Source organism: Neolamprologus multifasciatus, chromosome 19 (genome assembly GCF_963576455.1).
Source record: "Neolamprologus multifasciatus chromosome 19, fNeoMul1.2, whole genome shotgun sequence".
Lineage (NCBI taxonomy): Eukaryota > Metazoa > Chordata > Actinopteri > Cichliformes > Cichlidae > Neolamprologus > Neolamprologus multifasciatus.
This window is the reverse complement of record NC_140457.1, coordinates 2,632,089-2,751,237: the sequence shown is the minus strand read 5'-3', so window position 1 is coordinate 2,751,237 and position 119,149 is coordinate 2,632,089. Positions and strand designations below refer to the sequence as shown.

Sequence of the window (119,149 nt, the reverse complement as noted above, 5' to 3'; positions counted from 1 at the left end):
CGTGAGTGTGTGTGTGAATAACACTAAGTACTGAATATGTTTACAGTGTCGTTCAGCGCTTTAGAAATAAAAAAGTGGAGATATCAGTGTTATTTCATTAATCAAGTAAAAGTAAATACAGAGCAAGACCCAGTGTCTGTATTAGCTTTGTATCTATATTTAGATTCACGTTACCTTTCTGGTCCTGTGCTTTACAGAGAAAGGGTGGCTTTATAAAAGAAAATTAATTGCAAATAAAGGACATTTAACTCTAAATAATAACGATCAATAATTTAGCTAATAGAGAAATATCCTCGTCATACTTTCTGTGAGTCGTCAAAATGATTCCTAAAACTTTACGGATTACAACACAGCCCCCCATTTATAATTAAATTACATTTACTAATAAAACATAATTTAAACTTCTTTTTTCAGTTTTGAATAATTAAAAAAACCCAATATTAATTCATTAAAAAATATAAAATATAACAAAATTAATAATATAATTGTTCCTATTTGATTTTACAACGATGATACAAATGTTTATTATAATAATAATAATAATAATAATAATAATAATAGCTGTTCTGTGATTAGTGTCATTAACTCTGAGGTCACATAATAATAATGCGGAGCATACATCTCGTTCTTTTACATACTATACCGACTATTTATGAGATTCCCATTTCCAATAATTGGTGATCATTGCGCATTCCACAGACGCATGCATTCACAGTAAAATTGGCCAATTGCACAGCGCAAAACCAACGTCTGGGCCTATTAAAAAGATTAAGATCCATATGATTGAATTGTTTAGTTGATTTAAAGGAAAGAAAAAAATATCCATTAATGTAGTGAAGCATGAATTAATCCCAATATCGAGGCTGCTAAAAAGTGATAGTGTTTTTTTTTGTTTTGCTTTTTTAAAAAAAAGGGTGATTTCCCGGTCTTAGACTCTTGCAGACATTTCCCATGAAAGGCAGCCCTCCAAAATGTCACCTGAACAATGCTGGCTCCCTCATCGACCTTGCTTTCCAGCTCAATTTGGTCTCAATCACAACATAATGAAAATGCACTCCAAAACAGATGCCTTTTAAAAAATTACTTGTTCAGGAATAGCTCTCACACTTCAAGTTATTTATTGTTAACGTTCAATTGGTTTTGAAACATATACAGCAGCCATCACGCATTTGTTCCTTTTTAACTTACAAAAGAATAAAGAAAACATAAAAGTGGACGCAATAACGATTATTATACAGTTAAACGCATTCTTGTGTGTTAGCCAAATATACAAGTCCCTACTTTATTCAATAAGTCTAAATGAATACATTAGTTTACAATATTAATATGATAAAATACCAGGTTATCACCGCAAATAAGGAGTGGTGGCTTAGTGTACTTCGAACCTGATCCCACCTCTCCCCCAGTCCGAACTCAAGTGAAGCAGCATTCCTTTTTGTTTCACCAACATAGACTACGTTTAAAACATCATGAGGAAGGTCCAAAACATGGATTACAAAAGGTCCAGAAACGACATAATTGCTTTGAAGGGTGGCCATTTCTGCAAAGTTCAAAAATAGACTCCCCTGTCAGAGATGTCAAGAAAATGTGCCCTGATCAGCTGGTGCGCCTCTGTGCGCCCCTTGCCCACTTCAACACCCTCCAAAGCCAAAGGGCCCCATTTTAAGCCCTCAGCGAGAATATATATATATACATATATATATATGTGTATATACATATATATATATGTATTGCAGTGTATTGTTTTGCATGGGCTCATCCGCAGGTTCACATAGAAAAAGTGGAAAGTGACAGTACTGTATTAGGTCCTACCACGTTCTGCCGTACAGGAGGTTTGAGCTGACCATGTTACTGGTGTAATCTACAGCAGATGTGTCTATCTGTGCCATGTTCAGCTGGCTGTGCAGTGAGGGAGGGCTGGGCGACATCTCTTCCAGCTCCAAAGTGTTCACCTGCTGCTGGCTTTGATGCTGGGTGAGGCTGTTGGTGGAGGATGCGAGCACGACTCCAGCTCCGCTCTGTTGTTGGCTTTGCTGTTGGTTCTGTTGTACCTGCTGCTGGTTCGGCGTTGGCGTATTTGAGCCGTTCTGGCACGGTTTACCGTCCTTCACCAGAACAGGCACCGCTACGCGCCTGGGGGACTGCGCCTGCTGTTGGCACAGAGAACCGTCCTGTTGCTGCATCTGTTGCGCTGCCTTGTCCTTGGCCTGGCGCTTCATCTTGTACCGGTGGTTCTGAAACCAGATCTTCACCTGAGTCGGCGTCAGGTGTATCATACTGGCCAGGTGCTCCCTTTCAGGCGCAGACAGGTATTTCTGTTGCTTAAACCTCCTCTCGAGCTCGTAGACCTGAGCCTGTGAGAACAGGACGCGCCGTTTCCTCCTGGGCGCAGCGTGGAGAGCCGGCATGGCTTTGGTGGCGTCCGCCATTCCTGTGAGACTCCCCATGCCGGTCATGTTCATACCTGTGGAAGGTCCCATGAATCTAGAAACTTAAAAATATACATACATATACATGCGTTCAATAAACAGAAGAGGAGAACACTATTTCGCCTGAAGTAGTCTTTATTGATTATTGGCTGAAGTTGGAAAATATAAACAAACAAAAACATATAATAATAATAATAATAATAATAATAATAATAATAATAATAATAATAATAATAATAATAAATTATCAAATTATTGCTTTAAAATTGTTTCTTATTCCAAAATTTAAAAAAAGTCGAGTCAGACTGAGCCAAAGAATGATCTCCTTTTCGGTTTTCATCAGCATAAACAGTCATTTAAAATAAGATATTTTGTAAAATAGCGGACAATATATATCATTTTAAAATTAACATATAAAAAAACAAACAAAAAGAAACTACAGGTTAGTCGTGTGCGTTTTTAACGGTCACTCTTAAAATTCATTTGTGGTTTTACGAAGATTAAAAAAAGTGTGAAAAGTGTGGATAAAAGGAGAATCGAACTTACTTGTGGAGTATCTTGGATCAGGGTTGGCGCTGTACCACCCTGTTGCTGCTGCACTATTCCGCATGCTTTCCTGGTACGACGGAAGATCTCCCATGTTGCCAATGCTTCCATTGCAGTATCCTCCCATTGCGCTGTGGGAGAACTGGGAGACGCTGTGCGGCATGTGGTAAGTGGTGGCCACCGTGGCGTTATGGCCCATGGAGTGCTGTTGCATGCCGGTCTGAGACACCTGAGGCTGTCGGTAGGCTCCCAGTGGAGAGGTTAGGTTCCCTGCGCCGTCCATGCCACTAAACTTCTTGTAGGTCTCCTCGATTGGACTCAAAATATCTGTCACTGAAAAAGGCGTTGTGTGCTTTGGGCTCAACGACATGATTCAGAAAGCAGGTAGATTTTTGTGTTTGAGCAGATCAACCGTGTTGTTGTATCGGCTCTCTCCTTGGTGGATGTCTACGTAAGAGAGTGCTTGTAGTGCGCCTGAGATCCTATTGATCGCCTTGGAGAAGGAGGCGAGCCCAGGGCGCTCTTAGCCCGGGTTTATTGGAGCCAGGAGCCAGGTTTACGACAAACACAGGGGGCGGAGCAAAACTCCTAAACCAGCAAACAATAGTCATTGACATTTTAGGGAAATAATTCATGAAAACACACTTTGCTTTGTATTAACTTGTATACGCGAATAAAACTACGACACATACTCACGATTCTGTGTTTGCAGCAGCTACATACAGGTGAGAATATCCCATTATGTTCCGCACATCAGCTGATCTGACCACATATGACTATTTTGCGTCAGTAGGGAATTCCACTCTTTCTAGAAACTTTGAGAGCACTTTGAACAGACATAAGGGCCACCGAGTATCATCAAAGAGTCACAATGAAGTTGTATGACCAGCTCGTTTATGCTTCTTGAGCATCATTTTACCCCAGCGGAGAGGAACAAGTCCAAATAAGCTCAAAAAGAAAAAAAGAAAAGAAAGAAAAATATGTTGAAAAAGGAACGACAGTATGGGTCCAAAACTCTTTGCCATTACACAGCACTCACACTGCAAAAGACATAAATGAATTTGTAATTTATATTTTTCCGAAACTAATCATACAGAATCCGACTCCATATAACCTAATTTAGGATCAAAAGGCAGGAAATTACCTATACTTCTTAGGCATCTACAATTATATTAGACTTGGGGCACTATTTTAAGCCTCAAACCCTCGAGTCTGGTCAACATGCATTAACGACACTTTGCAGTCTTGACCTGACATTGTAATCTCTGAGCAAACTGACTGGCGCCAGGGGAAGAATAAGAGGAAGAGGAACAAAACAAGAGGGTCAAATGAGAAAAGAGCCGCTAGAAACGGCGAACAGTGGTTAATAAAAACTTCTCAATTTGTCATTTATTTCTAAACTGATTTATGACGCCTATATCTGATAACTACTCGGTAATAAAGACTTGCCGCTACAATTCCTCTTGGAAAATATGTTCTCATAACAATGATAATGTTTCCTCTGAATTTTTTTTGTAACTTTATCATCACCATAATACTGCAGACAACAATGGGAACAGGTGCTCTGCTCGGAGGTTATTTTCCAGACGTGAAATGTGTCGCTGTCTTCATTATTGTAGGAAGGAACCACTCGTCTGCATGAAGCCACTAATGTAATTTGCCATGGCATGGCAGCAAGTAGCTACCTACCCTAATTGAGTAAATGAAGATGTGACATGGTCAGCCATCAATTATAGAGAAATATCAAGAACAGCAATCTCCGGTTAAGTTGATAGGCTGATTGTAATCATTCATTTTTTCCTATGCATATTTCAGAAGCCGGATTTCTTATTTTTCTTTCCCCCCAGATGCCCGCACTCCGCCGCGGATTTAATGTGAAGTGGCTGGGCTTTATTGTTCTTCAGGAAAACAAAACAGTGCGTGCTTTTTCCAAAGTCAGCTGGAGTTGTCAGAAAGACACTGAAGACAAAAATAAAAAAATGGCGTTTGAAAAGAAAGCGGTCTAACCTGTGTACAATAAAGAATCTCCCGAAAAGCTATTTCTATTAGAACATAAATTAGGGTAAATTAGCCTTTTTAGAGTAATATTTCCTACCTGAAAATACACCTATGCTTGTCCAGACGTCTGTGAGCCTTTTCCACGCTTTTGGGAACGGCAGCATGGTGTCTTTTCAAGTAGAAAAGAAAAGTAGGCCTCGGCCCAGACCTCTAACATTATGTAAATGAGGCAAACCTCTCAACCTTGTGGATTACTGAGTCAGAGAGCAGGACCCCGGTCCACAAACCCTCCACATTAGGATCCCATAAAAATGTGGAGCTGGTTGGCTGCATGCAACTCATATAGGCGCTTATAGTTCATATTTATATAGTTTTCAGTCCTAGTTAACTTTTACATCCTGTGGAGATATTGCGGAAAATGCAACCGGAGCCATATAAAGGAACGCGCCAGGACTCGTGAAGAAGGCCCACCCAAGGTTGGTTCACAAATCTAAGACGAACAAAGAGAAAACGATTTAAAATATTCTCCACTTTTCAAACTATGTTTAGAAATAATTTTTGTCTCGTGCTTAGTTTCGCTTGTTTGCTTAGTCCAGCAATCGGGTACGATGCGTTCTGGAAAATATCGGGGAATTATTCATATAAATTAGCCCACATTGATTCTTTCCATCACAAGAAATACAATCAATAAATTGGTGGCACTATGGCGAAGATTACTGCTTTTTTATTCCCAAAATTCCAAATGGGAAGCTAGTTAGTGTCTATGGAATACATTTTTCCTTAAAGAAGACGTTGAGCTTTCTCACTAAGTCACAGAGCAAATCAATTCACATGCTTCTGTGACTTTATTCCTGGAGACAAACAGAAGTATGTTACATAATATTCTATAGGCATCAGCGTGCTTGCCACCAGGGACTAAATGATCTCTTAAATTGTGTTCATTAATGATAGAGATTACTGGCGCAAACCGCGGTGTTCAGATAAACAGCGGCGACTTTCTATAACAACATTCTAACCAATTTTCTCTCTATATCTAAGCTTTTATCGGAACATTTAAGTGTTGTTAACGAGAACCTAATAACAACCCATTTATGTAGTTTGTATCCTACAGATAGCCTTTTGCTCAATACCTTCGCCTCCATCAGCTCAGCACAGCAGATGGATTCAAGCGCCTGGTTACTGAAGTGCTTTTCTCCATCTCTTCGACGCTAGTTCAATACCCTGAGAGATGTGGAGAGATGGCTAGAGGGCCAGGGTCCTGACCTGTCACCTCAACCACGAACCGGCCGAGCACAAAGTGCAGAAAACACGAAAACGATTTCGTCTTGCAGCTCCTACAACCCCTCACATTTCCCACTTCTATCTGTAAAATAATACGAGTGAAATTAATCACACTAAAAGTGGTTTCCAGTTTTTCTTACTTCTCATCTTCTTCTTTGTTTGGGTGATTTTTGAAAAGTGGAAACAAACGTGTGCCGTTATCGTAATGTTATCTAAGCTACGGGAATCATTTATCTGGGTAAATTTTTCTGTGCGTAATTTACGCGCGAACCGTGAATCTCTCTTTCGATTGTCTGGGTCATCTTCCTTAGATTTCTAGTGTTTTCGTTTAGATTTCGTTGTGAGTACACCAGCCTCTAGTTAAAAGAAAACAGAGCTTCTTGGGCATGTTAAGAAAAAGGTGGATTTGTAAAACGACGCATTTTGGTGTGGCGAGTTTACAAAGAAGAAAAAGAAGAAGAAGGAAAACCTAAAAATACACACCAAAATTTGTAGACTGGGATCCTTATTTTTAAATTTTAGTTCAAACATGATTAGATTTTATCGGAAAAGAAGCCAGGGATTTATAAATTCATGTCAGGGTTTGTCAACGAAAAGAAAAAGAAGAAAGCAGCAAGTATTCTTTAACAGTCAAACAACACCACGATATTTATTACATCTCTAAATTGAAGGATACTGGAGGGAGGTGGGGGATGTTATGCACAGCTTTTCTTCCAGATTACTGATATTTTTTATTTGGATATTCTTGCGCATGGAATCAAAAAGGCTCGTATACCAGAGCATGGCGCAAAATAAACACAAATACTGGTATTAAACGCACCAGTCTTACAACAACTCTAATCCGTTTTTCTTCATGTAAAGCGCATCTCTATACTGCCCGGCCCAGAGGGTGAATTTTTGCTGAGATTTGTGGAGGAAATTCCACACCTGCAGTCAGTGTAGTACCATTTAGATCAAATACTTTCTCTCCTCTTAAATCGCAGAGCAGTGTGAGAGTAAAAAGCGGGCAGGTGCATATCTTTCAGCTGCACTACTTGAAACGGTGCGGTTCCTCAGCTAAGTAGGTTAAAGGTCCTCCCAAGTGGAGAAAGTATGTGACAGACCTCTTGAAGACCGTATTCTTCTGCAGGAGTTTGCATTCATTCACAATTAATGTCGCTTGATGGACGAAATGATGCTAATAGGGTGCCAAAAACAGAATATGGGCTTTAATGGGCACTGACCATAATCTGACAGCTGTGGAAAACGGAGGAAAGAAGAATTTAACATAGTTTAATAGGATTAACGTTTAGAAGTTATTCTTAAAGTATTACAATACAGCTTTTCGTTAAGTTGATAAAGTTGCAGTAAAGGCCAATCAGACTGGATTCTGTGCAGCTGGGGGATAACAGCATGTGGGATAAGTAGCTGTGCTGGTGGTAGAAAATTTAACTTTCCTTCTTGTTTTTGGAAGCAAATTAATTAAAATGCTGAATTCTGTTAAATTCTTTTCTATGTTGCCTGAAAGAGGACCCCCCCCCCCTCCCCCCAAACAAAAAACCCCCAAACAGTTTCTGTTTTTTTTACAGAAATGTTAAACTCTTCTAATATCACATCAATGTAATGAAATCATCAATGTGAGTGGAAAGTTAAGTCAAAGATGTGTTGAGCACACCATTTCACTCAAGAACACTCATTGCAAAGAATTTCCCTTCACATCAGTGAGATGTTGTTGGCACAGTTTTTTTTTTAATTATTGAACCATATGCTAAACTAATCACATAGGGAATTAAAAATAGTATAAAAATTGTACCGTGTAGTACACATTTATGTCAACAAGTGATTGTTCAGTTTTCAAACTGATGCTGAAGACTAACAAGGCATATAACAACCTTAATGAAGGTTCGTTAAGCTACAGTGGTGCTGCAAAGCGTGGACAGGCTGTCAGTGATCCATTAATCATGTCACGATGAGTTTTAAAGATCTATAACTTTATAGATCATATTTTTATGCATATAATTTATACACACATGACTGAATAAATCCTGTAACTGTAACTATGACCAGTCACTTTATTTGAGATTTGAAAAACAAAACAACAAAAACAACAACAACAAAGGAAAAAGAGACAACAAATTGTGCCCTTCCATGTTTGAAACTGATTTAGCTCCCTGAAATTTTAGGCCCTCCGAGTTCTGTGAGTGCCACTGTCCTCTGCACTGTTTTGAGTGGCAATATTTTAGCATAGCTGCTCTCTTTTGTAGCAACAATTAAAAACCACAGCAGCAGATCAGTGCAGACTACCAAATGCATGGCAGAACAAAGCAGATAGTGTACTTGGACTGGGTGCTTGGTTCCAAGGGTACCTGGTTCGTCCACTTCTCTGCTGCATTAATTGTGGCAGCAGTAAGGGCAGGTAAACAAAGCTGTTAGAGAGTATAGTTGTGACTCAACCGTGGCTCACTCTGGCTTTGTCACCCAGTTACTCATATGGCAAAATGGATCTGCCAGTCCTCCTGTATCTGGTTGCCCCTGCATTCAATTATTGTGATAAGATGAAATCTGTTTGATGTCCTGAAATGTAATTTTGTAGTTTAATTTGAAGTGGATCCCTAATTTACGTGTTTTACATAACAATATTTAGGTAATTTTACTGAAGGAGACATAGTTCAAGTACTGAGGATTCTTAGAATTATAAGGTAGAAGATAATTTTTGGATTTTTCCAGTGACATGTAAGTGTTTGCAATGTTCTGCTTTTACTTTTCTTTTTTCATTTTCTTGAGCAAAATTTGCATTTTTTTGTTCTTAATAAATCAAGAGGCTGTTCAGATTTACAATCATGTCTGCTTTAAAGTTAAAATAAAATAATTTAGATAATTTTTGGATTTTGGAAGAAGCTTCAAAACATTGTTCAAACATTTAAGTGCACTTCTTTTCCCCCCCCCAAAAGAAAGCTTTGTTAATGTAGAAACAGTATAAAGTTAGATATATAAATATATTTTACCTGTGGATAAAAAAAAAGTGCCGTAAAATAAATAATAATAACAATAATAATGATCAAACATGGTTTTGCACCTGAAATGCATGCAAATAGCTGCAATTTGCATCAAGTGTTTCCTGATGTCCATTTATTCCAGGAATTCATTTATTCGGCTTATTTTCACATTAACAGTCAAGAGATGTATCTTCTAATCAAAAGTTTGAAAACACTTTGAGAGCTGAACGTGGAGACGGAAACTTTTTAAATGGCCTCACAACTCAACAATGGAAATGTGAGCAGAAGCTGCATATCAATGTGGCATTTTTACCTGTCTGTTTGTCCCCACTCTGGGATGCTTTTATCCAGTAGGCCACCTGACAGCCTACCATTATTTAGATGAATCCACATAAACACGTCGCAAAACTACTTCAAATTGTGAATGTATTGATCCTGACAGTTACAAGAATGCACCATGTGCTGCAATTTAAAATATGAAGTCAAAGTCCAGTTTTCCTGCAAAGCGTCAAAGGATTAAAACTTGAATTTCTATTTGTTTTTTACTGAGCACTGTCTGAATAAAACGCTGTATGCTGGATGGGGATGCCAGGTAGCTGTAATCCTGTAAAGGTAGAAGACTGTATGCAGAATTTATTTTTTTAAAAATGGCATCGTAAAAAATAAATAAAAATATAGCTATTTGTATCTTATAGAAAAATGCATAACAAATTATATATAACATATACAAATAAGGAATATACTACTATATACTTTTACACTACTACAAATGTACAGCTGCAGTGTATGTATCTGTTTCCAGCACACTTTCAGAAATTTATTCTTTACAAAGAATAAATTTTTGTTTTTGGAAATAAAATCTATTTTTACGGGTTTATTTCAGTTAAATTTTGCTTTGTGTGGTTTGAATTTATCCAAAAGAAAAAACAATATCCTTAAAAATATTTATTCATAGTAAGTAGTTTTTTGAATAAATAACCAGTCATTTTCCTGCATCGTTTACAAAAAACAAAGTGATTTTTTCATTTATATGGATTATTTATAAATGGATTATCCTTTTTTTAATGTCTTAAACCATTATTCACACAGTACAGCTGTTATATCATTACACATTTTGTGTGTTGTGTGTCTATTAGAATGGTTGATATTTTCCCATATTGACTTTGTGCAGCAAATCAAGTGAATCGAGGAGTGCTCTACCAATCACCAGGCAGTTATTTTAGAAGGAGGACGTTAACTTTAAAGAAACTTTAAAGAAACCAGAGGAACGTTACTATAAAAAGTACCTCTGAGATAAATGTAAAAAGTGTGACATGGGTTTCAGCTTGAATCATAGCAAGAGAGTAAAACCTGTGCAAAATGATCAAATTCAGGCCAAAATACACCCGTCTATAACAACAACATCCAACAGTGAAATCTCTTTCAGTCTCTCTATAATTCTTTAGTGCTCTTCTGAGGAACTACAGAAAGAAAATGTCAGATTGTCCACATGTTAAGGACAGTTTTTATTTAACCAAACTGCCACTTCAGCTAATTCAGATTCAGATTAAGATGCTGGTTTATTATCTCAGCACTGTGTCAGGCTGAGATCTGTAGCAAACTCGGCTGGTTGCTTAAAAGATATTAAAACGCAGAAAATGACCAAAGAGTGTTGACACTTTTAAAATCAGCCTTATTCTGTGAATAACATTTATTTTTAAATTAAATGTGTTTAATGAGAAGTGAAATATAAAAGAATAATATAGCTTTTAAAAATCTACATACCTGTGAGTCAAAGTGCACCTTTGACACTTTTTCCTTAGTCGATTCATTAAAGTTTGGACAGTTTGTTTAGAGCTGAAGTTAGTGACGACAAAACTGTTTACTGGATTTAATCATGTTGTCAATGCATGAGAATCATTTAGAAGTTGTTAAGTTACCTGTTACGTCTGGCAGATTTTTATCAATCAACAGCAGATCATCACAAACTGTGAAACGAGGCTTGCCACACAATATGAACCCTGCAAGAATTTGCACCACAAACTGTGATTTATTGGGATGCAGTTAAAAAAACAACTCTAAAATAATTAATCAGAAACTAATAGTCACATACATGTGCAGATATTATTATGCTTTGGCATTTATTATCAGATCTCATCCCAGGAGATGCAGACAGAGATTGCAATAACTATTTTATGAGTTGTGCACACGTGCACTTCGTAAAGATGGTTTATTTTATTGTGAAGTTGTTTGTCCATTTTGTTGGTGACTACTCAGAAATGCATGCTATTACACACATGCTGCAAATACCAGTTTATTATTGCCAACAGCTCACGTGTATTCGGTGTTTGTGCTCCTGTATGTGTTGCACAGAGACTGCGCTGACTTTGTGCTGCTGTACAGTAATAACAAGTCTTCTGGTGGTTAACGGCTCTCTTGTTTGTTGGTTTTGTCTCGTCCTGTTTCAGTGGTTCTTTTTGCCTGGAAGGATGTGAACTCAGTGTGTTTGACCGTCTCTGAGGACGCTCGATGTCATCTTGTCTACCTGATCATTACACTACCTGCTCTCCTCTACAATACTGCCCTCTCGCTGCTCCGCCACTTGAAATGCTTGGCTGGCCTCTTCTCTGAAACCATCAGGAAATTGTGTGCTAAAACGCTGCAGACGGTTCGTCCTCTCTCTTCCCTCCAGCCATGAGTGCAGGAGTCATAAAAAGATTCCTCAGCTCGGATGACTACTGCTGCTGCTCACTCGACAGGAAAACACACAAAACACCCTTCAGCCGCCTGCCACAGCTCACCCCTCGCAGCTTTTACTTGATTTACTGACGTTCACTACACTGCAGAGATGCAGAACACTGCATGTAAATTACATGGATGTGACCACTTGTTTAAAAGCAGGCCTAGAGATATTACACATGGCCATTAGGAGTAAAACTAATTTTTAAATTACTATTATGTTGCTAACATCCTGTCAGCCACATATTTAATGATGGAATGAGATTATATATGTTTAATATGCCTTTTTAAATAATCCCAAGGAATGTGAAGACTTGTGATATGTCAGCTTTCTGATCTGCAAATAAATTGGAAGTAAAATTGATTCTCAGTATTTCATATTTTGAGGTAAACAAGAGCCTCAGTCTGCATGTGAGTCGCTGCATCGGCATTATTGCTATAAAAATACATAAGGCCTTCTTGCTGTAAAAGTTCAGTAACTCACATGAAGAAAGGACACATGCTGTTACTGACTGCATTCAAATACTCCTTTCTTAAACTCCCACGCTGCTGCTCTGTCGCCACCGTTATGAATCTAAACAGGAACAGATGAGCGTCGTGATGGCAAGTCAAAAAGTGAACTGCCAAAAACTGTTTTGCGTTTTTAAGTAACTGTAAAATGTCTCTTTGGTTATCCAATAAATTGTTGCTCCAGTCATCGCTGATACTGATGAACAAACATTCCTGAGCTCCAAAGACAGACCTTGAAAGCTTTCTCTTTAAAAAAGTGTCTCTGGATGTAGTTCAGTGCTCTGCATGTGAAGCTAATTTAATAATACAGGAGCACCCATCAAATGCAAAGTGAACCATGTTAAAGAAACTATTTCCTGCGTCCGTCTGCTCACAGATGAAACATCATATAAACTCTGCAGGCGGTGGATTTTTCCCAGTTACAGAAACTAAGAAGAGATTTTTAACTGATCAGTAAGACTGACCGCTGCAAACAGAACCTCTCTGCTGGATTCAGTTCATACACTTTTTAAAAATTGTATTATGAAAGTATTGTTCAAGTTAGCAGGGTTAATAATATCACACACACTCATAGATGAAAGTGTTTGACAACACGCACGTCGTCTCATTTTGGACTTTTAATAAACGTACCTTTTTGTAAAAATGCAAAAGTTCTTCTAAGCTTTTGTGAATTGAGTGAAAGTGAATAAACGTTATTAAAACGCTGCACTCACTCCGACACAACTTTAAAAAGAATCACGCAGCAACATCTCTGCAGTTACCTGGATGATAATCGAGAGCTGACACATCATGCCTCAGAGTTCTGCGCTTGTCTTGCTCAAGAGTACCTCAGTCTAAAATGCTGAGGGCGTGGTTACATTGTTTCTTAAGTGTCCCTGACTCATTGTGTGCACCTTACAATAAAATAAATGTGCTTTGATGTTTTCACCTTTTCCATGCGTGCGCTTCATGTGTCCTTCAGTTCATCCTATTCTTCATATTCGTCATCCAATCAAATTACACTAAAGTATTAAACCTCTGTTTGTTTTAAACTGTTTTGCATCTCAGATAACTGAAGATTAATAAACATAAGAGTTGTCATCACGAACCAGAACTCTGCTTCTGTAGACTGTGCCTTTCATTTATTAGTGAAGATTTTATACATAAGATTTTTGTCAATATAAGGCAAAAATAATGCGTTAGCACCAGAAATAGATTATTATTATTTACTTTTCTAAACACTTGAACACTAACAGTAACACTATCTGTGAAACTATTAACTAATGTAACTGAAGCATTTAAAAAGTGTGTTAAACTGAACGTAAAGTTCCTTAAAGTTTTACCCTGAACACATCCACTGCTTCAGTTATATAAGAGTCTACACAATAGCCTGTCTCTCTCTCTGTGTGTGTGCACTGCAAAACAGGATGCTATTTCCCCATGAAATGAAATACAACATATACAAACATAAAATTAGTAAAATATATAGATACATAAATATATTGTTTACAGATATGCAGTATGTGATTTACTGTTGTGCTGCATGATATCAGATATTTGGCATTTTTTTCTTCTAAATCAATATGAATGATGTACAAATGAGGTTCAAGTTTGTCATTTAGTAAAACCAATAAAATTCAAATATCAAAGCAAATGCAATAATAACATTTATTTAAATAAATTTTGGGTAATTGTATGTACAGGTCACATTTAAAGCAAACGTTGATGGGAAGAACAGATACAAATACATAATAAATAACATTTCATATGTACAGTGTTGGTTTCAAAAAGAAATGGAGCACTTGACCTGAAAGTTAAATGTAGCTGCCTCTTTTCTTTTCCTCTGAGTAAAGGAAAAAGGACAATGGACTGCAGAGGATCTGAGGAACCTGCAGGGCTGAGGGTGCTGATGTGGTTTAGAAACGTGGAGCGTGAATGGAGCCGAAAACAAAACAAATCGAACAAATTAAACTTTTGCAGTTGGATTTGGACCACATTACGAGTTAAAAAAAAAATTTATGCATAAATTAAAAAATGCAAATTCATAATAATGAATTTGTCCCCCGAGATGTAAATAATTACATATTTGATGAGCTTGTATAGAGGGATTTTTCTGCACCACCATGCTAGTGTTAGAGTTCCTCAGCAGTTTGTGGCCATGCTTGTGACGTTTGTGGCACCCATGCTGTTTGGCAGGAGAATCTATGCATTAATGACTACAACAGATGAATACGTTGAAGGTTATTGCTTCATTCTCATACATTTCAAAGAGCACGCGATGTGACACGTCGTATAATGAAGTCAGGCAGTGCAAAAGGAAATATCATAGAGAAACTTTTATTTTCCATCTATTGCAGAGAGCCATGAAACATTAAAAATTCACCACAGAGCACAAGTGCACAAACACATGATAGGCACATCCTGCTACACATATTTTACATCCTCTTTAAACAGGAAGTTAATTAGACGATTTGAATTGGTAAAACACACTGCTGCTACATTGCTGCTCTTTGATCATCACGCCTGCTGATTGAAGCATGTCTGAAACAGATGACGGCCGGTCGTTATCAGCCTCAAAGGCCCAGGATCCATTTGCAGTGCTGGCATCTCAAGCACCTCATGTTCATCCTCTGAAGAAGGTGAGACAATCCATTAAGTGAAAGGCATAAACACTCAACTCTGGGAACCTGATTGTTGGCGCTGTCCCCCATCCAGCCCACCTGACTGCAGCGGACTGTGGGTTTTATACAAGACAATTCAAGTCCTGAGGTGGAACATTGAGAAAGAGAAGACAAAGGGAAATAAGACCATATGGTGATTTGCATATCATAACACAGCAGCACAACTTTTAATAGAACTCAGAGATGCAAGAGCGAGTCGACTTTGAGCTTAGTCGGCTCTGAACATTATCATTCACCGTGGCTTGAAATTTACCTGCAGATGCTATGAAACGGTTTCAAGTCCAAATAAGAGTGCCTATCTTTATCGCATTTTTATTGCATATTTATTTGGGCATGTAGATCAGCTCATCTAATTAATCATTAATTACAGCATATCTGAAACAAAAAGGTAACGTGTCATATTTGCATCGTCCCACAGGCATTGCACAGGTACACAGACTGTGAATGATGTTGCCTTAATTTACAAATTAAGGACTCTGGATCATTTGGATATAATGTGGAGAAAAAGTCAACTGGTGTGAAATTAAGTCTTTTTTTGTTTGTTTTTAAGAAAAGAAAGAAAGAAAAAGACACTGTTGGAAAACCAAAGGGGAGCATGAACAGTCCAGTCATATTATAGACACTGAAACTTGAATCATCTACTTTTCCTGCTTCTTCTGCAAAGGGCTTAACGCCCCTTCATTTGTACAGTGCATTAACACCACAGCATCAGAGCTACTAGGTCGATTTAAAAAGTTAAGCTGATAAAAGATGAAGAAATATTTGCTCCAGCGCTTGACTGTTAAACATCTTTTCCATTAGAATAAGCTGGTGTGATTACATAGTTAAAACGGCAGGCTCAAGAATCTCAGTTGATCTCGCAGGTCATTGTAGAAAACTATTCCCTGACCTTTGCCCTTACACCAGCTAAAAATGATGGATGAATGATTTTATATCTATTTTTTCAGTAATGTATCAGAGCTTGCCCATCAGTGAGGCTGAATTAAACATTGCTGCTTGAGACACATTTAGTTGTTAATGGCACTCAACAACCTTTTTTTGTTGTAATTGTCTCTCATGGAAGCAGAGGCATTGGCTGCTACAGTATGACTTAATGATCCATACTTTGGAACATTTTAAGAAAAATTATGACATACTGCGTTTCATTCCCATGTCGTGGTAGGTAAATTAAATTTGTATCCCACTTATCATCATTTCATTATGATCCTAAGCACACTCGTCAGAAAATATCAAAAATTAACAAAACAACGTGATTTTTTTTTTTTGCAGTTCTTTATTTAATTCATCATACACATTATAGGATTTTACATCGGTTCGTGGAGTAGATTAGATTGAGTAAATTATCTGAGAAGAAAAATCCAAACTTTAGTCTCTGAGCACTCTACTCACCCTGTCACTCTCCTCATCTCTTTGCTGTTTTCTTAAACTCAACATTCAGCAAAGTCAAGAACCTTGACGCTCGGCCCTTTTCCGTGAGACGACTCTGAGCTGGCTGCTGGTCATCTGCAGCACTTTAAACTCAGACCTGCCACTTTTAAAGAACTGCACGATCAGCGTCTCCCACGGCAAAAACACCGTGGCGTGTTTTCTCTTGCGTGTGGAGGCAAGAATGAAAACTGAATACATGCGGATGTCTTCCAGTGTTTACTTAGAGATCGTATCCAATGACTGAATTTTCCTTAAAATCATTAAATTTCCGAAAAACGTCACTGTGTTTACATTTCCTGTCTTGGCATTTTATACCTCTAATGCAGACAAATATGAAAGGAAAAAAAACCTGTTATAGAAGTAAAGTGAAGGTCGTGACCGTGGGCTTACATGGATGACAAAACTCAAGCGAATAGATTTTATAGTGCAACAGAACTGCAGTCAGGGGGGAAGAAAGGAGAAGCAATAACAAGTCAAAGCGCTGCAGAAGAAGCTGCAGGAGAGCTGGTGTCCACTTGTTAAACCAATGGATGCCATGATGTTTACGTGAACATGATAATGAGCTAAACAAGTAATGGTAAGCATATGTTACACCCCTCCTAATGTGCTCACGGTAGAAGCATATAGTTTGTCATTGCAATAACACAAGCTGTGTTCATATTTAGCATATATTCCCCAATAATGGAGTTCAAACACGAGCGCCAATTTAACACCAAGAAATCTTTCATACCAGAAAATAAACTGTGCGCAACTTAAAAGTCTTTTTCACAATTATTCCTTTAATTAGACACATTAGATAAGTCATCTACAAATAGTGACTTCATTCAGTGAGAACAATGACAAGCCTTTTGTGAATTTAGCTTATCATCGGCTGTGAATCAAATAGATTTGTTACAGAGCGCTGCAGGCGTATCCTTGCTTTTAGTGCGTCATAGAAAAGCACTACTCTTGACTGTTAAATGGGTACAGTTCAAATTAAAGTGGACAAAGACAATCCTGTTTTATTTAATCTTATAGATAAACAGTGTGACAGAAGCTGGAGCTGTTCGCGATGGAAGGATTCCCCTTTGAGCTCCACAGAAAACGTCAGCTCTCCGGTTTCTTGTGTAAGTCATAGATGCTGGTGTTTGTGTTAGGCAGCTCGCACCTCTCCAGGCTCTTCTCACGCAGATGGGCTGCTGATGTGAACAGTACTCTGCAGACGCTCGCTGAGTCAACTTGTATATGTGTCATGTGGGCTTTTGTCTGCTTCACACAGCAGCCTGCCGCCTACACTAATACACACAGCACCAATTTGAATGCAGCTCGTGGATTCGAATATGACCGTGTTACTTTCACATGCCCACCAGCTGACACCAAAACAGCAAACAGAAGAAGCCCAAGTGTTGATGTCTTGATGTGTTTCTGCTCTCAGCGCTGTGTGTGTTTGTTTCAAACCGCTGTTTTTATTCCAAAGTCAAAACTGGTCACAATGCAAGCAGATTAAGAATTTATCTCCTCTCCCCTCAACCCTCCTTCACCGTGTTCAGCATCTCCGCACCCCCTGCTGCGAAACGTTTCTAACCCAATGAGGCCCCCTACAGTTGCAAGCTCACTGACGCTGAACTGAGCAGGTGCGTAAAGATGGTAGCTTTTACTTTGACGTCATTTGACCCATTTTGCAGTGCTTTGCATAGTTCTCTGCATGGAGGGATGTGTTCAGGCATTTTGCAGCTTGGAAAGTAAGTCTATGTGACTGCAGGACGTGATGCACATGTAAAAAACCCAAATGCTAACGATTTGATTCTTGATACCAAATATGATGCTTAATTTTCATTATTTTGCTTCGATTGTAAGGAAACTGATCCAGCCCTCTCTGAGTTTATTTGATGCTCCAAGTAGATAGTTATTATTTTGTTTGATTTTATTTTTAAAAAACAAAAACACACACCTCTCCTTTGCGTTTCTGGCACAAAACGTAACAGCGGTGTAGATGTAGATTTTCACACGCGTGACCAGCTATGACTCACAGCATTCTTTGTTGTAAAAGGCGATGATTGATTCAGACTTTCTTTGGTAAACCTTACTTCACCCCCATTGTTCACTTTCACTGGAGTGAATTAATCTGCGAGCTGCTGCGCCCCGTTCGTCCCCCTATCCAATTGCGCCACACCGTGGAGACGCGCAGACTATTTCTCCGCCAGCTCCCTCTCTCTGACTGTGAAATGGAAACTGTGCTAATTGCCCGTGGACTGTTTACGTCGAGCCTAGTTTGTTTTGAAGAGCGATATGATTATGCTCTCAAGATCCATAACAATGTCATAAACCGCAATCATGCACTTAAAAGACAGTCAAGTTTGCTGGTTCATTAAAGAGAAAAAAAGGCGCATTATTTCAGCAGTTGGAATATGATTTAGCTGCAGTCATTTGTAGTGATGGAATTAGATGCAGTAAGGCGACATTTGCAGGTAAGAGCTGCATGGCGCCAACTGAAGACCTCTGCTTCCATCTTGTGGCAACCTGGCGCAACGATTTTTCTCCTCCGCCTCCCCCCTTCCCTCCCTCCAACACTCCCCTCTCTCTTTAATATCGGCACTGTGGCGAATCTAATCTGGATCTCCTTTAAGGCAATAAAACCCAGATCGCTTCCTTTAAATGAAAAGCACCGCTTATTATAGCTTTGAAATCCTCGTTTATTTGGCGATGTGCGTGATAGAAAAATGATTCATGTCGAGGTTCAAATGGGCAGGATGACGAAGATTCACGGTGTCCCAAGTGCATATTTCCTCAAGTATTGTATTCCAAGGTATATAATAGAGTTATCCACGCAGGTTGAACTATGCTGCACGCCAAGATGCTTGTTTTAATATCGTACTGCTTTATCCCTTCAAGCAGCCAAAAGCAATTTCCGATAAATCTGACCCTGTTGCTGAGCGGATAGAGGTGTAGTGTAATTTTCTGGTGCGTTAATGGCAATACGGGGGTGCAAAGAGAATGCTGTTCGTCATAAAAGTTTATCGTAAAGGCTTCCACGAAGACACTATTGAGGTTTTACTTCAGTTTTGTGGAAAACACGACAGAGCCTGACTGAACGCGCAGGGAGCTTCCAGCTGGTTTAAATCACTTTATATTTGCAAGTGAGCATAATTTCTGAAAGCAGATTTGTATTGTTCCGGAAAAAAGTGTAAAATATCCTATTGTTAAATATGAAAATGTAAAGGCAATTTGTGAATAAAGAAACCACTTGAATGGGATCAGTTCCGGTCTTTCATGCGTAAAAGTCCACAACACACCTGCCAACAAACCCAGTTTTTGTCCTCACGGAAAAACATCTGCATTTTCCATTCAAAGCAAAATAAAAGTGCAAATGGCAGCTTCAGCATTTACTTATTAGTCAGGTGTATTATTTGTTCTGCATCCGTATATTACGCAGCAGCACGGCACTGGCTTTAACGTCAGGAGAGCTGCTGTGAAATCTAACCGTAAATTGTTAATTAATAGTAGCTCAAGTTTACGCTCGATACGGAAGTCCTTAAAAAAGGACGGGGGGCCAAACAGTGTCAAATATTTTTCCATGTGTTCATTTTAGAAACAGGCCCACGCACAGCAAACAAGGAGGAACACTGTCCAGAATTAAAAATAGTTTTTGCGCCTTGACGAGCCACTTTTTTGGACAGACAATAATCGGCCTTTCACGTTGGAGAATGGGAGGATCGAGGGAAAAGAGAAATGAGAAGGCTGTTGTTGGCATAGCTCTATCAAGGAATAAGGACTCCCTGTTATGTGTGAATGGGGCTTCTTTTTTTGACCAGAATAGATATAGCACGAATTTTTAATTCGTTTTTCTTTGAGAGACAACAATGCTTTATTTGAAAGCTTGATACAATTTGGGGCTTGTAAGAGATCCTTTTCTCCTTTTCCGAGCCCAGCTGCCCATATGGGACACAACGTGTGCAGCAAGGATCACAATGGCACCAAGTGACAGGCAGGACAAAAAGCCCAAGGATACATCTCCCTGACTCTGAACAGCACCAAGAAACTCTGTCTATCTACACTGTCTGCATCTCCACTCCTGCTGCTCGTTATCATGCACGCCTCTAACATCCACAGAAACCAGGCCTGGGCTTTTGTTTTTTATTTTAATTATTTTATTGCCTCGTGCACTTGCGTTGCGCAGTGATAGAGTCGCAGAGCTGCCTTCTCTGTTGGACAAAAACTGACACAAATGTCAGCGTCATTCTTTCACTTATGAGTTTTTAAATTGCGTTATTGTTCCGGGACTTGTTCAGTTGGAGTTTGATTTGAAAGAAACCAGTCAGAGTTCACTAAAATCCAATCACAGACAGGCAATCATTTATCATCGACTCTTATCGGTTCTCTTTATAATTCTCATAACACGCACTGGTACTCACGTCATTTTTCTCTTCGCATGTGGCGGGTTTCTATAATAACTGCGGCTGCTTATTTAACACACGCACACACACGTTTCTGGGGGTTTTAAGACAAAGAAATAAAAAAATAAAGTTTGATTTATTTGACCTGGAAGCTCGAAACACAAAACCTTTCTGTCAGCGACAAATTGAGTCTGTGTCATCCACAAAAGCAGTAGCCCCCTGAGACTCAATTCTGTAAATAATTAGCAAATCTGCCCAATTTAGCTGTTTGTTCGGTGATGATAGGGGCGACTCTAACATCTGCTGTGAGATTTTTTGGCCCGGGACAAACAAAATGCATAGATTTTTTTTTTCAACTAGGTTATCATATTTACTCAAGATATTGACTGGAGTCTGATAATCCGCAATGCGCTCTGCGGATCACTGGGGAGCCATTTGTGCTCGTTTTGGTCCCACGGTAAAGAACGCCGTGCCTAATAGCGTAAAGTATATTGTAATGCGGGCTCTGATTGCCAACATGTTATATGATCGTGTAAAAAATGTCTTTATTAGTCCCTTCAAGTCTCTGTAAGCCACGTGAATTTTAGCCGAACGCTGCCGTGATTAAACAAAGAAGGCTGGTGAGTCATTGATCCGTCCTGCTCTGTTTGCAGTTTAGCGCTTAACAAGATAACAAAACATTTATTGCATTAAACGATGTTTTTCCTCGCAGTCTACCACTTTACAACCAAGGCCGGGGGTGGTTGGGGATGCTGACAAAAAGGAGAGCTTTTCACTCAAAAGCTTCTTATGTCGAGAAGCCCACTTATAGTAAGTGAGTGGATTTTAGTCCCATTTCACAAGTGACTTTCGGCTCTTTATTAGCGAGGTGTTCGGATTGAGGAAAAATATTTTCGGGATTAAATTTGCCTGAAAGAGAAAGAACTGAAGTGCGCTGGAGATTTTTTTTTCGTTCCCGTGCTCACTTCCATTCTGTGCCACAATAAAGTGTTTTCATCATCGCCTTTTATCACCACGTTTACCGGAGTCTTTTAAAATAAAATAGAAATTTCACAGTGGCGGCTATAAACCAAACCCTGGTGTCAGAAACAACGCATTTTATTTAAATTATTATTTTTTTATTTAAAAAAAACAAAATCGGTTATTTAACCGTCGCCGCGAGGCTACAGTTTTTATTTACACGGCAGTCCCCTTATTTTATTTTTTTGAATTAAAAGATTCAGAAATGTAGGCTACACAACCCTCTTCATCGCCACACTCCCGCAACTGCTCTGCGTTGCAAACACCTGCCACAAAATTATTTACAAGAAATAAAAACCAAAGGGAAAAAGCTGAAAACTTGCCAGTGTTTATTCATGGCCATAAATATTTTTTTCGGTCCATAAAAGAAGCAAGAAATTAAAATTTCTATAATTATAAAGTGGTTCGTACGTGCTGATAATAACACGAAGGGACAAAGAAAAAAAAAGAGGAAACATCTCTACAACCAACACACAACATACTTACAAAAAAATAAAATAAAAAATAAAAAATCACAAGAAGAGCATTGACATTCTTAATAAAATCTATATGGGAGAGGTTTGGACCCAGTTCTCTTAACGAAAACATGTAAACACGGCGCACACATGAGCCCCGAATAAAAATGGTAGTATATATATGAGTCAAGCTGCAAAAATGAAAAGTCTTTTGTTTGTGTGTTTTATTTTTTCTTTGCTTTGTGGTGAAACTCCCTACCGCGCCTCCAAGCCAAGTCTCTATAATTTCTCTCACCAAGTCCACTGTTGCGTTTGCACCAAGTGATGTGCTGTGGGGAATTGTGGCGTGGCCGCGGCGCTGTACTGCGCATTATACTGCATGTGTTGGAGTGACTGGGCACTATATGCCGAAAAGGGGATCCCGGCCTGAAAAGTGGCCGCCAAGTCCTGAGCTTTAAGAGTGTGACAAGGCTTTCCATCCCTGACTAAGACGGGCACGGCCACCCGCCTGGGAGAAGGGAGATGGGTCACTTCCATACCTTTCTCGGCCCGGGCTCTCTTCATCTTATACCGGTGGTTCTGGAACCAGATCTTCACTTGGGTCGGGGTGAGGCGGATCAAGCTGGCCAGGTGCTCCCTCTCCGGGGCGGACAGGTACCTCTGCTGTCTGAAGCGGCGCTCCAGCTCATAGGTCTGTGCCTTGGAAAACAACACCCTCCTTTTCCGCTTCTTGCCAGAGTCGCTCCCGCCGCTGCTGGAAGTTTCCTTGTCGTTGTCCGGCGATTCGTCGTCCGCAGAAGGCTCCGGGGACTTGGCGGAGTCCTGAGAGCTGGCGGATAGACCGTGCACTGCGGCAAGAAACGGGAGAAACACTGTCAAAATGTTATGTTGTAAAGTTCTTAGAGACATTTATCACAAACACATAATCTCCATAGAAAGTTTAGGATGCGCCACCATTACTGCCTAATTCGAATAATCTCGCTTTAGAGCGATATTATGTTCAATTTCTCGGGATTTAACGACTCTTACAACATCTTTAATACAGAAGCCTAACTGAAGAATACAAGCCCAAGACCTGTGGCTAATTTCAACTATTTAGGACGCGTGGAAAACTGGAAAACAGAACAATTCCTCAGCCCAGTTCTACACGAGCAGGGCGAATCAGTGAAGCATTAAAAGGTGCATTGTGTGCTTGTAAATCCCCACAGAATGCAGGCTTATATTTCACACCATGGTTATACTCTGAGTAACTGACAGCCCCCTTGTTTTTCCACGGTGCTTAATCGATCGAATTCTTACAATGCAAAGTGCAGGAGTCTAAACACTGAGCGCATTTGTTGAGCTGCAAACGCCACAATCGAGCAGTGCACGGTGCATAAATTTGAACACTGAAAGCCACCCAAGGGCATCGCTGGGCTGGATCTGGAAGCTGCATGTCATCAGTTATGGTTTAATGTAAACGCATAGCTTGTAAAAGAAGTCGTTATCATCTAGATCAGCAAGGATTCTTCTACTTACATGAATATTGAATACTGTCCGTTGTTGCAAGCCATCGTGTGTAAGGATTGTCACTACTGTCATAAAAGGGGTTCTTTAAAGGCAGATTTTGAACGTTTTCTAGAGGACTTTGCACCAAAACTCCAGTGGTTTTTGTCGTGGACGTGGTCTCCGATCCCTCTGTGTCTTCCTCCGCTCCGGTGATAGATCCTTCTTCGTCATTTGTGTCAGGAAGGTCCAAAATGTCCTTTACAGAAAAGCCCGTCTTTGTGTTGGTCAACGACATATTCTGGTGGGGGGGAATATGCAGGGAAAGTTGCTGCACCAGCTTTTCGGACAATCCGCTGTTTTGAAAGAAAACAAACAAGAAAAAGCAGAAGCGATTTTTCAGGAAAACAGGACGAGAGAGTGTCGCTCTACGCTGAAGTACAGTCAAAGCAGCCACTGTGGATAACCATTGCCTAAGCAAGTAGTAGCAGCGGATTCAGTCTCTTTAAGTCCAGGAAGGATGCCAAAGTGGCTGAAGTGCTATATGTGGCTCATGGATATTGTGCTACTGCTGGGTGCTAGAGGGAAATAAGCCATTACCTTGTCCGATCAGTCCATATAAGGTTGGTCTCAACACATGAACCTGCAGTGAAAAAGCATTAAAAAACGCGAAAGGTTGGCCACGTGTGGGCGGGTCTTAGGAGTCAAGTGGATGAAGACAGTGTTTGCAGATGTGAAATTGTGGGTTTTGGGGAGATCCGAGCCTCTACCATTGGTGCTTCAGAGCATGATGAGTGGTATAACGTGTCAATTAATTACAAAGACGGGGAGGGCCTTTTTTACACCCTATTTACATACAAAGAACCTCCAAGTAGCTTTATACTCACAATACTTAAAAAGCCCGTTTTTAACAAATTGCTCGCACTGAAGCTTTTTTCCTTTTCCTTCCCTCATATATATATATTTATATTCATTCATAAAAAATATAACAATTTGGAGTTTGATGTGTTAACTTGTTCTTTTTGTTGAGAGATGGAAGCCACAAGAAAGACGGCTATTGTTTAAATATTTGGGGATAATTTATGTAAACCTTTTGAGTCAATATTTTTGCCAGAGCTTAAGGACAAGAGGCTGTGTTGAAACTGAAGCAGGACTGTGTTTGTCTGAAAACGCTAAACAACCGTTTAAGGCAGCAGGCCTATCCAAATGTGACAGTGATGACGAGGGTTGTAAAATAAACAATAATAATATTAATAATAATATTTTTTATTCTATTTGAACCACACATTTCTGCACAGTTTACAAACCAATGTGACTACCAACATTTTTTTTTATCTTTTGCTTTTTCCACAGTAAATCTGTCCGCCTCCATCATGGCAGCGCATCCTAATATTTGTTTTTTTGCTTGTGTGGAGCCCCCTTCAAAGTGCTCAATCTCGCCTTCTTTTTTTTTTTTCCTGGGGAAATCCGAGTATCATTGTTGCTTACTTTATTTTCCTCCCCTTCAAGACTTTCCCTTTCGCTCTCCTCCCTCTGCCTCCTATCCAGTATGTGATGTGGGTGACAATGTTTCACGTTTTTTAGCGAGTCCTCTGCGCATCCTGGGTGGTCGGACCCGGGCAAACACAAATACAAACCGATTGCTAAGCTGCAGACAATGGGGGAAATGTAGACAAATGTCCGGCTCCTGTTGGAAGCTTTTGTCCGGTCGCAGTTTTTGCATTTATTTCAGGGGCGAAATAATAGATGATTGACGCCCCGTGCACAATGCTTTCTAACTGTTTGGAATAAATCTGAGGTTGTTCCTAGTTGTCATGGCATTCAACTGCTTTCAATGGACTATCTCTTCATTCAATTCCTGGATCCTTCCACAATATTAAGGAAAGTCCTTCATCTCAGCACACACACACACGCACACTCTCTCTCACACACACACAGTAGTCTCCTTTTCGAAAGCCAGGACCTATTGTGTCTTTTTAGTTCCTTATAGGCTGGTTCCATATATTGCTTCAGAAAAACGCAGTTTAACTGACTTGATTGAAGCAAGCCAAGAAATTATTATTAATTATTATTATTATTATTATTATTATTATTATTATTATTATTATTTATAATATTAAATTATTCTTCTTTTGCGACAATTAGCAGTAATATTACAGACTTTTTTTTAAATTTTAAAATAAGATACAGTCCAGGTAAAAATTTAATTCGCTCATTCTTTGTTGGAACGTCCTTTCTAAGATTTTGGGTGCATATAAAAGCGCGCCTGGTGCACAGGCCTGAGGTAAATATTTCACTAGCCTGGCAGAATTAATCACAAGTCTCTGCGTCCCACAAAGGCTCCATTGAGCTGAGCGGGCTATATGGACAAACTGGAGCTGCGCCTGAGCCTCTATAAGGGAGAGAGAGGTTACTGACCTGATCCACCAAGTAATGCTGCACAGCTAAATCCGACATGTGAAGGGACAAGCAGCCCACAGGAGACACCCAGAAAGCTTTACGCACCACGGAGGAATGACCCAGGCTGCAGCCTTTATGCGCACCTCATCAGGAAACTGACTTTGGCCCATGCAACAACATTATTTCGTTGAGATTTATTCAGTGGCTTAAAAGTGTATGGAGCCAAATTATGGTATGTTTGAGCACGCAGGGTTACCATCCGTGTCATTCTGCTTTGGTTCTGCCGTGGGTGGCACACTGACACGGGGAGGGGGAGTCACAGTAGGTCTGGTGACGGTGCATGGGTGCGCACTGGGCTGCAGAATGTGGTCAGTTGCTGGGGATATACTATTTGATCAATTGAGCCGAGGGTTTCGGAAAAGGAGAGGTAAATGTGCACTGGCTAAGTGGACGTACTCCACTTGGAGAGCCTATCGCTCTGTGTTTACCTGTTTACTTTCACAGGTAGTTCAAACAGCCCGCTTGCCTTTTCACTCTGACAGTGGCCAGTATGCAGACTGTTTTTGTAGAGCTGGACGAGTTAACGGGACCAACACCGGGAAATGTTTACAGTCCAGTAAATTAGCTCAGGACACATTCAGGCGAAATTTATGTAAAATTATTTGTAAAAAAACAAAGCGTAAAAACACGTCGTGCATTTTGTCCAAGTTAGACTTTTATTTTCTAGTCATGATCTAATTATTGTAGTTTTTGTTGTTGTGTTTGCTTTTTGTATTTTTTTTCCACGCTTTTGGTTTTTGTTTCTTTAAATATTAACTCGCAAAAATAAGAATCCTCTGTTTAGAGTCAAAAAGTTGAAACAAAAAATGTTAAATCCACTTAGAGACCATTGTTTCACTATCCCCTGTTAGGACTGTGTGAAATGTGTGTGTATTGGGGGTGTTAATGCGCACAGAAGATATTGTAAAGAATGGCCTGTGAGCTGTGGATGCAGCAGGATTTAAAGGACAATGCAGGGCGCAGTGCTGCTCCTTCCTATCACCTGCTTATTTGAGTCCGGTTGACATTAAATCTTTAGATCTGACACCAGAACGATACACTATTCTGACTGAGATGTTCATTTGACTTTTGTGCGTATAGTGCGTGCACAACACTAACCTTTTTTTCTCTCTGTGATCACCGATGCTGTAATTATGCTATCACCAGTTTTGCCAGTTCTTCCATTTTAATATTATATGCTACAGAGCTGGCTGCCTAATTATTAAAGCTCATTACATTTTTTTCTGATCCCAGCTTTGCAATCAAAAGTATGACAGAATGGATTCATCCAAAAACAATTAATTTTTCGGATGAACCCCAAAAAACGGGCCCCGTCTGATTAATTATAATTCCCTCCTAAAAATTCATGCCCACGATTGTTCCCAAATAAGTAAAGAAAGGGCTTTTTATATTCTTGATTAAATAAATCTTTCGATTGAATGCACAAATAAGAATGCCGCAGGAGAATCCATAATAATGTTGATCATTTCTTTCCTTTAATCGCTGAATTTCAGCGTGTTCGGATGCCTCAGGCAGTGAGGTAGTCTTTGATAAAGGTAACCCCGCCTGCCTCAGGGTGCCTATGATAAATGTACAGAGTGACAAGACCGATTTCCTCCCTCTATGATTAAAAGGCTATATATAATATTCAGGTAGCCGGGTCCGGTTTATTTATGGGGGCTAAGCCGTGGCCCGAGGAGACTTGGCTCGAGGGCAGAAATCATTCTGAAGCCCGATTTTTTCCCTTTTTTTTCTTAAAAAAAAAGAAGAAGAAAAAAGAAAAGAAAACAGAAACAGAAATCCTTCCACCTTCCCCCCGCCCCGGGCACAAAGTCTTTATTCGTCTCCTTTTCTCTAATGATTAAACATGTCATGGCGAGATTATAGCGAGGCGCCCATGCCCCGAGGAGATGCCTTCATTTGTTAAACCACCAGTTTATTTGTAACGGTGAATTTCATGCCACGCTTTCCCATTCGCCTTAATCTTTTTCTATGTAAGACAAATTGCTAAAAGGGGGTTTATTATTTTTTAATCACTTCCCATTTCAACATCGCTCTGACACCGGCAGGGAGGAGGGAGAATAGTTAGAAATCTCCAAGGCTTCTTCACATAAATCCAAAGTGACAATTTGTAAAGCCTCGAACGATATTATTGTCAAATAAACAAACAAATAAATAAATAAAAATAAAATAAATAAATAAATCATCCTCTCCACGAAAACTTGATCTGGCCCGCTGTTGATGGCACAAGTACAGACAACTTGTCCTCCTTGTTAAGCAGCTAGTGTGCGAGAGCAGTAATAACATTAACAGCTGTTGACATCTGTAGAGCTCTAGCGGTCTCTACCGGCAAAATTAAGAAACAACAGGGGGTGCTTACAATTAGGCAACTTATGATTGCCAGCATCGTTGCTCAGAGGTGCACAGAAAAGAAACATTTGATCATACGAGGACCAAACGCAGGATTTCTGACAGGTAAAGCACAGAGATGTTATCTTCGCACAGATTTTGGCTCGGCTTTGGTGTAACTTTGTGAGCGCATCATTTGTGGAAGCTTTTTTATTTTAATTTATTTTAGTTTTTGCATCATTGGGGTCAATATGAGCGCCTTTTGTTGACTCTTGGACAAGAACATCTGTCGTATTAAAATATTTTCTTTAATTTTACTCTTACTCATCTCCAAATGACACCTCAATTCTCCCGATTGAGCAATTGAGTGTGAAGGTGAAGGCCTCTTTCTCTAAGTGTCACGCAATGATAATGCTAAAAAGAGCACAGTCTGCCCACGTGAACGCGTAATGATCACCAGCTACTGTAGGCTGAAACACACAGGCCTGGCTGCATCATTTTTGTATTTAAAACACATTAAGATCCGCGTTTTATTAATTTAAAGACCAAAGTGCGCGCTTACGTGCATGAATCAGCAGTAACAGAAAATAAGCAGCGTCTATTAAGCTGTAACAAGAGAAAATACTGTATAAACTGCCTGGAGCATCCAGTGCGCTTACCTAGACTGGAGGGGGGCTGAATGTGTTGCCAGCGTTAAGACAGCGCGCAGAGTTAATGAAATATCTCCAAATGGGAGTCAGGAGTGCGTGCAGAGATAAGCCTGATGTGGTTTATATACCCAGAAAGCAAGTGCTCCTCTTCTCATATTGTCCAAGAGCGTTTGCATAGCTGGCCAAGTGGCTCTGCTCTTGCTGACTCGCTAACATTGCATGATGTTTGTTTTCCCCTTGCTATGACGTGAGACAAAATATTGGCCATATGTTCATCGGCAATAAATTGGTCTTGAGCGCAAACACGACTCCCCTTGGAGGTCGCTTTTAAGCTACACAACTAGTTTTCCGTCTTTGAAATGCTTTGGGGACACAAAACTATCTGTTGGTGAATAACAATATTACAGCAGCCTGTTTAAGAGATAATTGTATGCCTATGGAAGCGTTGCTAGTTGATCTTTATACCTTGACCTATTATCCCTCACACAGTGCGCTCTAATAAATCGCTTGGTAACCAAGAAGCAGCACAGTCCAGAGAGCAGATGTGGCATGTTATCCACACCACGGTTGCGTTTACATTAGATACCCTGATACAATGATTGATAACCAAGGTCACAGTGATTCACAATGATTCGAGACCCGGGCAGCTCCCAGGAGGCGCACTACGAGCATATAATGTTTGCAACATAGAGCCACGCGTGTCGACACTGAAAACGGGCGAGAACAGAGAAAATGTCACACGTACCATGTTCAGGAGAATAGCAGCATAGTACAACCCAGCAGATAATAATAATAATAATGATAATAACAGAATCTTTTGATGGCATCAACAATTAGAAAACCAACAAATGTTTTTTTTTTTAACTGTTTGTTATAATTGTGGAAACTTTTACGACTTTTAGTTTTTGAATAAAATCACAAATCAGAGTTTGACAACATGAGTCGAATAAATAAAAGCTTATAAGTTTCAAATATAGCACAAAGTCAAAAACAAAAACAAAAAAAAAAACAACAGTTTGGTCCCCAAAATGCTAAATTATTCACTTAAATTCAAAATCTGCTTTTACAAAAAAATAAAATGCAATCAAATGTCTGTTATCTTTAGCCCATCTTTGCACCTGTTGCACGTACACACCGGCAGCATTTTTGTGTAAACACAGCTTTGTCTCCTGCATGAAAGGTTGCAAGAGTATTAGGCTGGTGTAAAGATGATAACAGGGAATCCCGGCAATTGTCGAGGAAGAAAGCAATACAAGGCAAATACCAGTCGTGCTATTATGACACCTCAGGGGTGGATGACTTAAATCAAGACAATGATTTTATTGTGGGCAGTCTGGAATCTATGCATGATAATAATGGTGTTGCCTAGTAGTGCAGGAGCGACCATCAATCAATAGCGAATACATTACCGATGGGTTTTGTGCAGGGCCACTTTGCTGATGAAAGACTGAGATTATCCTGCCTGTCATCACCGTGTTCAAGAGTATCACTAAGAAGCTGAGAATACAAATAAATAAATTGGCCTCATACCTTGATGAAATTCCACATTAAGGCAAAGTAGTTGGTTAGAGTTGGAATATATTCATGAGGTTCAGACGAATGAGAAAAAGCTTTCCACTCAGCTGCTCTGTGAATACCCTTGTGCTGTTTGAGTTTTGCCACAAGTGCTCTGGGTGCTAAATACAAGACCTCCTGAAAAAGGATGGGTAAGATAGGCCCCGGCGGTCAAGCTATTATCAATCCCTGGCCTAAAGCTTGATGACTAAGATACTTCAGATGTAGTTAATGGCAGCGTAAGGACACTGATGGCACAAGCATTCTGAAATCAATCAGTTCAAGTTTTAATGTATCGACCACTCGAGCGAAAAAGAGGGAGAGCTTCTCGACACACGGATGCCAGAGAGACTAGGTTGATTTCATGGAAGATACACTTTGAAAAAAGTTTAATTAAAGCTGAGGGCTCACTTGGATGGCTGGAACTCATACATGATGATAGCCAGCGCTATCAATTTGAAAGGCTTAGAACATTTTCTTCACAAACACATGCACTTGGAGAGGTTTAGCATTAGATCGCCAAGTCCTCAGTGTTAAGGCGAATGAATAGGAGTTTATAGCCCCTTTAAGAGATGTGAAGCAAAGTAGAGGGATGAGTTGTTTTCCAACAAAGTGCCCAGTTCTACACACTGATGAATATTACCGTTCCTTAAATGACAACAGTGCATTGTGAATTTGAGGAGCTGTGGAGTGCAGGGCGTTCAGTCTTAACGTTTTTGCCCTGCTGTGTTACCTACTGGAGAGGAAGAGAAGCCGTGGAACAAATAGTGTGAAAGTGGTGAGCTGTGTCAAAGTGTTAACTGAGTGAAAAAGCTCCTTTAGAGCACTCATGAAATGTCTGGTATTTCCATCAAAATATCAGATTTATGGGTTGTATGGAAGGGTTTTGTGGGCCTTACTTGACATGAATAACTTTAAGCTTGAATGCCTCCATTTCAGTGCTAAGCCTCTAGTGCAAGGCCAGTGCTTGGCCTTGGAGAGCCATATAGCTGTTTGTAAACCCTGCTGCTGAGGCTAAGGGCCAATAATACAATACTTACCTGACACATTATTTAAGCATTTCAGCCCTTGTGGCATGTGAGTACAAAACAAAAGTCACAGTCTAGGTCAGTTGCCTGAAAAGGTGTAAGCTTCAAATAATAATCAAGAACGGAGGCAATCAAAATTATTTTCGCTCGAGCGCATATCGGCTCAGTCAGGTATTACGAGGAAAGACGACAAATGTTTATGATAGCCGCCGAAGTGAAAGTGAGGACGTAAATAAAGAAAGTGGTTGTGAGCCTGCACATACTTTCAGCAAATTGGAAAGTAAGTGCTGTGCAGATATGTGGCCGTGTGGCTGTTGAAGACAAAAGCAGCCTGAGTATCGCATGGATGTGATAGACAAGAAAGGCACCTGACCAGGTATAAGGAGCAACACCTCACAGGTAGGACCACCTTAACAATAAAACGTTTTCTCTTTAAAGTCGGCGGTGAACCAAATCATCCGGTAAATTAAACCTACACCTGAAGGGTAGCGCTGCAAAGTGTTAACCCACAACGGGGCATTGATTCCACAGTGTATTCATCAAGAGAGAACTTAACACATGCAGAAAGCAGAAGTAACTCTGCTTTAGTCTTACAAGACTTCCTTTATTTTGTGAAACAATAAACGCAGCACGAGCCAAGGACAGATCACTGGAGCTGGGTGCACTCGTCCTTGCCTTCACTCCTGCTGAACAGAACAGGTCTGGAGCAAAGATTCAAAAGCAGTGCAAGGATATTGACTGTTAGCTTCAACAGTAGGTCCACGGTGGGGAAGGTAGAATATAACTCATATCTGAATAGTACAGCATGGACAAAACATGATGAATTAGAGGAGGGATGTCTCAAGGACACTTCTTTTACAAATGTATCTTGCTGAAAAATATATGCTCATGTAAAATCCTTCTAACAAACATCCTTCTGAAAAGTTTACCCTTCAAGTAGACGAAACTATGGACAAATTAACGTAGTAAAACTTTGAAATTCCACTTAATACAATAGAATACTGACTAGTAGTGAATGTGGTGAAATATCACAATGCTGCACAAAGGAAACGACAAGCAGCCATCAAAGGAAATGGAGAAAAACATGCACGAAAGTAATGGCTTAATGGAACATACATTTTAAATGTTTTATGAGGAATCTAGTAAGGTCAAGTAGTGCAATTTTTTAAAAAATCCTTTTGAACACCAGCTAAATCTTTCTCAGTAGCTTTGCTTTTTTATTATTCAAAGTTGTATATTGCCTAAAAACCAGACGGATGGTTGTAAAGTGTGTGTTGTTGTCCTTCCAGCAACAAGGAGCCAGGCAGAGATCGAAGCAAAAGATCCCCAGTTTGATCCCAGGAGTAGAAATCCATGTAAAAATGTGGAGCTGAACGCCTGTGAGTGAGGCAGCAGCTGAAAGTAGCACAGAATTACACTGTAAACTAATAATAATAATGATAATAAGAATTTCCCCTCTAATTTTTCGCCTTTAATTGAATATTTATGAATATAATTCATCCAAAGCAGATCAGTTGTTACCCATAGTTTTCGTTTTCCTTCCACTGTAGATACATTTCATCACCAGTAAGGATCAGAAAGTAAACTTCATGTTAAATGACAATGGTTCACATGCATTACTGTCCACATATGGATGAAAATGGATGTTCAGAGTACGCTGAGCAAAGTTTATATCACATACTAACTGAATATGCAGAATGCAGCTAGATCAATTAAAACAATCCTCATTACTATAATACTGGGATGCTATATCCATAAATGTTGGGTCAACTCGACAGAGAGCTGCGTTACATGCTGAAATGTATCCAACTTTATGTGTGCGACAGTCAACGGAGCCTAAAACAGCAACATCGTGAGCTTGTGATGCGTCTATAACCTGAGGGGGTGACACTGAAAACAATACTAGAACTTTTTAGGAGCCCAAGAGGAATTTAAGAGCTTACATATAAAGTGAAAACACGATATAACAACCCTTAAAAGCAGAAATTTACTTTTTATCCAAACTTATATTAATATTTACACAACCACAAACATAAGCCGAGTCTCTCCAAAACTGCATCCAGGTCACTTTGAACATTTAACTCAATGTAAGCTCAAATAGTGCCTGATGATAATCCATTTCTATAGGATAAACTGTCATTCACACTCACTTTACTGCAGATTATATTTCTTTGTGGCGCTTTAAAATGTTTTTAACAACTTTAAAGGGTTTCTCAACCAGTTTGGCCCATAAATGCAAAAGGTTAAGGTTTCAATGTTGTATAAAAGATTCTACAGCTTTTGGAGGTCTGAGGTTACATTTTCTGAGGTCCATTTTTCCACCGATAGAAAAAAAATTCTGTTTACTGAAATCTTACTTAAACAGACAATCGCACAAATAATGACCCAAAGCTAATGCCTTGCCATGAGTAGGTGTGCTCACGGTTGCATGTGTGCATGCGGATATATCTTAATGGTTGTGAGAGTTTCTTCTGTGTGTGAGTGCGACTGGATGCGTGTGAGAAACTCTCTATTTGAGCCCATCAGGATATGTAACCTAAACAACACAATGGAGAGTAACAGAAGGGCTCGGGGGCATGAAACACTCACCTTGAACCAGGCTGCTCCTTGCAGACACAAGGATTGCCCATCTGCACATTTCTGAAGCCTTTTGATTAACAATGTGTCCAAAATAAAAGCTGAAAAGGAGAAAACACAATTTAGTATTTTCAATGGCTTCCTGCAGATGGGTTGCCAACATATTTGGATAATTAACGTGTAGATATTTTCTTTATACTGGGCTCACGATGGCAATTAACATGTTTTGTGAAGAGGTGGAAACTTTTTTCGAGGCAGTGAAGACGGAGGGAAATGCATTAGAGGAGGTCATGAAAATGGGCTTCTATTCTTTGTGCTAAAAGGATGCTTTTATAAGGTGATAGCAATTGAGGAATAAAAACCCAAGGGCAAATAAATGATAAAGAACTCATCATTAATTGGCAATCTTTTGGGCTTATATAAATACCACTCCAAATGTTGTACCCACATTTTCATTGACAGTAATGGTAAGTCTCTCTTGAACTAGAAATATGAAAGGTAAAAGGAGCCACAATGCCACCCAAAAAGGACAACTGTGTCTCTCAGCAAGCCAAAGGTTTGCAAATTGCCCACTCTGTGTTCATCATGATACTATACAATTCAACGAGAACAGTAATTGCCTTAAAAGAGATTAAAAGATGCAAACTGTAGTTCTGGAGACCTTCGTTCTGAAAACTGGATTAATTTGCTGTTACCAATTTGAATGAATTTGTATTAAAACATAAATAAGTGCATCCTGATTCACAAAGGATAAAATATGGTGGTCTCGCTGGAAAAACAATGCGCTGTAGAGTTTAAAGTGTCAAGGTTTCCTTTTCAGAAACATACTTTGTGACTCAGTTTGGCTTTCCACTAACAGTTTTTCTTTATACTCAGGTTGTAGTAATATATGTGTGAGCCATGACCTGGGCCTTCACACCCACAACCCCCCCCAGTCCCCCCTCTCTCTCTCTCGCTGTGTCTCCCTGCTTGCTGTCCCTCTCCGTCGCCACCTAATGGCAGGAGTGTGTGTTAACTCTGAACTCTGAAGCCCAGCTGAGGAAAAGTGTGCACTGCACAACACATCCTCCCTCTCTCAGGTAATTATGTCTTTTATCTGGGAGACACATACAGCTACTTTAACATCGGATATCCAGCCGTCCTAATGGGCCATTATTCAAATAAATGGGGGAAACACTGCGGGGTTGGTGACCCCCTCCGTGCGGCAGGGTCCTCCATCCAGGCACACCTGCTGAGACAAGGTAACGTTTATCACTGACACCTTCGCAGGACAGAAACAAAATGGCAGGCAGGGTCAGCGGTAAGGAGCACACCGGGCCTGTCATATTGCAAACATATCCATTTGGTACAGCTCTACTCTTGTGGTTGCCAGGCTACTGCCTAATATATGGTGACTGAGTGTGCGTCAGGAAAACAGAAGTAAGATGTTGACTTTGAGATAAGTACCTCTTCAAATTAAACAGCACCATCACATTGCATTCAAAATAACATTTCCAAAGGTCAACTTTAAATGGTCCCCATTTGGCAAAAAAAAAATCCCTGTGTTCTTCAACTCACTAAATCACCAAATTTGCATACCAGTTATGTTAGTTAGTGGCATTTAATTATTTATGTTTTAATTACACCGAATGAAGGGGATAATATCACTGTACGGTAGTTTTGTGGCGCGTGTGCCCCTATCATCCGAGCACTCGGATGTCTCCTTATTAAAGTACACAAAAAGATAATTATGTCCGGCTCTGTCTAAACATTTCCATGGTGCTGCACTAGAGAATCATCGCTGAATTGGACACAGGAGAGGGTTAGACCTCTTATGATTAATGTGCTTGGTCACACACACACTCAGGAGTGGTAAAGGCATGTCAATTTCTTCTCTCTCCTGCTCTCCTCCCGAGTTAAGGGTCAGCAAAATTGTTTGGTTGGCACTGATTGCTGCGAGGTTTATAATGTGCAGTGAGCTCACCTATGGACCCTGGATTGCTGGAGTCTATATGTAAGGCCAGCTGGCATGCAGCTGAAGAAAACACCCTTTTCTCATCAACTGCTTTTGTGATGTTCATTAACAAATGCAAGGACATGGATAGATCGCTATGTATGTTGAAGGTTTACAAACATGTACCGCACCAACGCAGTATAAAATCTAACCATGAAAAAGGTTAACGACGACAAAAAGCTGCAGGTCCAAATTTGCACAACTCATTCCCACCAGCTCTCCCACAAAACACCACATCACCTGGAAATGCCTCGCTGAATAGAACTGCTGATGTCATCGGAGAGATGGTATTGACTGACCAAGGGGCAGCAAAGGCCAATGCAATTAAGAGACAAGAGAACATATAGCTTTAAAGACTGTGTAAATAAAGGGACACTGCAGTAGGTCCAGACAAAGGCCAGTTCAGAGCCCTTTCAGGAGCTCCTTGGCCTGGGGTCTTCTCCAAGTAGTGAGGGTCTGGGTGGGAGGCCTAAAAGAGGTGGCGAAAAAGGAGAGTGTGGGTGTCCGGAGCGATGAGGACTCAGGGAGTTGCTAAGATGGCTCTGAGAGGTCAAAGAGCTCAGCCGGACTCTGTCTCTCATTTTTATGAGCTATGGGCTGGATACAACCAACTACAGTTAGATTCATTCTAACCTTAATCATATGTATGTGCTTCCAAGTGCTTAAAGAGTTCCAAAATTTTACCTAACAAGAGAGAGGATTAAGCTAACATTTTGGTAAAAGTCCACATTACACATCTGCACACATCTGCACAGTAAACCATCACACCACGTAGAAAAAAATCCTAGAAAACTAAAAATCGGAAACTTTGCATAGAATGGTTGTGGTACTAAAATGCTCCAGCAAGGTACAATAATATATTATTGTATGTAAGTCTTAGTTTTCAAGCTGCTTTTTTCACACAGATTTTTATATTAAACTGCTCCGGTAGTGAAAAATAAACATGCTAAGTAGTGTTTTTACATGAGAGCAATTTACCTTGTTAGACTGCTAATATTCACAGACAAGTTTAACTCTGTCTGTTGAGAATGTCACCGCTTTTGAAGGTTTTGGACAGAATTAATAAACTGAAGCCTGCCAGTGCTGCATCTGTTGAAATATTTCATAGAAAAGCTGAAAATGTTCACCTTCTGGTAACACTTGGGCAAATCACAGGGTCACCAAAGTCATCGGGATTTTTTTTTTCATAGGCTTTGCAGTCAATGATTATCAAGACTTCATCAAAAAACAAAGTGATTGAATGAGCAGGGAAGTCTGGTGTTACTCTGTTAGTCTCTGGACGGGATTTCCAGAGATCTCATCGCATCGAATTTCTCTGAAAATTTGATTTTATTGCAGCAAAGTCTAAACACAACATCCCGGCTAATCGTTAACGCTACAAAGAAACAACGAAATTAATCAGATTTGTACAGTATACAGCACACCAAACCCAATACCATCTTAAATATGACTTCATGTAACATTTGATGTGTGCGGCCCGTATCATCACCATCCTTTGATGGAGTGCAGCAGACTCGACCAGGGTCTGCTGCATCTGTCTCAGGTGTTCAATGTCAGCACCATCCCAGGATAATTGACTTATTTTGTCGTTTCATGTTCAACAAATAGTGTGTACACCTTAGTCTCATTTACATGTGATCATCAACTCTGTACAGAAGTCATGTTTTCATCCTTGCTGTCCATAAATTACCCTGCAACAACGAGGACAGCGTATGTATGTCTGGACAGCCACCTGAAGATGGAGAGTCACTGTTTCCTCTTCCATTTTTTAAAGTGGTTGCTTTTCTATCAAGGCCCATTGATACATCACATTTGCTGTACTTCACAAAATAATAATACAAAAAAAACGAGTGTAATTCTGCTCTCCATAGCTTGAACACAAAGGCACTTTTAGAGCCTTTTCTATCAAAGCACCTTTGACACCAGCATAGGATCTTGATGCACAGGAAGAGGGGTGGACATTGTATCTGGTTCAATGTCTATCTCTGTGTGAAAAGATATTACAAATTCACTGGCCCACCACCAGTGTCTATAGACTCTGGTCCTTGACCATGATTTTAAAGGGTTCACCACTTGACCATGGTTTTTCACAACATTCAGCGACCGTGAATGCATGTTAGTCCTTTCCTGTGAATGATGAATGTATATTTTTGCTTCTGCAATTCAAGGATGTCGCATATTAACGGATGTGTCTGACACCGCAAACGTATCCATTTGCAGAATCGTTTACTTGTTGTGCAACAAGCCCCACTGATAATTTAGCTTTGGTCTATCTGTCAGTCTTAGGGGTTTAAATTTTAACAGTCTAGTCCAAACAGTGGCGTGAACGATGCCGCTAGTCGCTCCTGGAACAAGCTGATAATATATACTGGGGAAGAAATCATATAGCCTGCGTGCACTAAATCAAGCAACTCGGTGACAGTGAAGTGCACCGAGAGTCAGCGGTGATGCAAAGAGACGCAGAGGACTTGATGGGTTCAGTCTAAAGAGATAGGCGCCGATTAGAATGGGTGCGGGTAGATGTGTATGGAGACATGGGGGCAATATTCCCAGACATCTTTCCACAATAAATATATTTTTAATTTGTGCTATTTTATTAACCAGCAAAATCACTTCAAAATGAATAGCACATTATTAAGTCTTCTAGTGGCTCTTACTGTTCTTTATCATGAGTTTGTATCACTGCGCAATTCATCTCCAGCCATTCTTCACACTAAATATGTTTTATATGAGCCTTCATTTATCATGGCCTGTCAGCTCTTAACTGTATCATTATTCAGTCTAGAGTTATAAATTGGAATCATTAAACGGTTTTTCATATAATCTGATGCAATAACTGCTCCCCCTTTATTGGCTTGTGAAAAGAAAATAGTAAATACAATTGTCTGTCAAGATCTTTGGAGATAGCCGTCTCTCTCAGGCTGAAATGAAATTAGGCCAGCCGAGGAGACAGGATCAATGTCAGCAGATTTGTTCGACTTTCATCGTGGAGGGGACGAGGGTTGAGCAGATGAAGGATGGCGAGAAAAGGAAGCTGACACCGCCGAACCCGATGAGGAATGTGGGCTTAGCTGTCAATATTTTTTTCATACAGTGTCACATCAATCACAGGTGTCTTTTCAACTTCTCGCTGCGGTTCTGCTGAGACATTTGGAGATATTACATTCTCCGAACTAAATGTGTGGTCTCTGTATCCTTTTGTCCCGCAGCTGAGATGCTTTCATGAAAGGAGATTCAGTGATTAACAATGACAACGCGGGGTCAAATTTGTCATCACTTGTATCTTATTCTAATCCTGAGAAGTCCTTGGCAACGTGAACTCCTTTTGCGGCTGCACCGAATTATATCAGCTACCAAAAATTTTGTGCAATCTAAAAGACTTTGAAATTAAACAGCAGGATCTGTAACATGCCATTACCGTTTTCTAATGATACAAATATGCCTGCACTTATTTAGCTATGGACTGTACCTATGTGGCACAGCTGAGACGCGCATCATTCTCAGGAATATATCTGTCATATTTTTTTTTAAGTGAAACTAAACTACAAAACTACAGTTGAGTTTTAATTTGAGTTATTCTGTGTTCTTCACTCTGCATACATAAAGAGAAGGCGATAAAAAAAAAAACCTGGTCGGAAAATGGGTAAAGACTGCCACCATCTGGCAATCTCTTCAATTTAGATCCCCTCTACATGTTCTGCTTTTATTTTGAAGACATTTTAATGCAGTTTTTATACCAAGACAGAGACAAAGAGCTGCACAAACAGATTACAGAATGAGATGCAAAAATTTAAAGTCAGAAAAAGTAAAAATGAGAATATACACTGAGGAAATCTTGCTTTCACAGGACAAGAACCCGAAATATACTTTTTTATGAGCCTATGCTGCCATCTACTGGATGATAAACTGAAACGATGGAAGATATGAGCGGCAGTGCATGGCTGAGGTTGAAGTGATTGAGGTCACAATGTCTTTCTTTCACAGAAAAGCCTTTCTGAGTAAGACGCACTCGTACAGTTCAGATGAAAACATGAGATCAAGGTTGCGTCTCGCAGGTGAATAATCGAGTGAGCAACTTCCAGTTTAGGCCAGGTGGTGGCGTGTTTGTACCAGGTTGCACTCAAATCTGCAACAGAAGGGTTGTAGAGCAATTTTGAACTTTACAAATATACTGGATCACTGAAGAAAAAACTCACCTGGGTGAATTCTTCACGATTTCTTCACGATTTCACTTTTTTTGGTTATAGTTTAAATCAGTTTTTAGGAAAAAAGTTTTTAATTTAATTTGCAGATGTTTGAGGCCCCAGTCTTCTCATCAGGTGTTTTATCCATGTAATGAACAGATTGTAAGAGGTAGTTTCATTTCTAAGGAGCTTCCAAGTCCAAGTTTACCCTGAAAAATTCCATTGTTTGCAAAATGTCCCAAACTCCAAACCAAGACTATTTATTTACCCCTGCAGACCCATATTTTCACCTGCATGTTGAACGTGTTTATATGTAAACCCCCCAAAAGAGAGTTCACACCAAGGTCTCTGTTCTGTCGCTCTGGCAATAAAGCTCAGCCATGCTCTCTTTCCGCCCTCTTCGGCCCCCCCATCTCTCTCTCTGCCCTTCTTAATACTTCACCGTCTATCAGTGTGTGTCATGCAAAGATGAAGGAAAGCTCTGGAAAAATTAAAGCATATTGCTATGGGTATTTGGCATCTGACAAAAGAGATAATATGAATGCGACTGTGATATTTTCTAGAAACAAATACGTCTTTCACCGTGGAAACAAACTTATCTAACAAACTGTAAATGAAAAGCATCAAATCATAGTTTGCAGTGTTTCAGTTTGATGTCATTGCAGACTAAATGGAGAGAAGAATGGAGATGTTTTCATCCTGACAGTCATAATTTTGCTGCTCCAGTTATCAGCTCACGGCTCTTTGCCTCATTATTAGTCAAAAGGTCAGGAAGGCCAACTGACATGATGTTAATACTTTCACTTTTAGTTTATATGGAGTTCATTGAAAATTAACTCTTTGAAATTTACATTTGCACTCAGCTTGAACCTATCATTGACAGGATATTTGTGGCTCTTTAGCTCCAGTTATGGAGATTTGCACCAGTTACGATGCAGCTCTCCCTCCAGCAGAACCATCTGCATTCGGCAGCCTTTTCACCAGAAAAACGTGTAGCCGAGTCTTTCTCGTCGGTGCTTAAAGATGATGACATGAATGACCCAACTACGCTTTCTCAGCCACCTGTGACCCAGGCCTCGTTAGACAGGCTGATTCTGCAAACGTGTCATCACTTTGCACCATCTTGTCGATGTTATCGCAGTTATTTGCATTCTCTCCATGGAACTTGATATGACCCAGAGTGCTATGAAGTAAAATGTGGTATGAATGTCTTTACATATCAGAATTATGGGGGAAGTTCTAACACCAGCTGGTTCTCCAACATTGCGTAGCCATCCAATTAGTTGTAGGTCAGGGTTAAAGGTGTGCTTATTTCACTGTGTATCTAATCACTGAGAATAAATTCACATTTTTAGAAGCAACTGCTAACAAGCTTGCAAAACATCCCTTTGTAACAAATGATGTTGCTTTAGTTTTAAAAAGGTTTATGCTCAGATTTGTGCTCCATTCACATCGAAAACCTGGTGTCCGCCTGGAGCTCTGTATGCAGAGAAAACTATTAACAGTAGCCAATCAAACCTGTCCTCCAGAACTTGCTTGCACTTGTCTTGGCTCCAGTTCAGAAAAAAGCAAAAGAGGACAGAGAATGGCTCGGTATGAATCATTTGAAGACAGGCAGACAGTGATAAATCCATTTTTAGCTTAAACTCAAACATTTTAACAGCAGAGTGCTAATAACATCTCACTTGCTTTAGTCAAACAGTGTCTGAAGAGCGGGTATCACTTTCAGACGGCTCACAGGTCACAACACTGCAAAAGAAATACCAGACAAGGACTTATCTTTCCTGTATTGTGTGTTATGATAGTCAAAAGCTGGAGGTGGTGTGTAGGTGTGCCACAAAATCAGATGAGGTGGTGCTAGCACCTTTGAATGGGAATGACATTTTCAGCCATAATGGAAATATCTTGTGGCAGTTATTGGTGAGCTGCTCAGTGAGAGTCACTGAAGCACTTACTAACAAACTTTGTGTGTTTGTGTGTGCGTGGCATGTGTAATTATCCTGCACACCTGAGATTCTCACACCTGAGACTCGTCAAGATCCTGCAGTTTATAAGTCTCCATTGTTCAGTTCACCAGCATGGTGATACTGACACGTACGCTCACTGATGAGCACAAGTCCAGTTTTTCTTGTTATTGCTGAATTCCTTGTAACCCCCTTATCTCCACTGGTTTACGTTCACTTCTTTCTCCTGTCTGTTGTGTCTGTCTGACTTCATCCAGCTCTTCAGCACCGACTCTGCCAGGATTGACTCGCCTGTCTGCTCACGCATCGTTCCCCTCGTCGCCGGATAGTCTTCTCCTACCAGCTTTTCATACTTTCATTTCCCTTCACTGGCACGTGATCAGTTTAACCTGGAGAGCCAAACTCTTGCCTCCAAACTGCCACCTTTCTGGATTCTGCTCTTGGGTCAAGTGTCGTTCATACTTTATCATGTTTTAAATGCACTAAATGTAGACATCAAAATATAAATGAAATGGAAAAAAATATGTTGTCTTTTTTCTTTTAGAGTTCATAGTCACGGGGGGCTGGAGCCAGTCCGGGCTGTCATTGGGTGAAAAGCGGGGTTGACAGAATTATATCATCCCTTATTATCACCACTTTGTAAGCATTTAGAAACTCTGGGGACCAGTTGATGTATTTTTGAAAACAAAATATTTTCCACTCCTTTTCAGCTGTGCAACACTTCCAGGCCTCCTGTACTTTTTTTATAATACACAAAAATGTATTCACCAAGGAGACAAGTCTGGACTGCAGGCACACAGGTTTAGCACCCACGCTCATTTGCTAAAAAGCCATGACTCTAAAGTGCATGCATGTAATTTTTATATTGCTTTGCTCAAATAAGCAATATCTTGAGTGAAAGATGTCTTTGAATGGCAGCATAAGCTGCTTCTGTACAATTTGTATACATGTGCCACGTGCTCCAGTTTACTGCAGTCGTGCTTTTGAACTGTGTGCTGAAAACAAGCTGGTTGGTCACACTGTCCACAGTCATCAGACCACAGGACAGTTCTTCAGTAGAGCTGAAGCACAGACGCCTGATGTGCTGCTCATAGATTTGCATGATAGAGTTGCATCTTTAAATACAGACAAAAACTGATCAGTGAATCTATGCAGATGATAATTGAACGATAAACCAGGGCCAGTACTCCCTCTGTAGTGTCACCTGATATATCCTTCTGTGCCACAGGGCTGTACCATGTTTCTTCATTATATAAATCACTGTTACGGTAATTTGGGGAACACTAGAACAGCAAATGTGTATCGTTCCACGACAGAAAGCAGTTCCCAATAAATGGAATATGAATCCCATTTGAATAACTGATTAAAAAAATATGAGATACAGTAATTCCAACATAATTCCAAGGAATCGTGTGCATATAATAATGTGGAAGCAGCCATCAGAAGGTCTGTGATCACAAAGGGATGGTCAGAATGTCAGGTAAGCTGTGGTGGGCCATGAAAATACCCCCACCAGCAGCAGTCTGAACCACTCATCAGACCAGCCAATGTTTTTCCAGTCATCTGTTGTCCAATTTTGGAGAGACTGTGTGAATTGTAGCCTCTGTTTTCTAGCGATATATGCCAGGGACGGCACCCTTCTCCTGCTTCAGGGTTTGACATCCCGTGTTTTCAGAGATGCTCTTCTGCACACCGTGGCAATAACGAGTGGTTATTTAAGTCGAAGATACCTGTACCTTCTCCTCTGACGTCTGGCATCAACAGGCTTTTTTGCTCAGAGAATTCCTGCTCACTGGAAATTTCTCTTCTCAGATTATCCTGTGTACCATAGAGATGGTTTTGTGGGGAAAATCCCAGTAGATCAGCAGTTTTTCAAACAGTCAGTCCAGCCCTTCTGGGGTTGGTCAGTAACTACGCCAAGTTCCAAGTCACTTAAATCACTTTTCTTTTCAGCAGCTTCGTTCTGAACAGCAGGTCATCCTGACCACGTCTACGTGCCTCGACACACCGAGCTGCTGCCATGTGATTGCTTAAATAAAATTTGTGTTAATGGGCAGGTTAAGAGGAGTCGCTAATACAGCAGCCAGTAAATGTATGTATTCATCCACATATTACACCATTAAGGTGAGATGGGTTGGCGGTTGTAAGCATGTTAGGTTTGTGATTAAAGCAATCTGGGTAAGTCAATAGAGACTAAAGTGTAAAATGACAAGAAAAAATATAATAACTCAAAAGTAAAGCTGGAGTATTATTGCCTGGATTTTGTGTAGTCATATTTCATCCATAAAAAATAGACTATGTATGTTCTTCGTCATTAGAGTGACAAAGAACAATAATGCCTAAGCTTTGTTTTATCCTCTTGCCTCTGGCTAAGTATCCCGTGCACTGCGTCATGGGGAAATCCTTGACATCTATTTAAGTAAAGGGGGCTTTCAGCCAGTAACACTTTGCACTGCCAGGGAAAGACTCAACCCTCTCATCTGGGAGGTGTGCTGTGCACTTTTCGTTTGATGTTGTAATTGTTTCTCTATCTCGGAGGGGAGGTCTGGAGCTTTTTTTGTTTCAGGGGAGGAAGCACTTGAGCATGGAGCTGAATGTTTTGGAGATGTGGCAGCAGGTTGTGGTCTGCAGCATATGGGCTCACTTTAAAATCTCCTCATAAACCTCTCAGTTTAGATAATTGTATCATGTATCAGACCAGAGGGGCTTTGATTTATCAACAAGTTTCCACTCTTTCAGAATATCCACTGACAATTGTTCTGTGACAACTAAAACCGTTTAAAATAACACAAAACAGCATGAAACTTAATTCATCATCTTGAATAAATTGTCTTTAGTGGATCAAACTACCAGAGTGTTTGCACGATAATGGCACCAATAATTTCCGTATGTAGCAAATTCCTGCGGAGGCTAAACGTCCTCTGATTAGACTGGATGAAGTTCTCCTTGACATCTCGTAACACCGTGAGTCTTCTAGGAAGCTCAATGTGATCTCTGACCAAGCCCATAATGAGCTGAATATGGGTGTACACAGTTCAAATATGGTTACATCAACACTGCATTGAGCAATCGCGGTTTTCCATTTTCCAAAGTTGTTCCAACAAATAACATCGTCACATGTGGGCTCTGCCACACATACCATCATTATTACAGCTGATCTTGATGGTATATTGACACAAATCGTGATCTTGCTCGTGGCTGTTGCCACAAATGATTAGTAATTCAGCGACACTGTTTACCCTTTCATCTGTCTCAGTGGCCTTATATAATTACTTTAAAAAATTGCACTTTTTGGGATAAAAGAAAATCTTTTTACCAATATTTTTTCTTCCAACACATTTAGTTCCATCATCCATTCATTTTCTTAACCATTATTTTAAATTCAGGGTTGCAGGGGAGCTGAAGCTTATCCCAGCTGTCTTTGGGTGAAAGGCACAGGGCACCAGGGCTCAACACATCTCAATAATGACGAAACATTCCCAATTCATCGGATCATTTCTCTGTTTTTATTTTGTTTTTTGCTACACTTTGTAAGTTTATAAGAACAGAGAAGAATGATTCTTATTTTTATTTAAGTAAGCATAATGCTTTCTTGTTGACAGTTGCATGTCAGTTTGATGTCAGTCGGTGGACGTTCCTCTTGCTTAGACATGCTGAACACAGTTTAGCTAAAAAACAAAAAGGCCTCGGCTGTAAAAAGATGAAAATGTGCCTCCATTGTTTGTCAACATTTCAAGTTATTTTTCCTTTTTCAACTTTGAATGATAAACATTTTGTGTCCATGTCCATAATATTTTCCACTACACGATTATGTTTGTGTGTAAAGCAGATCTGCGTGCTTTTTAACCTTGCACCTTACAGAGATTTCTTAAAAACTTCCTGCACAACTTTCCCAGCTTTACATCAGACAGGCTCAGGTGGTCTTTTTGCAAAATAAATGGTGCTGAGTGGTGAGACGGCTTTTTAAAAGCATTTATTTATGACACACGTTTGTTAGTAACACATTAAAAACGAGTGCATATTTTAAAATATATTTCCAAACCTATTTTCAATCAAATATAGGTTTGAAATAGTCATTGTAGTGTGTTATGTACAAATCACACAGCGTTTTTACTGCATTACTGCTTTATAAACACAGAATTGCACGTGCATCATAGTTTATGTGCACTCTTATGTGCAGATTTTTGCACGCTTGCTCATTATTGTGCATGCAGTGACTAAATAGGCAAAGCTAGGCAGCACATTCATTCAGGAAGGGGCATGTTGAGGAAAATGGGGGAGCTATGAGGGGCTTTTTCTTGGCCAGCAAGTCCAGGCTTGGTTGCAGGCCTGTCTGTCCCTACTCAGTACAAACATGTCAGACATTTCACCACCAGCATGAGTGAGCGAAGTTCACTCAGTCCTTTTAGGTTGAAGTGATCTCCGCTCATAAGCCTGATCTTCTTTTTTACTCAGCAAGATTAACATGTTAATGTCACATAATTAGCTTTAAAATATGGAAAATTAGTAAGGGACATAAGGGATCCCTGCATACTAAAAGCTACAAATGCATTTTCTACAAGCAATGTGTTCAGATGTGACCAACAAACAATCATGTGGGTTGAGTTTCTGACATGCTTTGACGCAGACTTAACTCCTCACTTACCCAGACTGGAGTCAGTTTTCACATTCTCTGCTGAATGTCGACTCCTGCAGCACGGCACCGCAATTCGTGGAGGAGAGACGTCCACTGATTAATCCTCAAGTGCCGGGACAAACAAGTCCTCATTATACGGACACCGGACTCGGGTTTGGTAGCTTTCAACAGATCACCACCATGACAGACGACCACAAGTAGGAATGCATATGCATTTCAGGAAGTCAGCACAGTTCTCTTATTAGAAACGTGAAAGCATGCCCTGGCTGAAAAATACTGAGAACTCCCAAAACAAACCCGCTTCCCGGCCCAACTGGCATCCACGCAAGAGTAGAAATAAGGGAACGTATTTATAAGCATCTGGCTGTGGTTCAGTGAGGTCAGTGGACTGATAAAGTACAAGGAGAGATCCCTGCACCTCTATAAACTATTTTGAAGGGAAGAAGACCTGTGTCACTTAAGATTCACATATTAGTAAACTCATGACTTTAGTTTTTGTGACAATTATAAAATAAGAGCTGGTAACTACCAGCCTGTGTGTTCCTACACCCTTCAAAAGGCAGATTCTGATTGCCCAGTGTTGTGACACCAATATTCAATCTCTCTGGGATCTCTTTTTGTCAGGACAACATGACCATGCTGGTAACATTGACTGACACTGAGCTTGGCTTTTGGAAGAAGCCACATGGTTCTCATAAGCCCATTAATCTTAAAAGGAGCAACTGTCAGAAATGATACAGTACCCCCATCCCTGACATAAAAAAGGCCCATCCAAGGCCTTGATTTCTGGTTTGGCGGAAAACAACATCACGCTGCATTCGATAGAAGACCTTGGATGTCCCTTTTCAGAATTTTCCATTATAGATCTGGCATTCTTAAACTTAGAAGCACAGATTTTTGGCGCAGCTGCAATCCCAACAATTGACTGGATTTACAGCTCAAGAGAGGCTCGTTTGAGGTGATAATCATCATTGCTTAATTACAGATATCCTAATGCTCCGGCCGAGCCAAGCTTTCATCTGAGAACACAAAGAACCAAATAAAAAGGTTAAAAGCTAATCAAAAACATTACAGCAGCACTGTGGATTCAACATACAAGGTTAATGTCAGTTTCCACATGTGACCCAGTGTTTTTGACTCCCTGGGCTGATTTCCAAGTAGGGCAGGCATGAATCAGCAGCAGCCATGGATACAGTCTCAAGTGCTCCAAAAGTAATTAAGGCTCCTCCTTAATTGACAACAGATCCAGCCAAGCAAAGCCCCACTTGCAAACAAAAACCATACAAGGTGCATAAAACAATGCCTATAGAAAAGTTTTATGGCAGAACAGACTGGACAGACTGCGAGCGTGAGTGTTAATGATGTAGTAACGATTCAAATGAGCGCTTTATGTCAGAAAACAAATCCCATTAAAAAGATTTTTGCCATTTTTTAAATATTTGACTATATTGTTTATTTAGCTGTTTGAATTTGGTTCCTGCAGGTGTTTCAGACCATTTAATCACCGAAAAAAAGAACAACAGGGCATAAGTGAGTGGACACAGGAGCATCAAGAGAGATTCACTCCTTCAGCGATCATCACTACTTTGCTTATGCACACAGAGGGAGCCCTTCACTCTGCTTTATTATTGTATAGCCGTGTGAGATGAAACTATAGGAGTGAGACTGTGGCCTCTAATGACTCTGCACAATCGAAAGTCTCACCAAATATTTCTGCTCCAAAAGAAAATACAGCTGAATGGTTTCCAAAGAGACAGAAACAGATGCAGACTATATTATAGTATTATAGTTATGGCACGTTTTGTCTGCACAATCATTTCCTCTTGATCTTTCTGTAAGTAATTTGAAGCCATATCTGATAAAGCGATTTGGTCACATCTTCATTAGTTTGTTAGCAGATGTTTAGCATGGATATAGTTATCTTTTGCTGAGCAGATTGTCATCTTACGGCTTCTAATTTAGAAGTAATGTGCTCTATCTTAATTAAAAACACTACAACAAACACAGGCACCTTTTCATATCCAGAGAAATTACTATTCTGCATTCAAATTACAGTCTTCCAGAAAATGCAGCTGCTACAACAAGGAAGTCGACGGCTTACAGTTTAATCTTACCTAAATATAAATTCTCCATTACGTATGAATGCTGCTGTGGCGTCTAAAGAGGCTGTTTAGAAACACTGTCAGCATTTCTCTTTGCTTAAAGCGTCGCTTTCCATAAAGATTTGTTTTCGCTTGATACTCGAGCCAAGACGATTTTAAGTTGCCAAATTCAAACACAAATCAAATATTAATGCTACATTGTCTCTGTTAGCTTAACTATTTTAACTTCTTTCAACTTAATAAGACAGTATAAATAAAAAACAGATTTCTTAGAGACAGCTCCAGTAACTTGAGCTCTGTCCCAGGTATAGTTTTTATTTTGTGTCCTGTGCCGTACTGACTGCTACTGATGCTAAGTGGTGGGTCATATTAAAAAGGTAACACGTTTACCTGTGGTGAAATTTTGAGTAAATCATTTTTAAAATAAATCTGCACTGAGAGCTCAAATAAGTTTGTAAAATATGTGATTTCTTTTAATACTTTCACTAGTTTCTTTGTATTTTTTGTTGTTTTTTATTATAATTTCCAGTTTAATGAAAACCAAGTTTGTCCCTGACATGCAGCAGGGCTGTTAGTGGTTGGTACGAGTTACTGAGGACAAGCAGTGGCATGAAAACAAATGCAGCCCACCTATTTCAGAAAGAACTCTTTCCATAGGAAAATGACATACTTGTGGAGTAAGTAAGAAAAACAAAATAGCTCGTTAAGACGTACTAATTGAAAAGTTTTGGTAGTGTTTATAGTCACTGAGATGTGTAAACGACAAGCAGAAAGCATCCATAGCTCATTTAATTCAAGCATAAATGCCATCAAATCAAGCTACAAATGCACCTCCCCATTGTAAACAGAATTAAAACATTTGACTTTCCTGGGCTTCCATCCAAAAACACTCACAATGAGTGTGTAATCCTAAGACGTTGGCCTCAATGTAACAATTAGAAGTACGTTCAGAATACACAGACACTTGAGACGTGTTTAGTGAAGGTCACGAGCAATTATCCAGCCTGGTAAAAGCTGGCATGTCTCACATGGCACTGCTGCACACCCTCATTAGGCGTCTTCTGCAGCTCAGAGTGGGTCTCGCAGCTATAAAAGAACTGAGCTTGCTGCCTTCCCGGCCTCCTTTTAGCAGAACTTCACCAGCAGGAGCACAAAGAAACTACACATCACCACCTCTAGATCAGATAGGAATGGACAAACTTTATTTTGTAAAGGAGGGGAATACTTTACCAAGGAATCTGTGTTTCTTTACAGGTCGAGCTTGGTTGGCTTTCAACAGAAAAACATTGATTTCTCCCTTTTTCCTATAATGAGCAAAAAGGTCTTCTTACCACACAGAAGCCGTGAAAGGCTAAAATATTCTAAATCACACACAAGTGATATTTTGAAAAAGAGGCAAATGTTGAGTTAAACCTTTATGGAACCAGAACAAACAACAACAACAACAGGCACAAATATAAACAAGATAGGTTAATTAATTTAAAAAAACAAAAGGGTGCATATTTATTTTTTCTGTTCAGGACTTCCTCTGACACTTTAAACTTGCAGTCTTCTTCCTGGTGTGCTCAAAGCGAGCAGGCTGGACCCTGACTAATAATTTCCATATTTAGGGCTGAGATCACTAAACTCACAAACACTAAATCAAAACCGTAGACACACACAAAAAGCTCTTCAATAAAACAATATGGCTCACTCCGCTGTGGAAAGAAAATTGAAACCATGTCAAAAAATATAGCCGACAGATTTTGTTGAAATGGGAAACACAGGAGTGTCTATAGGTGGCACGATAGGGGGTCCTGGTACCTGGTGAGAGATGAGAAAGTTGCACACTTTTTAGGGTGAATGTAAACATCACGTACTCATCACGTAAATGTGTTTGCGTTTTTTGTTCACTCCAAGAAGCCAGTAGGAGGCCTGGGTTGCGTTAGACTTGCACAGAGGCATTACTGTGCATGCACACGAAAATGCTTGTAGGTATTCTTCATTAATTTCAGCTCCCCCCACATTTACAAAGGAGTACAATTGTACAACAGCTTCCGACAGATCACTAAATTCCAACGCACACACACGAAAACCATACTGCAACATTTTAGGCCCCTTTAAGACAACGAAAAATACAACTTTAAATTCACCCTAAAACTTTAAAGACAAAGCACACCCGAGGAAGCGAATCCTTTGATGCCACTTAAAACCAGCATCAATATTTACCGACCGGGGTCGCTGCACCTTACGGGTGTCAGGTGTCAGCTGGATGAGATAACTTGCGTTTGATCTAAAAGCGATTTGGAGGGAAAATATACACCGTGGAGACCTTTGTACTTTCTTTTTGTTTCTTTTTGCTTCGTTTTATTTTATATATGCTCGCAGGTAATCAAATATTTAGGATAAATCATGTTCTCAAGTTAAATTTTAGGACATTTACAATAACGCAATGAGGCCTGTTTAAACGAAAGGCAGGTCTAAATGAAATTAGGTTTTCTCACACCCACGTCATCACGTACGGGTGGCATAAAAAGAGACTGAACAGATGCTGACTTTTTTCAGCAGGATTTAATACAGACTAAATACATTTAATGATTTCCCCGTGGAAAGATATCCAATCTACGGATCAGACTTTTTTTCTCTTCACAGTAAAAGCCCGCTTTAGACGCATTGATGCGCATTAATGCTGCACGTTGCAGTTTCGTCTTACGCACTGCAACTAGAATAAAAATTAAGGTAAACACACACTAAAAGCTGCTTTTTGCACAGAATTTTATTGCTTTTCTTCAAATTATCCCCATGCTCATGCTATATGAAAACATCTGGAAATATCCACGCACCTGTCACAGTAGTCACGGGCAAACTGCTCCTCAAAATACGTTGAGTAAAAAATTTAGATCTAAAATTAAATATTGGATATTGAACAGCACGTTTTGGGTTTATTTATTTATGTTTATGTGGGCATGTATTTTATGAATATACATGATACAATGTGACTCCTGAAAAAAAAAAAACGTGGGGGCGGTTCAAGGTTGCTTTGTTTTGTCACACTTGACAAAGTCAGACGGTTCAACGTACACCTGACATGCGTGCAAAACGTAGACCTGCAGCAGCTGCGGGTTACTTTCATGAAGAGAAAATGTTCCAACAGTCTAACACGTTAACACGGGATACAAATAATTCAAACAATTTAGTCAAATCTCGTTTATTCCTGTAACACAGCCGGACCACCGACCTCGACCTAGAAGCCTCTTATCTAACTGACCCATCCTGGATTCACGCGGCAGAAAATCAGATCGCTCCCGTGCGTATTTCTGACTTCAGTATCATTTTAACCATCTGAATTTGAGAAATGAGAAGCTCGCAAGGCAAGAAATTCAAATTTCCAAGACTGGAAAATAAATATATTTCACAGAGACAAACGCTAGATAATAAAAATGCAGTCCAGTGGAGGATGTGCATGTGATACAGCATATATTCATATTCCGGTATTCAAAGTTGTTTTGTTTTTTTCACTTTTCAAAATGAACATTTATCAGTATTTCCAAATAATTACTGATGCACGTGATGCAATTATGACAATTTCAAGTTCAGGAAACACAACCCTGAAGCTGTCTAACGTCAGCCGAGGAGAAAAACTGCAAAAAGTGCTCTAACGTCTGCGTAAATGTATCCAATAATAAAGCTGACTCATCAGTGCAGCATTTTTTTAAATGCAAATATAAGGTTTTAATCGATGCCGCTTATTTGGATATTTTGTTTCCATGCAACATTCAGAAACTGATTTTTAAAATGTGCCCAATTCATATACGGAGGCTGAGGCGGTGCTGAGGGAACCGGTGCAGTTCCTACAATGTCCAGATGAGGGGAGAAATGCCAGCCGGGCACTGGCAGAGAAGGGATAATAATAATAATAATAATAATAATAACGTTTAAATATAATTCATACTCAACAACGAACACAACTGATGCTTCCTCATGTTTGTCCGGTATCACCGCTCTGCAACCTGCAAATGCAGAAGTGCTGCATGTGGACTTGTGATATCTGGTCGCTTGGTCTCCAGACAAAGTCCACAGTAAAACCAAACGTGTCCGTGGCAGGTATGAAGCTTTCAGGCGATCTTCTCCGGCCCCCCTGACTCTATTCCTCTGACCTAACGTGATGCTTTCCATGTGTCCTGCTTTCAGCTTTGGATGGAGAAGTAGTCAGGAGACAGAGAGGAGAGGGGCTGGGCCGGTTATGTGCGTGCGTCCTTGTGTGTGAGGATTGGTGTGTGTGTGTGGGGGGGGGGGGGGGGGGGGGACACGACGACGACACTGCACCTTGTTACCATTGGGTCGACTGTTAAGTTTTACAAGTAACATTTTGCGAGCTTATAAACGATACCTTCTAAACTTGCACAGGAAACTCCGAAAACATGCTGTGATAATGTATGTCTGTGGAATCCAGTCGATAAGCCATAGTCTGGGAGCTCCGCGATCTACAGAGGTATCGATTACATGAGGCCCTTCCCATGTTTGATGCCTTAACACTGGCTTATAAAAAGACTCAGGCTGGAAGTGTGCAAGTCTCCTCCCGCTCTGGTGGCTAAGGGAGTCGCTTCTGCGGGATAATACCTTTAAATACTCCAGAGCTGCTCAGTCAGCCTATTTATTATATACAATATACAGAAAGAGGAAAAAAGATTTGTTGGCGTAAGTAAGCAAAACTGTTTTATCTCAAAAGTTAGAAAAAGTCTCTACAAACTGTAAACGTGTCAGATCTGATCTTCTAAAAGAATAATTTGAGATTTTGGGGGTAATTTAGAAAAACAAAACAAACACATTCCCTGTTATAAACACGCGTCACTGGTTTCATACATTCAAATTTGATGCAATTTCAGTTAAATGAATATAATTACACTGTAACGTTCAAGAGATTCATTTATTAAAATGACCGTCAAACTGAACCACGTGCGTTATCGATATTAATACATGTCTTAAAAATTGCTCCATTTTATTTTAGACCTGAAATTACTTGGAACGAGTTCAGCAAGGTTACACCTCTACTGTCATCCCGCTTATTACAAGTCCTTACCAGAAACGGTGGATGAAACGTTTCCCTGTCTCCACTTCCCTCTATGCAAAACTATCGGGAGGCTGCGCAGCTCTAAACCGGATGGGGTTTGTATTGGCTGAGAGCATTTCCAGCGCAGGACGACCAATGAGACCAAAGCAGAGGCTCGGCGTATAACAGCGAGGATTGAAGGACGCTCCAAATTAATTCCAGCAGGCTCCGGACTCCCCGGGATAACTCTAAATTGCATATATCGGATGAAGATCACTTTGGCGCTATTGTACCTTGCGGGCACTTGCTTCCAAAAAGAAGCGAGCACGCTGCTTTCGGAGGATTTTAAAAAGGTCTACGTTTTCTCTTCTGGGGCTCATTCCTCCCGTTCCCTTTTCTTCTCTGACCTCGCTCGGCGCATTCAGCCATTTGAAAGGACACCTATATTTCCAAGCATCTCGAAACATATAGGCAAATGGGTAAGCCTTTACCGTCTGCATGCTTCAGTGACATGTAGCTTATGGAAGCGTATCCAAACTCAGCACGACTGCGTAAAAAAAGAATTAAGGAACTTTCCCCTTTCTCCAAGTTCAGATAATGTGCAAATAAAAAAAATAAAAACTTTTGGAGAACAAGTTTATTCCTTGGAGGATTTTTTCCAGCACTGCTGAGCAGGAATGACAGCCTGTTTAAAGCTTTAAATCGTAAACTTAACCACAGAAGCAATTATCCAGTGAGACGCGTTTCTTTGAAGCGCTCTTGTTTGTATTCTTCGAGCTCGCCATTTTTTATGTTTTTGTTGTGTTGGAGGCTAATCCCAGCCAAACACTTTATATACTTTGTATAGTTGCAAAGTAAAGGCTAACCAGCTATCAGCTTTATGAACTCTGTTTATGGCGGATTATAACTGAACTGCATCAAACGGTCTCAGCAGTTTAAAATGTTTTTGCCTCTCACTATTTTTTCTCGCTTAATTGAATATGTGTGAGAATAAATGCAATGACAAAACACGCTGTAATATTTTCTTTGATCATATTAGTGGACTCAACTCAAAGAGTGGCAACACGTAACTCGTTTTTTATCTTTCTCTTTTCCTGCAGAGCAAACCTATGGAGAGGTGAACCAACTAGGCGGTGTGTTCGTCAACGGCCGACCTCTACCTAACGCCATACGGTTAAGAATTGTAGAGCTGGCTCAGCTCGGGATTAGACCCTGTGATATAAGCAGGCAACTCCGAGTCTCCCACGGCTGCGTGAGCAAGATTTTAGCGAGGTACAACGAGACTGGCTCCATACTACCCGGTGCCATCGGTGGAAGCAAACCCCGAGTCACGACGCCGAACGTGGTGAAAAACATCAGGGACTACAAACAAAACGACCCCGGGATCTTTGCTTGGGAGATCCGGGACAGGCTTTTGGCTGATGGTGTTTGTGATAAGTACAATGTCCCGTCGGTTAGCTCGATCAGCAGGATTTTACGCAACAAGATTGGAAATCTCTCCCAGCCTAACCAGTATGAAAGCACCAAGCAAGCCTCCGCGCAGGCAGGCCTCCCCTACAACCACATATACCCTTATTCCTACCCCAACACTATGTCACCCACTAGCACTAAAATGGGCAGCCCTCCTGGAGTACCAGTGACGGCTGGACATGTGAGCATTTCCAGGGCCTGGCCTTCTGCGCACACCGTCAGTAACATCCTCGGAATACGAGCCTTCATGGATCCTACAGGTGAGGAAAACGACGCTTTATAATCCTTCAAATCACAGGCTTCAAAATGCACGACACTTTATCTCTCACAAATAAGAGCTTAATAAACTTGAACAGCTGGTTATTGTGCAATTCCACACGACTAGTTTCCATACCTCTGCGTACAAGCAGCTATGGCAACAGGCGGGACAATGTGCCCATTAAAATGTGCACAGGCCTCTATTTCACCATTCAGCCAGAACGTAGTAAGGCCACGCTCAATGGGCCTTTTCATGGGATGATACATTTACAAACACCTTGCCCACCTGCTACATCCAACCTAATAATTCAAGCATTCCTTATATTTTTTTCTCTGCCTTGCTGGTGTTTTACTCATTTACTCATCTACTGTTGGGTCTCACAGCTACGGTTGTGTTCCAACTGAATTTATTCAAAACATATGTAGAACTATAAAAATATATATATATTATAATATATTTATTTAAATATATACTTTCTCGATCAAATTCCTCAAAACCTTATGCAATAATATTTTCTCTGTCTTTCATACGCATAAAAAATAACATGTAGGACTTTATTATGTAATAAAACCTAAAAAAAAAATCATTAAAATGGAGAGAAATGTTTATAATGAGCTGCTTTTTCTGTTTATTTTTTAAGACAGTTGTATTTATTTATTTATTTATTTATTACTCATTAAGTTGCGCGCTGGAGCAATTATAATTATTATAGTATTAAATATTATATTTATCCTGTCTTGAAAGCTATTTTTCAGTATTGAAAATTAAATCTGTTTGATACTCAAGAAAAGTTAGTGAGGAAATTGTTTACCTGTCTTCTACTTTTATAATTATGCCGTTAAATGGAACTGCCCTGTCATTTTCCTTTCTTTACCTTTCCTTTGTTTTTTCTTTTCATTTTCTGAAACCTGAGAATTTTTCTTTTTTTACACACTTTTAACGTAAAGTTACTGTCTCTAAATCAGCAATTGCTGGGACAGAGGGATACCCACCAAAAATGGAGGAGTGGGGTAGTGTCAACAGAGCAGCTTTCCCAGCCGCGCACACAGTCAACGGGATTGACAAGTCAGCCATTGACGCCGACATAAAATATCCTCAGGTAAAAATCTGTGGGTACACTGCACGGCCTGTGACCTTTCTGCACTCAAACTGCACACGTATGCACACCTCGCATTGCTTTCATTTATTTTCTGTAAAAGAAACAGTCCAAAGTGCTTAATGCCAAATGCTCGTGCTACAAAGGCCTGTGGCAAAACTGTAAAAAGGGCTCATCCACAGAGTCCTTTTTGCGTTCAGGCGGGATTTTATTGGGTAAACGAGTCTTTTGAGTTTTGAAGTGGATGGTCGATGGAGGAAATCTAGTAGCGCGTATATATTCTAATTTAGCGTATTCATGGTAAATTAAATTATAGTGAAACACATGTATTCGAAACCACTCAAACACCAAGCACCGTTTGTCAGAACCACTGCCGAAGGCCACATGCCGCTGTCACACAGCCTGCAATTAGAAGTTCTGTCGATTTTGTGTGTTTGTGCTTATTTTCCGCATGTCCTATCTGCCTGTCCACAGCCTTCCTCGACATTGTCTAGTTATGTACCGGCGTGTGCTTACTCCCCAACCAATCAGTACGGGGTGTACAGTGGGGCAGCAGGCGGATACGTGGCCCCGGGCCACCACCACTGGCAGACGCAGAGCCCGGCTCTATCCCACCCAAGCAGCGGGATGAGCATGCACGCAGGAGAAATCCACTCCCCGATGACCTTTAAACACCAGGCCCGAGAAGGTACAGGACAAGCAGGCATATTATTATTATCATTATCATTATTATTATTATTATTATTATTAGTTGTAATTTTTTAATGAAATGTTGTTGTTGGGTTTTTGTTTTATTTTTTACTTTTTGAAATGTATTCAGCTGGTGGCCGCATAAGGCCACGCGGTTCTCTCCCTGCCTTTCTCTTGTCACGCACCCACACTTTGCAATAAGCAATGACCGTAACGGATGTAAACACGTGCCCAATCCCAGAGAAAGTCTAACTGTATGACAATGATCAAATATTGACCTTTCAGACTTGGACAACTTCACGCCAGCCAAGTTGCCCGAGACCATTTTAGCCATTGGAAACTTACTTTTTAAGGAAATACGTCTGAAAATGTTGGATTTAAAACTTAAGTAAAACAGTTCTCTTTAGACCCATTCTACAGATGCAAATAATCATCTGATGGGAATTCGCACACTGTATGTTTCTTCTGTTTTTTGCAGGAGACAGAAAACCGCCCAGTCCCCTGAGCAAGCCGCAGCAGCAGCAACATGAAGACTTGAACAGTGTGCACGGACTCAGTCTCCCTACCTCATCATCATAACCGGGAATTATAACACCTTAGTCACCACAACCATTTAAATGAACTCATTTCAACAACTGCGACAGTAAGTCTGAACACTAACGGCTTGTTTGCATCTGACGGTCAAACACGGGCCAGATCACGTGCATTATGAGTGCAGAATAGCTTTACCGGTCTCTGCGGCCATATGAATGTAAGCTTGCATGGATGTATCGGTGTTTCCCCGCACTGGCTGATAGTTTTCTTTGTTTTTCATTTGAAACCCTTCATGTTGCTGGACAGTATATTCTCCAATTGAGATTGCAGGATTTTAAAAAATATCAAAAAACATTGTGTACGTCTCCTCTGCCATGGATGTTTTCTTCCTAAAACCAGAGCTGGTCTGTAATCCGCCATTTTTATCATTATCTTATCTTTAATTTGTGGCCATGACTCTACAGTGACTCAACGATGTGAACAAATTCTATAAATTGTCTAAATGTAAAATATTTGCCAAAGCTTTAATTATATATTTTTATAATTTCATTGTAAATATTCAAAAATAAAGCCTTTTTCTTAAATGCCACATGTTGTTGCCGCTGATATCATTTCACTTTGGATCAATGAGAGGACACCAGCTGGTTCAGTCCTAATTTATGGGACTAGGTGATGAGTTTATGATTTAGAAATCAGATGAAGAAGCTGAAGTCAAGTTTTCTTTTAATTTCAGCCCGTGACAGTGCCATGGTCGGCTCACCCCAGTCCGTGCCAGTTTTTTTTAATCATTATGCTTTCGATTACCAGAAATTTAACCTACCATTACGACCCTGAAATCTAACTTTGGCTATATTGGTGACAGCACAGGCCTTTAAGATATTGCCAGATATTACTGTTGTCCGTTTTCCAGGCGGTGGTGAAATAAAGGGCCGTGAAAGCGTCGTTTGGCCTTTTGTGAGGCTTTTAATGACCTGTAACCTGTTTGAATCGATGACAAAGAGATTAAGCTTGAGCCTGCCTTTTATGAGAAAATGTTTTGATTGGATTTATACTTTTTATATTAGTAGAATGATTAGTTCTACTACTTACCGGGAAAGGTAATTGCTGTGTTTACACAGGCATAACCTGCCTACACTTCCAAAGAGCTCTCCACTGCTGGGCGCCTCGGCTGATGCTATCGGGCCTGTAATTGAAACCGTGATAAAAATCTGAGGGCTGATCATACACGTTAATGAACGGTGTGTGCAGGAGAGCAGCTGACAGTCCAATCCACCCACATGCCGCCTGTGGGATCTGTTGTCCCGCATAGAAATTACGAGAATTTTCCCATACAGGCCTATAGGCTCTGCCCGCTCTCTGTAAACTGTTTATTCCTGTGGCCTGTTTGGCTGTACTGTACCAGCCCTAACGAAAAGACTTCTCACAGCTTAATAGACTTCACTGTGCGCCACTGAAGGTTTTTCTGACCACGTTTGTCATGTGTGATTTCACTTATATGTTTGGCCTCTATGTGTGGGGGTCAATCGACCCTATTTATGGTGCGTTTTAACAAACCAGCCCACTGGTATGTGAGGCAGGGTCTTACATGTTATCATGGTACTTATCGTTGTGTATGAATCCACTAGCTTGTCTCAATGCAAAACGTCTAACTGTACTTTGGGTCGGAAATAAATATTTTCTTTAAAATTTTCGCACGTTTGCATATTTCACCAGTAAAAGTGGATTAACACCGTTTTTATTTATTTGCTTACTTGTTTGTTTTTACTTTCATTTAATTACAAATCCAAAATGTTAAAAAAAAATTCCCCCGATTATTTTCTGGGCAACCAATATTTCAAAAATTAAAATTCTTTTAAATGTTAAATTTATACAAACTTGTAATATAAAATAAATCAACAAATAAATACATTTTATTTAAAAAACGACGAATACAATTTCCCGTGTAAAACCTGCATCACTTCCAGTGGAACTGACGCAGGATGTGTGGTCAGGGGGAATGTGAGCACTGCTGTTGTTTCGGTGACAGACCCAGTTTAGTTTGGCTGAGTAACAATGAGCATTTCTGTGGTTTTTAACAGCACATCCAGCTAGAAAGAGCTGTCATATAGTCTAAATGTGTTTCTTCCCCCTTTTTGACGTCAGCATGCCTTAAAAATTAATAACTGTGGCTTTATAGTTCCCAGTGCTCCAAGCTGTTAACGTTTCAGGTCAGTCAGGGATGACTTGACAGTGTTTTGACTGAGCTGAGGTGACAGTCACCTTTTGGGATTATTGATTGTAACTGTTTATTCTAAAGTGATAAAACTGAGCAAAATCAGCCACATTAACTCAAAGTGTGTTGACTGGAGGGAGGATCAGTTCAATACTTATCATGAATTTCAGTAAGTTTAGCTTTTTGTTATTCATATCGAGTTATGATTCTTTTATTCTGATATTGTTGTTGTAAGGTTTGAGGGCATAAATGCACAACTGGAATGCAGCTCGACTGCCATAGTGGTGTTGCTGAATTTTGCTGGGTACAGTGTATGCAGCTTGATCCTGTTGTGGGCTTTCAAAACTGTTTCTACAGCAGTTGTCCCTGCCACTGCCTGCCGGCCGTTACAAAAGCAGTTAAATATTAAATGTCTGGCAATGATCGACTGTAGAAGGCCAGGATTTCTTAATACAAAGCACTTTAATGTCTTTTACTGGCTGGTTTTGGTATACATGCTGGAATCTGGGTGTCATAAGCTCTATTTTGCAGCTGTTGATTCTTTTTCCCTTTTGCAGCAAAATCCCAAGTGACTCAGTATATCCAAACATTAAGATGGCCTTTGAGTACACACGCTCCCTGACTGGAGTCGTTCATGTTTTCCCGGATACCACTTGGGGTTCGCAAAATACTCCTTCATGGTGGTGGGGTTACTTCCTGCGGGACCTATGGTCATCAATCAGGGCAGCAAGTGATACCCCCCACTGCGTCTTCAGCAGACCCTCTGTGCTCAAAGGGCAGCAGGTGGGCTAGTTTCAGATGTTGTTTTTTATTGAAAAGAAACAACAGTCAAAAAGAATTTGTATTTTTTAAAGATTTACAATCTGATCTCTCTGCAGATGACTGTAATTGCCTCGGGTCAGATCAATCCAGTAGCTGCATACAGAAATTCCTACTTGCATTAGTTCTACTTGAACTCTAATGTAAAATGATACGCATGAGCATTTATTTATTTATTTTAAAAAACTTGGATTCCTCGCTTTAAATTGATAAATGCATTTGCCACGTAATGCGATACACTTTAAACGCAAGTAATAGCACAAAAGTATGCAGATGCCCAGGCTTTAATACGTCTGGGCACCGAGCTCGTTGGTCTTAAGGGTCTTACATCTAAAACTTAGACTTGAAAGGATTCTCAAATACCAAAAACTCAAACAGATACTTGGAGAGATGGATAGGAACTTGGCCTCCTTGAGCCTAATGGATATGATATTAAGTACTATTAATAATCCAAGCAGAAATGAAGCGGTGACAGAGGTTCCTTAAAAAGCTAGAACAGGCGCTCCTGTCTTCAGCTGTAACAATCCATCAGTGTCTGCCATGTGTACAGGAGGGAGTTCAGTTTATGAATTTGACACTTTGCTTGGTTTGAGGCATTTTACATTGTGTCCTCTTTTCGCTTTAAGGGGGAAAACTACCCTAGGCTCGCCAGGAGTCGCTCACTCATCCACTGCCTTTGCACAAGTCAAAGTCAACAAGAGAGCATCTCAGGACAGGCGACATGGCAGGTCTTGGAAAAAGCAAAGAAAGATACACGAGAAACCTTTTAGAAAGAGAGTGGCAAGCTGGCAAAGTTTCAGTTTTAGAAAGGAGGCCGGTGTCAGCACTTCTAGTCATGTCTGAAATTTCAAATGAATCACCTTGCCGTGGAAACACGGCGTACAATGCTAGAACATGTGCGTATCCTCGTCCCCGACGAGCAGAACATTGTTTTTTGACAGGCGTGTGAGAAACGCTCATGAATTAAAACTGTCATAGCTGCCAGCGTGATGCTAATATTTTCTTGAAAGAATTAGACAGTGTAAGTTATACATGCATCCTTCATAACACATCCAAAAGTTATCAATATTCTAAATATTATTATTAGATTAATTTAGAATTTAACCATTTTTCACCAAGAATGTGAAGATCAAAGCAATAAGTCTGTGAAAATTCTTGTATCATTCTTGTAATGCAGTCACTACTGCTTTTTTTTTTTTTTTCCACTGACTGTCCACAGGATTTCCAAGCAGGCAGAGTTACAGCTCTGTAGTCTAGGGGATGATAAATGTCTCCCTCCCATGTTCTTACTTGCTCTGCCAGCTCACCACATCAACCAGACGCTCTAAAAGTAAAAGGGACAGAGACATGATGATGACATTTGGCTTTCTAAATGAAAACGTATCATTTCACTTTTTCTCTCAGGAGACTCCGCTGCTGTTTTCTGCTGCCTTTGAGGAGACAGCAACACAGCAATACAGAGAATAACCACAGGATCACATCAAATTGCAGAGGCCAGATTTGATTATTATACACAGATGACTAAAAGACCATGAAATTAGGTTTGCAAACACAATTAAAATGCACTCTTTGAAAACAATGCCATGAAAGCAGACCTATTTTTTTAAATTAGAAGAATGCTTGTAATTTGTCATAATTTGTGCATATTGTCTGTAAACATCAATGCCTATAGCAAAATCCACTCATTTAGTGGAAAGTCATAACACAGACCTTCATGGAAATTTGTCAGCAGTTTCGCATGTCTATTTTACTCCAGATCCTGGCAAAGAGAAAGACAGTCATGAGAAGAAGAGAATCCTCTCTAATTTGTGGAAACTATAGAATTAATGTTCTACCAGATCGCCCATCTGTGACTTATTTAAAGTGTGCTGAGACATACACCACGCCACACACATGCAAAATGCTACCACCAAATAAAATAGTTAATTTTTGGCTCAGATTCTTATTAGGTGATAATAAGATGATGACTCTTCTCCCCAAAAATGCAAGTGGTAAACCACGGTACTGTCTGCTGGTTTGAGGAGGAAAGTCCTGCATGAGACTCAGATGGATCCTTAAGACGGGTGAATGGGCGTTATTGTGTTTGGAGAGAAGATTCAAAAGCAGCGTTATTACTGTACGTTGTATGTGATTCAAAGGAATTCTTACAGAATATGGCTTTTTCCTGTCTTTTTAAATAATAAGAGCTTTGCTACCATCAATAATTTTTAAAAAGAAGAAGAAGAAAAAGCTTAAATCTATCAGTGTGTGACTTTCTGACCCTCTCCATGGCTCTCGTTCCTAAGTTCATTCATTACAGGCGAATACAGAACTCTTTCAGATGAATTCAAACTGTCTTGTGCTGTGTGTTTAAGCAAATGCTATTCCACAAAGGACCGGGGACTATTTTCAGCTGCAAATGAATACATGCTTTTTGCCCTGGTGGTTATGTCAGTAGTGTATGAGGAATCAGAATAAACTACAGAGGGCACGTTCCTACTTAAAGAAATGTGCAAACCAGTCCGACATGGACTGTATAGGATAAAGGTATAATCATCTCTTAGTTTACTCAGATTGCACAGAGTGTATATTTGTTAATAATTTGAATCATTTTGGATAAGGATAAGTGTAAGATAATGGGGAATTTCAGTTTTTACTTTATAATTTGTTTAGTGTAAGATTTACAGTTAAATTGTATTTTTTTCTTGCCTTATTTAATTTTTACATACTGTTCCTTTAACACACGGTAACTGTGCACGGGGGGAGCGTTTGCGACGGACAGTGTGGAGCAACGGGGGCTTCAACTAGCTGCTAGTGCTTCCGCGGTAATATGGACTTTTTTACATGTAGCATCAGAATGAAAAGGCCATTTTCATTTTTTGTCACTAGGGTTTTAAGATATCAGATTTTCATTTTCATTATTTACGTCATCGAATCGGCATTATTTAGACGACGTAAGTATTTTATGTTTACATGTGATTATCGAGACACCAGATGATAACACAAAGAAAAAGACAGAAAGCACCGGGCTTATCCCTCAGAATAAAAACCACTCCAACCACATTAGGGCATCAGTGTAGTCTGGGTACGTAAAGTTCCTTTTTTAAAGTTCTTTTATTTTTACACATGTACATGTTCCCCATGAAGATCAGGATTCTGGTTACAGTTCACTTCTTCACTTTAGAGGTCAAAAAGTCAAATCATAGCTTGTTTGCAGACATTTGACTTCACGTCGACGTAAAAGCACCGACTATTTTATTTAAAGGCAATAAAAGAGAAAGGACTGTGTAATTAGTCTTTCTGATTAGGTGTAAATAAAATACAATATTTTTGCTATTAGTAAAAGAAGACACTCATACTTTATGAAATTTGCTCTTTGATATCACTCTGGGATAGTTTTTTTTGTCCCCCACCAGCCTTTTCTTCCTGTACGTCTGTCCTACAGCACATGCTGATCACCCCATTATTCATGAGATAACAGGAAGTTGTAAGCGCAGCTCTGAATCATGCAGAACCTGTTGTTCTGCTGAATGCTGCACATGTGCCGTAGGAGCAGGAACGAATGCTGTCATCACATCGCGAGTTCACGAGATAATGCAACCAAAAGGTGAAAGGTAAACAGCAATGAATGTCATTAATCAAACTTTTGACCTTGCCTAGCAACCGCCGCTCCCAGAAGCGTTTGCAGCAAAGGCGCCAGTAAGAGCTGCCAAACCCCTATCAGTCGTCAGATTTTAAGAAACTTGTTGGCCAATAACCAAGACAGGCACATGTCTATATCAACGCACATTTACACTGACCTATTGACTTTAGAAACATCCGGGAAGGACTAAAACATATACATAACTGTCTGACCTTTCCCATATTGACAGTATCGTCAGGTTTAAACAACCAGTATTTCGGTTTGTGTGTTTGCGAGCAGCGAGGCCCAGGAAACTCTGCGTCACGCAGTCAACTGCCGCTCTGAACCGGTGCACAATAAGTGAGAGAGCGAAAGACAGAGGGCCCCTTTGAAGAACACGGAGTGCAACCAGTTGTGGAGAACCATGCGTGTTGCTGTTATTGGTGCTTTTCACTCAGATACGCCTCTCCCATCTCAGCACTCACACGCAGCAATGACCCAAAGGGTGGCTGCTAATTTGGCATGGCGAAAACATGGGTTTAAACTGAAAGAAGGGTCTGATGTAGCCACTCCATCGGTAAGAGCGAGTAGCTCCACGAGCCAGACCAAAAGTAAGTAAGTAAGTAAAATTTATTTATATAGCGCTTTTCACAGATAAAAATCACAAAGTGCTTTACAACACAGGAAATGGGAACATAAAAACAATATAACAGTAAATAAAACAATTTAAAACAACTATAAAAACAGCATAAGAAGAAATTAATCAAATGCTTTTCTAAATAAAAATGTCGTCAGCTGTTTCTTAAAAGAATCAATGGAGTCTGTGCAGCGAAGAGACAGTGGTGCCACAGTCTGAAAGGCCCGATCACCACGAGTTTTAAAACGAGTGAAGATGTATGTGGTTTCAGCAGGTCAGATAAATATTGAGGAGCCTGACCATGTAGGGCCCTAAAGGTTAGAAGTAAAATTTTAAAATGAAACCTAAAATTTACGGGCAACCAGTGAAGGGAGGCCAAGACTGGGGTGATATGTGATCTTCTCTTGGTGCCTGTTAAGAGACGTGCTGCAGCATTCTGCACAGTCTGAAGACGATTTAAGGCTGATTTGTTAAAAGAAGTAAAAAGGCCGTTACAATAGTCTAAACGAGAAGAAATAAAAGCATGAATAATCATCTCAAGTTCAAGCTTTGATACCATTAGTCTGAGTTTAGAGATATTCCGTAAATGACACTGATATGGAAATAACCCACATGACATGGTGTGCACCGAAAGAAAATAGACATTTAGAAAATATCTCTGTTTTGGCAATGAAATGTGGGGAAGTGATACTGAAGGATACTTAATAACCAAAACAGAGTAGTATAGGCAGCATTTATATTCTCATACTAGAGAGAATACGATTGCAAAATGCAATTAAGGCAGAAAGCAGTGCAAGTTTAATGTCAAACTGTGTTCATATAATTTCTCTGCAGAAGAATATATTAAAAAACACTCCACAGAGCACATGGTACAAACCTATGTGGGTGTCCTCTCATTCATCGCTCTCTATTGTAGACTGAGACAACCACAAGTCGCACTTCCAAGCCACAATAACAAGGTGGGCCTCTGTAGAAATGCTTAAACTGCATTCAATTGTCTGGTGAACCCTCTGTCTTTCAGCTCCCAAACTCTCTCTGTCGTGGTGTGAAACCGTAATGAGAAACACAATCGCTTTTTATTCCCTGGTTGAGAAGCTTTTTAGTAGCTTATTAAGGAAACCTTGTATGTTTTGGCAAACGGCGGTGAATGCAGCTATAGTACTTGTTTATGGTGAAACTGTGTTGACTGAATCTTATACAAGCAATAAACATACAAGCAAAATTTAACATTGACTGCTGCTTTGGAAATTGAATATAATGGATCAATGTTAACGTAATAAGAGGTGGTCAAAGTAGAAACAGTAATTGTTTTTGCAATGTGATTCTATAGAATCAGAAATCAGAGTTTCTACACATCACAGTGTTAATTTACAGATGTTAGATATATTAAATATTGTATTTTAGGTTGTGCGACTTGTCAGTGTGGTTTTGTTTAGCCCACATTTACATCTCATAATGCATAAAAGTATTTTCGTTATCAGCTTCTTCATGGGAAAAGGCGATGAAAACAGCTAACCGACACAAAAGGTGAGTGTCAGCGTGTTAGAGGAAATGCTTCAGCTCTTCCTGCTCTCAGCCACTCAAGAATGATGAAGGTGTCCCTGTGCACGCTAAGGCTATCTGTTACTGAGTTAACAAGTTCTCTGCTTTTCTGTAATTGAAATCCAAGGCTGTCTGTCTGTCACATGGAAAAAAAACAAATAAACACACATGTGAATTTGACGAGGTTCTACTCAGGGGTCACTACGTGCCAAAGAATGCTGAGTCTTTGTCCATTAAAAACAGGACACCGTATGGATACGGCATCATGCCATCTTCAGTCCACCTGCAAATGCAAATAGGGGAATTGTTGGAGGAAGGCTTAGATTTCCCCCAAAGAAAAGTTTGTTTCTGCAAGACTGGCTGGCTGACCCAGAGAAAACACGGAGAAAAGTAAGGTGAAGGTGCCCCATGCTGCTCGGCTACTCTCACTGTGCAGCAGGTTGAATTAGTCCCACAGACGTTATCATTTCAATTTGAGTGAAACAGATTAAAAATCATTTTAGAAAAAATAGCATGTTGAGGTTTTCTTGCACAGAAAGCATCAAACCGCATTTTATATAAGTTACATAGTTTTATCATAATTATTCTTCACATCCAAGATACTTGACACTGAAGTTTTATGAAATTTAATTTTCAAATTTTTATTACTTTATTATTTTTATTACTTTATTATTTTTATTACTTTTTTTTTTACGTACATATAATGCAATACATGTAAAACAAAGATTAAAACCGCGTGTTGACTTACAATTCCCTCGATGCTTCTCAGAAAGCATCATTCAAATGTCACACACGCACGCATGCATGCACAGACAGGCACACACAAACACGTGCGCACTCCCACGCACATTATTTGAGAAAAGTAAGTCCAACTTTTTTCTTTTCTTTTTTTTTTACCTTGTGTAAGAAGAAATAGAAGAAATAACATGGTTGAAGATCTCAGAGCCAACTTGGCAACATACTGGTAACATGATTGGATAAAAACAGCAGAGGCTGAGTTTAATTAGTCATTATCTATCACAATATCATAAAAAGAGGATTCCCAGAATTACTCACAAATCTTTGCAAGCAAAGTATGAAGACAGGAATATTTGTTCATTGAATTTAACCTATTTTAAGTAAAAGTAGGTCAAAGTATAAAAGTGAGTCGATATACTGCAGAAACACCTCCTCTGAGCGAGAGCTTCGTTCAAGGTCAATCATGGGGAAACCTTTAAAGTGTACTTAAACACTCAAACCCTATTGTCCCCCCTCCCGGGGGACCTCAGCTCGCTCTTGCAGAGCAATGACACGACACGTATGCAGTGCCTGAGTCCAGCTCGTCTGAGCCTGGGCACCTCTTTGACCAGGCCAGGACTCTGGCCAAAATAACATCTCTGATGGACAGAGTCTCCCACCCCATGCATGTAGATGTTGCTGAACTGCAGAGCTCCTTCAGTGACAGACTGCTGCATCCTCGATGCATGAAGGAGCGTTTCTGTAGGTCCTTCCTCCCTGCAGCTGTCAGACTGTACAATCTGAACTGCTCCCAACAAACATAGATGTTTACATCTGTGCTGTAACTGCAATAAGTTAGTTAATTAACCAATTCGCACTACAACCTGGTTTGCCTCTTACCTGTAATTATTTTTATTTAATTTAATAACTGTACAGTTCTCTCTGTTTATAGTAACCATTGTCCTTAATGTAAATATGTAAGAAAAATTTTTTGGCTGCTGTTACGACCAAATTTCCCCTTGTGGGACAATTAAAGGATTATTCTATTCTATTCTATTCTATTCTATTCTATTCTATTCTAATATGCTTAGCTGAGACCAGCATGGCACACAGTGATCACAGAAGTCAAACAAACAGAACTAGGGATCACCCTTAAAATTCCCAAAGACAAGCTCTGGGTCTGGTCCTTTCTCCTGCCATGGGTTCCAGCTCAAGACCTTACTGCCATGAGGTCACTGCGCTCATCACTGAGCTGCAGTAGAAAGCAGTGGAATGCCAAATAAAGGCGACTTTGAAAATAAAAATAAATAAATAAAACAGCCTTCAAAACTATTAGTACTAGAAATACTTTTGTCCAGCTGAATTAATTTGACTAGAGGAAATTTTCTAAAACTGTAAGCAGTCGTCTGAGTCAAGGTCTTTGTATCATCCTTGAATTTTGCATGTGATTCTATGCATTTATCTCCAGTGTTTATGATAAAAAGATATTCATGTCTAAGCTTCTTCCCACATCCATCCGTCCGTCTGGTTCGAACAGCAAAGCCGTCATCTTTGCTTTCATCGCACAAGGCTAACAGGTCAGGGGAATCTAGTTTCTCTATTTGTTGTTGATGGGGTGGGATAAAGGAAGATTGATTCCTTCAGTGTCATCGTTGCAGGTGTTTGCCTTTATGACCAGCGTCCTCTGCAAGCAGTTTCTCATTACGCTCTGGTGAGAAAAGAGGACCTTTAAGTTTCGTGCATTCCGACGATGCTCTGAAGACTGTGTAATTCTGGAGACTAAATTCAGGGGGAGAAGCAAATCAGTTTTTATTTGAAGCAGACCTGACTCAAACAGAGATTCACCGCACTGTGGTCAGACTTCAAACCAAGTCATTATTTGCCTTTTTTCATGTACAGACTGCTGCAAATCTCCAGTCCTTCTGAACACAGCAGAAAAAAAAGAAACAGACTGTTGTTGATTTGACTTCCATCTTTGTGGGAGACTGCCTCCTTAATAATGTGCACATTGATGGCGTAGCAGCTGATCAGTAATTTGTAAGCAAATATGTCATCACAGTTCCTTGATATTAGCTACCCAGTAACCAGTTTTTGCTTGGAATCTCGATCCCTGTGCGTTTCTCGTAGTAGTTTCACTTGCAAGCGATCGATGCGAAGCGCTCTCAAAGTGAAGCCTTTTGATCAAACTGAGAAGATGGGTTGGATTTCATCATTGGAGTTAATCCATCAACAATGCCAAAGTGTTGAATAAAGCCAGAGTAAATGAGTGTGTTTGCACTGCCGCGGAGTAAATATTAGTTTGTCCAGATAATGCTACAGACTCCTGAGGGTTTCCACATTGCTTAAGTTACACCAGCCTCTGTTCTTTTCCAACAGAAGAATGGCTTCCCACTCTTTCTTCTTCTTGAAAGCAAAACATTGGTAGCAGTCTCAAGTGGCTGAAAGTTTTAGTTGATAATCCAGTCTGTCACTCAGACCCACAGCAAGATTAATGGCAGGGGAACTCCTGTCTGGCAAACATCCCGCTCAATCAAAACAGATAACTTGCTTTGAGTAATAGTTCTGAAATGCAGAGTTAAAGCGCAAATTGCTGCTTTACTTTGCAGGAGGAATATCAGGGGAATACGTAGAGTAAATACAGGAAACAATAGACTTCAAAAACAGGCTGTGTCACACTAGTAACTCATCTGTACAGTGTTCAGGTTGAAAAAACACAACATTTCTCTGGATAATGTGTATATACTCCATATAAAACCCAAGCAAACCGACCTGGTAAATGAAAGTTTGAGGATTTGTCAGATTTCCCTTTTGCAGCTTCAAGTTGGGAGGAAAAGGGAGCCCTCTGCTGCTGAATCTGCCTTCAAACTGCCTTTCCCTGAACCAGAGGCGTTTGCAGTGTTATTAAAAAGAGCCAAAAGCTGCTGTAAAACAATGTTTGTACACATTGCATCATAAAACAGTAGTGAAAGTTTTAGAAAGAGACATATGCTCGACAGACTAGTAATGATGGTCTATCAGCAGATAGCCCTGCTTCCTAACATAAGCATGCAATCAGTCACCCCTGAACATGTATATCTACACATATATATATATAAAAAAAATGCTTTTGCTTGGGTTGCCATCTGTACAAATCTTCCACATTTGCAAAACAGACGCACAACTCAGTAGTGGAAAATATATGGTCTAGATATGACATTCAAAGCGATAATAGCAGCTTTATGCAACACTGAGTCCAAAGGGAGCTGAGCACAGCTAATTCCTAGCATGACTGCCTTGATCTTTTGTTGCATCTGCAAGGTATTTTATGTTTATTTGTTATGGGATACTAAGCAATTTTATGTGCTTGTGAGTATTCTTTATGAGTTCAAACTCATAAGCGCTTTCATGTCATGTTGCAACATCTAAGGAGCTAAACGGATACCTGCGAGACTCTTTGAAGTCGTCTTAATTGTGAAGGAGCACATAGAAAAACGTCGAGTTGGGCTAATCTTAGATGCTACCCAATGATCTCGCCTTGTTGAATGCCCCTGAAAACCCTGCTCTCACCTCAGACTCCGCGATAAGCATCTTTAATGAATAGCTATGTGCTTCAAGGAGTGCTGGCTGATAGAGATCATTTCAGGAACGGTGGGGTTCAGGTCTCAATAACAATCAGGGAATTCCATCTTAACCATTTGGATGTCCTCCATAATGCCACACACTCGGAGATCGCTCTTGCAATAGACCTACACCAAAATAAAACTTGGCTGGGTATGAGAACGGGTTGGGCATTCTTGCCCAACTCAACAATTCCAAGTCTGAACACCCCAGACCCCCTCCCAGCTCCGGGATCTATCTGGCGATGTGAATGCTGACTCTTTGTTGGTGAGTTCTGATCTCAGGAGGAGATACTACGCAGCTAAGCGCCTAATAAAAGGTAGGATGACAAGCCTGGCGAATGGAGGCACAAGCACAGCTCCCTGTGAGTGCGTCTGAAAGGCCCAAATTGAGCCATTTCCCCCCAATCTCCAGGGAGAGTTCTTATCGCCTGCGAGATCCAGAGCGAGATCCAGAGCAGACTGTGTATAATTTGCAAAATACTATGCTGATACTGCAAATGAGGTTTAATAGCAGTTGGAGCCTAGTTAAGCTTCATAATGTTCTGTAGGTTTCTTGGCTTTGATAGCTTGTAGCACATTTTCTTGTAGAAAAAAAAACACGAGAGGAAAAAAAAAGAGTGAAGGCATCAGTCAGTGGGCGTCTGCTGTCATAGCTGACTGATAACCGTGGGATTACTCATCCTGTCAAAGCAACCAGCAGCACAAGCACGCCGCTCTGTGCTTTTGTCCCCCCCAGGGTAGACGAGCACTGTAATTAGTCAACAATCACGCCGACAAGCTGTCAACCGTAATACCGCGTTTCGTAACACCCACGACACCGTTTGCTAATTTCTGCCTCAGCCTACACTGAAAAAGGATGTAATGAATTGAGACTTATTATAGTAATCATGGCCGATGCTGTCAACACAGCAATTCATCTTAGCAGCAAATCTGCCTTAAGCTGCTGTAATTTTACGAGCACATATTTGCGTTGATGTCGGAGCAAGTAACATTAAAAGATTAGATTGCGAGGATACTGATATGTTCTGATATGTTACAAACTGGAGTGTGAGACTGAGATTAAAGGCAATTTTAACTCAAGCCATTTAGTCTTTTATTTATGTGTTTCTTGCACTGAGGTTTGGAGCATTATGTAGCTTTTACTAGCTGTTTTTTTAAAGTGTATCCTTGGATATTGGCCACCAAGTTTCTTGAAGAATGGGAGGACACAGAATGAGCTACACGTTAATGTATATCCTTGTAATAATTGTTGGGCAGACAAAAAGTCAGACATCCGCCAGGGTCACTAGGATTCCTCCTCTGGGGATCCTGGATATCTGTGTCAAATTTCATGCCCGTTTACTCTGTAGCTGTGGAGATATTTCAGCACTTGCTCTAAAATCAGGAGGATAGATTTCTAGCTGGGACTGAAGAAAAAGCAAAGACTGCGCTTTTAGCTAGCCAAGTGAAACATAAAAGTAATAGATTACTGTTCCCTCTCCATGTCAGCATCGCTCGGTGCTTTTCTTCTCATCTCACCAGATATCACAGCAATATTAGGTTTCTCGTGCATGATTATAAGAAAGGCATAGCTGATTAAAGAGAAGATGAAGCAAGAGTTAAGACATGGCTGAGAGAAGAGCTTTACTGGGTGTGACAAGTGCTGACGTGCCTCAGAGGTAAGGAATCGTTTTCTCACCTTAACACCTAATTTCTGCAAGTGTGAGCGAATAAAATGATTTGCAATAAAGTAATGAATGTAAAAGAGACTTTATTAACTGGAGAAAGGAAAAAAATCGATTCCTTCCAAGCTGACGGCTCTAAAATGGCGATACAAGATACAATCAGAGATTATTCATTCACGATAAAACACCTTCGGCTTCCAGGAGACCGGAGATAAACCTAAGCAAACACATTCCCATCCACTAGTGAAAATGGATATGTTGTTGACCTGTCCAGCCACACAAAAGCCATTCCCGGTTCTCAGGTAAGTAACCCTACTCCAGCCTGAAATCTCTTAACTAAATATTGTGAGTGTCTTTCTTTATATCCAGGAGTCCTCCTGTTTACCTTTAGATCCAAGGGATTAGAAGATCAACCTTACACGCATGGCACTGCTCAGGTAGAGACTGAGGAAAACGTATTTTCTTTTATCGTGAATAACGTCAAGATTGTTTTTAATATTTTATTGTGTATGTTAACCAGTCTCGAAGTTGTTTCAAAATATGTACCGCTTTGACAATTTCTGTAACTTCATTTAAATCCTCGCACAGCTGAATCGAGTCAGGGCCCAGAACCCAGTTAAAGGCTTCACTCCAATATTATCCATTCAGCAATTACTATGTTGTGGATTTAAATCTGCAGTGACCCAACTGAGCTGGCTTCCACTTCAGTCCTGCACAGTGAGCCAGATGGGCGCGAAGATCCTCCTCTGTGGCTAAAGCAGCGGAGCACGAGCCAAAACTAGAATTAGAGTGAACTTATACATGTCAGCACGTCTTCACACATTTATTTTCCACTGGCTGAGATGTATGAGACTAAGATGATTGCTGATGATTTTCTAAAATTCCTTCACACTTGCTGAGAAACATTTACAACAGTCTCTTCAGCTGATTCGTGTAACTACAGCTATCACACTTCGATTTCTAATCTTTTCAAGGTCCATCAACAATTCTTTGTGGTTCAAAACAGAACGCTGGGTTTCACATACCAATTAAAAACGGCAGCAGATAAAAGCCACTCGTGCAAGAGCAAACATGCATTTTATCGTAATTACCGTCAGCGTCGTTCTTTTACTCGGCCGGTGAAAAACTGCCAAAATGTGCTTTCTCCTATCTCAAGAAACCACAATAGGCTGCGGTCCAACTGATGGTGCATGGTTTGTCCTACATGAGGGCACATTGAACGTGTGCAGTGGAGGGATCCTAATCTTGGAGACATCCACATGGGTGGTAAAGAGATGGAAATGGTATCCAAGTTTGCTTTGTATGCCTAAAGGCAAACAAAAGTAAAGTTACAAGTCGACGGAGGGGGTCTCACTCCCAGCTTGTCACTGAATCTCAGGCAGGACCCACTGCATCACTGGGTGGCATGATTTTTCAACATGGAGGGGAGGCCGATAGACTTCAGCAGAAATCTCTGAGCCACAGACAAATGTTCTCTGGCGGTGTGGTCACTATCGCAGGACTTGTTGACATGATAAGGAAGAAAATGGAGAGGAAGCATGAAGTAGATGGGATAAGTTTGCATTCTAAGATGTTTTCAAAGGCTGCATCTTAACATTTTCTTTTATTCTTTTAATCTACCAAGCACTGTTGCTGCTCAAGTTAAACTCAACTAGACATTAATACTGTCTTTGCCAACTGTCTCCATGGAGAAGCACAAAGTTTGTCTGTTATCATCCACTGCCCTCCAGGCTGAAGTGTATGATTCGAACATCTGGCTGCCACAGCTGATCGAGGAGGCTTTTTTTGCACATCTCTTTACCCGATATCATCATCTCTACTCAATCCAATGATTATTTTTAAGATGCATATCCTGATAAATCGTGATTGGACCAGTTCTACGTGTTGCAAATAAAAAAAGTCAGCAATTTTGAAAGAGGAAGACGCACCAATGCACCAAGTCACTTGCAGAATACCTCATTACATGCAAGAATCTGTCAGAATTACAGTATAACTGCAACTCGTCCTGAGTTTATCTTCAATTAACGTCAACTTATACAGCTTTGCTTACACCTTCAAACTCTTATAAAGAAAGTTTTCACTCTGTAGTGCTGGATGAACAGACTTAGTACTTATATTTGTTGGAACACACCGAGCGGTCAGTGTTGTGCTGTAAAATTTTTCCTTTACTCTTGTGGTGAGCCCCTTTTTCCAAGGACATTTAGCCTAATCCACTTCAGCTGCCTTCATTCAGAGTGGGTAAAAGAAGCTCCGGCTCTCACTCTGTTGGTGAAATTGCAAGACTGGTTTTCATAAAACATAAATATCTGTTAAGAGTCTGGGTATGATCTGCTTTTATGAAATGATGAGTAACATTTCCTTTTTGTCGCTTGCACTCCACGCTGCACTGTGAGAAGCTGTTGCCACAGATGTGACTCTCGTTATTGTGCGACCAAAGGAGAGCAGCGTTGGCTGTGCAGTCCTCCAGGGGAAAAACTCATCATCTCCACTTTTACAATAGCAGCATTTCCAGTGTCCTTCAAAATGCACGCACAGAATGCAATGTAAGATCCCTCTCTTGATAAAAAATATTGAAGTTGTTTCTAACACACGTGTACGATGTGTTGCATTTTGAGACAGACAATATAATTAGCCAATTATCATATTTTTAGCACAAACAATTTGAATGAATGACAAATATTTATCTACTGCACATACATGACAGGGACACAATCTGTGAGTTTTATTTTCAGCCAAACAAATTTATTTCTAATAATCTAAAAAACAGAAAAATCCAGTCTTATAATGCAACCGTTTTATTTTTCATTTTGAAAGTGTATTTATACACACATTTATTGTTCAAGTGCTTTCTTTTCAATGTGGCATCTTAATCTTTATTCCTTTGTGCTTCTTTCTGTCAGTGTGCTTTCTCTTCTGAAATGGGAACTGCAGAGGGCTGGGTACAACGCTGCTGGGTATTCTACCAGATGGATACTCAGTATGAATCAAGGCTAAGTTTCAGCCAAGGCTTGAATGTGTGTGTTGGACTGCACATTGCATATCTGGAGACCACACAGGATCCATAAGCATGTCTAAATCTCTCTACTGCCCTCTATCTTTGTCCGAACATCTCCCTCAGGGATCAGGGTCATAAGTTCAATACCAGCGGGGAACCTGTGCTAGTACAAACACATGGCATTTAGCTGCTAATTGTCTTTCAACATCTTTTCAGCCTCTTCTAACACACATGTGATTGTTTTTCTACTTCTAGATATGAAAAAAATCCATTGCATGCAAATGAAAAATTGTTGTGATACAAGTTTGAAGTAAAAACATCTGTCATTTGTTAGTTTGTTGCTCAAAGGTAAAACAATGAAGCAAAAACAAAAATGTGATGCAAGCACATGTCACCAATTTTTTAGTACAGGAGCTCATCAAAATAAACATTTTCCAGTCTTGTTTTTTTGAGCACTGCACTGGCGGCATGTGGCCCCAGCCTGCTGCCTCTATCATATGATCTCAATAGTGTTTAATAACTGTGGGAGAAGAAATTCACCAGCACGTGAAATGTCCCCCGAGCTAGCAATTCAACACCAACAACAGTGATCCCCAGTCCATCGTATCCCCGCACAAATATACAGACAAACAGATGATTTCATTAGCTCTGGAGCTTGATGTCTGGGCAACAAGGGATAGCGAGAGGAAGGTACACGTGAGCTCATCCAAGGTGTTGAAGGCTCATCGTTATAAATGAGTTTGTCTTACCACCATGGTTGGCCATAAATGACCTCACCAGACGTGCTGCTGTAATAAACTAAACTAATAAGAATGTGCAGGAAGAAAAACACTGCCCGCAGTGAGCGCGGCTACTAAGAAGCGAGAACTGGCTGCTAAAAACATAAATCTTGTCCTGATAAATCTCAGCGGATGGCTGTCAGTTTGCATGTGTACAGTCAAAGGCTGGAGAAGGGACATATTCTCTGGACAGCCGCGCTGATTGAGGGAAAGGCCTCTCTAAAGAGAAAAGAGACTTCCATATGTACTTGTACCTTCTGTGGCCCTTTAACCTGGAACAGATGCCATCAATAAATATCCATGACCCATGGAGACATTCCAGCGTGTGACGGAGGCCTTTTTTTGCAGCATGCTAGACTGGCTTGTCTAGCTGGCCAACACCTGACCAAACCTAAAGGTTTACAGCATAGATGTATAAAGCCTGCATTCGAGTGATCGTTGGAGAAACAACAATGCTTTAAAAACTCACCGGGTACCGTAACAGCTTAGCTTGCACACACTGCCAGCTCCCGTGGGAGCTGTGCGAGAGTTGCTACAATCTGCCTCTTGTTACAAGGTCTGCTCCCAAGTTATGACCTATCGCCTTGCCATTCTAATCTTTCCACAAACATCTGTAAGGCGAGATTTACATGTCCTCTTGTGATTTATTGCAACACGTCTTCGGTTTTCCATTGGCTTTGAATGTGGGGCTGCTCCTATGAAATGTGCCGTTTCCATGTCGGTGTCTGACTCAGATGATGCTGCTGTCAACGTGAGGCTGGATTTTGCATGAACTTGCTCACTTGCTCTAGTGTTGGGGTAATTAATGGCACTAAATTATTATGACATTAGGGTCCTTAGGAATTATTTAAGTAAATGGGACATCCTTAATAAAGGATGGATTCCATCTGATAATCACAAATGGAGCATTTCAAAGGACACAAACTTCCACGTTAAGTGACTTCCACCCTTCTCCTTCTAAGGGTGGTCCGTCTTTGTCGGCCATGCATAGAGGTTAAAGACATGTTCGCATGCTATCGTAAAGTGTCCAGGTTGGATAAGTAGGATAATCTGTTCAATATGTAAAATGTTTATTTTGCGAAGGGACCTCAAACAAACTGAACCAATATTTGCAGAGAGAATGGCAGCCAAATATTCTGCCTTTTTTTCCCAGACATTACTGCTCCCTCATTTATCTTCTGCTCTCTTGAGCAAATTGTAGACAAGAAGACTAATGCATCTGAAGCCTTAAGGACACTATAATATTTTCTCTGTATTATTTTTAAGGAGTTCACATAGTCACTTAAAAAATAGTTTCCCTGATGCATTGGCCTCTCTGAGCATACATTATGTATACAGTTACGTGGATGCTCTGCAAGAGTTAATACCACTTCACTGCTACTGCTAAGAAGATAAAGAGGAATAGGCTGAAGATTATGTTAAACTCCTTTAAAGCCTAACATACCAGAATGCAGAGCCATGTATAAACACTATATGATGCCTTTAATGTCATATGTGTGAGATGTTATAGTTGTGCCTTTATCCCAGTGACAGAAAACATTTATCCAATGTTTCTGCTACACATTAAAAATATAATTTTTTATCTAAGATATGCAATTTTAATCTAAGAGAGAAAATAATATGGATGTAATTAACCATGTTGTGGCTTTAGCAGCTGTAGGAATAGTTACTGGGAATTTTTTCAACAATGTAAAGAAAGAAAAATCATGTTTCCATATCACAACTACAACGAACCACAGCCTGATAAAAAAAAAAAAAAAAAAAATAACAATAATAAAAAATAAAAAAAAAATAATAATAAAAATAAACCAGTATTTTGGGAAGATGCTTGACATGTCTGGTGACTCAGAACGTCGCACGCAGAAGGAGGAAACCTTGGTGGTCCATTGATGGTCACTATTAAAGCTGCATTATTTTTCTTCCTCCTGACCCTTGGAAATGTCTACAACACCAAGATGCCCTCTCTTAGAAATAGCAGCTGTGTGTAGTTACATAACAGGAAACAGCTGTCAGAAGCAATCCCAGTGTCTGGCTCTTTAGGTCTGGACTCCTGTACAGGTTGTTCTGTTTGTTTTTGAGAACATGCTTGGTTCTTGTAAAGGTGTCCTGGAGCCAGCGGGCTGGAGGAACTCGAGGTTCCCGTGTGTCTGGGCATTAGTTAGTAACATGGCTGATAGGATGACGAATTCATGAAGCAGACATGCAAAATATTTGTACCTTTGCTGCCATTTATTTATTTGTTCTTGACATTTTTGTCTTCTCTGTTAATGGCAAATGCAACTGCTTTTATCTGAGCTAGGTTTACAGGTTCACGGAACAGAAAGACTTCAGGAATTATGCAACACAGCAGATTTAAATCCAAAGCTTTAACAGTATTTTTTAAATGAACAATGTGTTAGGTGCACTTCAACAGTGGCAGCTTCTAGCAGCTACAAGCGGCTGATTGTACCAAAAATGTCTGACAGATTTATTGGATGCAACCTCAGCAGCAGCAAATTAGACTTCCAGTCATGCGGAAAGAAAGTTTTCACACGGCTCTGTGGAAAAATAAGTATACCCACTGATTCAGTAGAATCACCTTTATTCGCAGTAACTTGAAGTAATCGTTTTCTGTGTGACTTTATCAGTTCTTCACATCGCTGGGGAGGAATTTTGGCCCAGCCTTCTTTGTGGCTTGCAGGGTGTTTGTCTATTTACAGCTTTCTTATGGTTCCACCAGAGCATTTCAGTCGGGCTGAGGTCTGGATCATTGCAGCACCTTGATTCTTTTCCTTTTCCGCCTTTTGTACATTTACTGCTGTGCTTGGGATCATTGTCCTGTTGGACAGATGGCCTCACATTTGACTCTAAAATACTTGCTATAGAGAGGACTCAGTGTTTAGGTCAGTGACTACAAGGCGCCCAGTTCTATAGCTGCAAAACCAGGCCTAATCACCAGCCCTCCACCACCGTGCTGGCAGTTGGTATGAGGTGTTTGTGCTGATGGGCTGGGTTTGGTTTTCTCCAAATGTGCTGCTGTGCATTATGGACAAACATCTCGATTTGGTCGCATCTACCAAAGTCTTGTGGTTTGTTCAGATGCAGTTTTGCAAACCTGACTTATGGGTATGGATTTGAGCATCCAAGAGTGCATCAACTTGCTGGAAATTCTACGGCCTCATGTTAACCATGACCTGAATGCTCAAGACCAGCAAAATACCAAAACTTCTCCTTTTATAGAGGTGCAATCAATTATTTAAGTACCACACCAAGATGGAACCAATTTTTGTTTGGTGAAAACTAAAAGTGAGGGAAAAAGGAAATTTACGGTACATTCACCATGTCAACAGATACTTAAATAAATCAGTGTTAATCTGTACATGTGGAACAACTTGTTACTCGCTTATTTTCCACAATAATTTTAAGGTGAGGTGTTGATGTGTCAGCGTTGTGTTAATTTCCAGTTAGTGCAGGTTTAAAGATGCTTATCAGTTTCCAGAAAAACAATGTTTACTTCTGTTTGCACAGAGACATACAGTATGTATGTGCACGTTTTTGCACCAGAAGCCGTGCCAAGTGTCTAAAGAATAAAACAAACCACATGAGCCCCCATGAGGTATGACACAGATGCTATCATTTTTAATAATGTACGCGCCGTAAATGCATCTCTGCTTTCCTGAAAATATAAAAACGTGACTACTCGATTAAATCATCATTTAAAAAGAGCAGATTGTTATGTTAGTCTGTACTTGTGTTTCTTATTTCTTTGGGGCTTCACGGTGCCTTCAATGTCCGAATCTTTGCAGTAAATCAAGCATGTGCAAATAAACGTACAAACCTCGGCCTGATTAGTGAACATTTTAAAGGTATTCTGGTACAAATCTGTCAGGATTACCTGTCCCTGCTCAAACTGACCCTCAAATAGATCATTAAGTGTGAGTGTGAATTCTTAATGAGAGCTGAAAATCATTCTGGTGTGTAACTGGACACTGTACTGTACACAGTAACTCTTTTTCCAACTCTTTTCCCCCTGATCAAAAGTTTGCTGAAGGTCTTAAAAATTCCTCACCTTCAGTTAAATTTATGGCAGCACTCATTAGCTGAAATAAAACAGATTAATGCAAGTGCAATTAAATGTGACCTATAGGTTTAATAATGCAGTGGAGTCTACCTAAGCATGTCTTTTCTATTTTCCCCTGCCATCATGGGGTCCTAATAAAATCTTTTTAAGAACAGTTACAAGTGAAACAGTGGAAAAGGAGACTGCAGAGGATATTTTGACTGCTCTAGATTCTGTTTGCGACTGAATTACAGAAGCACAGATAAAAATTTGAGCTACAGCACTCTGTAAATCAAAGGCGGCACAGTTAAATTCTTTCTTTGCAATTTTAAATGTTCTGTTCTGGGACCTTAAGTGTTGGTGCGAGATTTTTCTGTTGATCTTGAGTGTTAGTCCAGATCATGCTGTCCCACTGGGATGGGGTATTAGTTCAGAGAAAAGGAAGCCACTACCTCATTATGCTGCTAATTTTAGGCACCAGGAAAAGATGTTTGGAAACTCTTGGCCCAGATTCCAAGTGCTGGAGTGGTACCCACTCTGCTCTCAATTCCCGTGGGTAAAGAAGGGGTGATTTTGGTACTTGAGCGAGCTCAAAGAAACAATTTACAACATATACAATGGAACTTCAAAAGTGTCTTATCAGAGCCAGGCATCAAACATGAATGATTCCATATGAAATAGCAACTTTCTGTTTACTGTAATTAGGGGAATATTTTTCCATTAGGGAAGTAAAAATAAATTAACATGGCTTTACTTGAGAAGCTGACGTGTAACTACACATGTTTTTTCCTCCTTGGAAAAAAAAAATCAGGTGGGGATTAAAGCGCATGATGCTTTAAAACGCACGAAGCTGATCGTGAAGCTGCAGAATCAGTACTTTAAGCTCAAACCTGAAACCTAAACTGTGTCTTAGCCCTGCAACAAACTGAAGACAACATTTTTCTTACATACTCGTAAAGTTCGCTGTCAAAATTCTGCGTTCTGAGTCAGATTTCTGTCCAATAGTCAGTGTTGGGGAGTAACGGAATACATGTACCGCCGTTACGTATTTAAAATACAAAATATGAGTAACTGTATTCCGTTACAGTTACCGTTTAAAAAGGTGGTATTTAGAATACAGTTACTTTGTTGAAATAAATGGATTACACGGCGGTACTTCCCTGTTTCATATTGTGGCGGGTCAGGACTGTTTGGGTTTTGTTTGACAGCTACGTTCTGTTGTTCCAGGCGGCAGCGTTACGGTTGCCATGGTTACAGGGTGACGCTCTCTCTCTGCGTGTTTCCTGGGTGAGAGAGGCCTTTTTGTTGTTGTTGTGCTAAGCTAATAGGCAGAATGCTACAGGTATAGCTCTAAAGAATGTAGCATCATAGGCAGTGTAGTCCGTGCTGCAGGGAGAATGGACTGCCATACACGTTATGTGTCTGTGAGCGAGGGAGGGAGAAAAAGGAAAAGTACGAGCTGTCATCGAGCAAAAACGGGAGCTGGAAGCATGTAAATATAATAATAACCACTGCAGCCAAGAAGAGAGCCTGACGAGCCCAGTTGTAAGTAAGCTATTAAGACTCGACTGTACACCGTGTTCGTGTTTTCCTCCAAAAACAATAAGTTCCGTTGGAGCAGCCTTTCAACGCCTCTCTCTGTCTCTGCTAGCAAAGTTGACCCAGACAACAAAGTAAAGCTAGTTTTCGGCTACGAGCCCGACACGAACCCACCGTATTAGCCAGAGGTCCCTTTACTACGGTTCGGAGCCGCCGACCTTCAGTAACAGTAATAAATCACAGCAATAGTACATTCACGTAGTTGTAAACAGCATGATAATATATTAAGTAATCCAAAGTATTCAGAATACGTTACTCTCATTGAGTAACGTAACGGAATACGTTACAGAATACATTTTGGGGCATGTATTCTGTAATCTGTAATGGAATACATTTTAAAAGTAACCTTCCCAACACTGCCAATAGTGGATTTAATATAACGGTAAAAGACTGTACGGTATTGTACCACCCTCTGTCATGTGACAAAAATACTGACAAATAAACTGAAACTATAGATGGAGCTAAGATTCGCTACAGAAGTGACATTACACAACTGTATCAGTATTGTTACTTTACATCAATTGGTATACATTTTAAAATGATACATCTAAAGAAAAGTGTTATTTTCTTAATAGATGGATGGGTACATGTTATATATATTTACGGACTGATTGCAACTATTTACTGGAAATTAATTTGGCTCAACATTAATGCACAAAAATTGCATGTTGTTTTACTCAGTCATCTATTTATAGAGTGTTACACGGGCATAAAAACTTGAAAAGCATGCAGAACGCTCTTAAATCCTGGCGTCGGCTCTGTGTTGACCATAAACCTAGCAGGAGTTGTGTGGGGAGGCATAGGAGGGTAAAAGCTTACAAACATGATGGCTGATTAATTGCAGATGAAAGAAATGACACTTGAACGATGGGCTTCGAGGAAACGCTCTCAAAGGGAACAGCTGATGAGAGGATGTGGCGCCTAGCCTCCTATAAAAGTCTGCGGTGGATATTAAGACAAGGTCAGTGACGGTTTTACATACGGAGTGGGTTTCCTGACATCGCCCTGTCACTATCGTCAGAAATGAAAGAAACGTTGTTACTTCAAAGCTGCCACGTAAAAATACAGGTATCAAAAATCTCGCAGATGTCTCGTAACCCAAAATATTTTCTGTGGGAAATCACCGAACTAAATGCTTTCAGAAAACAAACTATTTAGGACTATTGTATAAATACACAACAGGACCTAATCTGGCGCTTTCCTGGGCTGGTGAAAAGAAAAGTGTTTGTTGTTCTGCTGAAACATCCATTTACTGTACTGTACATCAGAGTACCGTCCCTGCCCGGCCGTTCAAGACCACCCACCCACACAGTGTTGAAACACAGTCAAGAAACAGTCATTAAACTGTTTCCCCAGGTCACTCAAAATCAGACTTGTTAAAGCAGCAAACTGGAGGAAAGAAACCCTGCTGTTTCAACAGGCTCCAGCCTCACCACGCTTACCGACCCTGGCTGATAATACTCTTGCTTTCTCAATCTTAAATGCCCAACTGTTTCGTTTGTGTCATGTTTTTCCTGTTGCGATACAGGAGTTGATTGGCTCTTTGTTCCTGTGATGAAGGCCAGGGGTCTTTATTAGGCACAAAAGTGAATTTGACTGAAGGAGGAATAGATTAGGACAAAGTGACCTTGCACGTTGACTTCTATGTTCATCCCATTCTTGTGTAAACTGAATATTTCAGCGACGAGTCGGTGAATCATCCTTACATCTGGCACAAACATCTGGGTCTCAAGGATAACCTGTGTCTTCATATGTTGTGACTGAATTTCACAGAAATGACTTAAAACAAAGTGTTGACATCTCCAAAAGTTGATTCTGTTCATCTGGACGTAGCGTTTTCTGGGAGAAACGTTTCGTCACTCACCCAAGTGACTTCTTCAGTCTCAGCTGACTGCAGGTTTCAATCTTATAAACAGTACATTTGCATAATGACTGAAACCAGTCCACTGATCCCATATGTGTCAGGAGTATCGGAACAGTTGAGACACATTTTTTCGAAACACCGGGTCTCTGTGGCTTTTAAACCCCAAAACACGCTGCGCCAAAAATTGGTCCAACCCAAGGGTAGGGTCCCCCGACACAAACAGAGTAACATAGTGTAGCTGTTAAGTGCAGGAGGATTGCCAGGATTTATACATCGGGGAAACCAAACAACCTCTGGCGAAGCGGATGGCACAACACAGAAGAGCTACCTCATCAGGTCAGGACTCTGCAGTCTGTTTACACCTACAGGCCAGTGGACACTCTTTCAATGATGAGGATGTAACATCCTGGACAGGGAGGAACGCTGGTTTGAGCGCAGAGTCAAGAAGGCCATTTACGTGAAAAGGGAAAGACCATCTCTGAATCGAGGAGGGGGCCTAAGGGTACATCTTTCGCCATCTTACATGCTGTGATTGCAGCCATTCCCCAACTCTCTGTGAATGGTACTCATGGCAATTGATCAGTGGTCTTTGATCAGTGGGTTTTGGTCAGTAGTTGTTGATCAATGGTCGTGAGAATTTGCATAATTATGATTAAGGAACTGACCTCCCAGCCCATTGTTCCTTCAGGGGGCTGGTTTCAGTCATTATGCAAATGTACTGTTTATAAGATTGAAACCTGCAGTCAGCTGAGACTGAAGAAGTCACTTGGATGAGTGATGAAACGTTTCTCCCAGAAAATGCTACGTCCAGATGAACAGAATCAACTTTTGGAGATTTATTTTCCTGGATGATTGAGAATGCATCAAAGTGTTGACAAAAGGTCAACTTTACTGTGCAGGTGTCTTTCTGTACATTATTCAACATCTGAGGGAAAAAAGGGGAGAATGTGACCATATTTCACATTTTGTCACATATTTAAGTACACACACACACACACACACACAGAGAATGCAAGGTAGGCAGATATAGACATATATAGATATAGTGATTTTTGTACAGACATGCATTATAAGTATTGATGTAGCAACTTCTAATAGATTTTTTTAAACCCAGTTTCATATTATAAATGTTTGTACAGGTCAGTCATCGTGTGGATATTCTCTCACATTTTGATTTTAAATCGACCGTTTCCTGAACCATGTACAGCACCAGTAAAGAACAATAAGGAAAAAATGTTTTGTAAATGTTTTGTCACTTCAGGGCTGTTAGAGGTTGCACGTTTCCAAATAAAGTAGAAAGGAAGACAATATAAAATCTAAAACAACTCAAAAACAAGGACAACTGCTTTAAATCCCATGGTACTGTGGTTAACACATTTGCCGTAAATATGAAAGATCCCAGTTTGAGACAGGGAGCAAACAAAATCCCGACAAGCTAGTGTGCTAATAGTGTCCCACGACCAGATGGATGGCAGGGTTGTGCCAAAAAAGATATATGATGTAAAAACATGTGCCAAATCAAATATTATGATCCATCCACCGTGATGATCTCTTGGGAAATAAGAGAGCAGCCGCGAGTAACTTTTATTTGTAGATGCGCCTTTGAAATAGTATCTGTGCCCTACATAAGTAACAATATGTTCATATTTTTGGCAGGTAGATAAAGACTGTATAGGTCCATTGGTCTCCTTACCATAACCCATTCAAACAGCACACTAGAACTACTGGGTGCTCAGCTCTGCCAGACATTACAGCCTCCGTCAGTATGTCATCTGTTCTGTCAGCTCTCGGGTGTAGCAGGTGTAGCTCACTGAATTCACTAAGGGAGATGTTAAAAAACCTTCTTTAGCATTAGCATTCAAAACAGCAGTTTTCCCAATGCACAAAAAAGAAACTGAATAACAAGCAGACAAAATATAAAATGAATTATTAAAAAAAGCAACTACTGAAATCATAAAGCATGAAAATACTTTCACTGGATACTTGCACAGAAACTTTCTTCTGCTGTTAATTTCGCAGCATCGTGATCTATAGGTGGGAATTTATTTCCAGAGCATTGGGAACAAACTGCACTGCTGCACCTTCAGCTCTAAACTCTGCTCAACTTTCTTTTGTTTCCATATCAGCAGCATCTCCGCCATCTGCTGCACCTTATCTCTCAAAGACACTGACATGAATAACTACTAGTCTGCAGTTGAGAGCACACTGTTTGACTGACATGATCTCTGGGATATACAACGATGCAAAGAGCCCTTGCAGAACCCACAGGTGTTAAATCTTTTCATTCGTGCACATTATTTCCTGCACACCGAGGTTTGCATCGAGGTCTAGCCATTGTTGTTGTTAGCAAAAATGAGAACATGACACGCAGCCCTTCACAGAAATGCTTTCAGAGCAACAGCCAGCAGGTCTGTTTTAAAAACAGATGTTATATTTAAACAATCATGTTCACTTCAGACTGCCATTATCCTTTTTATGACTCTAATAAACAACAAATGGACAACTTTAGCAGCACAAGTTTGATTGCAGTTGGATAAATGACTATAACAACAACACAGCTGCCAAAGTAAAACCGTGCTTATTCACACCACGCAACTCTAGCTGCCATGACTGGTTCAATAGGTTGTTAATAACAACATTAATGGATCTCACACTGGCATTCGAGGCCCACACTGACACAGAGAGGAATGTTTCTTGTGTTTTGGGTTTGAGCGTGCTGAATAGATGTCATTTTGACTATTGTACTGATTTTCACACAGATAGTGTGACAGTGTTTGCATACTTGAAGAAACCGGTAGGAAGATTAGTTAATTGGCATCAAAGCAGGTATGGCAGATACCATTATTCTTTGTGCGAGCAGCGGGCGGCGCAGGTGAAATGGAGTTCATGACGTCAGCCTGTCACACCAGTCAGGACTGCACACAACCTCAGCGTGCACATACTGCACATTTTTAAAGGTCATAAATAGGGATGCACCGATACCGATACTGGTATCGGGTATCGGGCCGATACTGTAAAATGTGTGTGTACTCATACTCGTAAAAGTTAACCGATACGATGAACCGATACCAACTTATTTCATTAATCAGAGGGTGGCTTGTCATTTCTGTTGTAGTTTTTTAGATTGGCCACTAGGGGGACATCCCGCGCTAAACAGGCACAGGGTTAGGCGAGTGAGACTGACGGCTCAAGATAAAAAAGAGAAACTGGAGGCTGCTGTAGCTAGGCTAAACAAAATGTCAGCAGTGTGGAACAGCCAACTTTAACTCAGGTTTTGGAAAAGCGAAGAAAAATGTCAAGAGAAAATCCACGGGCAGTTAAAATAACAGAGGCTCTGACTCATTTTATCGCTCTGGATGACCAGCCAATGCCGGTCGTGGAAAACAGAGGATTGAACCGTCTTCTCAGCATACTCGAGCTGCGATATGAAATATAATAAATAAACAGAAGTGCTTATTTATTATTCTGAAAGCTCGAGACAGTGCCAATAGTTCAGTGATATTTTGTTAAATTACAATGTGGAGACTCTGCAATAATTTAAGAGAAGTGCTTATTTTTCACTTGAAATTTTTTTGTGGTCATTTTTATTAAGATTTTATTTTTTATCGGCAGAAAATAAAATAAAACCTGTCTTCCAATTCATTGCATTTGTGTGTGTGTGTGGTAGAAGTATCGGTTTTTGTACTCTGTATCGGCAAGTACTCAGATCCAAGTATCGGTATCGTATCGAAAATTGGTATCGTTGCATCCCTGGTCATAAACTCGGACATAGAGGGAGGCAGCAGAGATGCAGACTGTGCTTCTCCCAATGAAAATGTTCATATACTGCAGCGGGGAAGGATTTTATTTGAAGAAAAACACTTAAAAGGGAAGTCAAACGCATAAGTGGGGAAACCAATCAAAGCACAGTGTGTTACCAAATCATAGCCTTACTTCTGTTTTAAAGCCAATGGCTTTGGAATGATGGATGAGCACACGTTCAGTGGGATTTCTTTTCTTTCCTTTTTTTACTGTAAGAGGAATTTCTCTCTGGCAGGAGCCAATCCATAAATAGGTGCCAGTTTGTGTGGTGAGGTGTGGGTGGCTCTGTGGAACTATAGTTCATAAAAAGGCAATGAGGAAAATGTTGTGCTGCCACATTTTTGGCTTTCGTTCCTCTTGCTTTCTTTCTCTCTTTGCAGATTCTGTGTGGCAAACTTCTATTTGATGCATGACAAACATGTGTGATATCCCTTATGAGCACCATATCTCTCCAGTAATGTTTCATCAAAGCAGGCAGACTAATTGGTGGAGCATTTGTGGATGGTTACTCTGGTTGTCTTCCTGTCTTTAATATTGGTGTATGACACGCTAGCTTGCATTCCTACAACAGATCCATTGGACTTGTTACAATGTTACAGTCATCTATTAAGAAATAGAAAACAACAATTTGTCTATCTAATTTCAATCTATGCACTGACTTGTGTGCATACTCAACTTTTTAGAGGATAAATGATACAAATAGTCGCATTTGGAGTTCTTTGTTCAGTAAAACATGTATTGTGCTTGTGCTTACCTGTGTGAGAGAAAGTTTGGTGGTGCCAGATTCAGGTGCTGTTTTTACAGCGCTGCACTCTAAAAACATTTGCCATGCACAGATTGAATAGATGGCATCCTTACATCATAAACATTCTTCGTATCCAAGTCTGGGTTTACAGCTAGTTGTAATCCACTGGTGCAATGCTGATTCTTGCATGAACGGAGGCCAAAGGCTGTAGCGACTGCCATCACAGACGGTATCATTCAGCTTCTACTACGAAATTTAAAGGACTCTGCTTTATTGTGCTGTCTGCTGTATTTCACTGTCAAGACTCAGCAGTAAAGATGTGTGACTAATTTTGCAAACATGTCACAAACTGACTTCCACAAACACAATTAGACAAGATCAGGGTTGTGCAATTTCGCACAATCGATCTGCTTCCTATCAGCGCACCGCGTGTTTATTTTAACATAAAGCGGATGATTTATGAAGACTTCTGGATAAATTCCTTGGCTTTTGCATCACTATGCAGGTGATTGTTCTGCCAAGACACTCACGGCGAGGGCTTCTGTGCAAGAGTCAGCCTGCAATATGGGCCAAAGATAACATGATGTTTGAATGTTTGGTTTTTTCCCTCTCCTACTTCAGCAGAAGGTGAGAAACCGAGCTACCAGCATTGCTCTCATATTTGTAAGCACAGTTCTTTAGCAGAGATATGAGGTCTGTGGAAGCTGGGGGTTGTTATAAATTACCTGGTGATGAAAGTGATAATCCTTGTCAAAACATCTCCTATACTGGCATGGGCAGAGTCCAGATCGCTGCCCATCTCTCCCTGCAAAGCTTTGTCACACTTGATTAGATCACGATCTGTTTGTGGTTGACTTAGGAGCAAAAGAATGCAGATACATGGGATGTATACTAGTAAGTAAATGCATAGAGTCTGTTCTTTAGTCTTAAGATTGAAAACAAATATTCCAATTGCACACGAATAAAACTGAACCAAGAAACCTTTTAAGTCTGACTTGGTGTTAGCAGTGTATATGTGAACTCTCAGGCCGGGTTTCCAAAAGATAAAAGTAATCTGCCTATTTAATAGCGTTTCAGACCCTACTAACAATTCCCCGGGTCAAAGCAAAGTCTGTTTACACCGCTTTAATCGAGGGATGCTTGTCACACGAAGGTTTTCGAGAACAAGGAATCATTTAAGGATTAATTACTTTGTTTAACATGCGTGCAGCCTGAAAGCATTTCGAAACCACCATATACCTAAACACATTAAGGGCTAGGTTGTACTGCACCTCACATTTCCACAAACTAGCCAGACATTTAACCACGTAATGACCGTGATAAGTCCCCTTTATCAAGCCAAAGAAAATGCTTTGAGGTTCTGTAGATAATAATTAAGATGATACAGTCGCTAGGAGCTTGCAGAGGGCAACTTCATGTTTAATTGCTTAAATCAACATGATAAGATGCTCTTTAAATGTCTTGCGTAGCTCTGACAAAGCATGCTGACATTTTGAACAGGCATTCACTGTTTACTTATCCAAGGCCTCCATTACAAAGATCAAATCAGCTACAAACATCAAGATGAAAAACAATGTGAGAGCACGTAGGATTTGTTTCATGTTTTTACAAACACGGAAAAGAAATCACTTAAATCAGAGGGTTTTACTGGACAGGAGGCTAAAAGACGAATCAAAAAACAAGAATTCTCATGAAAAATGTTCTATCATCCCTCTCTTACTCATCAGACTGGACTGCTCAGCACAAACACAATCTCATAATCATTACCATTACAGATGAAAGGCAAAGCCCAATTAGAGTGGCTCCAATTGCTGCAATTAAATAAGTGTGGTTGAATGATAATATCTTTTCCCCCCAGAAATAAAGAAAAAGTCGAGAGTATTGAATAATCATACAATCAAAAACAATCAAGTTGGACTTTGAAGTTGTTGCACTACCAAATCTTAGGGATACATCTGGTGTAGAAATGGTGTTTTGGGCTCGGCCGACAGGCGCCGTTGGCCCACTGGGTTGTGGGCCGTGGGGTCGGGCCTACTTATTCCAGTGCTGTAGTGCTGCTTTTGGGTTGCAGAGGACACCGACATGTGTTCCCACCCACAGCGCACTGCAACAGACCGCCAGAGTCCACAGCCATCCAAGAGTTGTCCTGTGATCCCATCCCTGCATCAAAACCAGCTGAGTGTGAGTGGTAAGCACTCGTGCTCGCACATAATTTATCGTTGACTCTACTCTTGCAACCAGTTGATCACTCTGTAAACAAAAACGCTATCAGTGCAACGAAGCTTTGTTGCTTTATTCTGCACTTGTAAGGGTTTTAGGAGTTTTTCACCTTCCCCTCGTACGTTTTCTTGTATCAAAAGCACGCTGTCCATTTCACAGCTGAAGAGCTGTTCACAGGACAGTTTTCCAGCTGGGCTGACATCCAGTGTAGTTCCCCTTCACCCAGTGGACTTCAGGAGCACTCAAGCATGCCAAACAGAATACACCCTGATTGCTCTGGACTGGGACAGCAGCTATTTCTTCAGTAGTTAGACACTAGTGGAGCAAACAAACACTGCAGCCAATTTGCTATCTTAAATCAACAAAAAATGCTGAGGTGGATCTATCTCAATAGGACTAATTATTATTCCAATGGTGAGCAGCTGCCTGAAATGATAAAGTGGGCATTTACGTGTGCAGGTCAGTTGTAGCCATGCTGTGTTTTTACTCTTTTTTGCACTGGGAACACCTGTGAATGGTTTCACCGACAGCGTTATTTATGCGGAAGTGTCGATAGCAGCTGCTGCAATTTAATGTCTTTTGACTTAAAGTGCAAAGGGAAACTTTTTCTAGTTGAAAGTAGAACGCAAACATCTTCTGACTTGTTAACAAACAGCTTGACCATTGCATAGCTGGCAAAAGCTTCAGGACATTAAACACAGCGATCATACTTACGTAGAGAACCTAAAAGGCGACTTTTGAAAGGAATACCTCAGATCTAGGAAAAAAAATTTGGACAACCAGAAGCTGAAGATTATTATTGCAAAGTTAATCGAGGGCTCCAGTAATTAGGGGGGTTGCTGCTGCTACTGGGATAATCAGCCATTTTGCTGTATTTATATAAACTACCCAGTTGCATATTTTAGTTTGGAGCCAACATGTGGGTCAGAGCATTAATAGTAGTCGACATAATTATTGTGTCATTTATTTCAGTGATTTGTTTAGTTTAACCAATACTTTAAGATCTGAAACTGTCATCGATTAAAAAAAAATCTTAAACAAAGTCTGAATGGAAAGAATTTATTTATTAACTCATTTAATTATTATTTTTGAACCTACTCTCTCAGCAAAGATCTTACCGGGTTAGTGACAAACTGTACATGACTGATACTAATAATGGTGGGAGGGAGTACACATACACACCGCGACATGTGTTTCGGTTGTACTTCCTGGCCTTCTTTGGAGGTATAATCTGTCACATATTATGAACTTTGACAGAAGTGTGAGGGAAATACATGAAAATGCCTCAGGGGGACTCATGGCCGACTTAAACACTAACAGACCGTGCCAGACTTCTCACAACAGGTATTTGTGAAGAGGCGAAAGTTTAGCTTAAGTTACTTCAAATGAGAAAATGCTGTCGCAGGCCTTTCATGTCCTTGACTCAAACGCTTTGTGTCGCTCCACGCGGTAATAACCATGAGAAAGCGGTTTTTGTGATGATGTCACCACATCCTAATTTGATTGTTCTTTTTTCACCTTGCTCCAGGGCATCTCTCCTACATCCTGCAAGAAAGCAATTCAATATACAAATACATTCCTACTACACAATGCACACACAGGTTCGGTTACACTAGGTGATGCCTCGATTGTGTGAGTGATCTTTACACAGGCTATATTCCAACTTAAACAAGGGTGTTAGCATGTCAAAAACAACAGACACAACTACTACATGAAATCTTACAACGGCGAATCAACCGTTCAGCAAAAGTGTTTTTGAAATAGCAAAAAAAACAAAGTAAGCAAACATGTGAAAGCAAACAGAGATAAATGTACTTCACATATAGCACACAGATGATTGTGGGACCAATGTTTACTCTTCTTTTAGCCGTAGCAGGAAGTAACTGTCTGTTTTGTTAGTAGGGGAGACCGGGGATAGTTGTAACGTGGGTCAGTTGTAACACTTTCAATTTCTCCAATCAGGGCTAAGTTTCAAATGATGTGACTCATCCTGTGCATGCCCAATTCAGTTCTGCTATCACATGTGAAAAATCAGCACATTTTATCAAACACAGACAATTTAACACGAAAAAAAGTAATTTGTATGCCAAAAAGTACGTTTTTCTACTTTATTTCATTTTCTAATAGCATTATCTGCTTTGCAGTTAAACTCATCAAACTTAAATTATGTTATTTGTATGTCTATGGGGATATATTCAGTGTAGGTCTTTAGTGCTAATGTTTTAGCCGTTGGCTGTAATGTTAGCTAGTTCATGGCTATAGGAGTCTGGGTCAGTTGTAACAGCAACAGTCTGGGTCAGTTGTAACAATAATGCAGATGTTACAACTTACCACACTATTACTTTAACTTATATTAAACAAGTTGGGGCAACGACATCAGCAGAGAGAGGTTCACTGGTCGCTTTTGTATATGCGGTTAATGCCATTGGCAACACAATTCCTCCACTGTTTGTGTTCCCACACATACATTATGCAGACCACTGTGTCAGAGATGGACCAGTAGGAAGTACTGGTAGTGGAAATAAATCAGGAGGGTGCAAGAAACAGATTTCCTCATCTTTCTGAAGCACTTTGCAAACCACACCAAGGTAAGCCATGATAAAAAGTAATGGAATTGCGATGCTGGTGAACAACTACATTTTTTCAGCTTCATTGTTATGTTCAAAAGAGTTGTAGGTTATAATGCTCACTGAGCCAATGAGGCCAAACTCAAGGAAGACCAACCAAAATTAATGAAATATTCAGTTGCAGAAAATTCCATAATTTGTCTTTTTTGGGGGGTTGGAATATGTTAAAAAGCTAGATTTCTGCATTCTGTCACACACACACATAGTTACATAAATGGCTCTAAGTGCATTCATGTGTTGAATAAAAAAGATTACATGTTAATGTTTTGTCAGTACCCTTATTTCATTGTGTTACATTTCACCCCAGGATATGTTACAACTAACCCAGACTATGGGGTTAATTGTAACATTTGACTCTTTGTGTTTGAGACCATATCATGCAATGGGTAATTGTGCTGCAGAGAAAATAGCTGCACTATTTAATAGCCGAGACATGTAAATACTTTGCATTACATTTTGAATCCACTACCTTAAAAGAGCTCCAATTTACAAACAGAAATGTGAAAAATGTTACAACTATCCCCGGTCTCCCCTATTACAGCGTACTCGCTATTTAAAGACAAAGGTACAATGAAAGAAAATCAAAAAGTTAAAAAGAGTAGTAAACGTGAAGTAAGGCTGTAAATATTCACTGGATGTGGCTAAAATTTGCAGTAGAGCTAATTCAGTGTGAGTTTGTTAGAAGTGTGATGACACACAGTAGCTTTTGAGCCTGTCAGTCATCTTTTTTTATTCTTTTTTGCACCACAGACCACTTCCTGCCATAAACCAATTATAATTCCTTACACAAGTTAGCCCACCGATTACTCGTAACAATAACCTTCCATAAAACCCTCCGTTTATGCTGCAGAGGTTGTTGCCTCTCCCAGGATACTCTGAGCATTTTTTCTTTAACTAAATAATTTTCTAGCTGGCAAGATTAATAAAAGCTGTCAGCACCGCTGCTGTTGCCACGAACGCTTCTCCTTCTCTCTTAGTACTTTAGAAGATTTCATCATTACTTCAGACTGATGATAGTTTCACTTTCTTAAGTACCTTGTCTCCAAATAAGCGTGTCACAGTGTTTGAGCCTCCCACAGTTCCCTGCTTCTCTCACGTAGGGTAGATTTCTTTTTAGTGTTTTTGTATTTTCTGTTACTCCAAACCTACGTTTCAGTGGCAAGCTACTTCCTTCCTGACCGGGAGCAAAGCCTTTGTGTGTGTACCTTTCTGCATGTCTTCAGGCTTGTTTCTCAGCGTGCCCGTCACGGTGCAGAAAATTGCATTACAGTCCTGGCAGAAAAAGGTTTGAAAGCCGACTGTTTTCTCAACGCAAAATAGTAACCCGATCGTTCATCCTTAATGAGGACATATTTCATGGCAAATGCACGATCACTTAAACTGTTCACCTCACTTTACTCAAATCACATTTTCCTGACAGGGACAAGTGATTCCTGCACAACTCAAATGTCCAGAAATGTCTGAAGGCCAGAAGCTTAACATGATATATTGTTTTAGAATAAATAATAAGTGTAGCGTAGCTGCCATTCTCTGAGCATTTTCACTGCTTTGCTTGAGAGAGAGGACACTGTGCCCATGTTCACATATCCTTACAAGGCAGGGTGTTTGTTTAATGCAGCCCATCACTTCTGTGTCTTTTTAGTAGCACGGCGAGAGGAAGAAAAACACCCTAATGACATCATGATCTGGTGTTCATTTGATAGTTTTGAACATAGGCAGCCCACCTGGTTTTGATTTTGCAGCTCGAATGCCGGTCGGGGTTACCTTATTTTATTGGAAATCTTGTTCATATATTCCCTGCCTGGTCCTCACTGACCTCTGACAGCTCCCATGGGGCTCATGGGTACATCCAGGAAGCACTAAGCCGCTGTGTTTCGCATGCTGCTCGTTAAGATGACACCCAGTTTGAAGTGAGTTTGTATAGGCCTCCTATTTAGTCACTCGTGGTTCCAGAGAAGGAGGCGGTGGTGTCTTGTCACTGAACTGTAATGAGCTGTTTGACTCGGTAATGAAAGAGGCGTGGTGCCCGAGACGCGAGCCAGCACGACTGTGTTTTGTTACAAAGACAAGCTGGCGTAGCTGTAATGTTAGACACACATTGAGCAGACACATCAGTCTCGATATGTACAATACATGCACACACAGTATGGTTTAGCACTTAGAGTGCTTTTAAAGGTTTGATCAGCAGGTACAAGCTTAATAAAAAACTGCAAAGCAACTTGTAAGCAAACCAAATGTTTTAATAGATTTTATATGTGAATCTTACAAAGGCTCTTCCCACTCCAGCTGTGGAAAATGCTCTGCAATGTATTGATGATGACAGGGCTTTAGATAAGGCCCTGGAATCCCATATGATTAAAGTAAATAGGAGATATCTTGGCAGTGAAGCGCTTCATCTTTGTCCAAATAATATAATCAAACAGTGACATTTATTTGTAATCTTTGTGAGAATAACTTAAATGTTTCCTTCTGAGACTTTTCAGTTTTTTCATCTTACAATGCAGCTTACCATTTTTTCATTACGCACACACACACACGCACACGCACACTTGACTGTGTGATTTATTAACCACTAGTGTATTTATTTCAGGAGTTGCTTGGCCCGTCCTGTGTTTTTGCTAAGGCATAAAGCTAAATCACACAAGTCCCCACAAAGCTCAGTCGTGCAATGCTGTTTCAGGAACAACCCAAATCCATGTGAGATATAAAATAGTGAATAATAGCTTTGGACTTAGCTGGGATAGACCCTGACACTGGGGCGCTGCTTTGCTTCAAACGTAACGTTTCTTTTCCTTGACGTGGATCACAATCCTGATGTAAAGCTGGCATTCTGTTCTGATTTAGACTAATAATTTACTGCATCTGGCATCAGGGTCTGTGCAACAAGACCAAAGGCACAGCATAAACTCTCAAGAAGAACATAATATTTCTGCAACCTAATCAGTTTAAGATGACCCTCGTCTTTGTGAAAAACACAATTTGCTGCTTCTAGCAGACTTTCTAGACTTGCTGAACTATTAATATAGATATAATCACAGGTCTCTTCCAGAGGATTTTGCCCTCAGAGGGAATTCCTCTCTGGTGTGTGCCTGACTCCCTTCAAAGCCAAAGTGTGACTTACAAATGGCTTGCTGTGAATGAGTGACGGAGGACATGAGAGACGTCCAACAGTCTCTTTGTGGAGTATAAATGTTGCTCAAAGGGAGATAAAAGCACATGCGCTGGCATACCAACCACTGGAGTATGTTTTTAAAAACTCAGTTTTATACATTAATCGTTTGTTTTCTCTGCAACTGATTCTTATAAGCTTAAAGATCATTTACAGCAGCCTTCAGCTTAAGCCAATTAAAACACCTTCACTAAAACTGAGTAATCACATCCTGTCCCGGTTCATCTTACAAGATTGTGAAGGTTGCAAGACTCAGCAGATCCGAATGACGAGACACTCATCAGAATGACAAAGTGAAACACGGGCCCGCCACCCCGCCATCAAAGCAAGTTCAGAGCTGCCTTTTTGAAAAACAACGGTGCAGCAGCTAATGTGGCTCATTGAAACGCTCGGCTGGCCGTGAATGGCCACATTTCCCCACGATAAAAGACGTCTTCAGAGGTGAGACTGTGTCACTTCGACTGGCGCCTGGCTTCACCTGAGTGCATAACCTCACCAGCGTCAGGTCAGGGATGTCTGTAGCTAAATACACACAATTACTGTATATTTGAGCATCAGCTCAGCAGTTTGCTCAGTGCCAAAGACCCTCAACACCCGGTGTTATTTGTGTTCGATTTAAAGTTGCCAGTATGATCCACTCATAAGTCTGATTCTAATTTATAATTCAGTGTATAGGCATCAATAATTCCCATGTTGCATATTTTCCATGCAGTATTTGTAGGGGTAGTATATACTGTACTCTGTATTGTATTTGTGCATGTACAGTATATGCGCCCTACCACAGGGAGTATGCTTGCCATTGCTAACCCACAAAGGGAGGGAGTGGTGGGCTGCGGGCCACTGACTTTGGCCAGCTGTTGTTAGAATTATACAGCGTGGTCAGATCAACTGAGGGTGACCCTGCGTGCTGAAGGCAAACACACAAATAGGATTTGGTACAAGAGCAGGATCCAAATAATCCAATAAATATTTAAAGTTCAGGAAGTTCTTAGCTTGATTTGGTTTAATTTACTTGCTCTGGCAAGAATGCTGCTTTATTGCACTGCAGTGTGTATTTAGCAGCGTAGTAATATCCAAACTTTATTACATTTTGGCGCACTATATTTTTGGCTTTTCATAATCAGTTTAGAAGAACTGCAACGGAACAAATTGTCATTCAGAACCTTTTTGTCTAAAGATGCATATGTGCAAACAAACTGGCAAATTTAATGTCCCGTTCTAGGAAACTCCTGCTTCACTCAAACTCTATTGTGAACCCAAATTTTTACATGCCTGGAAATATTTTAATTGCTGTTTTTGTATTTATTTTGTAGCAAATTAAGCATTAAAATTAAATAATATCTTCCACTTGTGTCCTATAATAACCTATAATTTTAGAAATTAAATTGTTCACTTGGAAGATGCCAGAAGAAAAGAAATGCTGGTAGATAAACAAAAGTGTGACCTACTTTAAAAGCTGAAGTTAAACGTGTACCACACACACTGTCATCGATCACAAAGAAGCATTTCACACAATCATAATTATCATATTCAGCAGAAGGTTTTCAGCAGTGGGAATAAATCAATAAAGGTCAATGACTTCCTTCCTCTAACTGCTAACGTCCCTCTATCCTCCCCCTGTTGGAACTGCAAAACCAGCATCAATACTCCCACCTACTGGCCAATGCTTATTAGTGTACACCCCTGCAGTCCTTTTGCCCTTTTTCTCAACCCCCCACCACCCGCCTCCAGGCTCCTCTTCCTGCTGCAGGAATGGTAAAGTGATCTGTCGGCCCCTGAGTGCTTTTTGCTGTCAGTGGTGTTGACGTGGGATGCAATAGAAACCCAGCTATGACCACCTTGATGTAGGAGACCTGCTTGGCTTTGCAGTGCACACTCAGAAAAGTCAACTAAGGCACTTGTTTGATTGCCTAGATATAAAAATGCTTAATGAATATAAATATATCATATTCATGGTTATTAAATGATTCCTTGTTGTTGGTTGTATCTGAAGAAAACTCAGATTAACTATATCTATATGTCTTCATCCAATGATAATTACTTTAAAGCAGTGACAATTTCAGTGCTAACTAAGTGCATGCTCCACACTCGGAAAACATTCAAATCAAAGCAAGTGGGAAAAAATGTCAGAAGGCTGTTAAACTAACATCTTCAGAGCTAACAGTTGCAGAACAGATGCAACAAAGTAGAGCTGGTTATATGTGTTTCTGACATCTTCTTTCCATCAATATAAAACAGCCCATTTCAGGTCTCAGGAGGCTGAGTTCTGTCAATCCTGTCCAAGTTTTCTGCCACAATTTACACTTCTTACCTAACAATGCAAACACAACTAGAAAATATTAGAACATGTCTGTTTAGTTGAAGACGTTTGCACATTTTTATTCTTATACTGAAAACTTTAGAAGGCAGTAGTGGTTTGGTTTTGTTTTGGGGGTATTCAGCCTTGCGTTAGCACATTAGTTTTGCTGTCGATATTTTACCATCATTAACTACCTTTAGTGGTAGTTGATGTCTTGCTCTAAATGTTTTATATTCGTGAAAATATTCTGATTTTCTCTCCTCTGACTGGTTAATAACTAAACAACTGATGCAACCAGTTTAAAATTAGAGTTCTTTGTGTGTGTTTTACAGTGGAAATGTAAGTAGAATGTGTTGTAATATTCTTGTCTTTACTAGAAGCACATCACAAAATAAAACAGTCGCCTTCATCTGCTCGTGGGCCCTTCTTTAATCCACAGTACGTTTTTACACATTTCTAAGATGATGCACATGTATGTACCAAAGCTTAGAGTAAGCTTATTATTATTATTCCTGGATGGATATTGTGCACAGTGCATAGTGACAATAACATATGCAATAACTAATACATAATTACTATGCATTTACATGGTATACCGATGTAACGGTATAGCTTGAGTAAACCAATCAAAAATATCATCATCATCACCATCATTTATTTATATAGCACTTTAATAACACACCTGGTAGACCAAAGTGCTGTACAATACTAATATGCACATAGTAATAAAACCAGACATGGCAATAAAAAATAAAATAAAATAAAAAATCTGTTTCCCACAGAGTTAAAAGCATAATAAATTATAATAAATTATAATAAAAATAAAAAAATAATAAAAATATAATAATAAATTAATTAATTAATAAATAAAATAAAATAAAATAAATCTGTTTCCCACAGAGTTAAAAGCATAATAAAATAATAAATTATAATAAATTATAATAAAAATAAAATAAATAATAAAAATATAATAATAAATTAATTAATTCATAAATAAAATAATAAAAATAGGTTTTTAATAAAGACTTAAAAACGGGCACTGATGTAGCCTGTCTAATATGAATAGAGCGTTTCATTTGGTTCAAATTGGTGGGTGTATTATTCTGGTTAGATCAATGTTAGTAACCAAACTGGATGAAATGGTTATGTACAGTATAATATATGTGTGTTTGTGTGAGTGTTCATAAGGGAATGGTGTTCTTGCAGTGCAATTTTTAAATTGATTATATTGCTTATGATGTTAAAACTGTATTTGTTATTTTTAGGGCTGTATTTTCATTTGTGGGATTCTGGAGAATTCATAGGAAAACTTTGTCTTGCCTTCAAGTGTTTGTTGAAATGTCTTTACTCTTATAATGTGCTTCTTCTTTTAACAGTAGATTTATGTTTTTAATCAAAGAGAATACACACATGGCTAAAGGCATGATGAAGATAACAGCGATGAAGCCATGTGTCACATGTTTGTGGGGATGTACACAGACCTAAAGAAAGTTTAGCATAAAAAAGGAGGAAGAACTAGTTACAACAGTAACAGTAGTTGTAACAGTTATTTGCTGCCAGTTACAGAAAAAAGTTACATTTCTTTGAATGTGTTAATAATGTAATTTATCTGTGGCAAACTTTGTTATCTAAATAAATGAATTTGAATTGAAACAATAAGCTTAATATTCATAATATTTTCTAACCATGTATTAGTTCATTCAACAACACACAATAGTTACACAAAGGACATAACAGTTTTATATAACAAGGCAACATTTTGTTGCTCTGACGTGTTTGATTTATGAGTAAATTAACGTAAAAAAAAATTTTGATTTACTAAATCTAAATATTAGAAATGAAAGGTTAAAAAAGGTCAATAAATTAAAGCTACAGAAAAGCTAATTGATTGAAATTTAACCGACAAATGTGTGTCATGTTCATAGAACTTAAGTTTGGTTGATGTATTTTGTTTAAGTTTTTAGATGAAATATGGTGCATTCATTCAGATTATTTTAAAAGTGTGGACAGCGACTCCCACTCATGTCTTTCACTCTGTTTTTTTTTCTTCTCCATCTCTTCCTCATTTTACCGTCATGTAACAGAATTATCAATATAGACCCAAACATTGTCAGACTCCTACATCACCTACATACCTGCAGTAAATAATTGCAGTTCTGGGACCAAATCTGTTTTAAATGAATGACTTATTATTAGCCCCCATCTTTTACCCATCCCACTCAATACTAGAGCCTGGTGTCACTCTACACTCCTCATAAGAACAAATAGGCTGGACAGCTTGCATTTAAACACGGTCAGTACCATTTTTTTCTATATGCAGGATTGTAAACAGATTCAATGCAACCGTAACCATTATTAAGACCAAGAGCAAATAAAACAGCTCATTATCCATTATAGCCACTGGCAGTCCATCAAGGTGCTAGAGCACAAACTTATGCAATTATTCCATCTTTCTGTATAGATTATAGTACAAAGGTGGCATGAGGAGCGCTGCATTTTTAATCTCCAGAGTTGAAGCTACGGAAAGCATTAGAAGCCAAAATTCATCTTGTTTTCTTTAATGTTTAATCTTCTAATACCACCAGCTGCCTTTTGGAGACTGAGACCTCAAAGTCGCTCCTTTAATGGGTTGACTTGCTAGTTAGCTCAGTGCACTACTGAGATATCCTGCAAGACTTGTTATCAAATGCTAAACTTTTTACCTTCAAATATGTTAGATTGCAAGTTGACCTCCAGTAAAAGTCATATGTGTCTGCTGGTCAAACAAAGCTGAGAGACATTCCTGCCAAATCCAGCCAGCTGCTGTCTCCCAGCAGTTCCTACAGTACTACAGTCTTGTTTTGTTTACTTCACTGGCAAAAAAGACCTAAGCAATGTAAAATCAATAGGGCTGACTTGGCTTGAGTCGACAATACACGGGAAAACACATCATAGGGAGGGTTTTGGGGTTTGGTTTGGTTTTTTTAACACAACACAGAATTTCTGTGAACTATTTCTGCTAAAAGAAAAAAGGCGAGGGGGGAAGGGTACAAGTGAAATTTATATTCTTGTGCAATTTGTAAATTGTGTTTTTCTTTCCATCAAGCTCCATCCTGGAAAAGAGATATACTTCAAGGGCCGTGGACTGCATGGGAAAATCCCCCCTAACTGGTGGAGGAAGCCCGGGACACAAACAGAGGAGAGTTGGGGACTACCTGCTGTTTAAACAGATAGCGGGGCCTGTGTGGCCGAGGCTGGAAAGGCCCCTGAACTTCGCTCCACTTCTGATGTTTAAAAGTCCCAGCGAGGGCTTTGCCAGTTCTCCTGAGAAATAACGAACTATCTGGCCAGAACAGCCTTTGGATCCCGGGATGGACCGCCAGCGGCGATGCAGAACCCTTTTGCTGATTGGTTAGCAGACATGCAGAACATTCTCCAGGGAGCGGATGCTTGGGTGGTTCAGGAGATTGCCAGGCAGCCGCGCAATTAACTCAAATAAGCTTTGTGGAGAATTACTTAATGTGTGTCAGGCCCTTGCTGAGTATACAAACTACAGAGAGCATTACTGTTGCAGCAGTTCACAAGACATGCACATTAGTGTCCCGCCCCCAACTCCCTACAGCCTCACTTTCACAGTCTCTTCAATACCACAAACAATATTTACAATATTTCACATCAACCTGATGCGAATGATAGATGCTACAAGTGCTATAAAAAGCTCCTGGCTGCAGCTCGTAGTGAATATAATGACAACAGTTTCATTTCTGAATCAGGTTCAAGCAAACACCTGCAGACCCAGAAAGACAAGCCCTGAACTTTGTTCACCGTGTGGGGGCCAGAAGCATGAATCTTCCCACACAGAGCCAACGACTGACCAGGGACCAAAAACAACAGTTGTAAAAACAGATGAAAACAAAATACCTGAAATGAAAGAAGTCTCCCTCATGAAGAAAAAACAGGTGAAAATAACTCGACGTGACGTGGGCTGAACTAGTTTTTTAGTTGAGTGGATAAATATGAAATTCTAAATATCTGCAAAAGATCAAGCAATCAAACTGCAGCTGCTGAAGCCTAAATGTCTTTTCTCGCATCTCTGAGATGAAAAAACGACTGTATTGATATGAAGCTACCTAATAGCAGCATGACCACCTAGGCTGATTTTATTGCTCCCATTTAAGGTTCACAGGAAATCTGTATTTATTTACAGGCAGATGTGAGTACCAATAAGCCTATAATAACCCTAAGTATTAACTGGGAGCCAACGAGCCTCGCCTCAACAGTTACTCTGTTATTCCAGCCGCCATACCCCTGCATTTCCTCAACCTGACTGGGGTAGGGAGCTAATCATAATATATTAACTGACCATACAGGAAGCCATTTCCCTCTGTGCAGTTATAGTTACCGTGTATGTCTTTCAGGTTTTAAAGGCCATTTAAGGTAAAGGCAGTTCACGCGAGCATTTTCAAACTAGTCCATGTGTTGTCGGATGCCAGCGCCCGCTGCTGAACAGAGCCGCGTTCACCCTAAAACTCCACCTTCAAGAAGAAATCATTTTATAGCGACGCAGTGACATCATTTACACGAACACGTCGTTCAAAATCCAGCAAGGTCTTTTGTATATTTGATTTGGCCTCGGGCCCCCTCAGCTGACCAATACATCACGTCTGGTCTACAACTATTTAATGTAGAATCTCCAAAACTCACAAATGCAGTGCAACCAAACGTTCCAAAGATGTACCAGTATACTAAACAGGCCATATATCTTGCTCTCTTCTCCAAACAGAAATAGATTTTGCTGAATTGTTTGATAAATTTGGTCTAGGTTTTCCAACCATCCTTACTGGAGCTCCTACTGTTTTTCTGGCTGTTGGTGGCCTAAGCCCTAATCACCCACTGTTCCCTCAGAGGCCATAAATTACTCCGATGAGATGGTCCTTTGTGTTCCTACTGCTGGGGAGCGGGGCGAATTCACAGCGCCATATTTTGACAACCCGTGCATTAAATCATTGTTTTATGACAGATGGGAAAACTTCTGCACTTTCACCGGCCTGATTTATGTTCATTTGGGTCTGGAGGACACTATAATTTGCAAGTAATGTGAAAACAGATGGATAGAGAGATACCAAAGGGTAAGACTGACCTATACATTCTCAGTGCAGCTTGCAAATGGCATCCATATGCTGCTAGAACTCTTCCAGTTATATCTCTATTACTGCGTGTGTGTGTGTCTGTGTGTGCGCGCAATGACTACATGCACATGCTTCTATGTTTGACTTGTGAAGTTGAAGAATAAAGGAGGTAGAAGCCTGTAAAAAATTAGATTTTATGTTGACGTTTGTTGAATAAAGAATCTTGTTGTAGTGTAATTTGTTGTTTTTTTATTTCTTATCTAACATGCAAGTGACAGCAAGTCACTCAGACATGTTTAACATTTATGAGCAAACACTTTAATCATTTGTCTTTGGTTTATTTTGCTGCTTCCTATCTCCAGTGAGGCATAAAAAATGGAAATGAAATAATTTAAGCCATACTTCAGCAGATTTCCTCTCTGGTCAGATGTCAATTTAAATGAATTACAAAGTCGGCCTGCTTCGTTTCCAGGGCCGCAGGTCATGCAGCGAGATCATAGATAGACCGCTCGACAGAGTTTCTCTGTTCTAATCACATCAGACACACTCTCGGTATCATCCTCTGTGTCTCATCATCATTTAGGTTAATGCGGCAGTCAACTGGAGCAACGACAAGCTGCTGCTAAAATGTCCAATTAGTGCTTTTTAAATGATAGACATCTACTTATGAACTGTTTTTTCAGACCACACTTGTAGAAGAAAATACTTACTGTTAAAAAAGAGAAAATGTCAGAAAGCCAAGACATGTATGGTAACCTGTGAGGAAAGAAAACGTAGCCTGGGAGCCCTGGATGACTCGTGTTTTATGGCTTTTCCAATGAGGCAGGACAGTATGTGAGTGAGCAGTGTCTGGTTCAGCTATTGTATTCCAGCGAGGGGGGGGGGGGACCACCCACATGAAGTCAGTGATGAAGTAAATACTGTTGCACGGCCACGTTCGCCTCCCTCATAGAATAAACTGTGGTCAAATGGCATGGCTCTGCTATCTCAGCTTGTCTCCAGATTATAGGGCAGAGGCCTCGAGTCTTGCTGTGAATCTCCCACTCTCTGCCCTCCCTGTCCCGCTCAGGAAGCCAGCTAATAGTAATCAATGTCAACAGGCTGGGTCGAACTTGGCAGAGCACCACGTCTTTCAAGACGAGACTTATGCCACTATGGAGCCAAACACAAAGGAAGCCCCAGAAGGAATGAGGTGCCAACAGATGCTCCTGTCACAGGATGACGCCCTTGGTTTTCTTCCCTTTCATGCAGGCAGAGTTCATCCTGGGAGAGTACCACATGTTCAGATAATCCTTTCTGAATCAAGTGCTTCCTTCTCAAGTAGTCTGAGAGAATCTGCGTAAAAATACTGAATCGAAACAAGTAAACGAACAAGCAAATCTCTTGTGTCCTACATACCAGAGCTCCTTAATCATATCCTCTCTTTTTGTTTATTTGGGCTATTTGGACATCAAACCTTTCAAGGGGGAATAATATCCCAGGAGCATGGAAAAGAGCAAGCCAATTGGCCTCTTACAGGAGGGTCGACCAACAGCAGCTCAGTATTTTCACTCTGAAACTGTAAGGCTGATTATTACCACTGTTAGGAGTCCGGTTCCCGATTTGTTAGGAAAAATGAATCATCTCTTTGTGGGAACGCTGGAACTGTCCTCCAGGCCAGTTCCTGTCAAGCAGTGCCACAAAGCTTAGACAGACTAAAGACACAAACCAGAATCTTTTTCCCCCATCGTGTACACGAGGATTGTTCTAACCCTGTCGCACCTTTGAGACATTTTCTGAAACTCTGTTATCCAGTGAGAAGCCACAGAGTGAAATGCTACCGACATAACATCGACCGTCATTTGCGAGGAGGTTGTTCCTACAAACGCTTGCTTTATTGGTCTTAGATGATAGCATCAACCACAATGTCTTTTGCTTTCATAATGATTTACTGCCGCCTGGTGGGATGAGCTCAGTGAATATGTGGAGTTGGCTGCCAATTCCACTTTTTCCTCTGTTTCTTTTTGGTCTGTGTGGGCCCAGGAGGTTTCTTAACTGTTACTGAGCCATTTGGACTGGAGACCAGGCAGTATGAAGCTGTATTTGGCTAAAGACCTCACTGGGCCTCCAAAAATAAGAAAGAACAGGGTGAGCATATTTGTCTGTGTGTGTGTGTGTGTGTGTGTGGGTCAGACAGATACAGCAAGCCATGTTTGTTCAGTAACACTAATAACTAAAAATACAAATGAGCCTTTCACTGTAAACCAACTCGCCAACTTAACAGAACATACAAATTGGAGTCAAGTCATCAGCCCTCTCATTAAGCTTTTATATTGACCATACAGGCTGTAACAATTTAATAAAGCCTTTTTAGATGTTAAGAGGGGATAAAGGGATAAAATATACTTTTACAAATGTTTAAGAACGTGATGGTGTTAACATTTCGCCAGCTGTGGTTAATTCTCTACCTGCAGCTGTTTCTGCTGGTGGTCATCTTGAGGAAATATTACTCAAAAAAGAAGAAGAAGAAGAAGAAGAAGACGTGCGCTTGACCCAGTCACTGCTGTTGTTTTAAAGGGAAAGAGGTTAGGACACTCCTCCTGAGGGACTGGTGGTCTGACCTGTGGACCCAAAGTCAAGGATGTGAACCACAAAGAGCAGGCTGTGACTTTATAGAGGGACTGAGCTGTAGGGGGGGGGGGGGGGGGGGACATGTCTATGAAGGTGAAAGATGTGGGTTCCTCTCAGAGGAGGGAAAAACCACAGATATTTTTATTTAATTTTAAAATGTTTTAATCTACATCAATACTCACTGAAATAAACTTTTGTGTGTCTGTGTGCGTTTTGTTCACATGGTGAATACACTGCTCTTGGATAAAAACGGAGTACACTGTCCAGGCCCGTCTGCTGCTCGCGCATCATGTGATCAGTGGTGTGACTATGGCGACCTCTAGTGGTCGCTATTCATACTGCATTGCCATATGGAACTGGTTTACACCAGTGGTTAAATATGCAGCACCACATGATACTGGGCATGCTGTGCACGACCCCTGCTTACAAATCGTGCGATGTCAAAGTTTGCAGCACAAAGCCAACGTCACTGTTAGATTTTGTAGGGAACTGTGTCAAGCTTGTAGCGGGGGTCATATTGAAAGGGAGAGAGCTGGAGCCAGTAGCACACATTATATTTATTACAGTCATATTCAAGCTGCTCCTTGTTTCCCTGGCATCATTCATGCAGATGACAAATGATCCAATTGCATAAATTAGTTTGTTAAATGTGCTTTTTTGTTCCAAATGGCAGAATGACACAATGCATAGTGCTTCATATTTATTCTGCAGCATGCTGCCCTTAGTTCAGTTTGACAGATGTGCCCTGCACCCCCTTACACTAGCTGACCCTTTTAGTCAGTATGCATGAAGAAAGCGCCAAAGTCACTTCTTTCACCTCGCTCAGATTTTTATGGCTGACTTTGTGGACATAGAAAAGCTACCCAGGCCGAGCAGCAGACAAATAGAGCCCTGTTCATCTGTTTCTTTGGCCACCCTCAAACACGGCGTTCTTACATCATCCATAACTTTTCTTTCAACAAGAAAGTGCCATTTATGTTGCGTTTCCCCCCTCCCCTTGCAGCGCATAAGACACCGATCCCATCATGTAAAGCCATTTGTTTGGAGACTTTGTGTGGTGGCCACCCGTGTTTAAGCAGGGCCCCGGCGTGCTGATGACTTTTCCAATCTTTCCTCACAGGCTGGCAGGCAGAGTGGAGCAGAGCACACAGCCCCAGACCTCAGGCAAGCCCTAGCCTTCCAGAGTCCAGCGTTCATGTTTGTTCTTCTTCACCTTGATTCCTGTAAGAGTCTACCATCTGATGTACAGGTCAACAGCAGAGGAAATGACAATCCCAGCTGAGGATGAGGATATAACCTATTAACTTTCTCATCTGTGGGAGGGAAAATGGATCACTCACTAAGTCCTCTTCTAACCGGTGGCCGATTTCCTCCCCAAAGGAAATTAACAGTTACTCTAGAACTGTAAGTTCTCTTACAGAATCCTCTGCTCGGTCTTTGTATGCACATGTTTGATGTGTACCAAGACATTACATAGTGATAAACAAGACAGATGGACTTTATTATTAAAGTCATATTCTGGTCATTTGTCGTTTACTTGATTGAAAGGTTTTTGCTTTAAAGCAGATCTTTTAGTGAACTGTTTCTGGCCTATAGGGTGGAAATCTACGTCCTTCCAAATAAAGCCTGGAATCCTGTGATGATTTATAGCTATTTAGACAAGTGTTTAACAGAGATGTAGGATTATGGAAATACTGCTGTCATATGTAATACACAGAGCACCTCATGCGGGCTTCAGTGACCACTTAAATCTGTTGGCAGGTTGAAATGTCCCCTTCAGCTAGGCAGATGGATAAGGCTACGTTTCAATCCTCACACTGAATATTTGACTTCCTTATGAACTTGACAGTTAATGCTAGTTGGAGGTCCCAAGGTTTTCTGCATGTCATCTGTCTCCACTACAGAGAAAAACGGTGGATCCACATGAATGCCGTTTATTGTTCTATGAAGAAAAGCATCTTTTTATGATCAACTGATGTCAAAGAAGCTAAAATAGAGCCTTCCTCCTGGGATGAGATCAATAACACGGGGTAGTCACTTGATTTTTGACAGGTGTTACGATTCAGACGGGAAATTCAACTACTCATCGTGTTCAAAAACAAAGATTTTTTCCCATCAATTGTTTTTATATCGAATTATTTTAAATTACAAAGCTACTTTCACAATATGGCAGCTGCTAGGCTACATGGATGGATGTACGGACGGTGGGAAATAGTTATACATATTAACCCTAATTAAATATTGCCACTAAAGGTCATTTGAGCTCCTGCGTGTTACAGAGGCTACAAGTTTAGCTGTCAGCAGCTGTCCTTCTTTCTCATGTGGAGAAAAAGAGAGGAGAGGCTGCAGAGAGATGACAGCATGGCCACCCTCCTCTCCAAAATCTTTCACTCAACAGCACCGAGAGGCTTTTCTGGGAGAGACAGAAGATGACCAAGGGTCAGACTGACACACAGACATGAATTTTTCACCAGCATATTTTCTTTGGGTAAATAATCCAGTTGAGCTGGTTGAGATTATAAATCCTGGATCAAATAATAAATAGTTTTTGAAGAAAGCAAACAAAAAAATAGCTTTTTGGGATTTATTTGCCACAGTGGTGTAATGTTTACTTTTTGGTAATGTGAGGAAAAAATTCAGTGGTAGCTTGAATTCATGAAAAGAATGAAAATGTGATCATTTATTTATTAATTTATTTAGTTACAAGAGAACAGCTCTTTTACTCAGTGTGATTGTTTTTAATGTACTCTTAATTTGACCTGTTATTGTATATTTTACACATGTTGGTATTGTATTTGTTTTAAATGTTATATACCTATGTGGTATGTGACTTTTGTTGCCATGATGCCAGGTCTCTCTTGGAAATGAGATTTTTAATCTCAATGAGATTTTTTACCTGGATAAATAAAGGACTAATATACAACCTATATATGTAAACACTTTGTAACCGATGCATCAATCTAAAAATCTGTCAAATCAGATTTTTACTCGTTTTTTTCACTCAGTTTTTACTTTCGCCTGGTTGGGTTTAGAAAAAGATCATGATTTGGGGATAAAACACCCTCCTTTACATTAGTAACCACTGACCAGTGCCAAGTCGGAAGAGCCAGATCTCCTTTGCTATTGCAAACCGAGCGTGTCATTGTGTACAGATGACGTTTTTGTCTATATTTGTGTTGACACCCCCGTGATGAGAAGAGAGTCACCAAGGCTGCTTTTTAAAAAAGCATCGGTTGAAATATTAACCTCAAAGCTTTAAACTTGACAAACAAATCATCCCAGCTGCCTTTTATATACAGTGTGTGCACAGATAACTTTCCCACTGACATTCACAGCACTTCAAAGTTACCAGCAGATCAGCCCAGTAACCACACACTGTTAGTCTCTTTCAGTCTGCGTCCTCCTGTAATCAAGTCCTACAAGCTCCGTCCTTCTTTTTCTTTCTTTCCTGTATATCAGTTATATTTGTTTTAACCATTAAGCAACATCTGCTAACGAAGAAAAAAAAAACTTTCAATTTTTTTCCTTTAAAAAAAATCTGAAGCCCATGAAAGGTTAAAAGCAGACTCCACCACCATCCGTGATCCTCATGAGGTCTTTTACACAGGTAACCCTACCTTTGATGGTGTATCTGCACCCTATTATGAAACGGTGGGGCTGCACAGCAGGCCTGTGGGTCTGTGCCACTTGTAATGAGTTCCACTAGCAGGACATAAGGACAATCTACAGATCGACTCAGACTTTCACTTCTGCTGAGTCAATCTCTTGTAAAGAAAAACAAACGTCATGATGACTGTACCTCCTATTTCCAAAGTTTACTGCTTCTTTTAAAAAGTATTTGGGGCTAGTAGCCTCCTGAAATCATGTTTGGACCTTCTGGCACAACTTCAGACACATTCCTTCTGTGGTACACCCTTGCTCTTGTATTTATTAGTCGCCCACCTGACAGTAAATGTCAAACTTTGGAGGGTTCAGCTGATCAGTGTCTACAAGCACATGAGAAGAATTTAGGCAACCTAAAGGTTTAACCGCTGAAAACGTGCGATGTTACTTCTATTTTTAAACAGGTCATTAACTGTCGCCTCCATTTTCTTTTAAACAAGTTTCGAGCGTATTCGAAATCACATTTTTTTTCTCTAAAATTCTTCATTCTCTTCATCTCCTAAACAAACACGAAGGCTGTGAGGCGTCATGTGTTTTTGATGACTATTTTTCCATTTTAGAAACTCTGAAACATCCCCTGTTTGCTTGAAAAGGATAATCACCTAACCCATGAAATGTTGATGAGGAAAATGAGCGGAGCCATATTTACCATACGGAGAAGCTCATTAGAGAGTCAGTGGCAGGGACGAGGTGCACGAGGTGGCAAGCACCTGCCTTCTGTCTGAGGCATGCCTCTTTTATTGCAGTGGCTTTTATTTACTCACTCTTAAATTATTTTTGGTCCTTAGTTGACAAAGATAAATGGAGGGATTAATATATATTGGACTAATCTGGAAGCTTGCAGTGGGGGTAGCAGCAAGCCTGGATAGTATTTCCCTCAGGTAACCAAACGCAGGCCCACTGGATTAGGAGCCATTTGCAGTAAGGCTTAGCCATGATCCAAAGCTATTAGCAGAACATGGCTGTTGGAAAAATGACGGGAGGAGCGCTAAAGAGCTTTTTAATTGCATCCTACTGATTGTAATTCACAGATGCTCCTTAACAAATGATCGTATTCACACTTCAGCTGACAGGTTTTAGCGAATAATGTGGTCTTGAAAATCTAAGAAAAAGAAAGAAAAATATGATATGGGGACTTTTTAGGAGGCAAGTGTTTTTGGGGTGCTTCCTATTTTTGTTCATGAATAAAAATATGTAGTAAATGAAGACAGACTGAAATTAAAGTCGGGTTAAACACATCATCTCAGGACTGGAAGGTACGTATGGGAGGGGCCCAAATGATGGGTACCTGCATGGGAGTGATGTGACTTTGTAAGAGCTTCCTTTGAACGTTATGTGCATTTCTTTGCTACTGTTTAAGTGGACCAGTGTTGTATTAGCACCTTCGATATTAAATCCGATGGGTTGGTTAATAGCTAGTGTTGTGGAATGAGTTGATTTTTTGCGTGCTTTTTTCTGTCAGTGAGAGCATGGAGTTATTTGCTTGGTAATTAGAAAATGTCCCACGCGCTGCTTACATCCTCAACATACTAGTGTGTTCATGGTACAATTGTAAATAAAGTTGCGGTTGCAGAACTCCAGCATATAGCTGGCAGAGGAGAAGCAAGCAATAACATTTTAGTAGTGGTGTTTCATTAAGACAAATCAAATCAAGTCACTTTTATTGTCACATCACATGTGCAGGTACACTGGTACAGTACATGCGAGTGAAATTCTTGTGTGCGAGCTTCACAAGCAGCAGAGTTGTGCAAAAATACAATAACGTAAAACATGCAAAATATAAGAATGGCTAAATCTGAGACTAATAAATATATGTACAATATATAATAGTATATGCTATCACTGGATGTGTATACTAAATATGTTTTTCTACGTGTGTGTGTGTGTATACATATTTTACAAATTAAATAGAGTAAGCAATAAAATAAAATATATAAAATATACAGAGGTTTGTAGTTGGATATTGTGCAAAACAGTGGCATTAATGTACAGTCTGGAGTGCATAATGTTGAAGTTCCAGTAGTGAAGGTGAGGTGTCTATGAAGTGTTCAGCAGTCTGATGGCCTGACAAGCAAGGCAAGCAGTGCCTGCAAATCTAAAAATAGACATAAAATCAGTGGTACCACCTGTATTGGTTTCTCTCATTTCATCTCAGACATCCACCATAAAGCTTGTGATCCATCCTCTATATTACTGCCATCTTGTGGCCACAGTCAGCTATTTTCACTGCTTGCTTCACAATCATAGGAAGCTGTAGCTCTCTCTGTCATATGAGTCTCTCTCGTTAGCAGTGACTGGAGATGAGCAAGCTGAGAGGCCAGCAGCTTTTTTGGGGGGGAGGATTCCTGCATGTGGATAAACCTCTGGTTTCACAGCAAACTGATGGGAGAGCAGCATGTAAAGCAAGCTGCCACTGGCTCTGCTTTCAATGCTCTGAGACGAGTTAGGATTTGTGCTTCATATAGAAACACAGCTAGCATTAGCAAATGAATGAGCTTCAGTGATTTATCATCATGCCCAATGAGTTTCATCTTGGCGAACATGTGTGATGTAGAGAAGATGTTTAGAAAAAGCGGAAAATGGTGGAGCATATGCAGCAGTTATATTAATACATTTGATGCTGATGGGGAGCATTTTTTTTTTTTTGCAGAATAATCAGTTTAATTCGATTCTTTATGCTCAATTTTCAAATAATACAGTTTTATGTGTGATGACGTGTTTTCGTAATGTTTTATTGCCTTTTTGTTGCAAATAAAATATGGTATTATAGACGATTTTGGGGCAACACAATTTTTTTTTTTTTTTTTTTTTAATTTATTATTTTTTTTAATCTGATCCAATTTGTCCAATTATTGCTAAATAGTGGAGGAAGATCTTTTTTGTTTCTGTGTAAGGAGAATCTCTCCTTTCCTTTCTCTTAAAGTCACCACACTTTACTGCATTTTAAGTGAATTGTAAAATACAACATTTCAAACACTGCAAAAAATATCAAATACATAAACTGTATCTTTGTCTACAGCTGGTATATTTCACAGAAAGCACAAAAAAACAACATATAAGGTAAAGACTTTACAGTATTACAAAGAAAACCCAACAATCCCATAGCTCCAAACAGGCAAGCCCTTGGTGAAAGTGGGAAGGAAAAACTCCCTTTAAAGAGGACAAACCACCAGCAGAACCAGGCTCAGCTACAGGTTGGGGGTATGCTAGACTACTGATCTTCCGACTGACCTTCCATTGTACAAAAAGGTCAGTCATATAAACATTGTTTTGTACCTGTTGAAGGTCAGTTTGACCGGGTACAAAACAATGTTTGGTACAACTATCCTTTAGCTATACACAACAATGTTTTGTACCCGGTTGATGAAGGTTAGTTTGACTGGAAGGTCGTGACTCAGTGAAATAGTGGTCAGTGAGAAACTTCAATTTTTACAATTTAATTTTTTTTTTAATGTTATGCAAAGGTTGCATGAAAATACTATACTTGTCAGGTAGGTATAGATACCACAGGTTAAACTGTTTAATTTGTTGTCATTTGTACTGCAGGAAGTGGATTCAAATGCAAAAGGTAACAAAAGGTGAGCCGTTATTTTGGCTGATTCAAGAATTCAACAAAAACAAGGAGCCTGCAGACAAAGAGGCAAACTAAGGCAGACAGGTGACACATGGGGAGGTAAACAGGCTCTGAGGCAAGGACTTCAGGGACGCCACCATTATTTATATACACGAGGGTCATCAGGGGAATTGAACGAAGGAGGGTAGCAAGATGGAGTTGAAACCATTAAGACTAACACACAAATTATAATTATATGTAAGACACAGGAAACAAATGAGTGTCAAAATAAAACAGGAAGTAACTAGCAAATACAAAGCTAAGACAAACACATACACAATTTTACACTAGTGGGAATATTGGGGGGGAAAAAATCCAAGAGCTCCAAATAATCATAAAATCCCAAAGAAAACAGAAACACAGGGACCATAACTGGTAGTAAAGTTGGCTGTGATGTTCACAGTCAATGCTGGGTCACATCCTGTCATAAGGGGCGTGATTTGGGCTCATTTTTCTCTGCCTGGGTTTTTCACCCTTCATGTGTGCACATCTCATTGGCTGTATCCCAATTCAGGGTCTGCATCCTTCGGAGGACCCGGCCGTCGCAGTCCGCGTCATCCGAAAACCGAGAGGGCCGGAAGTACGAGGCTTGCGAAATGGGACAGTACAGCCTCCGTCGCGCTGCTCAGGTTGCCTAGCAACCATGATACTAACCGCTGGAAACGTTTCATACAGCTTTGACAGAAATGAAGGAGACATTTTTTGTTCATCTGTTTTTACTCGACTGCCCTGCTTTTCACTTTGGTCATGTAAATATAATAAGGCCAATATTAAAGTCAGCATTATATTTATCATTATTAGTGAGCGTGAAGTCTGTGTCAAATCCTTATTTGTTTATTATTCCTATCACCTTAAATCTTCACTCAAAGACAAGCATCTTTACACACAACATCTGTACACACAGTTATTTTTATTATGTAGCCATTACTAAATTTGGCTCAGTGCTTACATGTGTACAAAGCAAATGTATGAGCTGTGATAACCGTTTATGACAGAATGAAGAGTAGACTGATATATTAAATATTCCTTTATTGGGTGAGAAAAATCAGACCATGTCATAACTGCTTTAAGTCATACAGAATAGATATCAGAGCCTTAAACAGGCTGACTTCTGCTAAATGGGTCAAACTGGGCAGAAAGTATACAAACACATAACATCCTTATAGAATATGATGTAACACTATAGATCAACTTAGCTCAGAATATATAAAGCATGTAAACAATTACAGCAATATGATGCAACAAACACAGCAGTGCTACTAATCCAAAATACTCAAAGCTTCATCGAACTGAAACAAACATTTATTTTTAGGTCCTTTCTGCTGCTGATACATACTTAAAGTTTCTGGATATTAAACTTGTTGCTGCCTTTCATAGTGTTAGAGTACTGAAAACACTTTAATGATAAAATTATTTTAACATTACCTAATAAGACTGATTAAGGACAGACAATTAGTCATTTTAAACTTTTCTAGCAGTCCTTCACACAGAGTAAACAGTCTGTCTATTCCAGGGGTGGGCAACTCCAGGCCTTGAGGGCCGGTGTCCTGCAGGTTTTAGATGTGTCCTTGATCCATCACAGCTGATTTAAATGGTTAAATTACCTCCTCAACATGTCTTGAAGTTCTCCAGAGGCCTGGTAATGAACTAATTATGTGATTCAGGTGTGTTGACCCAAGGTGAAATCTAAAACCTGCAGGTACTCAAGGCCTGGAGTTACCACCCCTGGTCTATTCTCTCCATCTGTCAGCTGCTGCTGGCTCTTCCTCCTCCTCACACTCTGAGTTTGTCCTGGTGGATCATCAGGGGTGCAAAGCCAGTGGGTCCCTCAGTCTGTCCTCACTCTGGACACTTGTCACACATGAAAAATCAAATGTGATAAGCTGCGTTATTACGAGTGCTGAACAAGATGGTACAGTGGACACATGTGACTCCTGTGATTAAAGCATCTTTCTTTCAGCTTAAACCGTCAGTGAACCGTCAGCTCGTTCAAACACACGTTAAAGTCCGTTTGGCTTGACACCACCGAACAGAGGCAGCAATATAACAGAGCTGACATTAACAGTGCAGTGAATCCTGCTTGTGCTGTGATATTCAGGACTGCAAACCGAGCAGCATCACTGACTTTCAGCTTGTTGTGTTTGTGGATATATGACTGACTTTAATTATCCACAAAATCATCACATTCTCTGTAAGATGAAGGTCGACTATTGAACGGCATATATTCTAAAGTAAAGGCTTTAAAACCAAGTAAACGCTGAAAATACAAACATCACTACTGTCACATAACTTTGCCGACATGTGACCAGTCATGTTTTAATCTTAGTTATTAAATATTTCCACATAAGTGACATAATATTCAGTACTTACTTTTACAAGTTTACTCTTCAGCTGCCCCGCTTCAACCAGCCGCTGTGTTTTGGGGTTTTTTGGGGGGGACCCACCACCGCGTTATGAATTCTGGGATAGGTTGGGCTGCTTAGGATACGCCTGACCCATCCTTCAAATTCGGCAAAATGAAGGACGCATTTGTTGGCCGCGTTTGGAGCAGCCTTCATCGCGTCGCTGTGACGTCATCGGCCTTCAAATGCAGCCTCCGAATTGGGACACAGCCACTGTCATCTGCTTCTTCAGGGCCAGTATAAGAGGAGCAGCTGCGTCATCGCCTCTGCCTCCTACTAGTGGTAACAGCCAGTGGCAACTACACTGTGCTCCTGCTCTCACATGTTTCTGTTTGTTTCCATCTGAAGAGTCTCATGCCATCAATTCACACCATCAAGATAAGCAAGCTGGTTTGCAAAGTTAACCTACTTGGATCACTTACCTGCATCTTCCCACCTGATTCTTCACCCTCCAGCAGAAACACTCACCTGGATGTCAACCCGCAACCCGCTACTCCCCTCTGGAAAGTTCCCTCGTGGACTCGCAAAGCTCACAATCACCAGTCAATTCATGCTCACCATCAGGAGTCACCTGTCATTCTGATGTAACACTTGTCTTCTCTCTTCAGTGGAACCCCTTCCCCCTCAAACCTGAATGATAACCCCACAAACCAACCCTCGACCCTTCACCTTTTCCTATTTGTGTATAAGTGAAACTTTTAAGTGTTGTCTCTTTTGGTTCTGCTTTAGGGTCCATCCTAGTCATTCAGCTGCACAGCTGTGACACATACATCAATTTATATTCAAGCTGATGCTAATTAGATTCACTCCCTGAGTGCTACCTTTGATACCTGCTTTATAGTGTCTAGACCAGGGCTGGGCAACTCCAGGCCTTGAGGGCCGGTGTCCCTGCAGGTTTTAGATGTGTCCTTGAACCAACACAGCTGATTTAAATGGCTAAATTAGCTCCTCAACATGTCCTGAAGTTCTCCAGAAGCCTGGTAACGAACTAATCATGTGATTCAGGTGTGCTGATCCAAGGTGAGATCTAAAACCTGCAGGACACCGGCCCTCGAGGCCTGGAATTGCCCACCCCTGATCTAGGGACTGGAAATCAGTTATATAGCTTGCCAAACATACTTATTTTTTACTGACTAACTCCACAAAGAGCAGTGAATATTAGATTATCAGCACAGGTCAGCTGATCACAAAGAAAAATCTGCTGGAGCTCACAAAACAAGCTGTTCGAAACAACTACACCTGATCTCAGAGTTCTCCCACCTGCGAAATCCCTTTTTAATCCCTTTTTAGGAGTGAAAACAACAATCTTGCATTTTAACAAATTTCTACAATTTTTAAAAACCGAAAGTTTCTTATTTTAGACCAGAACTAAATCATATACTTAACAGTATTTGTTAAAAGATTTGTTGCAAGTAAAGCCATTAAAGCTGTACTACTAATTACTACATACTTTTGTATTTATTTAATTTTTTTGTAAATTTGTCACAAATAAATGTTTCAGATCATCAGCAATTAGCTTTTGGTAGAGCCAAGTAGGTTTGGATAGCTTTGCTTTCACAATTAACCCACATCTCTCCTGAACCTAAATTTGGCATGTTGTTTCACCTGAGCAGAGGCCATTCATCAGTTGGTTCAGTGGATACAACACCAGAAAAACCTGTTTACTAATAAATTAATTAATTAAGTGGATGTACTCAGGACCTCAGAGTGCTGCTGTGATCCTGGGAGATCACCATAGCCCAGGGTTAAGCAACTCCAGGCCTCGAGGGCTGGTGTCCTGCAGGTTTTAGATGTGTCCTTGATCCAACACAGCTGATTCAAAAGGCTCACATACTCAAGCACATCATCAGTAGGTGGAGCATCTGCATTCACTCAGCCCAACAATAAGGAACCCTAAGGAATATTATTCCCCACCTTTTCTCCGATCTGCGGCCAGTCTCGAGTCCATGTGTCATCTGAAAATGTTGTCCTAGAGACATCTGCAGAGGTACCACAGTGGTGTTTATCCTTCATATACAGATTCTGACAGTGTGATGTTGTTGTACCTGTGAAAAAAATAGTCACAAAACTTTGCAAGGGTGTAGCTGAGCTGCATGGGAACTAGTGGGGCCAAAAATGTGGCTGTGGAGCCATTTACTGCACTGCAAAAATTACTGCATTGTTTTAAGTGAGCACTGTATGTCACGTTCACTAACGCACCTGAGTACAGATGCTGACTTTGAAATGTGTGCTGATAACACTCCAGATCATCCCTCTCCTGCATGATTTGGTAGATGAAATAAGGTGAATAATTTAACTTGCATTCATGGATCCACCAACTGTGCTCCCGCACATGGGGTCTCAGAAAGTTCATAACTCCCTGCAGTGATTTCCACAACCTAACTGTGACCAGT

At 40.2% G+C, this 119,149-nt stretch overlaps 3 protein-coding genes across 7 annotated transcripts; 1 reads left to right on the top strand and 2 right to left on the bottom strand.

Annotated features, from left to right (window-relative positions):
- Positions 1-542: 542 nt before the first annotated feature.
- Positions 543-5,151, bottom strand: nkx2.4a (NK2 homeobox 4a). 2 transcript variants are annotated; one of them, XM_085144472.1, is made up of 2 exons: positions 2,976-5,151; positions 543-2,491 (listed from the first exon to the last, which is right to left on the bottom strand). In XM_085144472.1, exons 1-2 carry the CDS (start codon positions 3,343-3,345, stop codon positions 1,809-1,811), a joined length of 1,053 nt encoding a protein of 350 aa, XP_085000598.1. In that variant the 5' UTR covers positions 3,346-5,151; the 3' UTR covers positions 543-1,808. The 2 variants fall into 2 exon arrangements, with proteins under 2 accessions (XP_085000598.1, XP_085000599.1); XM_085144473.1 differs by having other exon boundaries at positions 543-2,464; positions 2,976-5,147.
- A 10,055-nt stretch (positions 5,152-15,206) lies between these two features.
- On the bottom strand, positions 15,207-118,101 carry nkx2.2a (NK2 homeobox 2a). 4 transcript variants are annotated; one of them, XM_085143316.1, is made up of 4 exons: positions 117,225-118,101; positions 34,488-34,576; positions 23,912-24,234; positions 15,207-23,265 (listed from the first exon to the last, which is right to left on the bottom strand). In XM_085143316.1, exons 2-4 carry the CDS (start codon positions 34,526-34,528, stop codon positions 22,685-22,687), a joined length of 945 nt encoding a protein of 314 aa, XP_084999442.1. In that variant the 5' UTR covers positions 34,529-34,576; positions 117,225-118,101; the 3' UTR covers positions 15,207-22,684. The 4 variants fall into 4 exon arrangements, with proteins under 4 accessions (XP_084999442.1, XP_084999445.1, XP_084999444.1 ...); XM_085143319.1 differs by having other exon boundaries at positions 15,207-23,241; positions 117,225-118,004; XM_085143318.1 differs by lacking the exon at positions 117,225-118,101 and having other exon boundaries at positions 34,488-35,766.
- pax1a (paired box 1a) lies at positions 54,330-60,278 on the top strand. Its single transcript, XM_085143315.1, has 5 exons — positions 54,330-54,862; positions 55,484-56,113; positions 57,078-57,211; positions 57,683-57,896; positions 58,377-60,278. Exons 1-5 carry the CDS (start codon positions 54,859-54,861, stop codon positions 58,475-58,477), a joined length of 1,083 nt encoding a protein of 360 aa, XP_084999441.1. The 5' UTR covers positions 54,330-54,858; the 3' UTR covers positions 58,478-60,278.
- Positions 118,102-119,149: the final 1,048 nt, after the last annotated feature.

Coding starts and splice junctions, on each gene's coding strand:
- nkx2.2a (XM_085143316.1), bottom strand. CDS start 34,528: ATGGGCAATCCTTGTGTCTGCAAGGAGCAGCCTGGTTCAAG. Junction 24,235..34,487: donor AAGGAGCAGCCTGGTTCAAG/GTGAGTGTTTCA, acceptor CTTTCAAAACAG/CGGATTGTCCGAAAAGCTGG. Junction 23,266..23,911: donor GGACAGTATTCAATATTCAT/GTAAGTAGAAGA, acceptor ACATTTTGACAG/TGTTTCTCCCGTTTCTTGCC.
- nkx2.4a (XM_085144472.1), bottom strand. CDS start 3,345: ATGTCGTTGAGCCCAAAGCACACAACGCCTTTTTCAGTGACAGATATT. Junction 2,492..2,975: donor TGATCCAAGATACTCCACAA/GTAAGTTCGATT, acceptor TATATTTTTAAG/TTTCTAGATTCATGGGACCT.
- pax1a (XM_085143315.1), top strand. Junction 57,212..57,682: donor CCGACATAAAATATCCTCAG/GTAAAAATCTGT, acceptor GCCTGTCCACAG/CCTTCCTCGACATTGTCTAG. Junction 57,897..58,376: donor TAAACACCAGGCCCGAGAAG/GTACAGGACAAG, acceptor TGTTTTTTGCAG/GAGACAGAAAACCGCCCAGT.